General features: G+C 37.7%; 1 protein-coding gene, 2 long non-coding RNA genes and 1 other non-coding gene across 6 annotated transcripts; 2 read left to right on the top strand and 2 right to left on the bottom strand.

Annotated features, from left to right (window-relative positions):
• Window positions 1–35,379: 35,379 nt before the first annotated feature.
• On the bottom strand, window positions 35,380–138,898 carry CYYR1 (cysteine and tyrosine rich 1). The gene is made up of 4 exons (XM_045902612.3): window positions 138,364–138,898; window positions 133,665–133,767; window positions 52,721–52,878; window positions 35,380–41,676 (listed from the first exon to the last, which is right to left on the bottom strand). Exons 1-4 carry the CDS (start codon window positions 138,434–138,436, stop codon window positions 41,492–41,494), a joined length of 519 nt encoding a protein of 172 aa, XP_045758568.1. The 5' UTR covers window positions 138,437–138,898; the 3' UTR covers window positions 35,380–41,491.
• LOC123863264 (uncharacterized) lies at window positions 77,774–80,066 on the top strand. The gene is made up of 2 exons (XR_006795496.2): window positions 77,774–78,096; window positions 79,902–80,066. It is a non-coding gene; the product is annotated as an uncharacterized LOC123863264 (long non-coding RNA).
• Window positions 90,040–135,612, top strand: LOC129045356 (uncharacterized). 3 transcript variants are annotated; one of them, XR_010407838.1, is made up of 5 exons: window positions 90,040–90,236; window positions 90,476–90,648; window positions 92,537–92,576; window positions 95,804–95,925; window positions 96,068–97,080. It is a non-coding gene; the product is annotated as an uncharacterized LOC129045356 (long non-coding RNA). The 3 variants fall into 3 exon arrangements; XR_010407839.1 differs by lacking the exon at window positions 90,476–90,648; XR_008504965.2 differs by lacking the exons at window positions 90,476–90,648; window positions 92,537–92,576; window positions 95,804–95,925; window positions 96,068–97,080 and adding exons at window positions 132,923–133,028; window positions 135,486–135,612.
• LOC123834966 (U6 spliceosomal RNA) lies at window positions 119,834–119,940 on the bottom strand. The gene has a single exon (XR_006788541.1). It is a non-coding gene; the product is annotated as a U6 spliceosomal RNA (small nuclear RNA).
• Window positions 138,899–144,179: the final 5,281 nt, after the last annotated feature.

Below are 144,179 nucleotides of genomic sequence, written 5' to 3'. Positions count from 1 at the left end.
TGATGTATAGTAACAGGAGCAAAGTTACAGTGTATGGGGGCCAATGCTGGTTGGTGGGTCAAGGTAGTGGTGGGAACTTGAGGACGTTCTCTTCTTATTTAAATATTCTCAACGAAGTGAAAAGAAAGGTCATCATTTGGAAGTGTGCAAGGTTAGGAGGGTATGGAAGAGTCGAGAAAGGAGAAGGTATCTTATAAAATTTAGTAAATGGGACTGTGAGTGGTCTAAGGAAATGTAACACAATTTTGGAGCAATTTTGGGGCATCAATAGGGCTCACGTGAAGTTGGAAGTCATAAATTTAAAATGAGACCAACCAGCATGTTTGTGCTTTTCACTCTAGCCACACTTATTTGCATAGATGGAAGTGTAGATAAGGTAGAGAGATGCATTTGACCAAGGTTCAGGTTTTGCTAAGAGTGCAATAAAGTAAGAGGGGAGCCAGGGATTGGGAGTGTTCACAGGGGAGGATCTATAATGATTGAAATGGAATTGAAATTTGGGTAAGGAGGAAGAGAAAGACATTAAGAGAATGAGTAGAAAGGGGGCAAGGTTAAAGGAATGAAGATTCATTGGAGCAGAAGGATTGTTGTATGTCAGACAAGAGAGTTTTTGAAATTGAGATTAAGGGGGAGTTGCATTTATTTATTATGACAAGGCCAGTCTTATGACCATGGGAGTGTGTGGTTGAAGAATTGTTGAGATTGTGGTTATGGAGAGGAGTTTAATGAGCCGAGAGCCCATGGTGTTAAAAAAAGCATTCATATGAATATTGAAATCAGTAGGATAAAAGATAGACACAGTTTTGGAAAGAGACTAACAGTAAGCCGGATGCTGAGGGTTTTTGCAAAACAAGAGGAATTCAAAGCTGGGTTTTTTAGGAATCATACAATGGTGTGGAAGTGGCAATGAGAAGCAGAGAGGACACTGTTCAAGCTCCCCACTTAGTGTATGGGGTTGTGGGAGAAGACAATCATCGCTTGAGAGGGCTTTCGAAGCAGCATGCCCTCACGAAAATCCAGATACTTGTTAAACTAAGAAGATCAATAAAGCCCCAGAGAGAGGTTGAGGTGGTTGGGTGTTTGGGGATGTTTGGTCTGAGAACCAGGGGGCACGTGGAAGAGTTTTAGGAGTTGGGAAAGAGTCAAGGACTGGAACAGACTCGGGGATATGGAAAGATGTGGAGGATTAGAGGAGGTTAAGTGTTGCTTAGGAGTTTGAACCTCTTGGGATGATGCATATAAATAGTGCAAAGGGCTATAATGTGATGAATCCTGGTGGCCTCAAGACAGAGAGTGGTGTTGAATTTTCAAATGTAGAGAAGTAGTCAGGGGTGGGGACCTGGGACACCCCCTTCACAGCTTCTGAGTGATGTGTGGAGGCCAGGGAGGGGTGGTGTTATTTTGAGTACATGAGGTTTTCTCTTGTCTCCTGAAGATGGAGTTTTGAGTGTATGGAGAGGGGATGTTAACTCAGAGTGCCCAGCCAAAATTATTTTAATTAAAGGAAATGATCTTGTAAGTGTTGCCAGACTCAGAGAAAAGGAACTCAGATGATTACATGGAGAACTGATGCAATATTTGGAAAGGGTTCACCCCTTATTTCTGGTAAAGGAATCCATAAACAGTGACATAAAAATGGAGGAGAATCCCCACCACCGATCCATCTCTTTGTTGGTTAATGTGGTTTCATTTTTCTTGCTTTTACAGATTTTGTGTTTGATGTTTCGTATCCAAATTGCCCAAGTCATTGCTTTGGCTTTCTACTACACTTTAGGAACAAGGCCAGTTTCTTGGCAGAACCCTGATCTGCAGGCAATCTCAGATACTTTGTTTTGGTGTTCCTTTAAACCTTAATTTCTCAGGATTTGGTGGCATAAAATTCATTCCAACTAGAATTTACTGAGTTTTGGTATGCATAGTAATTGGTGATGTCCTCTGGGAGCTGCAGAAGAACTTTAAGATGCTGGGTAGCTTAAATGAAACTGAATGTTGCTTTGCATTTCTCAGCATTTTTTTCCCCACTGAACATTTCCAGATAATATTGAAAGTGCACCCTGAGCTTCAACTTGCTTTATTATGGCTATTATTAAAATTAGAATTTATAATTTAAGAGAAGGCCTGCATATTTAGAAACCCCCACCTATGAACATTGAATTGATTATAAGGCAGAAGCTAGTTTATAGCTGAACCAGAAAATCTAGGATACTTAAACAGGCTTCTCCTTCAGCTACTGCCACATATCTCTGTTCTTTAGAGCAAAATTCCTGGAAAAAAATTTTTTTAAAGATTTTATTTATTTATTTTTGAGAGAGACAGAGACAGAGAGAGAGAATATGAGTTGGGGGAGGAGCAGAGGGAGAGGGACAAGCAGACTACATGCTGAGTGTGGAGACCAACACAGGGCTCCATCCCAGGACCCTGAGATCAGGACCTGAGCCGAAACCAAGAGCTGGATGCTCAACCAACTGAGCCTCCCAGGCGGGCCCCTGGAAAATGTTTTTATCCTTGTTAGCTACATTACTATTACCTTCCTTGCTCTCTGGCATCTATTCCGTTTGGGCATTGCCCCTGTATTGTTCACGGAGATCATTAATGTCTCTGGGTTTTCCATTTTTAGTCTCCAGCCTGATTTCTGTGCAATGAATGTTTAGCACCCATCCTGTTCTCTCACCACATTTGACTCCATTGATAATTTTTTCCATCTTGAAATACTGCTGTTGCCTTCTTAGATCTCACATTCTTTAATTTTCTGCTTCTTCCCTAGAAATTCCTTATCAGACTCCTTTGCTGGCTCTTCTTGGTCTTGCGAGTCTGTAAGATGCTGTTAAAAACTCGGCCCTGTCTTTGGCTCTCTTCTTTCTGAATAGACACTCATGTTGCAGGTGCTCTCATCAATCCTGTTGTTTTAAAAATTATCAATAGAATGGTGTTTCTCCAATCGTTCTTTCTAGCTGTGAGCTCTCCCTAAACTCCAGGCTCAAGTATTCAACTGCGGGACATCTCTAGGTGCCTAGTGAACATCTCAAACTTCCCAGGCCCCCAAACTGAATGCTGATTTCCTCCTCTCTCCAGGAGTCCCTGTTTCAGTAAATGACACCGCCACTCACCTGGCTGCTCAGGCCCAGTGATCATGGTTCTTTCTCTTATACCCAAAATACGTTTGTAAATCCTCTGGTTCTATCTCTGAACTATGGCTAAAATCCAACTACTTCAAAGCTCCTTGTCATTATTTCCCCAGTCAAAGCCTTCACCTGGAGCCCCAAAGAAGGCTTTGTTACGCGTCTTCCACTCTTGTTGTTCTCCTAGATTCTAATTTGCATACAGAAAACAAAGTGACCTTTTAGAAAAGCCAGACAGATTATGTACCTTCTTATCTCAGAACTTTCCAAAAGACTTTGCATGACATTGACTACAAAATATAAAGACAAGCCCCTACATTTCTGTCATGCTCCCCCTGTCCCACACACCTAAGCTATGCTGAGCTTGATTGATGTTCCTTGAACACACTAGATACATTTCTGCGTAGATCTTTGCCCTTGCTATGTCCTTTGGCTACAGTGCCTTCTGCCAAGATCTGTACAGACTTTATTATTTTATTCAGGTCTCTGTGCAAATGTCATCTACTCAGAGAGGATTTCCTAGACTGTTATATTTGAATACTAACTCCCCACCTATTACCGTCTATCTTTCTGAACTTTTTACTGCCTGACATTCAATTATGTATTTATTTGTTTATTTTTGTTTCTTCCAATGGAACGTAGGCTTCCTAGAGTCAGGAATTTATTTTATTTCTCTGCTGTGCCTGGGGCACCTAGAACATTTTGAGCCTAGGAAAAATGGAATTACTGCTGGTGAGGTGAGCCAGAGTTGCATCTCCCTCCAGGGAGAGTTTTGAGAATGGTAAGCATTTGACAGATGGCCTGGAGTTATCTTCTTCCAACAGTTGTTATGATCTAAGTGACTATTTCTGATCAGGAAATAGAAAGAACATTTAAAACATCTTATATTTTTATGTTTTAGTGGTGATGTTTTATATTTTTATAGTGATGAACCAGACCCATAATTAGGGCTTAACAAATTTTTGTTTAGTAAAGAATGAATGCAAGTATGTATGTATGTATATATATATATATATATACACATACATGTATATATATATATACATACATGTATATATATATATACACACACAGAGAGATCATGTTACAAATTACAAGATCTTTAGATAATTTCTTATTTTGCAACAACTATGCTTCTAATGTTAAGGATGTTAGTTAAAGAAGTAAAAAAAATACATTTCACTTAGCTTTATGTGACTATCAGGATGATTGTGACATTCTTTCTCTATGGCTTAGTTAGGTTTCAAGGCAAAGAGCATTCTATAAGGGAAAGAAAAATATGAGTGTATCTTAATTGACTAGAAATATGAACTCTTACCAGAAAGTGTTTTTCTGAATCCTAGAAAATTAATCTCTAGGATTCCGTAAACCTCAACTTCAACCTCAGGCAGTATTTAATGTGTTACTACAGAGTATGGCCCTTTTATTTTACTTTATTCACATTTTAAACATAGCTTAATGAAATAATCTTATTTTAACCAGAAAAAAAATATGAACTCTTACAAATATACTTAAATTGTAGCTTGAGAACAATTTAAGACAAAAATTATGTGTGTTTTCAAGCTTCCACACATCAAGTAACTCCACATGACAGAAATTTCTTGCAAAACTACATATCTACAGGAAAGACATATCCATATATAAGCAATATAATTTATTCAATTTTGGAGTATTGTTTTCTTCCATTCTCGCATTTTTAAAAAGGATTTATTTATTTATTTGAGAGAGAGATCGAGTGCAAGTGGGAGGGGCAGAGGGAGAGGGAGAGAGAATCCTAAGCAGACTCCCTCCTGAGCCTGAAGTGGGGCTCCATCTCAGGACCCTGAGATCATGACCTGAGCCGAAACCTCAGACGCTCAACCAACTGTGTCACCCAGGCGCCCCTCTTGCATTTTTATCATACAAAGAAATTAGTGTTTGACGTTCCTGGACATGAAATTCTGTCTCCTTCTTTCTGTGCTGTTCATGTTAAATGCTTCCTTCTCTCCTTTGCATTTCACACAGAGCATAACAAGAACTGAGTGTGGACAGAGCAGGGGTTTGGAATGAGCATCAGTTAAGTTGTCAGGAAATGTGGTTTCCAGTCCCTGTTTTACCTCTCATTAGCCGTGTGACCTTGGGCAAAGCACCTAACCTCTCTAAAAAGAAGACATTCTTGTTGGCCTCTAAGAGGGCTTTTCATTCTGTAAGTCTCTGGATTTATGGAGTTCCCCACAATTCATTCCAGGGTAAGATTTCCTCCCACTGAAGTACAGCCCTCTTCAACATTGCGCTCCATGGATGAAACCCAAGTAAAGGGGTTTAAAGCCTTTTGGGATTCTAAATTTTGGCCACTCTTTTTATTACTTCAACATTAACTCCACTCATATTCTTATGTTTTAAAAAAGTCAGCTCTTTATCAGGAAATCACTTGGTTTGTGCAAAATATAAGCAGCATTCAACAAGACTTGGTTCATGTTATGTACCAGGATGAATGGGACAAATGGGCATCTTTTATTCAGTTTAATATGCTGGCTCTAATATAATTAAAAAATGTAGGACAAAATCAGAGCTTATCCTTTTAGCACCCTATTGTACTCAGAGAAGAGCATAAGTTCTAATATGCATTTTACATGTCAAAATTTTCATAGATGTCCAATTTTTCTAAAATCAACTTTATTGAAGTATAATTTACATGGTTATAATGTGCACATTTTAAATGTACACTTTTGTGAGTTGTGTCAAATGTATAAACCATAGGCTATGGGTTGAATTTTGTCCCCCTCCCCCCAAAAGAGATATATTGGAGTCCTAGACCCTAGTACCTCAGAATGTGACCATATTTGGAGAAAGAGTCTTTACAGAAGTGGTCCAGTTAAAATAAGGTCATTAGGGCAGGCCCTAATTTAATATTACTCTTATCCTTATAAAAAGAGTAAATTTGGACACAGAGACACGCACATAGGCAGAATGTCATAGAAAGACTGGAATTATACTTCCAGAAGCCAAGCAACTACCACAAGCTTGGAGAAAGGTCCTGGTCAGAACCTTTAGTGCCTTCAGAGGAAACATGGCTCTGCTGATACCTTAATCTCAGATTTCCAGCTGCCAGTATTGTGAGACAATAAATTTCTGCGGTTTAAGCAACTCAGTCTGTGACACTTTGTGATGGCGACCCTAGGAAACTAGGATATACCTTGTAGCCATTACTCCAAATAAGGTATAGAATATTCCCATAACCCCAGAAATTTCCCCGGTGTTTCCATGTAGTCAATCTTTACTCCCTACTCCAGGCAAAACACTGATCTGATTTCTATCACTATAGATTAGTTTTGACTGTTTTCAACTTCCTATGAGATGGTGCAGTATGTTCTTTTCTGTGCCTGGTTTCTTTCACTCAGCATATTATTTTTGAGATCTATCCATGTTTTTGAGCATGTCAGTACTTCATTCCTTTTTATTGTCAAGTGTTTTCTACTCTCCATGAGTTGTTGCAACTCAACTGAGCGTAAATGTATGAGTCTGTTTCTGGATTCTCTGTTCTGTTCCTCAACTGTTCTGAAACATGTGTTCTGCTACTCCAAGTAATATGAAAATAAATAATTCGTATACTATCGAAATAAATTATTACTGAAACTCAACTCCAATCCTAAAAGAAATGGTTTGACTCAGTTAGTCAGTCAGTCACGAAAGATTAATATTATCAACACATCTTATTGTAGAGATGTCAAACGAAGCCATCAAAGAGGCCTTTCAGTGGTACCATTTTGCCTATTGTGTGAGATCCAAATACTCGAAAATATTGACATATACCCTAATTTGGGGATATTCCTTCCTTTTGCTTCCTCTTTCTCCATACATGTGCTTTACTGAAAATCCTCTACACAATGAACCCTGTCATGCCTTGATGCAGAAAGTGATCCATTAAATATTTATGATGATATCATGAAGCTTATACTTAACTTTTATCCAACTCCATTCAGGTAATAATGACTCTTCTCTCCAAAAGTTGCTATAAAAATTCCTTAACATTTATGTGGTACTGGACCTTAGCATTATATGTTGATTTTACATTTTCCAACACACTATGCCCATTACAATCATGTCATTCTTCAACATGTCCCCCATGCATGTGTACACTTGTGACTTTTCATTTGGAGTGTTTTTCCCCCTCCTATCCACAGGACCTTAAATGGATTTCTTTTTCTTCTACAAAACATTCCTTAACAGTCCTACTTGGCAGTGACCATTCACTTGGTCTACTGAAACAAGCACTATGAAGAACACATGATGGACACTGTAAATATTTGTTGAAAGAATGAAAGAAATCAGTAAGCACATCAGTATGATAGAATTTCAACTTGGTAATGTTTTTCTCCCCAACTCTTAAGTTCTATGAGGACAATGATAATTTCCTGAACATAAGGATCTTTCTTATACATGAAAGGCTAATCTTCAGGGTTCAAACTGTATAATCATTCTAAAATGATTTTTTATGAGATCTCATTTTTAAAAATCATTCTGTGGTGATAATTTACAAAGAGTCCACTTTGAAGAGAAAGATGCTTGGTGAAAAAGTGTTAAGACAGTCTACTGGATGTGTGATCTGGGGTGAGCTCTAGATATTTGATGTCAGTCTATCAGTGACAGAGAACCATTGGAAGCTTTTAAACAGAGAAGCAGAGGATAGTTGTAGATTGAAAGAATGAAGGACTAAGAGAAGGAAGCATTTATAAGAGTATTATAAGATTTAGGATTATGGGGATTTAGGAATCATGCATGACACCACTACACCAGCAAAACTGATGGTTTAGTTATGAGGATTTGGAAGAGGCAGTAGAGGATTTGGTAGAGGCAGTCTTGGGAAGAGAGACTAGAATGTACATATATTTAAAAATAGGCTTATTGACCAGTTGGATATAGGGCAGTGGAGTGGAGAGGGAATCCAGAATGGCTTAGTCTGTTCAGGTTCCTACAACAAAATACCATAGACTGGGTGGTTTATAAACCACAGGAATTTATTTCTCACCATTCTGGAGACTGAAAAGTCCAAGATTAATATGCTGGCATATTTGGTGTCTGGTGAGTTCCTGATACCTGGTTTATAGACAGGGCCTTCTTACTGTGTCCTCACATGGTGGGAAGGCAAGGGATCTCCCAATGGTCTCTTTTATAAGGGCACAGATCCTGATCATGAGGGCGCCATCCTCATGGCCTAATCACCCCCGTAGGACCCACTTCCAAATGCCATCACATTGAGGATGAGATTTGAACGTATGAATTTTGTGGGGACACAAATATTCAGTGCATAGCACAAGACAGCTTAGATTTTTTAAATTAAAATATTGATAATATTTTCAATGCTCCAGTTCCTCTCCATTTTATTTATTTATTTGTTTATCTAAAGATTTATTTTTAAGTAATCTCTACACTCTATCAGGACTTGAACCCACAATCCCAAGATCAAAAGTGGCATGCTCCACTGACCGAGCCAGCCAGGCACCCCCAGTTCCTCTCCATTTTACTTTCCCCTGTCTTTTTTTTTTTCTTCCTTAGAGTGTAAAGGAAGCCATAAGGCCAGAACAGTGGCTTCAGAATTTGTCTCCATTAGATAGTCTCTGACAAATAATAGACATAATCACTGTATTACGTAGACGTTTCAAAGTGCAGTCTATTTTAGTAATGTTTTTATGTATAATCAAGTGACTTTAAATTCTGTACATAAGGACAGAAGACTTACTTGGCTGAAAATCAGGGAAATGACACCATTTTGAAGGGAGAACAAAGTAAAACATACAATGTGGGAAGGATAGGAAGGAAAACATAGAGGAAAGGCTGTTGGTAATATCTTAATGCTTTTGAGCTAATGCTATCTTCTGTCAGTGACTAGTATGCAGACATTATCTAACAATTGCTCTTAATAAATAGCATTTCTGATGAGCCTGACATTCCACATTCCTTTTGGCTTCTCTGTACTTCATCATATTTTGCTACGATTGGAAAGCTGTTCAATCTGAAAGTAGCATATTCCCTATATGGCTTGGGTAGAGAAGTAAAAAGAGAAACAAGGAAGAGATGAAGTAAAAGAGAGATAAAATGGAAATAAAAAATGTCTCGCATTATCCTTATACAGTCATAATTGTAGTATGTGTTTGTAGCACTTAACATTCTTCACATGTCACTTTCTTATTTTACATTTATGGTAAGATTGAGAAAGCAACATCACCTCCCCCTCATTTTACAGATAAAGGAATTGAGTCCCTGAACATTTAGGTAATGTCTAGTATTTTATAATTTAAGAGTGGCACATCCTTATCTTGACTTTTGGTTCTCTAACTCTTTACTCAGGTTTCTTATTCCAGTGTGTTTTTTTGTTTGTTTGTTTTGGGTTTTTTTGATGGGGGGGGGGGGTGTAGCAGAAATAATTGGAGGATTAGCAGAGAAAGACACCTTCCTTTTCTAAGCCAGTTGTCTCTCCTGTACTCTATCTCACACATGTGAAATTCAATATCAGTGGTGACAGCTCTCTGCAAAGTGAGTTTGGCCAAATTCCACTACCCTCAGACTCTGCATAATTTTCAGTAGGTATTAGTCACTGTAACTACTGTTTGCTCCACCATCTCTGACTATATGGTCTTGGATATGTGGTAGTTTACTACTTACATATCTGATTGGTCACTGAAGTGGTTTTACACACCTGATTCTTCTGATACATGAAAAGTGAAGAAGAGCTAGAGCAAGAACTTAACAGTGTGTGCCTTTTGTCAGGACTTTAAAGAATGAAGTCATGATGGGAGGGCAGACCCATGAACTCCCCAGCTCCCTGGTTCCCCACCTGTTGCATTAGTGTGTCACTTCTACGACACCTTTTTGGGTCCCAGTCTGGCTTTGTCTTGTGCAGACGGAGCTCAGCTTTGCTCTGACTCAGCTGGCTGATGCTCTGACTTGGTTGGTTCCCGTTGTCTCTCTTAGAATTGCTGCCAACCTGCCTTTTCAGCAGTTTCTAGCTCCAGCAGCTCTTGGCTTCCTGCCTCCTGACCACTCACCTCTCCATTGCTACTTAATTTGCCTCTGTCTTCTGTTCCACCCCAGATTTCCCAAGCCATATGACATTCCCTGTCCAGCAGGGAGCAAGCCCAGGTGTTTTGGCTCCAAGTTTTGCCTCTTTTTTGAGTCACTTGAATCCTATCTTCTGAAATTGCTCTTGGGAAAAGGGCTAGTGGACAGTACTTACTTTTGTGCTTTTCATCTCCTCCCACATCTGATGTGCCCTGAATGAGGTATATGTCTTAGCTTAGAGTGAGGATCTACTTTCAGAAAGGCTGCAGCCTGGCCACCATCTTAACCTTCTGGGTTTGGGTTGGTGGGGGGTTAGCTCCTCCTGGGGCTTGTGCTCATTATTTCTGGGGCTTGCTACTAAGTACTGAAAAACTCTACAAGGAAGTGTGAATTAGATTCAGTCAATAATCCTGGTTGCTCTAGTGACTGACGATAGACAGCAGATCTGATTCCTACCCAGCTCTGAAGATATTATTTGAAGCTGAAGATCATGAATCCTCATCTAGAATACTTTTTCCATGCTAAAATAATAGAATACATGTGTATTAAAATTGCATGAAATTCTAGTTGTCCATCAAGTATCTGAAGAGACTCTCAAGGGGGTTAGCAATCTCTTTCTCTTACTGACTTAACCCTTTCTGTAGCCATGTTCCAACAACGTTGAGGAATAGCTGATATCAATGTGGGGGAGAAGCAGAGTCTTGAACATTCGTACCACCTATGTCACAACAGATTTCAGCAGTAAATTAAAGCTGAAGGAGTCAAATATGAGAAATGTCAAGTTTAGGATGACAGGGCCATATCACAATGTAGGTGAGCTTGGCTATATGTTGGGCTGGCATCTCCAACAATGCAAGCGAGTGGAAGAATAGAGAAGTCAGCACTGAGAGGAACCAGGGATGGTTGCAGAGGTGGATGTTTGCCTACATTATGATGCTCAGAGGGATAGGTTCATCTCAGCTTGACCTGGGCTGGCCTAGATTCTCTTTCAAGACTGAATGGGAGGTTTGGAATAGTGAGAGGAGAGCCCAGTTTGGGGGTCATTGTAGAAATGAAAGAAGTAGTGGAACTCACTATCAGGTGGGAAGTTGAACTGGTTCAAGAGAAGACTCTGGCTTTCATCAGGGAGTACAAATGGCAGGCACAACCCTTTCATGAGAATGGGGGAAGGGTATGGCAGGTTGTCAGGGCCATAGATAAGGGGTCAGGGGGTAGCAAGATTTCAGATCCAGTACATTTCTTGGTTGAGATAAAATCAGTAACTGAGTGGAACTGAATCTTCTGACTGAGGGTATTAATTCCTGTGGGAGAGAGGAGCTATGGAGGATGTGGGTTGGAGTGGCAGTAGTAGTATGGTAGTGACATAGGGTGACTAGCCTTCCTGGTTTGCACTGGCCTAGGAGATTTCTGGGACATGGGCCTTTTGAGTTGTAAGACTGAGACAGTCCTGTTTTAACTGCTGGTCACCCTATGAGGAAATAAATGTATTCGATAATCTTGGTCAAGTGCCTCAAGTATTGCTCAGGGTTAAATATGAAAAAAAAATAGTTCTTTATGTTTATACAAAATGTGAAATGTGGGCTTGGAAATAATTTTAGTGAGAAACTAATATTCACTTATTTTTGCTGACATATTTAATCATAGAACCTTAGAATTTCTGAATCAAGATGGAAATTAGATGTCATTTAAGCTCTCATTGTGAGAATGATAAAATTGAGAGCTAGGGAGATTCAATAAATAAGTCAAGTTTGGATAGTTAATTAAGGGCATACATTTTTTTGCATCCAAAGTCTTTACTTGGCCTCATTATTTTTTCTCTGCAGCACCTAAGGATTTTTCCTTTTTCATCTTGGCAAGAGGGTTTAGGGGAAGAGATCCTAAGAATTTTTCATCACAGGGGAAAAATAACCATTTTTTTGTATCTATATGAGATAATGGATGTTAACTGAACTTACTGTAATCACTTTACAACATATGAAAGTTAAGTTTTTATGCTATATACCTTAAACTTATACAGGGCTGTATGTCAGTTATATCTCAGTAAAACTGGGGGTTGGGGGAGAGTCTTTACCATACATAGGCTGATAGGTCTTTTTTCAATTAGGTTCAGTCAGCCTTCTTCAGAAAGTTATAGCAAAATCTACTATAGAACTCTAAGAATATCAGGTTTTAATGTTTCTATAACAGTTATTACTGTTATTACTAACAACATGACCACCATTACCACAATTACTGTAGTATGGGGAATATAAGACCATGTTTGTTTCAAACCCAATTTCTTAGGTGGGTTGAAATGAAGAGCACCATAAATTCAAGGACTCTAGAAGTACTTCTTGGCTACTAGATATCTCTTCATGGTCCCTACCGTAAATCTCTGAGATGGATGCTTAGCTCTGGGGTCAGTCAATTTATTCTTTCCTACATGTTGTCATTTTGGTTACTGCCTGGGCTATAAGTCATATACGGGTCTTCCATCTCTGCAAAAGGAAAAGAAATAGAATACTGCACAGTGACCAAAGCTTCGACCCCATGAACTGTTACAAGAAAATTCCATACCTGCAGAGTGAGTGAAAATGACAACTCTTTACGCTTCAAAGTTGAAAGGAACAGATCGATTTCAACTGGAGGGTCAGCCTGTCATTTTTCATTCCACATATTGTCGGGTCCATCATGTCCAACATGCCCAGAGTAGCTCCTGGGCGGATTGTCTGCTACTGAGACTCACAAATAGAAGAATGTTTTGAACAAGTCCATGGATAAGATGTGTTCATACTTTAAAGGTGCTCCATCCAGGTGAGTTCTGGAGAAAAAAAAATAGTCCAGATTCTTCATCCCTTAAAATTTTCTCTAGAATATGACCCTTAAAATTATCCCTTGGTGTTTCACCAGGCTCCCTTCTAGGTTGGATTGAGAATAAATTTGATCTGGGTTAGGGGTTGAAAACATAGACTCATATTTTGGCTCTTGAACCTGTAAAATTACCAAATGCAGGTTAAGTAATTAAATATCCCCACCACCAATGTTGTTGTTTTTGTTAACATGACATCATGGATTTAATTTTGTTGAATAAGCTGATTTATTTGTCCAAACAGTGCCTTGACTATTTTGGAATTGAATAGATACTATTTTTGTGGAAAAAAAACACTTCTCATTGTTTCCAGGGAAATTATGGATTTTTGGAATGGTGAAGAAAGAAAATGGATGTTACTAGAAGCCCAGAAATGACATATCTGGGATGGAAAATGTATTCCTCCATAGTGGCATCAAATCAGGGGAAGGGAAATTGATGTTTCTGAATTAAATGTTTCATCCCTAGAATTCCAGGAAGTATTTTCTAAACCACCCCAGTATTGCAAATCTCCAGGTAGTTCTAAAATGTCCCTTGTTGACCAGTAGGCTATTTCTAATGAAGAGTTTTTAAATTTGGCTAATGTCACCTCTATCATGCTCTTACATAAGCACCAAGTTTAATGTTATATAAGTGGTAATAACCAAGAGTTTCAGGCTTCAGTAAATATAAGGCCTATTAAGTACAAACTAAGTGAGGTTTATTGCTTTTGATACTTAGTAAGTGTTTAGCTTAAAATAGTCACTTTTTTTTTCTGGTATAAAAGACCTTGCATGTACTTGTTGGACAATTAAAAATTAGCTTCATGAGAAGATCAAATTTAGATGGTTAATAAACCCACACTGGAACTGGGAGATTGCTTTCTCAGACAGAGTGTTTTTCCCTGTAATATATTGTTTTCAATAAAGAATCAGTCCCTACATTAACTATTCCAATATTCATTACAAAGGAAAACATAATAAAACATATCTTGTCGGATTAAGAAGCTCTTGAATCAACCTTTGGAAGACAAAGTGGAGTTTCTGAATAAACAGATTATATTATGTAGGGCAATGCCAATAGGCAATCTTAATTATGCTTTCTTCCAGCATGTGATAGTATTTCCTATGAATTATTATGGACAAAAACCTGGGACAGCCAACAATAGTTTAATTTTTAGAGTAGCTGAGATGTGCAGTGGCTCTTTTGCTTTTCTATTGTGCTTAAGAATGTCTAGTTTCATCATTTTCTTTAATTTGATTTAACTCATATTTGATTTTGTAATTTTATCAAGAATAAATCCCTATCTAATTAGTAAAGCACAGAAGGAAAGTAGGGAGAACACACCCCATGGTTTAGGCACATGCAAATGAGCAGTATCTTCTTTTTGTGCACACAATGGAGGTTGAAAACCCGTACATATTTTCCTGTGCTGATACACTTTGTGAGAAAAGCAAGCCAAAACCATCTTCTCTTCCATTTTTCCATGGATAAACATTTTACCCATGTTTTATGCACAAAAAGATTCCTGAAAGTTTTCATTGTTTAGCTACATTATATGAACAGAAAATTACATTCACTAAGGTTAGACTGGTTATTCGAAATGTCATTGAGTAATTTTCCTGTAAAACAGATTTTCATTTCTCATGCTTGCTTAAAACATGGGAGAAACCATCAGTAAAATTAGCTCCTGTGTTTATAACAGACTTAATGGCGGTTCCTATATTTTGTGATATGGAAGTCTGTTTTGTAGCCAAAGTTTGATATAACATTGGGAAGCACTTGGAACCATTTTGAGAAGTCTACCCAAATCAAGGAATTCCTCTGAAATGATCTCACAGAATTTGTCTGGATTCACCTGAGTGTGCTTCTAGACCAAGGCTTCTGCTTAAATATCACAGGAAAGCAAAATGCCTTTGTCAATTAGTTTAGTAGTCTGATGTATGATGCACACCATTCTACTACTTTTGATATATAATCAATTCGAGGTCACCAGAAATAGTTTCTAACCAACAGTTTAATTCCAACATTTCCGACATGTACTGTCGAAAATGTGACCAAGATAATGTGAGGCTTGCTTTCTGAACTTCTAATGCTATTTCCTCTATAAAAAGCATCTTTATGGGAAGATAATCTGTGACAAGCTTGACTTTTTAAGGTAATTTCTCAAAATGACAACTTTGCCATATTTAATTTATTTTCACCCCCAGTCTATATGACAGGAATCAGCCTATTAGGTGTTCTCACATCAAATAAGATGTCCCAACATTCACATGGTTCAAAATTCAAAAGGCATAAAGGAATATTCATTGAAAATTCTCTCTCCACCCCTGTCAGCCACCCAGCTTCATTTCCTGGAGATAACAATGTCACCAACTCCTTGGGTATCCTTCCAGAGAGGTTCTGTGCTGCATACATAAACATATACATCTATAGATATAAATATATTATATGCTGGGTATAATATTCATTGAAAATTCTCTCTCCACCCCTGTCAGCCACCCAGCTTCATTTCCTGGAGATAACAATGTCACCAACTCCTTGGGTATCCTTCCAGAGAGGTTCTGTGCTGCATACATAAACATATACATCTATAGATATAAATATATTATATGCTGGGTATCCTCTAATGAGCTATGCGGAATGTACCTCAGAGTTGCCTGACTTTCTATGTGGTGTTAACTTCCTCGTACTTCCAAACTGTGCATGCATCAGAATGTCTGAGTGGTTTCCTCAGGTGTACCAGGCAGTAACAGCAGAGAAACCCTGGGACAGGAAGTGGTGGGTCGGTGGTACAGTGAGAAGAGGTGCCGTGAAGCTACACTTGTGTTGAGGTGGGTCCTGAGTGACAGCTTGCAGTAAAAAGCTGAAGCAAGGGGCACCTGGGTGGCTCAGTCGGTTGAACGCCTAACTCTTGATTTTGGCTCAGGTCATGATCTCAGGGTCATGGGATCGAGCCCTGTGTCGGGGGCCCCACACTCGGCACAGAGTCTGCTTGAGATTCTCTCTCTCCCTCTGTCCCAAACCCTGCTCATGCTCTCTCTTCTCTCTCTAAACAAATAAATAAATAAAATCTTAAAAAACAAAAAAGTTGAGCCAAGAGGACATGAGAAAAGGCACAAGAGACGCCCAGTACACAGGACATTCTGGTGTGAGTATGCGTAGCCAGCCCATCAAAGTTAAAGAGAGGGCAGGAAGCAGTTGTTGATACTGAGATTATAGCACAGACTCAGGTTTAATAAACTTTAAGTCTAGAAAGAGACTCATCTTGAGAATTTTCACTCCAGGAACTGGCTTTTCCTACTAGGCTTTCCTAGTAGGCTTTTACTTTACTTTTCTTTTTTCTTTTCTTTTCCTTTCCTTTTTTTTTTATAAAATATACGTAACATAACACTTACCATTTTAACCATGTTTTAGTGTACAATTCATTAGCATTAAGTACATTTATATTGTGCAACCTAGTAGGCTTTTTAGAAGTGGTGCATGGTAGAAATTTTCAAATTTTTGCTTATCTTGAAAGTTGCTGTTTTATGCCTATTTTTTTCACTTAGACCCTTGATATATTGAAAAATGTATGACTTTGAAGTCTTTCTGTGAATTCACCTTCTGCAGATCCCATGCCACGGAGATCATTAAAAGAATAGTGTTATGTCTGGAATTCTAGAACTCCATAAATGGCTGAAAAATTCCAGGGGCAAAAATAATTTAAAATGGCTGTTATTTTACCTATTGTTTTGAGAAATGCCACTTATTGAATTATCTAGACATGCGTTATTGATGCTGTTTATAAGTATGGGCAAACATCAAATTGTGCAAAGATCTTTCTCCTAAGCGGGAAGAGGGATGGTTGTTGATTCATGAGACGCATTGTCCTTGGATAAACTATGAAGTATCACATCAACTTCAGATTGTGTTGATGACAACTGGTAGAGATAGGATGTGTCTTTTGATTATATAATCCTTAGGAAGCAATATATCTTTCTGCATTTTAGTGGGTTTGTGCACTGGCTGGCATAGACATGATTTTTCCCCTTTAAGTCCACAATTCCTTAAAACATGCCTTGGAAGGGGCACCTGGATGGCTCGCTCAGTCAGTTGAACGTCTGACTTGGTTTTGGCTCAGGTCATGATCTCGGTGTCCTGAGATGGAGCCCTTTGTCTGGCTCTGCACTCAGTGGGGAGTCTGCTTGAGATTCTCTCTCTCCCTCTCTCTGCCCGCCCCCCCCCCACTCTCACACACACACATGCTCGCTCTCTCTAATAAATAAATAAAATCTTAAAAAAAACATGTCTTGGAAAAATAGTTTTCAATAATCGGTTATTTCTAATGGCACAAGTATTAAATACTAGAGTACTAAATCCTAAGAACATGAAGCATATTCCTCTCAAGAAGCATTTGAGCCTTCCTTCCTCTAGGATGGATGAAGCTTAGCTCTAATGGTGCCACACTACACATTTGTAAACTCCAACTTCAGCAACATCAGGGTTGCGATAGTTGGCAGACATATGCACACAATCATACATTCACACAAACCACTGGTCAAGGATCTTGACAGAAAATATTTGTCAATATCTTTTCTAATTAAAATAAGGCAAATCAGAGTCGCCCTCCAACTTGCATACACAAGAATTTATAAGAATTGGGGTCAATGCTGCTGGTTGCTGTCTTCCTGTGTTTAGGCTACTGTAACAAATACCATAGATTGAATGGCTTGTAAACAACAGAAATTCATTTCTCACAGTTCTGGATGCTGGGGAGTCCGAGATTAAGGCATTGGCACATTTGGTGCTTGGTGAGAACTTGCTTCCTGGTTCATAGACAGCTGTCTTTTCGCTGTGTCCTCACTCGTTGAAAGGCGCAAGGGAGCTAGCTTTCTGGGGTTTCTTCTAGAAGAGCACTAATCCCATCCCTGAGATCTCATTTCTCATGACCTGATTACCTCCCAAAGGCCCCACCTCCCAAAGACCCCACCTCCAAATATCATCACACTGGGGATTAAGTTTTAACATAGGAGTTTTGGGGGCACACAAACATTCATTCTGTGGTAGTTCTTAAAGCATTTTGTCTTGGGAAATGTATATATGACAAAATTTTAATCATCTCATGGTCATGTTAATAGTTTAATCGGAGCTCTTTGAGGAAATAACTTGCTGTCATTTTTTTCTGAACACACGGCCTTTCTTAAAGAATCTGTGGTTGGTATTTTTGACTTTGCAAATGGAACATAAGTAAATTGTTCGATGCCTTTGGTATGCTGAACTGATCTGAAGATGTTACTGTGTCTGAGGTTTCCTGTTTTATCAAAGAGCAAGAGAAATATGCTTCACGTTATGAGGAGCACAGATATTAGCAGCTTTGAAGTTATTTCCATGTTATGTCCTGTTGGATTATTTCGACCATTGAAATATCAATTAATCCTGTAAAAGAATATTATTAGAAGACTTTATTATAACTTTCATACAATGTTCAAGGCAGTATTTCTCAGCTTGGGCACTATTGCCATTTGGGGCCAGATAATTCTTCCATTTTTTTTTTCAATTGAGATACTGGTTGATCAGGTTACTCTTTATTGTGGAGGCTGTAGGATGCTTAGCAGCATTCCTGCTCTCTAACCTCTAGATACTGGTAGCTCCAAAAATGTCTCCAAGTGTTGCCAAATGTCCCTGTAATTGGAAGTCGTGGGGGGGATGCTCACATTTTAGAATCACTGGCTTAAAGGAATCCCGATTTAGGCATGGTTTCTAGAGCTAGTTTCCCTCTCTCTCTCTCTCTCTCTCTCTCTCTCAAAGATTTATTTATTTCTTTTGGAGAGAGAGAGCAAGTGAGAGAGAGAGTGCAAACAGGGGGAGGGGCAGAGGGAGAAGGAAGAAAGAGAGAGAATCTCAAGCAGACTCCCTGCTGAGCAAGGATCCCGACCAGGGGCTCGATCTCACAACCCTGAGATCATGACCTGATCCAAAATCAAGAGTCAGATGCTTAACTGACTGAGCCACCCAGGCACTAGAGCTAGTCTTGATGCCAGGTGCATAAATCAAAGATGCGTAGGGCTGTAGCATTGTTAAAATCTGGAAATAATTTTATACCAGTTGCTAAATGGTTCTTTTCTGAGTCCTCCAAATTCTACTTCTACTCTGCTCTGTCTCCTCCACATAACCCATTTCCCACATCTCCACTAGGCAGAAACTCAAAGATTAAAACCGGCATAATAAGGGGACTCCAGGATCTGCCTTATCGATTGTTAAATTTTATTATTTTTCTATTATTATTTAACAATTTTATTTTTTATATTTATTTTGTTGTCACTCCTTTACACAACTTAGAAGCAGCTGGGCTTACCATACCTCTCCATTCACAGTTGAGTCCTAGAACAGAAAACCAGATTGCTGCCTTTAGTTTGTTGTCTTGATAGACAAATACTACACATTTCCCTGTTATACACATCAACCCTCTTCAGAAATGACTGAGCTCTCTTTACCCCTGATCTCATGTTAAACCACATTCTGTCTGGAGTTTAGTTTTAAGATGGGTTTGTTTGGAAAATTAATGGGAAAATATCCAGAGAGAAATTGCTATGCAAACTTACAATGCAGAAATAGTTTCAACTGAGATGATAAAAAAGCTCTGTCAACTTGCACAGGATAGAGTCAATGGTAGACAGGGCTTGGAATCCATCTGCATGTATCTAAGTCACTCATTGACAAACTGCTCATGCATCTCCACAGAGTTAGAGACACTGACAAACGTATTTATTCAGTAGTTACCATGGCTCTCAGCCTACACTCTTGTCTGCAAGGTTATTGAGGATTTCAGTAGTTTCTTGTGGACTCCTTGGATTTCAGAGAATTGTTTGAATATGGAAAAAAAAATCCACTTCTGCTTATGCTTTACATTAAGAATTACTGACCAATTTTCTGAAACTCTGAAAATTAAAAATCTCCTTAAAATATGTGAAAACCAGTATTTTATATTAGTTTCTCTCTAGTTAGAATTTTAAATAACTATTTTTCCTGATTATAAAAATGGACCATTTATCCCCAAAAAGCAATAAAAAAAAGAAATAATAGTACTCTTTCATCTAACGTCCCAGAGATAACAATTTCTTGTATGTATTCTTTGAGATTTTATATACAGATAATATTTTTGTTAAAGCAAAATGGGAGCATGCTCTAAATCCCCCTTTTTCTGCTTAATATAATATGGACATAAAATAGTTTTGCATGATTCATCTGTGGTAGCTGTAGACTATCTCATTGTATGGATGATCAATATGCATTATCCTTATGGATAATTATACTGGTTTTATTTTATGTTGTATTCAACATTGGAATTATGACTCTCATGCATACATCTTTGCGTATTTGTTTTCTTTCTTTTAGATCATTTCCTTAAAGTGAAAACATAGAGTCAAAAGATATGCACATTTTGCATTTTGGTGTATGTTGTCAAACTGCTCTTCAGGAAGATCTGCCCAATTTCCATTCTAATAGGGCATGAGTGTCCCCGTAACCCTTTCCTAGACACACATCTTTGGAAATCAGTTTTTTAATACATGAAGAAAGCCACCAAAATTTTGAATTCGTGAATTGGTTTAGGTTGACTCTGGAAGTTTGCGATTGTGTTTCCTTGAGTGATGATCATAAAATTGAACATCTTCCCAAGTGAAATCAGGTTAACCTACATTAGGAGGCTTTAGGGAGTCCAGAGAGAGATGAAAGTGAATTATATGTCTGGTTATTGAGAAATAAGACCGTATCAATAAACCTTATGAAAGTAGTGTCAGCTGTGTAACTGAGCTGACTTTGGTTTAAATTTCTCCCTTAGAAATTCTGATCAGGAGCGGTGATGGTACTTAAGGACTTGCATTATTTTTATCACATTCAGTGACAAAGAAAAACCTCAGCCTCACTTTCTAGTGCTTCTTCTAATGGAGCTATTTTTGAGTCCCTTTTCTCCGATTGCTTTTGAGAGGCCAGAGCCCAAGTGAAACACAGTTTGGGTCTGGGTTTGATGTGAGATGGTTTCCAGAAATCAGGTCAGTAGCTCTCATTTAAAAGATAATGACTCCAGCCAGGCTTAGAGCCCTCTCCTCTGGCAGAATGAGACCCAGCCTAGGGCTGGATCTAGGCTGAAAGACAGCAAATAACACACTGGACTTTAAATTTTTTTTTTTTTTTTTTTTGGTCTCAGGCAGCTCCTGTGAGAGCGTCTATCCTGTATGATTTTCTCTCCTTCTGCCCCCTTCCCCAGCTCTCCTGCAAATCCTAAAGGACAAAGCCAATTTGCTTTCAGAACTTGCCTTATGAGTGGACTCCTTGTAACTTTTGGAGGAGAGGGGGTAGTGGGGTAAGGGACCTAAATGTACTGAATACGTACAATATTCTAGCCTCATGGGGGACTTTTTTCATTTCCATGACAACAACATGAGATAATATGTTAGTCAGGATTCTTCAGAAAACAGAACCATGATATGTGTGTGTGTGTGTGTGTGTGTTTAGAGAGAGAGAGAGATTTTATTTTAAGGAATTAATTCATGTAATTTTGGGGGCTGGCAAGCCCCAGATGTGTAATGCAGACCAGTGGGCTGAAAACTCAGGCAAGGTTTCTATGTTGCGGTCTTGAGGCACAATTGCTTCCTCCTTGGGAAACTTCAGTCTTCGTTCTTATGACTATCCATAATTTGGAGTGTCATCTATTTTACTTAAGTTAGCTGATTGCAATCGTTAATCATATCCGCAAATGCCTTCACAACAACATCTAGACTAGTGTTTGTCCAAACGACTAGGCACCGTAGCTGAGGCAAGTTGACATATAGATTAACCATCACAGATAGTTCTTAGAAGTTTGCACAAAGCTATAGTCCATACTAAATGACTTACCATTTACAGATGAGGAAACCGAGGCTCACAGAAATTAGGTCACTTCAACAAAGTCCTACAGCTTGTAAGCAGTGGAACTGGGACTTCAGTCTCACTCTAACTCCCAAGTCCAGTGTGTTCACTGTGAGTGCACCCACCCCCACACACTCTCACATGCATTCACATTGATGCACACACCCACATATTCGTACTCATGCAGCACACTCAGTCACATGCACGCACCCCTTGTGCCCCCACACATGAACCTCTCTTACTTTTTTAGCCTGAACTCTGAAAATCCAGGTCATAGAAAAAGGGAAACTAACCCAGATCAGCTTTCATAATCATTGCTATCTAAAGGGGGAGGATGCGGGTGCCTGGGTGGCTCAGATGGTTAAGCGTCTGCCTTCGGCTCAGGTCATGATCCCAGGGTCCTGGGATCGAGTCCTGCATCGGGCTCCCTGCTCCTTGGGAGCCTGCTTCTCCCTCTGCCTCTGCGTCTCTCTCTCTCTCTGACTTTCTGAATAAATAAATAAAACATTTAAAAAAATAAATAAATAAATAAAGGGGGAGGATGCACCATAGGGTGATAAATTGAATCAGAAAGGAAGGCAACTGTCACACTAACAAACTAAAACCTTATGATTTTTTTCAGGCTATTTTTTAGGAAATATCCCACTATGGTTAGACAAGTGAAAATTGTTCAACGATCTGTAGTTGAAGCTGAATCTTCTATGCACAGAGCTTAAGAGGAAAGTTAACAACCCTGTCATTTGTTTGAAATATTCTAAAATATGTATTTGGAAGCAGTGGTCTACATGTTTCTGGAGCATTTTAGAATTTTTTAGACTCCTTTCTCACCCCTTCCCTCTTTTCAGGGCAATTAGGATATTCTATTTTTTTTTCAGCTACATCTGAGGGTATTGAGTGTTTTGATAATTTCAATATTGGATTCAATTCATTTTCATTCTGTATGTATTGAAGAGTTGTGTGTTCCTTTATGCCACTCAGAAATGTGAAATGTGAAATTTAAAAAGTTAAAAATCAAATGGCATTACTTCATTAGAATATAATCATTCAACCCTTAAATCATGTTTTGGCTCTGAGTTAGGAGGTGGCATTGTTATTTCAGAAAAAAGAAGTTTGCAGAAATAGCAGTTTTTTGGAAAATGTCCATATTTTTCTTTTTTCCTTTGACTCATTTTATGAGGATAGCTTTGAGAGGAAGCCGGAAAATGCTATGAACTATTGACCCAAGGAAAATGCTGATCTTATAACGAAAACAGTGTAGCTATTTTCAAATTGGAGATTCTCCTTTGAATGGTTTAGGCAGGTGAGCAATTAAAATCTGGTAATTCACATAGGAGACATTTGGCTGGTTTATAAATTTTATTTAGTAATTGACTAATTTGGGGCAAACAGTGATTTATATTCATAAATGTGAGATGAATTCTCTAGATTTTGACATTACCTCCACATCCATCTGCTTTGAATGCTTAAATGAGCATCAGACACATACACACCAAATTACTCATCATTGGAAATGTAGAGACTATTGAAAAGTTATAGCAATAAACTAGAAATTTCTACTTTGGACATGCACACACTCCTTAAATTCATTTTAAAGGCGAAGGATAGTAAGATAATATTTTCCATTTTTACTTTCTATCTTCCCAAAGGCATGCACAAAGAATATTAAATATATACCACAAATTACAATACCTTTAGGAAGTGAAAGTTCCCATGCTGCATGTCAGTCTGACAGAAAGCTAGTAAAACATTCCATAAGAACATTCACAAGAACCAAGGACCTTACCAGTCCTCATATACTTTTAGTTATCACAGTCCTTCTTGTCTCTAGTCACAGCCATAAAATGGATAGACTCAACTGTGTATTTTTGTGTAGTGTCATAGAGATTATAAACATTCAGAAGCATAGACAGAACCACACATTGAACCTGATTCTCCAGTCCAGGAAACAATAAATAGGGTGGTAGAACATTTCAGAGAGAAGATCTAAAGACTTTTAAAAATGAAAATGAATGCTGGAGACCTAATTTTATGTTGTGAAATTTTATTTCTTGGTGTGCCTCTGGGAGGCTGCCTAAGAAAGGCTGGGCAGAACTTGACCAGTATTCTCCAGGCATACCGTAGGGGGATATTTAGAAGTAAAAAACAAAACAAAAAAACTTTAGGGAACCACAAATCCTCACTTGGAAGTCCTCCTAATTTTATTCCAGTGCCACTTCTCTGCAAACCCCTCCTCACTGCTACCCAACACCCCAACTATGCCCCAGTCCCCTCAAGATCCATGGTGGTGACCCAATTTCCAGAATTTTCTTTTTCATCTATAGTCTGAAAATATCCATTAGGGATGTGCTAGATGGAGCTCTGTGCTGATAAATTAATGCATGTTATGATGGGACAGATAACCAGGCTTAATTTGATATGGTCTCAGGCTGCATATTTACCTTAACCCATATATCTCTTTTTCACAGCTTTCCCTCACACTCCACCACCAAGTCCCCTGTGAGGATAAAAATGCAGTTATATAGATGAAAGCACACTGAAATTTGAAAAGCAATATACAAGTATTAAATATTACAGCAAAAGGATATATATATTACACAATTTAAATATTTGAATTAAACACATAGTAACACCATATATATATAGTGTAGTTATATATATATATATATGCCTTTCAGTGACTTCCTATTTCACTCAGAATGAAATCCAGAATTCTTACCATGGCGTAAAGCCTTTGCCTAAACTGTTCCGTTACTCATGTGACCTAATCCCCCTTTGCTCACTCTGCTCCAGCCACAATGGGCTCCTTGCTCTTCATCAAATAGGTCCTGTGTTCTCCCTTCTCAGGCTCTTAGCTTTTGCTCCTCCCTCTCCCCAGTACACTCTTGCCCTAGATATTTGCCAGCCTCACTCCCTCATCAAGAGATTTTCTGCTTAAATGGCACTGAATCAAGAGCCCCAGATCTTCCTATCAAAAACACGGACTTTTGTTCCCCAGCTCCTTTTACCTTGCTTATCTTCTTCAGAGCATTTCCACAGTCAGTGCTCTATTTATTATTTTTATTTTCTGTCCTTATCCTTCCATTAGAATGAAGCTCCAGAGAGTTTTTGTTCCCTGGTAAAGCCCCAGCACCTACGATCCTGACTGACACATAGGACGTGTGCAATGTCTGTTGAATGAATGAAGGAATATTAATTAGTAAAGGTAGCCCCAGGTAGCACTACTCTTCCCTCCTTGTTCATTGACCTGATGATTTGTACTTTATTTTCTTGGAGAAGTTTTAGGTTTGCCGCAAAATGAAGGGGAAGGTAGAGAGATGTTTCATATACCCTCTGCCCTGACTTTTGTCTCTCCCACTAGCAAAATCTTATACCACAGCAGGACGGTGGTTGCACTTGGTGAACCTACGTTGACATTTCAGCATCACCCAGAGTTCCTAGGTCACATTAGGACTCACTCTTGTTGCTGTACAGTCTATGGGTTTGGACAAATGTATACTGACATGGATCCACCGTTATAGGAACAGACAGAGCAGTTTCACTGCCCTAACAGGCGTCTGTGCTTCACCTATTCATCTCTCCCTCCTTCCTGACCTCTGGTAACTACCGATTGTTTTATTATTTCCATAGTTTTGCCTTTCCCATAATGTCATATGGTTGGAATCATACATCATGTAGCCTTTTCAGATTGGCTTCTAGAAAGGGCTTTTCCAACTATAAAGTACTGAGCCTTGCTAAAACTAACCAACAAGAAAACGAACCGTAGATATATATAACCAATAAGGCTTCACAAAACTGAATGAAAACAGCCAACGTTTAGTCACATTAAAACAGTACAAAAGGAAACCTCTTGGGTTTAGAAGACAATTGTTCTTAAGGAAGAATTTTTGGATGACATGAGCTATGAGTCTAACTTTAGCTAAAGCGCACTTTGTTGAATTTTGTCTTTTAGGGGTCCTGTCAGCCTTATGTGTCGACGAAGATCCTCTGTAACTTCCCCTGTGTTAACTGGTATGAGCCCCAGGCCTGCAGCTTCCTCTGTGTACACTCAACTCAGCTGAGCCACTTCACCTTCTACGATTTTAGCATTCCTACCTTTGAAATAACACATTCAAGCTTAATGACCTCTAAGCGTTGCTCCTTGGACTGATGTGACTTGACAGTTGCATTTGATAAATTCCTACAATTGAATTTAATAAATTAGTTTTGTAGTGACTGGTATTTTTTTTCTGGCACAGAACGTAGAGATTACTGTAATCTCTATAAGTCAAGGTACCAGGCCTATTTGCTTATTGCTTATTATTGCTTATTGCTTATTATTCAGGCATCATTGCTATCAACTCAAAATTTAGTGTTTGACACAAAATAGGTCCTCAATAAAAATCTGTTGATTGAATAAATGCCTGAATGCATGAATAAGTGAATGAAAGTGATTCTAAAGTGGGTGTCTACAAATGTACCAGGTTTACTTTTTAGTAACCTGATGGACTTCTCTGTTTTGTTCTCCTTAGTATTAAGTAGAAATATTGCCTTTACTATTTTAACTTTAATGCTATCTCATAGTTTTAGGGCCTGATTACTTAAATCCATGCTCCAGACATGTAAAAGCCAATGTTTTTATTTCCAAAGACATATTTCAAGCCTGGTGACATGAAAACAGTGCCGCCTGATTGGATTTTCCCCTAAAGAATGGAGACCATAAAGGACTTATGTTCAGTATGTTATTCATACTCCCAACAACTTGTACATTCACAGGTTATCACTCGCCTCTTCACCAACAATAAAATGAAGCTCTGCTTTGAATAGAATACAGGTTGCTGTCAGGTGAAAATATATCCTAGCTTGAACAATGGATATTTGCATCCATCCCCTTGGGGGCAGCCACATGTGGCCATTACTTGGGTGAAACATAGCTATCAAAGCAAAATTGCAGTGAGGGAAGCTAAAACACTTCTTGTGATGTTCTTGCTGTGTAACCACCAGTCTCTGGAGTTGGGAGAAGAGAATAGAGGCAGAACATTTATTAATACTCCTTTGTTCCTCAGACCAGCCAGTCAGCTGAGCACTTCATTGCCAATGGCGTGTGTTAGGGTCATTAACTATCGGTAACATTCAAAATTAATGATAACTTCATGTCATCATGGATTTGTATCTTTTGGGTGACTCTGAGTACCTGAGGAAGGAAAATCTTGGAGAAAATTTTGGCTCCTGCAACATTTGGGGGCAGGGCAATTCTTTGTTTTACACGATTGCCATTTGTGCTGTAGTAAATGCCAGGAGCATCTCTTTAGAGATAGTGTCACCCGAAATGCCTCCACATTGTTCCAAAGACTCCCTGGTTCTTGGTGGTAGGGTGGTGGTACCACTTCTCATGGTCAATCATGCCCATTAGGGAGGGCTATATAGAAAAGGAGCAGAGAGGGAGGAAGATATTTTCTTGAGATGATCACTTTGAATTTAAGAGCTTTGGGCTTAAATCTAACTTTTATTATGGCATTTGGACAACTACATCCTATACCCTAGTTTGTAGTTCTGTAAAACATTCACTAATGAATTCAACATATACTTTTACTGACTGCCTATATTGCCCCAGACATTTTACTGGGTGTTGGGTATAGAGTTATGCATTAAACTATGCATTAAATATAGAGACATGCTGCTGGTCTCAGGGAGCTTAAGGTCTAGTGGAGAAAGGGGACAGAACAGAAACAAGCAAGCAGTATTTGATTACATCTTGGGATAAGTGCTGTGAAGGCAACACAGGAAATTGTGATGCAGAGCAATGCTAAGGGGTCACTGGAGACTTCCTCAGATCACGTTGTTAGGGAAGTCTTATTATTTGGTATTTCAACCGAGATCTGAAAATGAGAAACATGGGGCATCAGTGTGTGAAAGAGCAGGGAAGAGTGTGGCAATAACAGCCCAAACCAACAAGTGTGGAGAGAAGTGACACAGTGCAGTGAATAAAAGCAAGGACTTCAAGGTTCTGCTGGTTGCCCCTAAGAAGTATGCTTATCACCAGTGACTTTGAAAAAGTCTCCTCTCTCTTCTGTGTCTGTTGCCTCACCTAAGAAATAAGGATGTTACATAAAAATATTCCTATGGTGTCTTATAGCTCTGAGTCTATTGAATTGTTTCTATTGGCTTGTTCATTCTTGAAAGCTGCCACAAAGCAATTTATTAGTCCCTCATACGATCATAGAGCTAGAAATGATCTTAGAGATCATTTAGTCTAACACCTTTAATTTGTTTTTAAGAAAACATTTTAAATGTATAACAGAAAGCTCACAACCAGTTCCGTAGGAATATTGAGATATGAACAAAGTAGATACCAATTTTTACAGTTTTCATTCGTGCTACCAACATTCCTGACTGTCCCTTCAAAATTATTTGTTAAAAGTTTACATCATTTTGCATATGTCCCCTTCTTTTATCTCTTTTTTATAAATATTGACTCATCCCTTTGTCCTGGTCAAAAGGAAATATAGAGCATTCACAGAAAATTTAGAGTGGTTTCTGTATTAGTGAAAATCATGCCCTGGGAGATAATTGGGTGAAGGTGTCTGCTGGGACCCGGTGCTGTATCAGAGATAAAAGAGTCCTTTCACTCTCCATTTCATTCACAGTGTACATAATAACTGGAACTGAAGAAGACTAAGTGAGGAATTGCAACAGAAGCCCAAAGAGAAGAATATGAGTCATTAAGATTGTTCAAACATGTATAATCATCCACTTGGAACTCCAGCCATGGAAAGGCAGCTTCTGTGACCAGCCACAGGATCACCATGGGTAGCCCTTACAAGCAGAGTAAATATGCAGATATTTCTTTGCATCATTAGCAATTTATTCTCACTGGAAAAAAATTTGTTAAGACTATAAAGTGATACATTTGCAGTTTCTAGATCTGCAAAATGGGACTAATAATATGTATACCCTGGGATTGGAAGATTCAATGTAATTAAGTGTAAAGTGTTTAGAACAGTGCCTAGTACCAAAAAAAAAAAAAATGATGATGTAAGGTAATAGATTTCTAAGGATCATTTCATTTAGAATCTTTTTATAGTTGTATTACTCCTTTTCAGAACTTGGATAAATGCACTGTTGCTCTCTATACATATCAAATAATAAAAGCACAAAAGTTGGTAGCCATTTTATTTTAAACCCTATTTCCAGCAGTTTTCTTCTTGCTTCATTTCTGAATATTCAGTGTTTTGTTTTTTGTTTTTTTTTTTTTACAGACCCCAAAAAAATGGCACTGTGAAAACTGTGACATCTTATTTTAGTAAAAATGCCTTTAGTGAATCCTTTGGATACTGCTTCTGAAGTCTAAATTACATTGTAATCTATTCTATGGGAAAGGTGATTTATGAGGCAATTCTTTTCTGATATTTGGTTGGTGTTAGCATCCTTTCTTGATTAAAACTCTCCACTGTGTAGGGATAGAGGAAACATACCTCAATATCATAAAAGCCATATACGAAAAGCCCACAGTGAATATCATTCTCAATGGGGAAAAACTGAGAGCTTTTCCCCTAAGGTCAAGAACATGACAGGGATGCCCACTCTCACCACTGTTGTTCAACATAGTACTAGAAGTCCTAGCTTCAGCAATCAGACAACAAAAAGAAATAAAAAGCACTCAAATTGGAAGAAGAAGTCAAACTTTCACTCTTCACAGATGACATGATAATTTATGTGGAAAACCCAAAAGACTCCACCCCAAAATTGCTAGAACTCATACAGGAATTCAGCAACGTGGCACGACACAAAATCAATGCACAGAAATCAGTTGCATTTCTATACACTAACAATGAGACAGAAGAAAGAGAAATTAAGGAATCGATCCCATTTACAACTGCACCAAAAACCATACAATACCTAGGAAAAAACCTAACCAAAGAAGTAAAGGATCTGTACTCCAAAAACTCCAAAACAGAACACTTATGAAAGAAATTGAGGAAGACACAAAGAAATGGAAAAACATTCCATGCTCATGGATTGGAAGAATAAATATTGTTAAAATGTCTATGCTACCCAGAGCATCTACACATTCAGTGTAATCCCTATCAAAATACCATCAACATTTTTCACAGAGATGGAACAAATAATCCTAAAATTTGTATGGAAACAGAGAAGACCCTGAATAGCCAAGGAATGTTGAAAAAAAGAAAACCAAACCTGGTGGCATCACAATGCCAGACTTCAAGCTCTATTACAAAGCTGTCATCATCAAGGCAGTGTGGTACTAGCACAAAAACAGACACATAGATCAAAGGAACAGAATAGAGAACCCAGAAATGGACTCTCAACTCCATGGTCAACTAATCTTTGACAATGCAGGGAAGAAAGATAGTCTCCCAATGGAAAAAGGACACTCTCTTCAATAAATAATGCTAGGAAAATTGGACAGCCACATGCAGAAGAATGAAACTGGACCACTTTTTTTTACACCATACATAAAAATAAACTCAAAGTGGATGAAAGACCTAAATGTGAGACAGGAATCCATCAAAATCCTAGAGGAGAACACAGACAGCAACCTCTTCAACCTTGGCCTCAGCAACTTCTTGCTAAACATGTCTCCAAAGCAAGGGAAACAAAAGCAAAATGAACTATTGGGACTTCATTAAGATAAAAAGCTTCTGCACAGCAAAGGAAACGTCAACAAAACTAAAAGGCAACCTACAGAATAGGAGAAGATACTTGCAAATGACATATCAGATTATGGGCTACTATCCAAGATCTATAAAGAACTTATCAAACTCAACACCCAGAAAACAAACAATCCAGTCAAGAAGTGGGCAGAAGATATGAACAGACATTTCTCCAAAGAAGATATACAAATGGTCAGCAGACATGAAACAATGCTCCACATCACTTGTCATCAGGGAAATACAAATAATAACCACAATGAGATACCACCTCACAGCAGTCAGAATGGCTAAAATTAACAAGACAGGAAATAACAAATGTTGGTGAAGATGCGGAGAAAAGGGAACCCTTTTATGCTGTTGGTGGGAATGCAAGCTGGTACAGCTACTCTGGAAAACAGTATGGAGGTTCCTTAAGAAGTTAAAAATAGAGCTACCCTGTGCCCACCAATTGCACTACTAGGTATTTGTCCCAAAGATAACAAATGTAGTGATCCAAAGGAGCACCTGCACCCCAATGTTCATAGCAGCAATGTCCACAAGAGCCAAACTGGGGAAAGAGCTGAGATGTCCATCGACAGATGAATGGATAAAGAAGATGTGGTATATATATACAATGGAATATTACTCAGCCATCAGAAAGGATGAATACTTACCATTTACATCAATGTGGATGGAACTGGAGGGTATTATGCTGAGGGAAATAAGTCAGCCAGAGAAGACAGTAATTATATGGGCTTCACTCATATGTGGAGTATAAGAAACAGGGCAGAGGACAGTAGGGGAAGGGAGGGAAAACAGAATGGGAAGTCATTGCAGAGGGAGAAAAACTATGAGAGACTCATAATTGTAGGGAACAAACTGAGGGTTGCTGGAGGGGAGGTGGCTAGGGGGAGATGGGTAGCTGGGTAATCGGCATTAAGGTGGGCACATGATATGATGAGCACTGGGTGTTATATGAAACTGATAAATTATTGAACACTAGACCTGAAACTAATGATATACTATAAGTTGGCTAATTGAATTTAAATGAAAAAGAACAGAGTCTGGCACATAATAAATGCTAAATCATTGGTTATTGGTAAAAAAAAAAATGAGCTTGATTTTAATCTGAAGAATTATAAGAGCACCACTTCCAAACTGGCATGTTGTCTTGTTTCACTGAGTCAGTCAAGATGAGCATGTTCATTTACTTAAGTGGACATGTATTAATACTATGCTTAAGAACACAACCCAGCTATATTTGGATGGACATATATCATCAGTTAAAAACTATGAAACTGTAGCCTCTTATCCAGTTCTCTGACCCCTATCTTGGATTATGGACCACCACAGAGAATATGCTGCTCACTCTAAACTCTCTTCCTCTAATTCTTAAAAACACATTTAACAAATCTGTGACAAGGTATATAAGAAGGGTACAAAATAGGTACCAACAGGGCAGAAGTGAGAATCCATGAATTCTGACTGGAGAAATAACCACACCTCTTAGAGTATAAACCCTTTAGCTACGTCTGGAAAGATGAGCAGAAGTTCCGCAGAAGAAGTCAAAGAGGTTTTGAAGAAGAAAGTTTGTCTTGTGTGTTCAGGTGGTGGTGAGAGACCCAGGGAGTGGGTCTCTCGGTGCATTTTCACAGACAAAGCAGAAGGAACTGGACTTTCAACTATTTAATTCTTCTGAAGTGCCTTCAAGTTCTTCCCAGTCAACAGAGAAAATAATACACAAGATGTGTGATAATGAAGACACTAACTTAACAATAAGATACAAAAAATGGGAACGTTGGATCATTTGGTTCTATCCATCCTTCAGGTCATGGAAACAAGATGAGATCTCTTATTTGCTTATTGCCTACATCCAAATGTGATTCAGAAAATGATTTCCCTGCCTCCTCTCACACTAAGATGTGTCAGGCAGCACACACTGAAAAGCTGCTCAGAGCTGGGTTGGAAGAGGCGAAGCAGAGCCAAAACGGGAATCAAAGCGTCTCACCGAACAATTTTTTAAAACCATTTATTCCTTAAGGCATCCAGAGAAGGCAAAATTCCCAGCACATGTTTCTGCAGTTCCAAACATTCCCTTAGATTTGTTTTCCATTTTTAGTGAAGGTATTCAAGATTAGGTTAGGTGGCAACTCGATCTGCTGAACACTCATCTGGAAACTGGTCTCGGAATTCTTTTCTTGATGGAGATGAAATATCTTGGAATGAAGTTGAAACAAAGGTTCGAACTGGGGCCACGTTAAGACTTGTTTATAAGGTATGTGGTGTGTGGTTTACTTCATTCTGTGCCAAAATGCGATGTGCTTTAGTGCAGCTCGTAAATGAAGCTCAGGAGAAACACAAATGTGGTGCGTCTCCATTCGGTATTCCTGAGCAGCACTCCCCCAGGTGGCATGGCCCCATGATTGTCGCTGGCTCTGTCCTACCCCTGTCAGTTCACTAAAAGAAATTTGGTCACAGCCAAGCTTGGCCCTGCGATTCTTTCAGCTGTTGAGCTGGTATATTCCTGTTAGAGGGAAGATTGCCTAAACTCCAAATAATGGACTTACAGAGAATGAGATGAAATATCCCTGCCATGGTAGGCTGACTACTAAGATAGCTAATGCTCTTGCTTCCTGGTATTTGTGCCCTCATGTAATCTCCTCCTCTTTTTGTTCAGCCTTGACCTAGTGACCTGATTCTAAGGAACTGAAAGTGGCAAAAGTGATAGGATGTCACTTCCAAGACTGGGTTTTAAGTCTGTGACTCCCCTCTTGCTGGCACTATATTTTGCTAGCATGTTCTCTCACTTTATAGCTATCGTTGCTTGCTTGCACTGGGGAAGCAAGCTGACATATTTCAAGTAGCAGGTGGTCTCTGGCAAATAGCCAGTGAGTAAATGAGGCCCTTAGTCCAAAAGCCTATAAGGCATAGAATCATGTCAACAGAATCCTCCATGTGTGTGAATGAGCTTGGAGGCAGACCCTCAGATGCACACTGAGATGACTCCAAAGGGAGTCCCTGAGCCAGGGGACTCAGCTAAGCCACACCCAGGTTCCAGGCCTAGAGAAACTGAGATCGTTAATGGTGTTGTTTCAAGCGGCTAAGTGCTAAACTAATTTGCTACACAGCAATGGTATTTATCTGCTTATAGAAGTGGTAAGGCTCGGAAGTGGGAGTACAAAAATTGGAAAGAGAATAGGTATATATATTTGTGTCTGTCTGAGTCACCAACCCAGATAGAATCTTTATGACAGACGTTTTCAGTATACTGTTTATAATCATTGCAACAACCTGGCAAGGGTGGTGTTATTCACATATTTTGGATAAAACTGAGGTTATAGCAACCAAGTTACTTGGTGTAGAGCACATAGCTAGAAGGTGACAGAGATGAAAGAGAAACAAAGTCTCTCTTACTCTGAAGCCTTTGATCCTTCCTCTGCCTTAACGTTCCTAGGTGGCAAGGGTGGGATAAGGCTTAGGATGGAAATCAGAATCACCTGGAGATCTTTTTTAAAGCTCGTTATGGTGCTTTCTTTTCTGGAGGTCCTGACACAGTTTGAAATGAATCATACCACACAGTGGGATTGTAGCAGAAGAGCATTGAACTTACAAGTTCAGCTATTCCCCCTCTGGCAGCTTGGGCCTATAATTAGAAAATTAAAATTCCACATTTCAACTACATTCTGACTGAGGATCTGGAAGTCCTTAGCAACTTCCGTGGTGATTAGGAAGATGATCATGTGACTTGGGTAGTCTGATGTTAGGTTGTTTTAATTAAGTTACAAATAAAGCAATAGCACCCAGATCTCCACTTTTGATGGAGATCCACATAGTCTGATGCATCCTGGACTTTCCCTCACTTAGAGCCAAAAGTTAGTGAAATGGGTTTGGCTAAACAAAGATAGGTTGAAAGTAGAATGGGTGAATGGTAAGTGCTGCTTTCGTTCGGTGTCAGGAACAAGATTATGAAATAATGGAAGAGCACACCTCAGTGCTGCACCCTAGGAAGATATGTTTGGCCCTGGGTGCTCGTAGAGTGGCTTCTAGAGCTGAGAAGGGCAGCTCAGCAGAATGGAGTAGCCTGTGAGCTGTCTGACCAGCTCCTGGGCCAGGTCCAGCGTCCCTCTTCTAGATTTAGCCCTTCAGCTCTTGCAATAGCTTCCCTGCTTCTGGCCCTGAGAAGAGACTGAGTGGGCTTCTCATTGTAGATCACAGTCTTACTTCCACAGCCATGGCATCTATTTGTGGAAGACGTCACAATTAATGACAAAGTGCACAGTTTCTCCTGGACCAGATGACTGTAGTGCTGGCTTCTTTACCCCCTTCCTGCTACCTCATTGTATAGATTTTTCTAGAGAAGCACTGCCCAGTGAGCTAGCTGCTAGTTACTTGAGGCTATCGATGCAGCATTTGGAATGCAGTTAGTGAGACAAAAGAAGTGGATTTTTATCTAATTTAATTTCAATTTATTTAAATTCAAATAACCATATGTAGTTGGTGGCTAACGTGTGGGATAGCATAATTCCAGAGGCTGTCATCCTTATGGTATTCTTTCGTTAATTTATTTTTGGCTAATATTTACAGAACATTTCCTATGTGTCAGGCAGTATACTTAGAATTTTGCATGTATTCATCCAATTTTCACAAAACCTGATGAACCTCATTATATTATTTACATTTTCCAGAGCAGAAAGTTAAATTTCATAGAGACGAAGTGGCCTGTCTCCCATCATACAGGCAGGAGACAGGATTCAAAATAAAGTCTATTTGGCTTCAGTCCTGTGTTTCTGTACAAAAGAATGAGGCTAAATCAGCAGAAATGAAGGGTAAAACAAAATGGGCACAAGACAATTAAAATATAACCCGTTATGGTGCGTTATTTCATTTTATTGTTTATTGTAAACACTCTGGCCACAGAACACACATTAGTTTTTAAATAACCATAATTCAAAGCTTTCACATTATATAGTATTTTCCTTCAATGTGTATCATCTAGGAAAATATCAGTGAACTCCAAAAGTCTATATGGATAATGTGCACATTTATGCTCTTCTGACACTAAACATAAATAGTAAAAATAGTCATTGCTTGTAGGTCTTTGGGTCTATGCTGTGCCTTAAGGGAAGCCATAAAACAACGGTGTGGACTCAGATGGCTCCCTATGTGGGTAATGTTTGCAGAACATGGGAGGTATGCAGTAAATGTTTATTGACGGCAAAGATGATGAGAATTCAATTTGCGCTGGTCTTTTCCTCTCCATTTTTCTTAAGGAATTTATGGCTCATTTGCAACCAACATTGTGAATGTCACGGAGACCCCCACAATTTGAGTTGCAGAGCTGCCGTGTAATTGGATCTGATCACACTTGCAGAAGAGAGAGAAAGCATATGTACTGCTAAAATTCCAGTCCCTAGAATAGGCTGGAACTCTCAAATTCTTTGTGTCCTTTTAAGTCAGAAAATCATCAGCGCCTACAAATCAAGCAAGTCATTCAAAACTAATCTAGCTTTTAGATCTCACTGACAGATAGACCTCATTTCAGTCAGATCAATGTATTTGAAAGAAAATATGCTACTTATGTGAACTACTAAGTTTCCTAACTATAAGGACAGGAACTATAATTTTATACCTTAAGACATTTATTTTCATTATTTTATTCAGCAAAATTCTTAGCATCATTTTGGGACTTCACTGAATTATGATGATGATGTTACATTAAACATTTTAGATTTAATTGCAAAGTGACATAAAAATTTGAACATCTCTTCCCAGTATTTTTTTATGCATGCAGTGCAGTGTTTAAGCAGACTTGTAATGAAGATCTTTCTAGGGTTCCTGGGTGGCTCAGTAGGTTAAGTGTCTGCCTTCAGCTCGTGCCATGATCCCAGAGTCCTGGGATGGAGTCCCACATTGGGCTTCCTGTTCCACAGGGCATCTGCTTCTCTGCCTCTCTCTCTGTCTCTCATGAATAAATAACTAAAATCTTTTTTTTTTTTTTAAAGATCTTTCTAACTAGCTACTAGCAAGTTGTGTTCATCACAGTGTTCTTTTGGTGAATAGAAGTGATACACGGTTTTGTTTTGTTCAGTTTTATTGAGAAATAACTGACATGCATCGCTGTATAACTTTAAGGCATACAGCATGATGGTTTGATTTACATATGTTGTAAAATGATTATTATTGTAGGTTTAGCTAACATCCATCTTCTCATATAGATACAATAAAATGCAAGTAAAGAAGAATAAAAGAAAAAAATGTTCTTCTTATGATGAGAACTCTTAGGATTTACTCTCTTAACACTTTTCCTATATATCATATAGCAGTGTTAGCTCTGGTCCTTATGTTGTACATTACATCCCTAGTGCTTATTTATCTTATAACTGGAAGTTTGTAACTTTTGACCACCTTCCTCTAATTCCCAATCCTCCCACCCTCCACCTCTGGAAACCATAAGTCTGATCTCCTTATCTATGAGTTGTTGTTTTCTTTAAGATTCTACATATAAGTGAGATCATATGGGATTTATCTTTTTTTTTTAATCTAACTTACTTTCTTAGCATATTACTTTTAAGGTCCATCCTTGTTGTCCCAAATAATAGGATTTCCTAATTTTTTAATGGCTGAATTACATTCCTTTGTGTAAACACACACACACACCTCACAACTTTCTTATCCATTCATTTATTGATGGACACTTAGATTGTTTCCATGTCTTGGCTATTGTAAATAATGCTGTTATGAACATGGGGGTACAAGATATCTTTTTGAGGTAGTATTTTCATTTTCTTTGGATATATTCCTCATTTCTTTGTAGATCCGTTGTTCCTTCTTTCTTATCCTGCTTTCTTTTTTTGTGTTTCGATTTTTTTGGTATCAGTATGCTTTGACTTATTTATTGTGTTCTTTTGTGTGATTACCTCAAGATCTTCCCTTGTGGTTACCATGAGGCATGCATAATATATCTTAAACTCATAACACCCTATTTTAAACCTATATTAAGCCTATAAATAAATACAATTTTTATACTTTATACTTTTACTTCTGCCCCTCACATTTTAGATTATTGCAGTTATAATTTATTTCTTTTAGCTGGTGTAACTAATAACAGATTATTGTATTTATGGTTATTTTTGCTACATTCCTTTAAAAAAATTTTAAACTAGAGTTGTGAGTGAGTGATGTATCACTATTACCATATTGCAGAATCCAGTTATGACTATATATTTGTCATTGCCAGTGAGATTCATGTTACCTTTTTGTGTTTTGTTTCTTGTAAGGTAGGTCTGGTTGTAATTAACCCCCTCAGCTTTTGTTTGTTCAGATAGTCTTTATCTCTCCTTCATTTCTGAAGGACAGCTTTTCCAGTTATACAGTTTTTGATTGACAGTTATTTTCTTTCAATGTTTTGAATATGGCATCCCATTTTCTCCTGGCCTGAAGAGTTTCTGTTGAGAAATCCAATAGTCTTATGGGGGGTTCCTTGTATGTAAGTTCTCTCTTTCCTCTTGGTGCTATTAAAAAATATTTTGTCTTTGACTTTTGACTATATAATTATAATGTGTCTCAGTGTAGCCCTCTATCCTTAGGTTCAAACTCTTTGGGATCCTTTGGGCCATGTGGATCTATATATCCATTTTTCTCCCCAGGTTCAGGAAGTTTTCAGCCATTATTGCTTTCTGTCCCTTTCTCTTTTTTTCCTTCTGGACGTCCTGTGATGCACATATTGTTTGTTTTCATTGTCATATAATTTCCATAGGCTTTCTTTGCTATTTTTAATCTTTCTTTCTCCTTGGGTAATTTCCAGTGTCCTATCCTTCAGGTTGATGATTTTTTTTTTCTGCATGTTTGAATCTACTTTTGAAACTCTCTATTGAATTCTTCAGTTCATTTATTGTATTTTTCAACTCTGAGATTTCTGTTTTTGTTTTTTTGATGGTTGCTATTTCCTTGTCAAACTTCTCCTGTTCATGCATTGTTTTCCTAATTTTGTTAGTTTTCTGTCTCTGTTCTCTCGAAGTTCACTAAACTTCTTTAAGAGATTTGTTCTGAATTCTTTGTCTGATAGTTTATAGGTTTCCATTTTTTTTAGGGTCAGTTCTTGGAGTTTTATTAGTTTCCTTTGGTGGCGTCATATTTACCTGATTTTTCGTGATCCTTGATTTCTTGCATTGGTATCTGAGTATTTGAGTAATTAATCTCTTCTTCCAGACTTTATAGGTTTGCTTTGGCACAGATAGTTCTTCACTAGTCAGCTCATTTTATTTTGCTGGGTGTGTCTATTGGTAATGTCTTTGGGCAGGCAGGGCCTGCTATTATGGACTGCTTTGGTCAAGGCAACTTGCCTTGGATGGACAGGGATGGGGTATTGTACCACTGGACGAAAATAGTTGGATATGACTCCTGGCTTGGTTCGCTATCCAAGTGAGGCTGTAGGATGGGGTCCTCAGTTGCCTTATTCTCTGCTCAGGCTTACTAGATGGTTGGGACTGGGTCTGTATTCAGTAGTAGATGGAGTTATGTTCCCTGCTTCTCTTCTTGGCAGGACAGCAGCCCAGGTTCAGGGCACATAGAGATCATTGTTTGGGGGCTTCAAATCAGGCCTGAGTGTCCACTGAATTCCCTGCTCAGGTGATGCTCTGCAGATGGAGGAAGTTGTGCTCACTGTTCAAGCGCCACTGTATGTAGGGCTGTTAGATGGACTATATGGCTTCCCTTGTGCTCTGGTTAGGTTCCCTGGTCAGATAGCCGAAGGCTATATTTAGCCATGAGCAAGGCCATGAATTAGATTCCCTTTCTGTGTGCAATAGGAGAAGCAGCTGTAAAACTGGTAAAGCTCTTTGTCTTAACTCAAGAAGACCCACGCCTTAAGTTCCCTGGCCAAATTAGGCCAATGGCTCTGCAAACTACTGGCTCTGTCTGCTCTTCTCTCAGCTCAAGTGCCACTGGGCCACACAGCTTCCAGGAGTTGTCTCTAGCCCTTCTGGTCAGATGGTGCTGAAGGCACTCTTCACAGTGTGTGGGGCTGTGACTCAGTACCCTGCCTACGTATGAGCAAATTGGGCCATAGGACTGGCAAACATCTTGTTTGAGGATCTGAATCAAGCAGATCTGTACCTCTCCAAGTTCCCCAGTCAGAGTGTACTTCTAGCTTGGTTCTACAGATGAGCAAAGCCACTGGTTGAGATTACTATTTGGGCACTGCCAATATGAACTTGGTCTGCCAACATCCATGTGCTGGTTGTTGTAAGCTCCTCCCTCATTCTCTGTCATAGTTATATTTCCAGTGGCTGAGCCCTGCAATTCCAGTGGTATGGGATGAGAGTAGGGGTGCTCACGAGTGACCCACAATGCTGGGGGGGCAGTGCTGGTTGTTCCCTCTTGGGTTCTCTTTTCCACTGGAGGAAGTGGAGGCTCAGAAGACACCTCTCCCCATGGTGCTGCACTGTCCTGGGGAACAGGCAATACAGTCAACATGCAGTAACTTCTCTTACCCCTCTAATACAGTCTATCTCAGTCTCTGAAGTCTGTGTGGGGGGTATTCTTCAGCTTCAGTCCTACGTTCTAGGATTCTCTCAATGACGTCTTGTTTTGGGATAGCTGTTAGTTGTTCTTGTAAGGGGCAGCAAATTCAGGAATGATGTATGTCATCATTTTGGTGGCATCACTCTCCCCCAATATTTTGTCAATGTAAATTTTAAATATATGAAAGGGCCCACATAAAAATATAAATGTTAAGGTCACTTGCAGCAAAATACAGCACATTAGAATTATTTAGCCAAAATTTTATACTTGAAGGTAGGCACTTCATAACATTTGGATTTTGGCAAAAGGCAACAGTTTGATGTCAATAACCTTTCTATTAACTGTATAACTTTTTCAAGGGAATATATTTTCAAAATATTACAGAAGAGAAAGCTGTCTAAGCTACATATGAATGGAATTCCACAGAACAGAATGCAAATTTCATTTTCCCTTCTTCTTTTCATAAACTGTTATATATCTTCACGGTCAAGTTCTACAGTTTTACTCCCTGATGTAAAATCCCATGGGAATATTCAGCTTCTAATCTTTTAATCTGAAATGAAGTATCTGTTGTTTGTAGAACTTGATACAGTGTTTTTTCCCCACAGTTGGAATAACTTTTGTCATAATAAAACACTAAAGTCAGATGATTTTTAGATGGCAGTAGCTAGCACTGAAGAGTTCTTGGCTTCAAGCAGCTGTCGAGTCCCTTTGATCCTGTTTTAACTTGTCAAATTAAATAGATAAGATTAAACTGTTCTAATTGTTTTCATTCTTGGAGGCATAGAAATTTACTTCACACTTAACTAAACCGTGAGCAGAATGTTTGGGTCCAAGTGGACCCATCTACTATTTGATTTAGCTGTCCTTTCTAGAACATGTCTCTACCAGATAGATTCTGTTTGAAGTCTTGGTAATAGGAAACTTCACAAAACAATCTAGTCAATAAGGAAGCTCCAACTCCTCTTTCTTATCCTGAAACCAAAGTTCCTTGTTCTTATCCAGAAACCAAAGTTTCTGTAGCTTCCATCCAGTGCTTTAAACAGTGAAAGGCACAGAGTAGGCTCTCATGCACTTGAACAGTATTTACTGATGAACAAAAGAATGAATAATTCTAGTTCTGACTTTTAAAGCTACACAGAATATAGTTGTTTCCTTATGTACTCCAGGCTATTCTCCTCTCTTATATCATTCTTCTCTTTTCCAGGATCAATATTGCAGTTTCCTTAAGCAATATGATTTTCAGATGTTTTGTCTGTCTCATTACTCTTCTCTGAATGTGACTGCATTGATCAGTACATCTCTTCAAATGTGATACCATTGAACCAAACAGTACTCCAGATGGGGTCAGCTCAGAGAGGGGTAAAAACTCAGTATTTCTTAGCCTGGATATTCCACCTGACATATTGTTTGACCCAAAAAAGTATTCCTTAGAGCAATCCTTTCCTGTTCTGAGTAGAGGCATTTTATTCCAGGCAAGATCTCTGATTGGCACATATTCTGTTCTGGGAGAAGGATTGTTTTCTTGAATTTCCAGGGTAAGGAGGGGGTGGAGAACGCTGTGCTGAAGCCTGTGGGGTCGGGGAGTAGGGAGGTGGCAAGTCGGCACAGTATTCCATCTCATGGTCATAACTATAGGGGGGTGGTGCCACTGAAAAAGAAAAAGTAAAGGGCATCAGGCATTTAGCAAATATTTGAGTGTCTACTATGTTTAAACCACTGGGCTGAGTACTTTGGGACAGGGCATAATTTTTGCCTGCAAAAATCTTAGTTTTATTGGTTTGGGGACACGTGTATGAAAGGGCGAGTGCTACAAAAAGTGTTACCATTGGCCAAAATGTTTAGAATTAGTTGCTTTGGGAAAGTTTCTTGGAAATAGGATGCTAAATGGGCAGATAAAGAAAAGACTAGGCACTAATTCCAGATTGAACAAAAGCACAGAAGCAGGAGAGCACTTTTGTTGAAAGCAAAAAGTACATGGAAGGGGGAAATGGGAGGAAGTGTTGAGAAATCTGATGGTATCATCATCATGGTGGGCTTTGACTTTCACATAAGGAGTGTGTGATGTGCAGTTACCAAAGATTTTTTGAATATGCTAGTGAATATGCTTGGGAGGGTGATTTTCTCAGCAGTATGGATTGAAGTGAGCAGAAGAAAAAGAGAGATGATGTAATAGCATATGTGAAGGATTATAAACGACTCATGGCATTGGGAGGGAAAATCATAAGAGACCTTGAGCAGCTGAGTGCTTCGGTGATGACTAGGTAGGTAGAGAAAGAGGTGGAGAGTGAAAGAAGACATCCAGGTATTGGACACTGTTTATTAGACTCCAGCAACTTAGAAGGTCATGGAGCCATTATAGGAATAAGAAAAAAAAGCGAGGATGGGCAAGCACATTTGTGGATGGGAATGAAGAACTTAGTTTTCTAAATATTATTTGAAAATGTTTCTTAAATTATTTTTTTACTGTAATATATGTCAGTGTGTTTTAAATCACATTTAGTACACTTCATTATGACCATGTATTGGGGTCTATTTTGTAGTGATCTCAGTCCCATGTCAAGGGTTGGAAGAGAGGTAACCCCTTGAGTATTCCATGTCTTCAAGAACCGATCATTCTGCAACATCTGAGCAACCCCTCTGATGATTTGCCAGTATTTGAATTATCATCAAGATCATGAGTCTGGTTGGAAATTGGCAAGCCTTAATTGCTTACTATGAATGTAGCCTAAATCACAAGACTAGTGTCATAATAATGCAAATAAATGGCCAAGATTTTTAAACATTAGAATGGCAGAAAAGAACAAGCAACATTTCAATAAACTTATTTTTAAAATATCTTCTAGGGATGCCTGGCTGGTCAGCTGGTGGGGCATGAGACCCTTGATCTCAGGGTCGTGGGTTTGAGCCCCACATTAAGTGTAGAGATTACTTTAAAATAAAATCTTAAAAAAATAAAAAAATAAATAAAATGTCATCTAAATTGTGCTCTTACCAATAAGATTATGGTAGCGTTCTGATCAATATACATGCAAAAACATAGGGCTTCACCCTATTTGCAAACACTAACAATGTTTCTTCTGGATCCCTTTAATTTGGCTTGTTTTACCAGGAGCTTGATGATTTGAACCACTACTGATCTGCCTGTACTCAGGGATGTGAGGACACAGAATTGGGTCACCTGAGAAAAGAGGAAAATGGAGACAGAGAACTGGGTGGGATGTCCTCTGAGGACTGCTCTACTGAGCAAAGGCTTTGCAAGTCTCCCGGTGAAGGGCTCATAGCAGAGGACAGCTGTATTCAGCTTCTCTAAGGCTGCTTTAAACACTTGAGGCTGGGCTATCAAAAGCTTTGTTTTCTGTAACAAAATGGAACAACTCCTGTGGAGTCTAAACACACATTCCCTCTGCATTACACCCACTCCTTTGCTTCATTATATCCAGGAGGACTAAGACAAAGAGATTTAGAATATACTTCATCCAAGCCAAGAAATACAGGCTCCATGTAAAATCGCAAGTTACAGCTGGATACGTATTGAACTTTTCTTATAAGCATATGGTTCTAAGCTGTTTTTATGTTGAAGCTTTTTCCTGCCTCCCACTTGCGGAGCACACGCTGAAAGAGTCTACAGATTGCATCATTCTCTGTCATGAAGCCGTGGTGTCTAGTTACGCTTCGGTAACAAAGCGTTTGTATTTTGCCATCTGCATTAAAACTGCTAGAGGACATTTCAGTGAGATTCCCTATGGTTTATACAGCTGCTTGTTGAACATGAAAATTTAAGATATGATTAGATTCATATGGCCCTCTACTCATATAGCTTTTGAATTTTGATGAAGTGATAATATGCAGAAGAGCAATATTTTGAGGACTATCCATCATGAAATAAACATGGCACATCTTTTATAGTATTAGCTACTAGAAGACATTTTAAAATAAGACTTGTATAACTGTGGACTCTGCTTTCTTTCTTTTTTTCAGATAATAAGGTTTCACTAGGAAGTAAACTTTTCAAGGTGTCAATTTTAGAAAATTCCTGATTAACTCTAAAAGGTTTTGTTCTTTCTTAAAGGTCAAAGCATCTTTCGAAGACGTATGGATGCAGCTGGAGATATGGTGTCTTTGAAATTCTTTCATCATCAATATTCCAACTCTCTTAAGTACAGCAAATATGCCATTTATCCTTAATGTCATTATAGTTTTCTACAATATTATAAAATTTAGGGATGCTATGAAATTCATAAAAGAAATTTATTGTTTTTCACCCACTCAGGCGAACATCTCTGAAGCAAACATAAAGGGAAGATGCACGGTGTTACCAAAACCTATACAACATTATTTTTAAAAATTTGGAAACAGGAAAATCATCCATAATTTTGTCACCACGATTTAACAAGTAACATCTTTATATAATCTCTTCTAGTCATTTGTGGTTTTTATACCCTTGTAGTCATGTAAAATGAGTATAGGCTTTTTTACTTTGGATTATAACATAGTCTTTTTCATTCTGCTACATATTCTTCATAAACTTTATTGTTAATGGCTGCCTATTATTCTGACTGTTCACTTATTTTGAGATTAACAATTTTTTATTATTATAAGTAATGGAAAGATGATTACCTTTTCACACATTGACTTTTTTATTGTTATTTTGAATTAGTTCTTTAGAATAAGATTCCAGGAATCAACTAACCGGTTATCATTTAATATTTTGGTAATTTAATGTTAAAAAATAGTTCTTTATTTTATATTTCTTTGATAGTAGCTAGATTTGACATTGTTCTACAACTTGTTTACTGTCTGTAGTTTACTTACATTTTTCTTTTTTAAGGATTTTATTTATTTATTTGAAAGAGAGAGCAAGCGGGGCGGGTGGGGAGGTAAGGGATAAGCAGACTGCGCTGAGCTTGGAGCTGATGTGGGGCTCGATCTCATGACCCTGAGACCATGATCCTGAGATCATGACCTGAGCCAAAACCAAGAGTCAGACATTCAACCAACTGAGCCACCCAGGTGCCCCTACTGTTTATTGGGTAATTGTTGTTTGTTTTGGACTGGTAGTTTAAAAACTGGAATCTTAATTAGAATCAAGATATAATTAAGATGACAAGATATAAACAAGTATACAAAGGTATGTATCTTTTCTAGGTATCTTTCTAAAAATAACTGTCAAAATGGTTAATTATATTATTTTTACTTACTGACATACTGAAATTTAAAACTTGTATCTAACAAAATATATGGTTATCTTTTTGATCTTTTCTCTATTGTTAAACTCAAAAATTTGTCTTCTCTTTTGGATATCTGATTCATAGCCAACTATTTCTATTTATATATTTAAAGCTTCCTTATATCTGTTATTTTATTTGGTGTACTTTTGTGTCAAAGTTTATTTTTCTTAAGTTTTAAATTTTTGCTAAGCCAAATTATCTATGTGGTTTCTTAATCCTCATTTTTCACATTGTTTGTTATCTCTCCTTTAGTTTGTTAAATTTTAATGTACTAGTTCTGTTCCAATGATCAAGACATATCTTTTTATACCATTAACACCTCATTTTAATTATTTATTAATTCAAATGGTTTTAATATCTGTAGGACAGGTGAATCTCATGACTTTTTTTGACATGTTTAAAAAAATTTTTATTGAGATATAATTGACATATAACATCATGCAAGTTTAAGGTGTACAACATGTTGATTTGATATATTTACATACTGCAATATGATCACCACCTGTTAAATTAATTAAACAAGGAGACTCTTATACTGAGGTGGCTCTATTTTCATAGTGAGTAAACCAAAATGTAAGCCTATAAATGCTTCAAAGTTACAAAATCAAAACACTAAGGACAACCAGTCACAAATTGCCAACTAGGCTTTAAGCTATAGCCAGTGAAATAATTTCCTTTCTCTGCTTCTACATTTTCTCTGTATAAGGCAGGGAACTCCTAATCATTTCCAGTATGGTGCTATCTGATTCAAATCAATTTTTGCTCAAATAAACTCTTAAAATGTCTAGTATGCCTCAATTTGTCTTTTAATACACCTTAGCATTAGCTTATGACATTTTTAAAAAGATCTATTTATTTACTTTAGAGAGAGAGAGAACAAGTGGGAGGAGGGGCAGAGGGAGAGAATCTTCAAGCAGACTCTCGGTTGAGCACGCAGCTCCATGCGGGGTTCAGTCCCACAACCCATGACATCATGCCTTGAGCAGAAACCAAGAGTCACACGCTCAACCGACTGAGCCATCCAGGCATTCCTAGCTTATGACATTTTTAAAGACAACTTCTAATATTATTGCTAGGAGCAAACCTTCTCCTCCACCCTCCCCCAAACCACACTACTCACAGTTTCCTTGAACCTTACTTGGAGCAGAAACCCACAGAGCTCCCAGCAAGACCTCCACTGCCTCCACTCCCACCACAAAGACCCAATCCTGCCCATTTCTCCTCAACAGTGGCTTAAGATGTAGTTCCCAAAAGGATGATACTATTAGAAGCTATCACTCCCCTTCCCCTCAGATAACATCAAGACAAGTCCAGTCATATTTTACATTCCTCTGTTACCATGAGGAAAAGCTCTTAGAACATCTTTCATTGTAGACCTCTAACTCTGGAAGGCTTTACACATAAAATCTCATTAATTTTCTAAACTTTCCCCACCCCCTTTCACTGTGCTCAAGAGACCACTATGTCTGTCCTCAGAAAAGCCCTTTGTGTCCTCTCTTTTGCATCTCTTTACATGTGACTCTAGCTCAGAATATGAGGAAGTCCTCTTCTAATTGTGTCTGTTTTCCAGAGAAATGAGATCTACTGAGAGTGAGACAAGTAAGGTTTTTGTTGTTGTTGTTGTTTTGTTTTTTTAGCTTTGAGAAGAGAGAAGAATGCATGAGAGAGTAGTTCAGAGAGCAGAAGTGGACATTTACTGCACCTACTACAGTCAGATTTTCCCCTGAGAGGGCAGCTTCCTCTGTAGCAGTACTAGATCAGAAGTATTCTTTCCCCCCACATCCTACATCCTGTAAGGCCAGAAGGTGCCCTGGGTGTTTTCTGGGATTCTCACAGCCATTTTTCAAACTATGGTCTATATTCTCTCCTTAAAAACCTGGGCTCTTTTGTAGCACACATCATGAGATTATACTACTTTCTACTCCTCCTTGTTAATATCTGTGGTGTGCTCTGCCCTAGACTCTCATTCATTGAAGATTTAGCATCAGGCCCATTATCTTTCTCTGCAACATAACTTTTATTAGTATTCTTGATGATTTCAACATTCATATGTTGAAGTAAATTTCTAGCCCCAAGATGGAGCTTGCTCCTGCCCAGGGTGCCACAGTAGCAAACCGAAACTTAGATAGCTTTCATGTCCCTGTGAAGCTCCACTTGATGGGAAACTTAGTATATCCACTCAGCTAATCCCCAAATATCAAGCCATCTCTGAGCTCTATACTTACTTCCTGTTCCTTCTCACCCCAAACAAGGTTAACTATGTGGCCCAAGCCAATCAGATATTTTCTGTTCTTCTCTTGTTTTTTATCTTTATCCTGTAAAAGCTCCCTGCCTTCCACCTATTTTGCAGTTCTCTGTACAAAGACCATCCACTTCATGAAGTATTAAACAGTTTGTTTGTATCATTAAGTTGTTTTCTTTAATCATTTTTTAAATATCTGGACTTTTTTGTGTTAAAAATCTTTTTCTCACCCTTGTACCTATGTAAATCTGACCACTACTCTTTATCTTTCTAGAATACACATTCCAATGTATCTTGAATCTCACCTAGATTTCCAGTTTTACTGATGACATTTAAAAAAGTTAATTTAAACCAATGTCACCTCTTTCCTGTCTTCATGTCTTTCTTTATTCAGCTTAGATTTATGGTCCATCACTAAAATTATTTCTGTGCATTTATCATCAACTTTCTTATCTCCTTTTCTCCCCCTTTCCTGACAAAACTCCAATCTTGATTAAATTCAATGTTTTGGCTCTCCCAGACTTGTATCTAGGAGCTTCATGTGGCTAGAGAAAAATGCACAATCATACTGACTGATCTCATTTTCAATGAAAGACTATATTCTTAAGTGTGGAGACTCTTGGCATTGCTTGGAAATTATGCATTCCTGTAGGTATTTCACCACCCCTCCATTCTCTGAGATTCCTTATCTACAAGCATCTCCTTACCTCACTTTCAGGATAAGACTTGCTTCTAATTTCAGTAAGAATATAGGCACAATCAGAAGAGAATATCCTCATATCACCAAATCCTTTGATGAGTACATGAAAGTCTTCACATGTTCAGTACATATACTAATAAGGCAGCCCTCATTTGTGAATTCAATGATGCAAATAAAGTTTTTATTTCTTTTTTTAAAATTATTTATCTTAGAGAGAGAGAGAAAAAGAAAGAAATCGTGCACATGTGCATGAGTGGGGGGGAGGGGCAGAGAGAATCTGCAACCAGACTCCCGGGTGAGCATGGAGCACTATTCGGGGCTCGGCTCCATGATCCATGAGATCATGACCAGAGCCAAAACCAAGAGTTGAATGCTCAACTGACTAAGCCACCCAGGTGCCTCTAGAGTTTTGATTTCTTAATGAAATATTTCCAAAGATTTTAAAGACTACAAGTCAGTTATTTTATAGAATGTTCCTTAACCTGGGTTTGTCAGATCTTTTCTCATGTTTAGATTCAGGCTGTGAACTTTCAGCCAGAATCCTACACACATGAAGTTGTATCATCCTCAGAGTAATTAACACCCAAAGGTGCAAGATGTCCATCTGTCCTTTTTTGGTGATGTTAATCTTTACCCCCTGGTCAAGGTGTTGTCTGGTTTCTCCACTATGTAGTTACTATTTTTCTCTTTATAACTAGCAACAAATCTGGGGGTAAGACACTTTAAGACCATGCAAATGTCCTGCCGCACTGCAACCTCTCCCCCCAAATTTAATGCCCATTAATGACTCTTGTCCCAAACTTTTCTTATGATGGTTTTAAAAAGATGATTTTTCCAATTCCACAACTCCTTTCAATATGTATCCTTTGTCATTTTTCTGTTCCCCAGAACCTCCCCTCTTTCTCCATGGTTTACCTAAATCTGTCTATCATCTATCTATCATCTATCTATCTATCATCTATCTATCTATCATCTGTTATCTATCTATCTATCTATCATCTATCATCTATCTATCATCTATCTATCTATCTATCTATCTATCTATCTATCTATCTATCTATCTATCATCTATATCATCTATCCATCATCTATCAATCACCAGGGGACTCAATAATGGACTTCAGATCACAAATTTCTTGATAGCATTGAAATCTCTTATTTTCCTTTAACCAAAGGAATTTTGGTTAAAAATCATTTGATTTTTACATTTTTGCCAAGCCTTCTGTTACAGTCTTTCTGTATTGTTTTCTTTCAAGTGTGTATCATCCAAATCTATTTTTTTAAAGGGTTAACATGATCACTTTCTTTTGTTTACATTGAAATTCTGAAGAGTATTGGAAATATAAGACTTGACAAATAATTTTTATTTTCACACTAGCAGTTTTTTAAATAATTGTATTTGAACAAGACACTGTTCATTCTACCCAACATAACAGGAATAAAAAACTATTTTGGAAGATCACTGTCCAACAAATGATCAGGTGTAGCAGATCACATTTTCTCAGTAATCTCCTCCCCAGGGCACAGCAATAATCTTCACTGTAGGTATCCCCACTGAGCACTTTCACCAAGACTTTCACGAAGGAATATTACGTTGGCTAAATTATTTTCTACTCATGTTATGTGGCCCCCAGGCTGAAGGACTACTACAATATACAATAAATTGAGTTGTTATCTCATTTATCACAAAGTTAATTAATTATTGTGGATAAAAATATTTTATATTTCCAAGGATGAAAGATTTTGAAAAGCATTCAATACCTGCTCTGTGTTTTTTCCTATCTTTTAAGTAAAAGCTTAATTAGTGACTTTGAGAAGGAAATGAGAAGTAATCAGCACATTATGCTTTCTGAAGATCTAGCTTTTTTGTGGTAAAAATGCTTCCACCATAAGGTTTATGATGTTTCTCACATTATTCAGTTCCCAGAACAATGCATTTACTGAAAATGTAACATGCTGCTGTGATCTGCCAGTATAAATGATGCCACTCTAAAGTTTTAAAAACATGTTTCCATGCATGAAATAGAAACCTCAAACCCAGGAAAACACAAGCCCTCACATTAAAATATTTTGTATCTTCTCTTCTAATTTTATAAAAAATATTTTTTAATGTTTTAAAGTGTTTAATGTTCAATTTTAACTAAACTTTTTTTGATTGAGCAAAAGTGTATCTGGAATGTTATCTTCTCTCCAATTAATGTCTCCAGCTCTCCTCTGTTTTCTTGACTTATGGGTTGACCAGGTAAAAATGGGGAGATGTGAAGAATAAAAAATAGTTCCCCCTATTTTTTCCTTATACCATCTCCCCCCCTGATTCCCCCCCTTCATTTTCCCTTCCTACTTAATCTTCTTTTTTTTTTTTTTAACATATAATGTATGATTTGTTTCAGAGGTACAGGTCTGTGATTCAACAGTCTTACACAATTCATAGGGCTCACCATAGCACATACCCTCCCCAATGTCTATCACCCAGCCGCCCCATCCCTCCCACAACCCACCACTCCAGCAACCCTCAGTTTGTTTCCTGAGATTAAGAATTCCTCATATCAGTGCAATCATATGATACATGTCTTTCTCTGACTGACTTATTTCGCTCAGCATAATACTGTCTACTTCCATCCATGTCGTTGCAAATGGCAAGATTTCATTTTTTTTGATGGCTGGGATATAATACAATCTTAAATAGAACAGAGCAGGCCTCATTCAGGAGGTGATCTTTGATCAAAAAGTTGAATTAAGTGAGGGAGTCCATGTTCTAGACAGAGCCTTAAGATGGGAGTGTGTCCCGTTGTGTTCACAGAGCACGTGGAGTGTGTTTCCTTGTTCACAAAAGTGTGTGACTGGAGGCAGAGTGGCAAGAGGGAGTAGAGAAGAAAATGAACTCAGAGAAATAAAAAGAGGAGCAAATTCATGCATTGCCTTGCAGGCCCTGGTTAGGAATTTGCTTTTTACTCTGGATAAAATGAGGAACCACTGGCTTTTTCCTTCTCTGGAGAAAATGGAAAGCCATTGGAAGATTTTGAACAGACGAATGATATAATTTGACATCTACTTTAAAAGGCTCAATCTGGCTACTGGGTTTAGAATAGACCCCTGAGGGCCAAAGGTAGCTGCTGGAAGAGCAGTTAGGATGTTATCACAGCAAAGCAGGTGAGAGCTGAGGGTGGCTCCCACCAGGGAAAGAGCAATGGGGACTGTGAGTAGTCAGATACATATATACTTTGAAGATGGGACTGGAAGTTTTCCTAGTATGTTGCACATAGGTTTGACAGAGGTGAGGAGTCAAAGATGACTCCAAGGTTTTGGCCTGAGCTACTAGAAGTCCAGAGATGCCATCAGTTGAGAGGATAAAGGCTGTGAGTGGAGGTTTGGGGTGATGATCAGAAGTATAGCATTGAACATGTTCAACTTGAGGTAGCTATAAGACATCCAATCTGAGATGTCCAATACGCAGTGGGACAAATGCATCTGAAATTCAGGAAGGAAGTTCGGAATGGAAATTTATAATTTTGGGAGGTATTAGCATATAAATAGTACTTAATACCATGAGGCCAAATGATATAACCAAAGAAGTAAGTGTAGATACAGTCTAGAAAAAGACACAAGTCTGATCCTCGAGACACTCCAATGAGGATATTGGAGAAGAGGAGGAACTGACAAAAGAGGAACAGGAGAAATGATCATTCTCACATTCATCTGAAATTTGTTCCCTTAAGTTGAAGATGATAGGGAAAAAGTTAAGAGAGAAAGGGTCATTAGGGAATTGAAACATGGGGCAGATTGCATGTAAAAGGGACACTCTTCTCTAAAGGGGCTGAGGAAGGACATGGCTATGGATAGGAAATTATCTTTCTAAGAATGTGTTAAATTCAAAACTTGACTCCTTTTATATGTCAAATGGTACATATACAGACTGTCTTAGAAAGCACTACTGAGCAATTACCTAATGCAAATTGCAGTATTTTGTTTATGGAGTCATAGGTATTCAATATATTTATATGTAGAACTTCTAGCAGATTCTCAACAAATAACGTGTTGAACTCTTAATGTATCACCTTTGTTCTTTGTTGAGAATGTTCATATTATGTTAAAACTGTTTTCCTTGCATACAGAGGACACATAAAAACTTTATTCAATCCTTTTTCTTAAGACATACATACCTATTAAATCAGATGCCAGTTTGTGAAGACATGTCACTTACACTTTATAATTACTACTCAGAACTTTGGCAGGTAAAGTGGGTGTGAACTGTCTATTTCTCTTAACTCTGGCTGGTTGGGAATTGTAGTCAATAAGACAAGCATTAAAAATATGAATACCTTCAAATATGAGCTAGATTTTATTACTTGGATCTAAGTAATCTTCATGGAAAGCTAGAGCTTCAGTCTACATTAATTTAGCAATGCCCTACATTCTTGGAGATCATTGCATTGAAAGTCTTCAATGTTTCCTCTCTCCAAGGAGTAAAGCGTAACTAACAAATCTGACTCTTCCTTCAGAAGGAGTGAGCGATTGTGCTTACCAGGATAGGAGGAAATGGCATTGATGTGGGTGGTCCTGATGACGCCCACGCGGGTCCCGCGGTTGTTTTTCATACACATGCAGATACATATGGCAATTCCAGCGATGACCCCCATGATGAATACAATTCCAAACACTATGCCAGCAATTGCTGTACCCCTAAAAAAGGAAAACAAAAGTACATTTGTTGAAAAAGCTCATAAGCCTTTCAAATACACATCCGTGACTATATGACAAATGCTCTTTGGCGAATTTCCTTAAGGATAATGTAAAAAAAAAAAAAAAAGATGATTCCCTGAATCAATCAAGTAAATCGTCTTGTGTATTTCAGTAGATAAGAAAAAGTTATAAGCTCTCAGGGAATCTAACCTATCATTCAGATTCTGATCTTAGAAATCCGTGTATTTATACAAAACACAATTATTCAGATACACTCTAAAATAATAATTTAAAAAACCATTCTGCTGTTAACTTGAACAGCAAAGAATTTACTGTCTGTGAGTACACATTAACTGAAAACAACTTGATAAATGTCAAAATAGTAAATAAAATTTAACATTTATCTTTCTTAAAACTATTCACAAAGTAGAACTGGAATTTTTTTTTCTTAACAGAACAGAGAAAAACAAACCAAATGTTTTTTTAAGAAACTATTCAGAAAACAGTTATGACAAATGGTATTCTCATTAAATTCAGGAGCAATGCTAGCAAAACCTCTATTCTGTTAATGTTATGTTTTTCTCCAGAAGGTTTTATCTCTCACAACAAAATCATAGAAAGAAAAAATACTGCATGCAAGAGTCAACATTACCATTATGTGTAGATAATATGATTTGTAGGAGTCTACATTTGTTCACATTTTGGAAAGTAATGGAGAAATCTTTGTGAAAAGATGTAGATTTTCAACCAGCAGTATCATTTCTAGCAATGCTTTCTGAGGAAAGACAGCACATGTGGGCACAAATAATGTAATAAGAATGTTTGCCAATATATTGTTGCTGATAGCAAGATATCAGAAACACCGTAATATCCAAATGACAAAAAAGAAAAAATAATAATGATAGACCAGAGAATGAATCCTATACAGTGACTGAAAAGGGTGAAGAGGTCCACGTGTATTGAGGTGAAATGTTCATGATAGATGGTTAACTCAAAAATAATACTACAAATGAAAAGGCAAATATCAACAATACCAGTATTAATAGAATGATTGCAAGGAGAAAACTGTATTTTTAAATTTCAAATTTTTGAATGTATATATAGTGATTATCTTATAGATATGAAAAAATGAAGAAATTTTTACTTTCTAATTTGGGTATCCCGTCCCCAGAAGTAACCATTTCAGCTCTTTCAAACATTGTTTTAGTACCTTTTTTTTTTAAAGATTTTATTTATTTATTTGAGAGAGAGAGAGCGCACGTGAGCATGAGCAGGGGGAGGGGCAGAGGAGGAGGGACCAGCAGACTCCCTGCTGACCTTGGAGCCTGATGCCGGGCTCAATCCCAGGACCCTGAGATCCTGACCTGAGATGAAATCAGACACTTAACCGACTGAGCCACCCAGGCACCCCTGTTTTAGTAACTTTCTTCCTATTTCTCAGTAATACAATTACATTCTTTTATTTTTTTAAATTTTGTATTTACATATTATCTGTTGGCTCCTCTTACAGTATTTGGGAATTTAGATCCCACAGACAAACTTTATCCTTGGTTAAATCAGTCATCAGTTTATATTACCAACTCATTGCTTACTGCTGAGCCAAGCAAGGCACCATGGTTACCTTTCATTTCTCTTACACTTACTTTGTTTAAGGAATTTCCATGAGTTCCCATCTTTCCATATGTCTGTTGTTTTCCCACCCCCCCCCCACCAAGGTCTTAGAAAATTTTTGAACAATTATCAGAAGTTCTTAACATTTTCTTTTTACTACTACTATTATGAAATTGCATAATGTGCTTGGATTTTTTTTTTTTTTAATTATTTTTTCAGTCCCTTAGGATTTTTCATGTCTGGAGACTCATTCTTCAGTTCTTGAAACTGTGCCATAAATGGATAATTTCATTTCCACCATTTTATCTGTTTCTCTTTCTGGAAGCCTATTCTGAAAGAACTTCGGGATAACTTCTCTAATTTTTCTGATCTCTGTTTTCTTGAACTACTCTCTGGGGAATTTCATTGACTTTACCTTCCAAAGTTTTGTTGAACTTTCAGCTAGTATACGTTTATTTTATTTTTTTTTTAAGATTTTATTTATTTGAGAGAGAGAGAATGAGAGACAGAGAGCATGAGAGGGAGGAGGGTCAGAGGGAGAAGCAGACTCCCTGCCGAGCAGGGAGCCCGATGTGGGACTCGATCCCGGGACTCCAGGATCATGACCTGAGCCGAAGGCAGTCGCTTAACCAACTGAGCCACCCAGGCGCCCCATCAGCTAGTATACGTTTAATTTCTGGGTGCTCTATCTTATCCTCCAGGGTACCCACCTCCCTATTTTATAGTGTCCTGTTTTGCTTTCATTGATATAGTTTCTCCTCTTAATCCCTGAAGGTAATAATGACATATATATTTTTAAACTTTCTCTACTTTTTGTATTTCTTCTGTCCTGTTTAGTTTCCTTTTTATTGATTATTTTGATCTGTTTCATGTTTGATATTTTCCTTAAATGTCTGGTGATCCTGAATCTTCTGCTCTTTAAAAAAGAGGCACAGAAGAGCTGCTTGGAAGTTCACTGTGGCCATCTACCATTGCACAGGTGAAATCCACAGTCTCAGAGTTCCCATAGTTATTTCGTTGGGGCTGTTCATTTTTCCCCTTAAAAGGATCCTCCAATTTCATGTATGAGCCAGCGTGACACTTTGCCGGAGCCTAGGGTTTTCCTATAAAGGTATGAATTTCCGTAAGATCCTGGTGCTTTTAGCTCAGAGACTCAGTCTCACTCTGCTGTGACAGTGGGGCCATTCAGAAGAAGTCTTCAGTAACAACATTTTTGTGGTTTAAAAGCATGATTTCTAGGGGTGCCTGGGTGGCTCAGTCGTTAAGCGTCTGCCTTCGGCTCAGGTCATGATCCCAGGGTCTTGGGATCGAGCCCCGCATTGGGCTCCCTGCTCTGCGTGGAGCCTGCTTCTCCCTCTCCCACTCCCCCTGCTTGTGTTCCCTCTCTCGCTGTCTCTCTCTCTGTCAAATAAATAAATAAAATCTTTAAAAAAAAATAAAAGCATGATTTCTAAAGCCAGACTGCCTAGGTTCCAACTGTTCTTTGGGCAAGTTGCTGAACACCTCCCACCCCCCTAATTTTCTTATTAATTAAATGAAGGTCAGCTTGACGCTTATCTGACTGTCCTCTCAAATTTCATATCATGAAATATCTGTACCCCTAGACTCATTTGTCAGGTAAATAATTTCTTATTTTTGTGCCATATACATATCTATCCTACACTTTTCTAAGACAGGTCTGTAATTCTCTTTCCAAACCCTTGGGGCCAGATCTATCTCATAGGTCAGAAATTTTAAGATTTTGGAAAGGGAATATTGTACATATATCATATATTGTAGGACACTTCCAGGGCCAGCTCAGGATACAATCCTGAGCACACATACATTTACATTTCTGCAGTAAAGAAGAGAATATTAACAGCCATAGATTACATAGAGCCTAGAAAAAAGCCTTAGGTTCCTTTGGGTCCAGTCTTGCCACCAAGTCAGTTACATAAAACATTTCACTTTCCAGAGTTGTTTTTTGTTTTGTTTTGAGGATTTCAAAATTGCAGATAAGGAGTTGTGAACCTGTATTTGTACTTTTCACAAGAGATTTTCTATTTATGACTTTTCCCACTCTTAAAAAAAAGGATACCACTAAAAATTCCAATAGACTCTTTTAAAATATTCCTACACACATTTTAACTATGTTAGTAAATTATGAAAGCAGAATGTGAGACATATTTGGATGTGCTGTGATTAGTAATTAAAAAATGGTGGAGTCCAGAAGCTTAATAAATAAGCCTTTTCAAAAAAGAGAGATATATGAAAGAGCCAAGATGTCCATCGACAGATGAATGGATAAAGATGTGGTATATATATACAATGGAATATTATGCAGCCATCAAAAGGAATGAAATCTTGCCATTTGCAATGACGTGGATGGAACTGGAGGGTATTATGCTGAGTGAAATAAGTCAATCAGAGAAAGACAAATTTCATATCATGAAATATCTGTACCCCTGGACTCATTTGTCAGATATGAGGAATTCTTAATCTCAGGAAACAAACTGAGGGTTGCTGGAGTGGTGGGGGGTGGGAGTGATGGGGTGGCTGGGTGATAGACATTGGGGAGGGTATGTGCTATGGTGAGCGCTGTGAATTGTGTAAGACTATTGAATCACAGACCTGTATCTCTGAAACAAATAATACATTATATGTTAAAAAAAAAAGAAGAAGAAGATAACAAGAAGGGAAGAATGAAGGAGGGGAAATCGGAGGGGGAGACGAACCATGAGAGACTATGGACTCTGAGAAACAAACTGAGGGTTCTAGAGGGAAGGGTGGTGGGGGGATGGGTTAGCCTGGTGATGGGTATTAAAGAGGGCATGTTCTGCATGGAGCACTGGGTGTTATATGCAAACAATGAATCATGGAACACTACATCAAAAACTAATGATGTAATGTATGGTGATTAACATAACATAATAAAAAAGAGAGAGATGTATCAAAGGAGATAATTTGAAATAAGTAAACCAAAAGTAATCTGGAAACCTTTTTATTGTAATTTTGAAGTCCAAATAAGATTGATTTGGAGGGCTTAATTTATGTTCCAGAAATAATCAATGGCCCAATTATTCAGGCATAGAGTTTCCAAAGTAAGTGTTATGGAAGCTGTTAAGATATCAAATTGGGACATATTTATATTCATTAATTCATTTTTTAAATAGAGGAAAGTAGAAAATTAGTCACATTTTGTTTTCCTGTTGGCAGCTCCAGCAAAAGTGCCTGCTTCTGAGGTCAGTAATTAGATTGCAACTAATGTGTTAAATGAGGTTTCTGATTAAATCATGATTTTGGTGTCCTTGATCTTTTGATACCCATTAGCAACTGTAAATTAGTTACTAAAGACATGGCAAGTATAACATTTATAGAATTATTTACTCCATTATTAATTAAAAGAAACAATAAACAGTAACCTTCTGGCATATAAATAATTTGGTTTTGTCAACTGTCGGAAAGAGAGAATCTATTAACTTGAGAAATTTGGCGTCATAAAAATCTTGAAAAAATGTAGTGAATGTATTTTTCTTTGAAAGAATGAACTGCAGAGTATATATATTTTCCTTTTTAAGCTTTTTTTTGAAATATTTACAGATTCACAGACAGTTATAAAAGGAGTACAGAGAGGTCCTGTGTATCCTCCACCCAGTACTCCCCAATGGTTACATCTTAGGTGACTAGAGTACAACATTAAAATCAGGAAATTGACATTAGTGTAAAGTGTGTGTATCATTCTGTGTCATTTAAACACATGCAGAGATCATGGAATCACTATGGCAAGCAAGGTACAAAACTACTCCATAAAGATTTCCCTTGTGCTACTCCTTTGTGGTCACACCCACCACCATCCTCCCCACCATTAATAACTGCTCAGATCACTACTCTGTTCTCCATTTTTGTAGTTTTGTCATTTTAAGAGTGTCATACAAATGGAATCATATAGTATGTAACCTTTTGAGGTGGACTTTTTTTTTTCTCAGCATATGCCCTTGGAATCTATCCTAGCTTTTGTGCATACTAATACATAATATTTCATGATATGGAGATAGCATATTTTGTTAACCCATGACCTATTTGCAGGACATTTTGGTTATTTCCAGTTTTGGCTTTTGCAGATAAAGCTGCTATGAACAATCATATTCAGGTTTTGTGTGAACATATGTATTCATTTCTCTGGGAAAAATGCCCAAGAGTGGGATTGCTGGGTTATTTGATAAGAATATGTTCAATTTTTAAAAATACTGCCAAAGTATTTTCCAGAATGGTTGTACTATTTTATATTCCCACCAGTAGAGTATGAGACATCCAGTTTCTCTCCATCCTTGCCAGCATTTGGTGTTGTCATTATTTTTAATTTTAGCTATTTCAACAGGTGTGTAGTGATATCTCATTGTGATCTTAACATACATTTCCTTAATGGCCAGGGAGGGTGAACATCTTTTCATGGACTTAGTTACCACTTATGTATCTTCTTCAGTGAAATGTCTCTTCATGCCTTTTATTCATGTTCTAATTGGATTGTTTGTGTTTTTACTATTGAATTTTTGAGAGTTCTTTATAAATTCGAGATAGAAGTCCTTTATGAGATACATTGTTTGCAAACAATTTCTCAGTCTGTAGTTTGTCTTTTCATCCTCTTAACAGAATCTTTTGCAGAGAAAAAAGTTTTTAAATTTTAATGAAGTCCAATTTTTCGATTTTTTCTACTATGGACTGTGCTTTTGGTGTCATGCCTACGAATTCTTAAGCCTTAAGTTCTGAAGACTTCTATGTTTCCTTCTAAAAGATTTATTAGTTTTATGTTTGATATTTAAACCTATGATCCATTTTGGTTTAATTTTTGGATAAGGTGCCAGGCTGAGTTTGAGGTTGAGTTTTTTGCCCATGGATATCCAACTGCTCCAGTACTATTTTTTGAAAACACTATCCTTCCTCGATTGCATTGTTTTTGCACCTTTGTAAAAAATTAGTTGGTTATGCTTATTTGGGAGTATTTTTGGGTTTTGTATATTCTCCTGTTGTTGAATAAGGTATTTGAGAAATGTTGATTAGATTCAGTTGGTTGTTCAGTTCTTCTGTATCCTTGTTGATTTTCTGTCCAGTTGTTCCCTAATTGATGTGGGAGGGATGTTGAAGTCTCCAATTATAATTGAAGATTTGTCTATTTCTCCTTTCATTTCCATCAGTTTTGCTCCACATGTTTTGTAGCTCTTCTGTTCTGTGTGGTCTCCCCACTTGACCTTTGCTGGTAGATGTAGTGTGGGGCTGTATTTTTTTTTTCCCTTCGGTGTTTGGCTATAGTCAAATTGTTATTATTTAAAAGTTTTCTGTCTTGCTAGGCTGCCTCTTTCTGGTTGCTGCTGCTAGAGAGATTAGGCTGTTGTTGGGGCTTTTATTGTATGTGCCCATTGGTGTATCTAGGTTGCCAGTTACCTCCAAGTCTGAGATAAATGAGGCAAAAAGAAAACCCAGGGAACTCACTCTTGTGTTCTTCAGGCCATGAGATCCTAGCTGATCAATCCTCTTCTCTTCATCTTTTAGACTTTTCTTGTTTGTTTTATATATAATGTCTAGGGTTCTAAAGTTGCACTTAGAGAGAAGAATAGGAAAAAAGTATGTCTACTCTGATAATGTATTTTTGAAAAATAAAATACTGTGGAAAAGGTATTGTTTAAAATTGTGAAGTGATTTTTTTAAAGATTTATTTATTTTAGAAAGAGAGAAAATGTGGGGGTGGTGCAGAGGGAGAGGGAGAATCTCAAGCCGACTCCCTGCTGAGTGCAGAGCCCAATACAGGGCTTGACCTCAGGACCCTGAGATCATGACCTAAGCCAAAACCAAGAGTCAGATACTTAACTGACTGAGCCACCTAGACACCCTGTGAAGTGCTTTTTTTAAAGTAAAATATAGAAACACCTTTTTAGAAGAGATGAAAACTGTGATAAATATTTTTATAAAGACACAACTGTTAATATTACTTAGGTTTCAGGGCAAAAGTAATATGTCATTCACATACATAGATATATGATTCCAAATCTATTCCTATTCATATTGAAGGTGCTCAAAAAATCTTTAATAAATCAATGAATTAAGCTATCTCACTCACATTTATTAAACTATTATGGAAGTATCACCCACAAAATTCTTTGTAATGAAAGTATTTCTTTGTTTAATTGAAATATAGTTGACATACAATGTGACATTAGTTTCAGGTGGAAAACATAATGATTAGACAGCTCTATAGTTATGCTATGCTCACAAGTGTGGATACTACCTGTCATCACACAATACCAGTGACTGTATTCCCTATGCTGTACCTTTTATCCCCGTGACCTATTCATTTCATAACCGGAAGCCTGTCCCTCCCACTCCCCAACACCCATTTTGCCCATCCCTCATCTCCCTCCTCTCTGGCAACCATCCATTTGTTTTTTATATTTATGGGTCTGTTTCTGCTTTTCTTGCCTGTTCATTTGTTTCATTTTTTATATTCCACATATGAGTGAAATCATATGGTATTTGTCTTTCTCTGCCAGACTTATTTCACTTAACATTATATACTCTAGGCCCAACCATGTTGTTGCAAATGACAAGATCTTATCCTTTCTTGTGGCTGAGTAATATTCCATCGTATGTATATGTATATACATATATAAACACATAATATACATAAATATGTAATATACATATTATATATAATATATATAAGTACAAAAAATATATATTTTAAGGAATCTTCATACTCTTTTCCACAGTGGCTGCATTAAGAGTGCACAAGGGTTCCCTTGGCTCTACATTCTCACAAACACTTATTTCATGTCTTTTTTTTTTTTTTAAGATTTTATTTATTATTTGAGAGAGAGCATGAGCAGGGTTGGGGCAGAGGGAAAGGAAGAGGGAGAAGCACGCTCCCCGCTGAGCAGGGAACCTGATGTAGAGCTCAATCCCAGGACCCTGAGATAATGACCTGAGTCAAAGGCAGATGCTTAACCGACTGAGCCACCCAGACATCCTATTTCTTGTATTTCTTTATTTACATAATCTCTACACCCAACATGGGGCTCAAACTCACAACCTCAAGATCAAGAGTCACATGCTCCTCCAACTGAGCCAGCCAGGCACCCCTATTTCTTTTGATACTGGCAATTCTGACAGGTGTAGGGTGATATCTTGCAGTGGCTGATTAGGGGATGATTAGTGATGTTGAGCATGTTTTCATGTGTCCATTGGCAATCTGTAATATAGTGGAAGTATTTCTTATAGGCACCTCTTTATTATTAAATTAAACCTGAAAGGGCATTTTTATTGAAAAAAGAAAGAAATCTAACTTATTTTTGATGCTGTTAATTTTTTTAACTTTAGCTGCTGATTTCTGGATTATAAAGCACAATTTGGGTATGTATGCAAAGAGAATTTTCTGTCTTCAGGAAGCTACTGCAAAACTTTTCATGAATTCTAAAAAATTTCAGAAATAATTATATTCTCATGGTATTTAATAACTGTAAGCTTAGTACTAAATAAAAACATTCAGTTTTTTTGGTTATATACAATGACCAATAGGCAAAAATCCAAGGTTGTTAAAGCAAATTACTCTTTTTAATTATCCATTATAATCATTTATTATGGTGAATGCTTTTTTACTCAGTTTATTCCAGGAGTAAGCAAACTAAGACCATGGGCCACATGGGGCCCCCTAGTTGTTTTAGCAAATAAAGTTTTATTGGAATAAAGCCCAACCCATTTGTTTACATGTTGTCTGACTGGTTTGGTACTATGTCAAACTTGAGTAGTTGTGAGACCACATGGCTTTAAAGTCTAAAGTATTTACTCTCTCATCTGTTGTAGAAAAAGTGTACTGACTTCTGATTTGATTCACTTGCTAATAAATTAATGTTGCCTTTCCCTAGATGACTTTTTCTTAAAAGTTATGCCGCTAATGATGCTATAACAAAGCCAGTGGTTGCAGAGTCAGGGCAATTTGTACTGAAAATCTAACAGTCTATGGTATTTGGAAGATCTTTTAATTCTATTAGTTAGAAACTCACAAGAATTGCAAGGCTTAAATATTCTTTTTGATTACCCCCACTGATATTTACTGTAGTATGTTTCGGATGCCACTTCAATACAAAAATTACTCATGCTTTGTGGTATAGTAAAAAATAAATATTTGGTCTTTGTCCCAGTTTCCTGGCACACAGCTCTTAAAACTCTTAGAATCTATGGAATGATAAAAGTGTCTTTTGTATGATAATGAAATGACTGGTGGCTGGAGGCCACTTAGAAGGGGGCTGGGCTCCAGAAGGACCTAAGCACTATTAATGGGTTGGAATTTTCAGCCCCACTTATAACCTTTGGGAAAGGGGGCTGGGGCTCGAGATTAATCACCAGTGGTCAGTGATTTAATCATGCACACACAAAGAAACCTCCATTAAAAACCCCTACATGTTGGGGTTCAGAGACCTTCTGGGTTGATGAACACACTGTAGTGCTTTGGTGGGGGGAGCACCTGAAGAGAGCGTGGAAGTTCTGGAGGCTTCATGCCCCTCCCCTCAAACCTTGTCTTATGCATTTCTTCCATTTTGTTGTTCCTGAATTGCATCCTTTATAATAAACTAGTTATCGTAAGTGTTTTCCTGAGTCCTGTGACCTCTAACATTGATTCAAACCTGAAGGAAGGGGTTGTGGGAATCCCTGACTTTGAAGCCAAGTTAGATGGAAGTGTGGGTAGCTCGGGGACCTGATACTTGTGACTGGCATCTGAATTGAGGGCAGTGTTGTGGGACTAAGCCCTTAAACCTGTGGAGTCTGATGCTAGCTCCAGGGACTTAGTGTCAGAATTGAATTGAATTGTAAGGCACTCCATTGGTAAGAGAATTAGTTCCTGTCAGGAGGAAAAACACCCCATATGCTTCCTTCTCTATTCTCCCAAAATCTCTGTAAATGTCTATTGGTGTCTATCGTTTAGCTCCATAGGTAGATATTGACCACCTGCTGATAATGAAAAAATTTTGAACAAAATTATAGACTGAAAATTTGTACCAAAGTGAGAGTCTGTAATTAAGATGTTAAATGTATTTGTTGTCGCTCTAATGATACTATGAATCTGTAGTTTATAACAAGGCTCAGAGATAATATATTTCATTCCATGAATAGCTTTTCATAAGCAAAACATGATTCTGATAATGTTGCAATTGGTACAGTAATATTTACAACACACTTTTAGACTCTGCATTACTATACAACAACTTAATACAGATACCTTGACATGGTTTTACAATTAAATAATGCTTGAGGTAAATAAGAGATACGAAAAAAAATGCTACTGTAATATTTCCCTTCTTCACTGACATGACCAACTTACAAATGCATTTCATAAAACAGCATAATACAAAGGACTTATGAATAATCAGTTCAATAATTTAATTAACACCAGTCCTAATAAAATAGGAAAATAAAAAAGGGCCACAGAAATATTTGATGCCTATATAAGATGCAAGCAGAATTACAGAATATTTCTATTAGGGGAAACTTTTCATATGGACAAAAGAGTTTTTAAGAAGTACATAAAAAATGAGAGGTAAAATTTTTAGGAGTTTTCTAGAAAAAAAATGACCACAATTTCAAAAGAATAAGCTTAAAATGGGTTCATCTCCTATTATAATGAAAATATGTAAGTGAAGCTGAAGCATTTTTATGTTTTTATTAAAGAAGAGAATACTAAATAATCCTATTTATTTATGATAACCCATATGTGATGAATTAAAGCAATGAAAAAAATATTGCAACTATAGTGCTGAAAGTAAAATGCTCACATGAGCAGAATAAAACTTGGCATAATTTTTTCTTCAATCCACTCCATTTGCTCAATAATTGTTCTTTTAGCCAATGCATTAAAATATTGTAGTACAATATTTTCATGTTCAGAAGTCTTTAAAACCAATATTTTATCTAAACCTATTGGCAATTAATAAGGTATATAATTTAGTAAAACTCTGAATTGCTTAATTTAAAAATGATGCATTTTCCTCTCTGTTGCTTTAATAAATTATTATGAAATGGTAAGAATAGAAAAACAAACTCAATGGAGTATGGTTTTTAATATAAGAGTATTTACTTCTGTAACTTCCATTAATAGCAACAGGACCCCAGAACTACCTGCATCTAGGTCATCCAGCTAGCTACATATATATGTATATATAAATAAATAAGGCTACTATAATTTCAAGTGGTTAAATTTATAAACCAAATATTGTTATAATCCCTAAAACACTTATTTTAGGAGGGTAGAAATATCAATCCATAAGATTCTCCCAATAAATCCATATGACTTGCAAAAAAATTCCTGCAAAATTCAGATATGCCCAAGGTTTTTATCTTGTCTTTTTTCATGCTAGTCCTCTTTACTAACTTCATTCAACATATCCTTGGTGGGGGAGGGCCTTACAAGTAATTTTTCCGTTATCCTCAGAATAATAAAATTAGAAACTAATGTTTCTCTAGTATATGTGCTGCCAAAGTGAGCCCAGTGTTTCTTTAAATGAATAAATTTACTTGATTTACTGACTCAGTCCATGTGGTGGATAGTTGTCTACCTCAGTATCTGTTTTCTACATTTCCCTTGATAAAAGAACTCTTTTTAAAAAAAAAAAAGGATTTATTTATTTGAGAGAGAGAGAGAGCACACGGGCAGGAGGGGCAGAGGGAGAGGGAGAGAGAATCTCAGGCAGACTGCACTGAGCAGGGACCCCGTCATGGGGCTCCATCCCAGGACCCCGAGATCATGACTAAGCCAAAACCAAGAGTCAGATGCTCAACCAACTGCAACACCCAGGCACCCCTCCCTTGATAAAAGAACTCCTGATGGCTAACTGGGTACATGCATACCTGAAATAAATACTATTATCTTCTAGATACTCTTTTTTTTTTTTAAAGATTTTATTTATTTATTTGAGAGAGAGAATGCGATAGAGAGCATGAGAGGGGGGAGGGTCAGAGAGAGAGGCAGACTCCCCGCTGAGCAGGGAGCCCGACGCGGGACTCGATCCCGGGACTCCAGGATCATGACCTGAGCCGAAGGCAGTTGCTTAACCAACTGAGCCACCCAGGCGCCCTCTTCTAGATACTCTTAAAGCTAGTTTTTTTTTATTTGATAAAATTCTGGAAAGTAAGTTGTAAGTAAAATATTTTGTGACATCTCTCAAGAAACCTCCCTAAAAGATTGCTTGAATGGGCTTTTTGTCCCTCCATCCTACCTTCCATCCATCCTGGTTCCTGAAATGAAGACAGCCCTCCTAGGGATGGAGGAGGAAGTATGAGTTTGATGGACATGTTGTATCATCCTTGAGTTGCCTATCTCTGGATTTCCTTTACATTAGAGAGAAACAGACTATTTAAAACCTTTGTTATTTCAGTTTCTCTGTGTGTGTGTGTGTGTGTGTGTGTGTGATATGATGCTTGACCTAAGCTTACCTGATACAGCTCATTTGCCAAGATTAACATACAGTGTAAACAAAAAGAAACCTTTAATATGAATAGCAGTTTTAAGGAGCATACGGGTACTCTAAGATCCCCGTGAAGAGGTTCTGAAAAAAGCATTCCAGAACTAAGAAAGCATGAGACTGCATCCAACTTCGATTAAATTGGGATCATTCATCTTACATCTATGTAGAACTAAATTTGTATGAAACAGTGAGAGACCTTCAAGAAATCTCTACATTGCCTAGACGTCAAAGAGTACACAAAATGAGAATAACAAATGATCTTGAATGTGTTGTGACTTGTAAGATGATCTCCAAAATAACATTTTGTCACTGGAGTTCAATGGTAAATGATTTGATTGGTGAAGAAAGCAAGAATAATTCAAACCAGAAGGTACCCTTTGAGAATTGGTTGGTTTCCAGTTATCTCCACTGACCAAATTTTCTGAGCAAGTGCCCAATTCCTATATTAGATTTATAAAGTGAGTTCAATGAAGGTCAAATTCATATAATAAAGTAATAGTAATGTTAATCATAATTTGTAAATATGAATATTTTTTATTTTTTTAAGGAAAAAAGTAATCTGATGGAAGATTTCCTTAACTATATTACTTGATATGATCTGTATACTACATGGATTCTAGTGTCATTATCTGATTAGCTGCCAATAGAGTCTTGGGATAGACTTTAACTGTCAGTTAAAGTCTATATGCAGTAGTTCACAGTTACAAAAATTTCTAGAACATTGTGCAAATACAGAAAAATATGTTTCATTTCATTGTTTATTAGACACCGATATTTAGAAAAGTAGTATTGACCCACACTTAGATCAGTTTATTTTCCAGTCATGACCTTGAGGTGTTTGATTTAGTTCTGTCATTATACCTGCAATTCTAAATGGTTGTCACTAGATAGCAACACTCATTATTTCACTCATGAAATAGGTACTGAGCCTCTACCATGTGCTAGCCATTATTCTAGGTGCTGAGATAAAAGTTGAATGATACATGGTACCTGCCTTCAAGAATTTTAGAGCCAATCTCTAGGCATATAAGACTAAGACAAGAAAATAATTACAGAATTTGATCATACTCAGTAAAAGAGAACTGTTTTTTTCTTTCTAACAATATGAATGTCATACACTAAAGAGAGCAATAATGATTTCTTAATACCTCTTAGTTGCATATAAAAGGTTTTTGATCTGCAGGGTACTGATGTGAAATAGAAACAGACTCACTTGTTTTGCAGGTGAGAAAACCAAGTCTGTAAGAGGTTAAAATAAAGATCTTCTAGCCAGGTTCATGGTAAAGAATAAAGCTCAGTGGTCTTAATTCCCACACAGAGCTGGTTATATTCCAGCAGACTGCCTGCTCTCATTCTCTCATCCATTCAACAAATAAACATTTGTTTATTCTTCACTCTGTTTAGCACTAGGCATATAAAGATGAACAAAGTCCTAACAGAAAGCAGAGAGGGAGAGGAGAGAGAGGATTCCTGGAATATGTGGGAAATTGAAGCTCTGATTACTGATTGAATAGAGGAGTAAGCAAGAGGCCAGAGGGCAGAATGTCTTTCGTGTGGGCGATGGCCCCTTACTGCACCATATGCCTTTCATAAAAAAGTGTTGAAATCAAGACTATAGGAGATATGCAATCATAAGCTAGATTTAAATAGATACAGCCACTGCACACAGGTTCTCCTACCTTTTGCCTTTCAAACCTAAAAAATTTCCAATTGCTTCTAGATATAACACTCATTTATAATGCTTTGGCACAGTTCACCCATTTGAAGTAACCTTTGCTGAAACTTCATACTGAGCTAATTACCTTAACTTGCTATGATAATTACTTTAGGCAGGACTATCTTTTTCTTTCTGTACCTTTTTTAGTTGTATTTTGTGTGGGAAAAAAAAAATCACAAACCAGTTTTTTAACAGTGACTATAAGGATTTCTACTGAAAATCTATTTGTTGGTATTTGTGTGAGATGTAAGAGATTGAATTTGATTATGAAAATTCAGAACCCTCAGAGTAATCTGCTTTCCTTTCCATTGACTCCAGCATGGAGAGTTTCAAATAAATATGGAAACTCACACAGTTATTGACCTGGCAGAATAGTAGCTACCCTCCAAGCCTAGATGTTTAACATTTAATGTTCCCAGAGGACTTGGGTGGATGTTGGCGGTTGTAAACCCTTCCAGATTACCTGCTGAAGCAGGTAACAGACCTTGATAGTGTAGTGGGTCCTTGGCAGTGAGCCCACGTGCTGCCTAACCTCATGTTTCTTCATGTGGTTCTACCAACCACTAGACTCTACATTATCAGCTGGCCTTCCCACCCAAACAACTGTTATCCTCTTCCTGGACCTTAGCAAGTCCCCACCCTCAGCCGAGACAAGTCTGCGATTGATCACTGTCTGCTGGGGCCTGCCAATGATTTGCCAATGATTTGTTCGGTTCTGACATTTATTACCTGCAACAGCTCTCAGGAGCCTAGGACTGCCCAGACCCAAGAGCTGCCGTTGGATCACACCTCTCTGAAGGCCTTGCTCACAAGCCCCCCTGTGCTAGCCTGATGTGGTTTATCAGAAATGTTACACTTTGGCTTCCTCATAAGATCTGGCCTCATGCTTATTTCAGTGATTCTTAAAGTCATTCACAAGCAATACATCCTTATCACTGCATCAGTAACATTCTTTTTTTTTTTTTCAAAGATTTTATTTATTTATTAGAGAGAGAGAGCTCATGAGAGGGGGGAGGGTCAGAGGGAGAAGCAGACCCCCCGCCGAGCAGGGAGCCCGATGCTGGACTTGATCCAGGGACTCCAGGATCATGACCTGAGCCGAAGGCAGTCGCTTAACCAACTGAGCCACCCAGGCGCCCGCATCAGTAACATTCTTTCACACTATAGGTGGCTGCCTCTACATAGGTTCAAACAGTTTCTGAGTTTTTTTATGCCTTGCAATTACCCATGAGAGAAAAACTGATTTCAACCATGTCTCATTCCAGTACATACAATTCCAGTGCAGGAAAGTGATTGGCCCAGCTGCAGCCGGGACCCACCTCCAGGTGGGTCCACAGCCAGGAAAATCACAATTGGCCCACCTTGGGTCAAATGTTTATTTTCAGACCTTCTATATGTAACCAATGGGGAAAGACATAGGGGAAATGGGTCAATTCAGGAGCAGAGGCAAGGGGTTTGGCATATGATGACACAGATATTCACATATACTATAACTTTGTGTAGTTGACATTATTAAGATTCCAGGTCCAAATTTGAATTTACGGATATGAGCTACAATTATAAAGAAAGAGACAAATCCTCCCAAATCTCAGTGTTTTCTGTCCTCCACCTAAATATATAACTGGTGCCACAAAGTCAAAGAGGTAAATTCAGGCAAATTTGCAGATATAAAACTATAAGGATTTCTAGTGGCCATCTATCCTAGCAGAACTTATTTCAAAAAAATGTTTAATCTCAAGGTTGGAGAGAATCATAAATTATGCAATATCAAACACCTTTTAGTATCTTTTCTAGCTTCGAAGATGTTGTTAATTCAAGAAAGACAAAAGCTGAGGAAGACACAGACATGCATGTAATTATAATGCATGGCATTAAGTGCAAATGGGGAAGCACAGACCAGGTTCTATGAGAGCAGAGGACAGTGTCTAATCCAAATGTGATAGCGTGTGTGCGGGCTTGTATGAGTAGAGATTGGGTGCATGTGAGAGTATGAATGAAAGAAGGTGTGGGTATATAAGTGTGTTTGGGTGGTGGATTCCTGAAGGAGGTAAACCCCTTCTGAATTTTAAAAGAAGATCAGGAATTGGGGCACCTGGGTGGCACAGTTGATTGGGCATCTGACTCTTGGTTTAGGCTCAGGTTGTGATCTCAGTGTTGTGAGATCAAGCCCTATGTCAGGCTCTGTGCTCAGTTAAGAGTCTGCTAGGGACTGTCACTCTCTCTCCCTTTGCCCCTCCTTCCCATCGAATAAAGAAAACTTTAAAAAAAATAAAGGAAGAGTAGGACTTAAAGGGAATTGGGATTACAGCAGAGGCACATTTAAGATCAAAAGAACAACATATAAAGGCTATAGGAATGTAATATATCATGATATGTTTAAGGAAAAGTCAAGGGATGCTGGAATAGAAAAGAAGTGAAGGGCGCCTGGGTGGCTCAGTTGGTTAAGCGACTGCCTTCGGCTCAGGTCATGATCCTGGAGTCCCAGGATCGAGCCCTGCATCGGGCTCCCTGCTCGGTGGGGAGTCTGCTTCGTCCTCTGACCCTATCCCCTCTCATGTGTTCTCTCTCTCTCATTCTCTCTCTCTCAAGTAAATAAATAAAATCTTTAAAAAAAAAAAAAAGAAAAGAGGTGAAGCTGGAGACTGAGCCAGGGTTTAGGGGGCAGATCAGGAGGATCTTCAATGACACTCTCAAGAACTTGGCCTTTTTATTGGAATTAATGGAAAACAAGTGAAAAGCTGTAATTATGAGTCAGTCTAAGAGTAATGTGGAGTGGAGTTGCTGGGTACCATGCTGTGACCAGGCAGTCCTATTACAAGATCATTGTAATTATCTGGCCAAAAGATGGTGAGAGACTGAACCTGACCATGGTAGTGGGGTAAGGAAGAAGGTAGAGAGGACGGAGTTCAAGAACAACATAGAAAGTAGAGTTAGCAGTACCTTAAAGTCATCAAGTTCAAACTCCAAAAGGATTATCATAATTCTGTACCACCCACCAGTCACCCAAAGCTTTGGGACACTCCCAGGACTTAAAAGTCATCGAATCTGAAAGCAGCTTATTCCGTTGTGGAACAATGCCCTGTAAGTGTGTGATACTTCAGCAGGATTTCGTTCACCAGAACTCTTACTTCTCCCAAAGAAGAGACCTGTCATAGGGAAGAAAGGAAGGGTCTGGCCCAGAAGGTGCCATATAGAGGACAGGGGATAAACTTTCCTTACCCCTGTTGACCACTGGTCTGACTTTAACCAGGTGTGTTTTCCAAAGATGAATATATTTATAGAGGCATATCTATTCTTTAATATTGTATTACATTAATTTTTAGCATAATGAGCATGCATGGATAGGAGGTTTGCTTTATTTGTATAATCAATGAACTCTTAATTGTCCTTCTCTGAAACAACTGTCCTTAAACCTCTGTAAAATGTATAGTAAAAATAATAATCTTTAAGTTATTTTTAGATTGCTTCATGAAGTCTGATCTTCTGATTCAGGTCTTTGTGCAGTTAGAATCTAATTGGATCAGGTGATGCCAGAGGTCCCCTCCAGCTCCCTACCACCACAGCCAATTAGCAGAAATTCAGCTTTAATAATACAGCTGCTGCAGGTCAAGCAAAGGAAAGCAAACCAGAGGTGGAAATCTCAGCCTAATGAACATTAAGAAAAGATTAGAAGAGAGTTAAATTTCAGTGAGATAATTAATTATAGTCCAACAAGAACAGAATTTTATGAATATTGGCTAATTGTAATCTAAGCTATATTTATTCACACAAATCTTTCCTCCAACGTTACCTCCAATTCTGAGGTGGAAAGAGAACACCTCTTTTCAGTATTTTGTCTCTCACTTATTGCCAGTATAAGCAACAATCTCAAGTCTGTGGAGATGTAATTAATCGTCAAGGTAGTATTACATATGTTACATAAGTAATGGTAACTGCATATACTCATATTATCTAGTCAGCTCTTAATTAATTATTTCTACTTTGGATATAGTTTTGTCTTAAGCATCTTGACAAAAATGCCTATAACCATGATACAATAGTTAGTATGGAGGATATTTTACATGGTATTTTTTTATAAAGAGAATAAAAGATTCAAAAATCAGGTAGATTTTGTGCATTTTTAGGAGTAGCTGTTATAATATGCTTCAATGTTTCACTGCATTCTTTGAAATTCCAATAGTCAGGGGGCTACCCACTCTTACAGCCATGCAACTTACAGGGAAGGAATTATGCCTGGTTGGAACTACCAGAGTGTCCTCATACCATGGTTTTGTCCTTTTTCCCATGTCTCAGGCAAACTTCATCCTGTCCCAACTATTAGGACAGACTAACGGGTGGAGGAGTGGCCTGAGAAATAACAATTCTCCTACTGGGAAGAAGAAAATTAGCCAATATAAAGTACGTAGGCTGGCAGAACAAGGCAAACCATATTTATTCAAGTAGCTTATATTGCCTGTGCGGGTAGGCAGAATAGCAAATTATAGTGTAAGTGATTACTGTAGGTTAAAGATTCTTCTGACAAATTAATGCTGATTGGGCAGAAGGAAGCAGATTTAATAAGGAGCGACACAGTCACAGGGAATTAAGGGGGTAATAATCTTTAGTTCTGCGGATCCACCTAAGGCAGGCAACTGAGGGCAGCAGGTTGTAGAAACAGTAATAGCCGTGTGTTCCTCTACATTTCCTAGCTTCTCCTGCATCTTGGAGGGGAGGGGGCCGTGTGAACAATTCTTCTCAACAGAATGTTAAAGGAAGAGATGTGTCACTTCCTGTCAAGTTTAGTTAAGATTTGGTGTTTCTTCCTCACCTTCTACTACCCCAGCCTGCCTGTGTGACTGGAAACAAAGGATTCTGGGATGGTGAGCTCACAATATGGAAGGGGGCTGAGTCACTGTGTCATGGCTTGAGAGAGGCACACAGGGGAGCTGCTGATGGGCTCAAGAAATAAAATGGTGTTGGGCCAAGCCACTGAGATTTCAGGTTTTATCAGTTTCTGCATAGCCTAACTATCCTGATTAATGCATTGGTGTGATTCGAAGCACAGGATATGAATTCAGAATACCAGTGTTTAAATCCAGTTTTCATTATTAATGAGCTCTGTGACTTGACCTCACTGAGATTGAGTTCTGGGGGCAAGAATCTTGTTATTAGAATGATACTGTAAGAAGTTTCAACTCAGGAAACAAAATGAAGTCCATTGGTGGGCCCTAGAAATACTACATTCCAAGACAGATGAAACTTCCAAGGACCCAGGTGTGCTTATCAGGCTCCCAGAATTATACAGCTGAACAGGCCCCACAGGGCACCTGATTTGGTATAGAATATGAAAGCCAATCTCATTTTGTCTTGGAATGAAGGCTATAGTCCTCAACTCTGGATTCACATTAGATTTAAATCAAATCACAAAAATACTGAGGCCTGAGCCCTAACCCAAATCAATTAAATCAGAATCTCTGAGGATGAGATCCAGATAGTGTTATATTTTTAAAGTGACCCTAGTGGTATTAATATGAACCAAAGTGGAGAATCAATGACTTAGAGTAACAAAGAGGGCCTAAAGCTGCTTATGGGCTTTCTGTCTCAGTTGAAATTGGTTCAGAAGGTAAAGGTCGGAGCCCAGAAGGAAAAAGTCAGGTGGACTCAGTTATGTGGAATGGGGGAAAAAAGGTGATTTTAGCAGCAATTTCTTAGCAAAAAGAGACAGCAGTTTAAATCAAAACATTTCCATTTATCGGGATTATATGGAAGGAATATTGTTATGAATACTATTATTATTTTCTTTTCAGTTCTCATTCTATCTCATCTTCTCAAATCTACCAAATGCACTTCAAATGTGAGAAGAAATCACAAAATTAATATTTAACATAGAAAATTATTTCGGATTGGTAATATACAAAATTAATAACAAAATGTTACAGAAACATAGAAACTAAACAATGCTTGAGACCTTTTCTCCTCATGTACAGTCACTAAAATATATGTTTGACCATGAAAATAGGCAGATCAACGGTGCTTCCCAAATGGGGAGAAAGTTTAGCCCAGCAACCTAAAAACTGCCAGATTGATTCTGACCCATTGTTTATCCAATGCCCTATTCTATTTATGATCTAACCCACATTTAGCAAGTAAGATCAGTTTCCCACCAGACGTGAATGAATCTTAATAGAAGGTGTCCCTTAATTTCCTTTAGTCATTTATAACTGTTACTCAAATTGTTCCTGTTTTTGGACTGCTAAGATTTAGTGGGATGACAAACTTGAAAATATCTGCTGGTAATGACAGGTATTGATTGGATAGTAACATATTAATTACTTGCTTTTGATACTGTGGAAAGGTTACTAAAGAATACTCAGTTTAGGTACACTAAGTTGCACTGCATCAAAGCTTTCTATTTTTTCCTCTTTACTTGAAATCAAAGTCAAGAGTCTTAATGATTTTTGAGTGGTCCTTAAAATATTCACATATCTGCTCATATTTAATTTAAAAATGATGCCTTTCCCATCAATGTACCCTCATGAGGAAATCCAAATCATAAAAATTTTTAGGGAAAAACACCAATAACTGGATTTCATGTAAACGGTTTGAGATTATGTCAATCAATTCACCATTTCATGATTTCAAAGATTGTTTCATCAATCTTCTATCACTCAAGTCATAGAACATAAAATAAACCCTTTAACAAGAATTTGGGTTTATTCTATCAGACAGACAAGGTCATTTTTTAAAGCAAATCAGCTAGCAGGAGTGCTATGAGAACATGCCAACAGAGAAAAATAGTCATAGGGCTTTGGGCTCCATTCCATAAATCTTGACCTCTTTTTTTCCCTTCTGCTACTAGAGGATAGTTTGTTTCTCATATCATTCCCTAAGGGAAGTTCTAGCACCACATGAGGCTAACAAATATAATTTGTTTTTTTACTATTTTAAGTTCAAGTTATTAAAATGCCATGGACTCAGTGAAGTGTGGTTCATGTCATATGACCAAGCTGAGAAGGAGTCATACATACTGCTCCCTCCCCCAAAAAACAGTATTATGACTGTGTGAAACTAATCATTGCTTTTTGGGGGATCAATCAATTTAAGATTAAGGTGCCTAAATATGTTTCAAAACATAAGAAATACACATTCTTTCTACACTGGAAGACAAGCAAAACATGGGGCTTTCAGGAGACTCAGGTGTAAATATTGATTTTATGCTCTCCACTGAATTAGAAGTCTGAATTGAATCTCACACTGACTTCCCTTATTTCACTTGTGTCATATATTTTCATTTGGTTTGGAATTTCAAACAGCTAAATTTGTCATCAGCTTTACAGTATTTCCATCTTTTACATTTGATAAGTTCTTGAAAGAGTGAGGGACACATCTCGTCATGTATTCATCACCTATGGATGAAGCACCTATTCAGGTGTGTGTCTAGGAGCTGTGGACACAACAGTGACCTGGAAGGTGTCTGACTGGCCTCTCTACCAGGGAAGAAAGACAGCTAAACAACAAGATAGTAAGAAATATTAAGGAAGTGGTAATTAAAATGATATTTGAAAGGTGAGTTAGCCAAGGAAGAAAAGAAAGTATTCAGGAAGAAGAAATAACCCGTGGGAAAGCAAGAAAGAGAAAGGGCGTATTTTAAGAAAGAAACGTTCAGCAGAGCAAGCACTGTATACAGTTTTGATAGCAGGAAGGTATCTGACTAGTGCAGATGAGTTTGGTGAACTAAACTGGGATGAGATCATGAAGGACTTTGAAAGCCAAGGTAAAGGGGAGACTGGAACGCAGAAGGGTCAGTGGCAGGAATAGTGTTTCAGGAAGATGTCAGAGAATAATAAATAATCACAAGAGGCCAAAATGGAGACAGGGACACCAACTGGGAGGTTGCAAAAGAAATGAAGGAAGTCACTGGCAAGTATAGTGATGGAATGGTGTCCCAAAAAGATATGTCCATGTCCCAGTTCCCAGAACCTATGAGCGTTACCTTATTTGGAAAGAGTCTTTACAGATGTAATTAAATTAAGGATCTCAAGATCAAGAGATCACCTTGGATTATCTGGATGGATTCTAAATCCAATAACAAGTATCCTTACAGGAGATACATAGAGGAGATTTGACAGACAGAAGAAGAGAAGGCAATGTGATCATGGAGACAGAGGTTTGAGCATGAACCCAAGGAATGTCAACAGCCACAAGAAACTGGAAGAGCTAAGGAAAGATTCTTTTTTACAGCCTCCAGAGGAAGCATGGCCCTGTTGGCACCTTGATTTTGGATTTCTGCCCCCAGAAATATGAAAATAAATTTCTGTTGTTTTAAGCAACAGTTTGGTAATTTGTTATAGCATCCACAAGTAACTAATACACAAGGCAAGAGAAAGACACACAAGGAGGGAAAGAACACAGTGCATTTGAGACACTGCAAAAGGCCAGGAGAGCAGGATCCAAGGGCATTCATGAGTGAGAGGCCAGAAATGAGATTGGACAGCCAAGCAAGAAGTTATATTCGTGAAAAGCTGCTGGGTCTGAATGTACATGGAATGCCAAAGTATCAGTGAGTGGATCAGACTGGTGGAAGGAGAATCATGGTCTTGAAGAATGGGAAGACATAACTGGGAAGGGAGGAAAAAGGAATGAATGCAATATTTTCTTGGCAGAGGAGGGGTCTATGGCAGTGCAGGGAGGAAGGGGGAAAGGGCTGGGGATGGGGAATTCGCACCTCAGGCAAATACAGAGCCCTGTCTTAGTCAGCTCAGGCTGCTATAACAAATACCATAGACTGGGTGACTTAAACCACAGACATTTATTTCTCAACAGACCATTCTGGACACTGGGAAGTCAAAAATCAAGGTGCTGGCAGATTTGGTTTTTGGTGAGGGTTCTCCTTCTATCTTGTTCCTGTCTTCTTACTGTATCCTCACATGGCAGGGAAAGAAAGCTCCAGTGTCTCTTCCTCTTCTTAGCAGACACTAATTCCATCATGGGTGCTTCACCCTCATGACCTCTTCTAAACCTAATCACCTCCCAAAGGCCCCACCTCCTAATATCCTTACATTGGAGATTAGGAGGTGTGGGTTGGGGGCAGGGCACAAACATTCAGTCCACAATAGTTATGGAATTGACTATCTGTGGACCGGATGTGGGCCGTGTGGGGTAGAGTCAGCTGGGAGCTGTTCTAGGTCCTAAGAAGACCACATGGGGGCAACAGGGTTGTAATAGGGGAGGCTGCTAAGTCTGTGTGTGGAATGGATGACGGAAGGCCAAGAGGTGGTGCAAAGGGAAAGGGACAGTGGCCACCTGAATGAGATACCAGCAAGTCCACCAAACCAGCAGGGGAGAAGCTCTAACTCCTGGAGACTGCCGTCAGAGGGGCCCAACACAGGCGTAGAAGCCAGCGAAGAATCAGAAAGTGACAGAACTTTCCTGTGCCCTTCTCTTCACTCTGCCCTTCTGAGCTTTCACACCGGTGGGGCATGCGCTGGGAGGAGGGGACCCACTGGGCAGGAAATGAGTGGGAGAAGAGATCAATTGGCTACGTTTCTCCCCCTGAACACAGTCAACCTACCAACCACTGCCTGCAGCTAGAAGATGGGGAGAAGCCCGGCCTGAAGTCTGAAATGTTCACATCTTAGATTAGACATTTACAATTTCCAAAGGAGAGTGCTTTGTACTTAGAAGACTTAAGGACTAAGAGTAAACAGGAAAGTCAGAGATCTGCCAAATTTTCAGCCATTGCAGGGGAAAAGCTTCCTGTAAAAAGGTAGTGGGATAGAGTTGAATTCTGCTTATCTACGAAACATCATGCTCGTTCAATGTACTGTTTAGATGTTCAAAGAAAAGGGCAGACATTTCCTCTGAGAAATCCTGGTAATTTCCTCAGAATATAATCAATAAGGTGGCAAAGGACCATTCTGCATAGATGCTTCTCCTGTTCCCTAGTGCTAAATTTAGGCTACACTAATCATGGTGTGGTTATTAAACAGCGTTTTTCTTTCATTTTGTCACATCTTAAAATTCTTAGAGAAATTTCTGTACAGAATGCATTGCATACAGGTTCCATTTGTTTTCCCTGGCCAAGAGAAAGGTCTGTCACCAGGTAAATATGAAAGACCCAGGACTGAGAGGTGGAATGAAAAAGCTTTTCCACTACATTCACACAGACTCTTTTTCCTCTTGATTCCCCACTTACTCTTTTCGTCTCATTTCCTTCTTCTATAGAGTGGCAGTAATGGGTCTCAATTTCATTTTGTTCTTTTGATGGACGGATTCCCACAGTTAGACCAAATGAAAATCTGACCAGTAATGCCCACTTATCTACCTCTCTGAAGTATTGGAAGAATTAATGATGGACTGCAAAATGTACTGAAGATGAAGAGCACACCATGATAGTTGATGAGTATTATTGAAAAGTACCAATGGGTAAGTATATTTTAACAAATGTGGAAAAATCATACAGCAAAGGATCTTGGCTTGCTTGCCCTAGTACCTCAGTGCATTACGGTAGAAAGGAATATGCATAATATTTAAGGAGAAAAATAAAAGCAATAGCAAAACCCAAGACCATAAACACATTAAGAGTGAAATAGTCTTCGCATCTTAAAAAATCCAGCTAAATTTTTATTTATTTATTTATTAAAAGATTTTATTTATTTATTTGACAGAGAGAGAGATAGCAAGAGAGGGAACACAAGCAGGGGGAGTGGGAGAGGGAGAATCAGGCTCCCTGTTGAGCAGGGAGTCCGATGCAGGATTCGATCCCAGGACTCTGGGATCATGACCTGAGTCAAAGGCAGCTGCTTAACTGACTGAGCCACCCAGCTAAAATTTTAAAATAAAGCACTGGTTTATATACCCAGGATATAACGTATGCCTTGAAATTTTAGAATAGTCTATACAGGAAGGCAAGGGACCAAAGACAGAAATGTTCGAAATAAAACCATGGCAAAGAGATCAAAGATACTTTCCCCCGGATTCAAAATGCAGCATGGGCAGAATTCATTTGCTATGTATAAATTTGATAACTGCTTTTTATGTTATTAGTCTTGCAAAAAGAGATGAAATGGAGATACGAAAATTGCTTGCTTTGGAGGATAGTCAGGGAGCAGATGAAAACGCATAGCAAATTTGACAGGAGCAATGAGAGAGAAGTATGTTATTTATGAATTTGAGTATTTTAAAAGAAAGTTAAAGTCACTGTTTCCTTCCTGTACACTAATTATTCCAGGCTGTAAACCCTCCGGCAAATAGCAAATGGTTAAATTATTTTGGCCCTTAAAATTTCTCTTGGTTTTTGTACCTATAAGGATTAGATACTGTAGTCCTGTCTTTGCTTTGAGAGGGCTCTGATACCTTGTATATATAAAAGAGGTGTCCTAAGTCCATTCATAATATATTTAACTCCAAGTTTATTTTCTTTTCCATATTGTTTGTCTTTATGTTGTAATACACCAGTGAGCTGTAGCTAATGTTAAAGCTAAGACATTTAATTTAAATTCTCTAATCTTTAATACCATGTGGAACCGGTCATGCTGTGCTCTTGTAGATTCATATTTTTTATGACAATTTTTTCTTTTTATTCTTTATTCACATGTGCTAGTTTTTTCCCCAAATGTTTATACTTTTCCTTATGAATATGGTCTGAGTGTATTCACTGTAGTTAAAAGTATCTATTTTATACTTGATTCTGGAGGTAAGTTGATAAGGAAAATAAAAGTAGGAGTAGGTAGATTCTAATTTCAGTAAGGTAATTTTATTACCATTAAAAAACTTGGAAATACTATAATAATGGAGAGAATATTAAGGGACCTCATTTATTTAGGATTCTGGTGAGATAATTTGGTTTCTGCTCCTGTGTGGTGGGACATACATTCAAATATTTAAGTCCTGCCTTCCAAAACTGCTTATCTTAGTTTAAAAAAAAAAAAAAGAAAAAGAAGAAAGTCACTTGAGCATTTGATCAGATTGAATCAAAATTATATTTTCAGAGTATTTTGCATTACATTTTATTGATAAAAATCTAAATGTTATTAGACAAGTCCCAAATAAATAAAAATTTCATAGTCTAATTTAAGAAATTCTAGATTAAAATTTTTCCTTTTAACTTCTCTAAGACACTAGAACATTCTGATATATATCTCAAATACATCTAAATTTCCTTTTGAATTCTTCCTTTCTTCAAACTAACCATCTCATCTCATTTCTGTTCACTTTTGTGTCCTCTGTAGTAATGACGGGAATCCCGTTGCCTGGAGACCACTGTTGAAGAACATCAGTGCCACGGCCTCTTGGAGATTTAAGACATCTAATAAGGAGCTGACAGAAATCATCAACTTGCCCCTGAGAATGTAGCATTTTTTAAAAGTCACAATAAAGCACTTGTCTGGATATTACTTATTTCAGGTAATTTTTACAACTAAAGCATAGGACATAAAGGAGAAAAAAAATATACCTCTGGAAAAATCTAAATTTTACAAATCCATGCAAAAAGAAGGTGAGGCAAAAAGAAACCCTGAAATGTGCACTTTTTTAAAAAAATGGAAGAAACTTTCAGTTCCCCCCACATCGCTTATTTATTCTAATTTTTATTTATTTTATTTTATTTTTTTTTAAAGATTTTTATTTATTTGACAGAGAGAGCACAAGCAGAGGGAGAGAGAGGGAGAAGCAGGCTCCCCGCTGAGCAGAGAGCCCGATGTGGGACTCTATCCCAGGACCCTGGGACCATGACCCGGGCCGAAGGCAGCCGCTTAACCAACCGAGCCAACCAGGCATCCCTATTCTAATTTTTAAAACTATTCTAAAAGTCTCTATTTTTAGCAGCAAACTCAATAAAATGACATAAGGTCAACTGCGAAAAAAAAATCAATGACAAAGGGGATAAAACACAGCTACGAGAACTCCATATAGTAAAATCAGCAAAATGAAATGGCAGCCTACAGAATGGGAGAAAATATTTGCAAATCATGTATCTGATAAGACGTTAATATCCAAAATACATAAAGAATTCATACAGCTTAAGAGCAAAAAAGCTAATAACCCAATTAAAAATGGGCAAAGGGCCTGAATAGACATTTTTCCAAAGAGGATATTCAGATGGCCAACAGGTACACGAAAAGGTGCTCAACATCATTGATCATCAGGGAGATGCAAATCAAAACCAGGGTGAGATATCACTTTATGCCTGTTAGAATCGTCATCATCAACATGACAACAGAGAAATGCTGGCATGGATGTGGAGTGAAAGGAACCCTCATGCACTGCTGGTGGGAATGTAAATTGGTGCAGCCACTATGGAAAACAGTATGGAGGATCCTCAAAAAACTAAAAGTAGAACTATCATATGATCCAGCAACTCCACTTCTGAGTATATACACAAAGGAAATAACTATAATTAATGCTGTATGGTGTTTTTGAAAGTTGGTAACAGAGTAGGTCCTAAAAGTTCTCATTACAAGGAAAAAATCTTTTGGTAACTATATGAAGTGATAGGTGTTAAAGAATGATGGTATTATAATAATCTTGGAACATAATAAAATAATACAGATAAATCATAATAATAAAAAAATCCCAAAGAACCCTATATCAACTTGGGGCATTTTTTTTTTTAAGATTTTATTTTTCATTTTTTTTTTTTTTTAGAGAGTGAGAGAGACAGTGGGGGAGAAGCCGAGGAAGAGGGAGAGAATCTCAAGCAGACTCCCTGCTGACCGTGGAGCACAATGTGGGGCTCCATCTCACAACCTCGGAGATCATGACCTGAGCTGAAATCAAGAGTCGGAAGCCCAACCAACTGAGCCGCTCAGGCACCCTTGGGGCATTCTTAATAAGGTCTTAGAGTCCAGCACATCTTAATGGTATCTGAGCATCAAGAACAAATTAATACATGGTAGAAGGTGTGCCCTGTTTAAAAAGTTAGGATGTATTTGAGTCATATTTTGCATTTTTGAAAGATAAAATATTTTTAAAATGTTTACACTCAAAGGAAAAAACTTCTGTAAACTGGGAATTTAATATGAATTAAAACACAGATCAGGGATGAAATTAAAAAGAAAAAATGGCCCTTCTTTGCTAAACATCAATTTTTTTTAAAGATTATTTATTTATTTGAGATAGAAAGAAAGAGCACATGAGCAGGGGAGGGGGGTGGGCAGAGGGAGAGGGAGAAACAGGCACCCCCCTGAGCACTGAGCCTGACATAGGGCTCTATGCCAGGACCCTGAGATCATGACCTGAGCCAAAAGCAGATGCCTAACCGACTGAGCCACCCAGGCGCCCCAACATTTATAGTTTGGATGCTATTAATTACACTTTGTTTTTCATAAACAAATATGAATGATCTATGCCTCATGGTCACCAAGGTATGGTAAATTATTTAGAATTAATATTCCCTCCAAAAATCTTTATCCCCAAGCATTTAAAAAGCAATACAAGCATGAGTTGCAATTAAGATGTGCTTCTCCATGAGAATTTGGAAGCTGCTGGGAGGTGGTACATTCCAGAGAGCTTTAGGTTGTTGTGCTTTGATAACAGACAGAACTAAATCTCTGCTACATTTCATGATGTGACCATGCATTGGCTTTTCAACTTCACTAAATTTCATCTTTTTTGCAGGAAAAATGCATGTATTTATTGTACTTAACTCCTAAGGTTGTTATGAGGGTGAAAAAGTAGGTATATAACCAGAGTTTGTATTATAAGTGCTTAATAAACAGGAGCTGTTACCATCATCATTCCTATAAAGTTCTATTAAAGCCAAGATGATCATAAAGTTCTGAGACTGAGTGTGAGGGCAATCACAGAGCCACATAGTTAATTGTGAACTGCTGTTCAAGAAAATAAAAGGAAGTTATTGTTTACTTAGCACCATACCAAGTACATTCTGAAGAAACTAGGTTAAGATGAACAAAAAACAAACAAAAAGGTTTTTAATGCTTTTTGTAGATGTGAGAGAAGAAATGGAGGTAATACTGCATTAGGAACTAGTCATTCTTGGGAGAAATACAAAATCAACATCCTGCACAGTTCTATCCCATCTCTATTTTGTTTGCTTGTGACCGTTCACCATCAATACGCCTCCCACTCCCCACTGGCAATCACTCTTCTGCTAATGATATGAGGCTTCAGATTCCCTTCCTAATCTAGAGAAAGGGCGTATGAGAAATTCAAAGCCCTCATGCTCTACCCTAACTAGACTTGACTCCTAATCCATTGTCTTTACTTCTCACAGTCAATGTCACCTTGCCTCTAACCGACAGTCACCCTATATCAACAACACGCCATTAATCTAATTAATCTGCACTATGTTAAGTATTCTCCAGACATGAACAATTTATGAACTGTGACAGTCTTCTGACATTTAGGGGGCTTTCCCTCCACTGTTGTGTTAATGATATTTCACTGCATTTTTGGATTCACAAACTCTATAAATATTATTCTCAACCGTCATTGCATTGTGTTTTCCAAAGCATCCTGGGTCAACGCTAAATAAGGAGACAGAGAAAATCAGTTTTAAAAAGACCTGAAGGTGAACTGTAGGGGCAGCTACATTTTCAAATTCGACTTCCCCAAAGAAGATTTTCTGGTCCTAGTTTCAGAGTTAAATCATGATGCAACAGCAGAATGAAGTTGGTGCTTTTGGTCTGAAGCACCTCTTCATGCGTTTCTATTATCAGTGTGTTCTGTGCTCTGAATCTTATCTCGGATATCTGACCCAGGTACCTGTGTTGGGAGTCCTCCCATTATAGGGAAAGAAACAGGAGCAAAAGGTGCATGAATCTTTGTAGGCTCCTTACCCCATCTAGGTGGGTGCTCACTTGCAAAATGCTTCTGGCCCCTCATCTGAACACTTGACCACTGATAACTCTACAGGCAAATGAGGCCCATAATGGGCAAAGGATCGAGGTTTATAGCTAATCACAGAGAAACTAGAATCATTTCTAATATTATCCTTTTCATAACAGTGCTGGTGAGCTCTGAGCTTGGATTTTTCCACTTGCTGCATGAATATACGAAGACTGTAAGAATACGACTGGGGGAAAAAAATCAAATAGTTGCTACAAAAACCCCTCAGCCCACAGGTTGCTGTGATTTTCACTTGAGTATGCTCAAGGGTTCATTTTACTTTTGACTTTAAAATTCACACTCAATTTTGACACAAGACGTATGACTCAGTTCTTTACAGTACCAATCCTGTAAAAACAGATGACTCAGCCACCAGTTATAACAGCAGATTATTGCAGTATTCATCCAAACATGCCTTATGCTGACTAGAGAGGGCTTTCAAGTTAATGAGGCAAAACCCACAATGTCCCAATAGAACATATGCTGTCCTGTAATAAGGGGGAAAAAAAAGAACCAAATACAAATACTCAACAATATAGTATCATTGAAGTGTAATCCCTTAAAAAAATCAGGCATCTTTACTTTTCCCATCATTTGATTATTAATTTTAGAATAGCTGCTCTCTTAAATCAAATCTATTTTTACACAAATTTCAGAATTCAGAATCCCCACATGAACCAAGAAACCAGAGGCTGACTTTTCTTAACAGGTTTCCCTTTCATAGCCAAAGCATCCACTGCAAAAGAAAATGAGGTTAGCCCTAAGAAGAATGATAATCATTCAATAACACCGGCTGTAAGCCAAAGAAGAATTACAAAAATAAGTCAATCTTGTGCAATAAAAAGCCCCAAAATACCCCCCAAACCTGAGTAAGAACAAGTTCAAAATTAAAGTACTGTTTATTTTCAACTCACCCAACAAACTGCTGAAAAAAATTACATTTTCCCTCCAGAAGGAAATGATGACACAATGCCATTTTCTACCCACTGAGCATCACGGGATGGGTATCAAATACAGACATGACATCCTCTCACTTATGTTAATGCCAGGCAATAGAGCCAGAATGGGAGAGTTATTAATTCATTCAACGGGGAGTGAGCACCTACCATATATCTTCTATTCCTCTATCTGAGGGGCTTGGCATACAAAGGGTTGTGTGGTGGGGGTGACAGGTGTAAGCTCCAGTTCACCACTGAAATAAAGTTACAACTGAGGGGGCCTGGAGACGGGGTCAGGGAAGCCTTCACAGATGCCATGACATATAAGCAGAGGCCGAAAGCAATAGAAATTTGCCAGTTAGACAAGGCGAAAAAAATGTTCCAGCAGAGGGCATGTGATGTGCAAAGTCACAGATGTGTGAAGTAGCTTTGGATGTTTGGAAAACAAGCAGTGTTGCGTGTCTGTTGCAAAAATTGCAATCTAGCCGTGATGAGAGCTGTGGCTACAAATGCAGGCAGGAACTTGATGGTAAAGGATCTTTAAGTCCAAAGAGGTCAGCTCCTCCCTTGCAGAGAGGGGAGTGACACGACCAGATTTGTGTTTAAACGAAAGATACTTCCTGGAGCTGTGTGCAGTGAGATCCGTTAGGGGATGTTCCCGCAATTCATATGACAGGGAAGGCAGGTTGGATTTGAGGAGAGAGGGGAAAGGGTGGATTTGTGTAGGATCAAGAACCTGGAAATGGTTACCAACCTCTGGGGTTTCTGACTTGAGCTACTGGGGTAATGAGTGTTTTCTGAGCTGAGAACAGGAATACAATGGACATAAATTCTGGACTCGGCTGATGTAGATGGGAGACACTGAGGCAAAAGGTGTCTTTTGAGTGTCCAGAAGGAAATGACAAAGCAAAGCGTTTGTAAGATTAATGTATTCTTTCTGTCGTTACCTAGGACATTCCAAGTGCTGGTTTCATTTGCTATGAAATTATATGCAACTATTTTTGATGATTTACAGTGGAGGCTTGGGAGAATAAAGACTCCTGCAAGGATTTCTTTGATAGCTTTATGGCAAGTGTTTCAAATAAGGGCACTGCAGCCTAGGGTATCACTGGGAACCTTGCTAGGAGTCTGACTGTTATCAATATAATTTGCAGTGTGAGTTAAAACCACCAGCACTGGTTTGGTGAGAATTAGTCATGGATCAAAACCACACATCCTGAAGTCAGGATTATATTGCAACAACATCATCCATCATAATAACTGTTTAGTTATTTAGTTAGTCATAACTAAACTGTTTAGTTATTTAGTTAGTCATAAATAGGCTTTTAGAAAACAATCCTTTAAAAATATAAATTAAACTATGTCACTACACACTTCCCAGTGGTTCCTGCTTTCCCTCAGAGCAAGTGCCTTTAAAGTCCTTATAATAGCCCACAACGCCCTCCATGATGCACCTCTTCTCCTATTTCTCTTCATTTCTCATTACTGTCTTCCTCCAATCACTGTTTTCCAGCTACACTGGTGTCTTTGCTGCTTCTCAAATGTCAGACACTTGACAATTCCCTTTGGCTGAGAATGCATTTCCTGCAGATTTCTCTGCATGGTTTTGAGTTATTAATCAAATGTTATCTTTTAAGTGAGTCCTTCCTTGCCCCTTGATTTAAAATTATGGCAAATCCCTATTACCTTCTCCTGCTTTATTGTCCCGAAAGCACCAAAGAGGAGTTCTTGTACTTTCTCTGACCATCATAGCAGCAGAGAATGCTAACATGTTAATAGCAGCTGTAGATAGGCTCGAGATGGGGTGTATTAGAGCAGGCTGAGCTTATGCTGCCGTGACTAACAAGCCCCAGATCTCAGTGGCTTAACTGAGAAAGCTTAGTTCTTCCTCAAAGTCTGCCTAAGTCAGGTGACTCACTGTGATGGCTCTCCTCCATGCAGTGACTCAGCGATCTAGGCTCTTTGCATCTTTTGGCCCCACTCTCTCAACATATGGCCTCCATGCTTGCCCCCAAAGGGATTGTGTTGAAAGGACTCAGAGAGCCTTTTACTTAACTCAGGCTAGAAGTGACATACAGCACCTCTGCTCATAGTCCAATGGTCAGCTCGTCCCATGGTCCCACTTAACTATGAGAGGGCTGGTTAGAAGTGTAGTCTTCTACGTGCCCTTCAAGGCAGGAAACCTGGACACTGGTGCACACTCCTCAGGTTTCACACAGCAGCCAGCTTTGGAATGATCTTCTTAAGATGCAGCATGAAGCAATGGAGAAAGCGCAGGAGTAGGATCCAGCAGAGCTGAGCTCAGATCTGGTTGAACTGATCACTACCTATGTTGCCTTGAGTAAGTCAGTTTTTAACTCTGGGTCTCTGTTTTCAAATCCACAGAGTGGGGAAAATAATACATAGCTTGCTTGTATCAGAGGGATTTTTTAGTTTCAACTATAAAAGTTTGCAAGCAGAATTACCAAATTTAGGCTAGTATTGAAATGCAAGTACATACATAATGCAGTATGAAACCTAGAAGCCTAATTGGATGAGATATAATGAATTATACTATTTTACATCAACTTTGTTAGAGCCATAGAGAATGGTACCATTTTCAGTCTTGCTTGCTTAACAGCTGTGACACCTAAGCAGTGAAGTAAGGAACTGTTTATGTATCAGCGTTGGTGTATTTTCTAAGTATGGAGCATGAAGAAAATGCAAAGGAAACTGTGATATACGATAAACATTATATATGATAAACATTAAAGATTACCCAAAGCATGAGTTTGCAGCCTCTGAAGACACTTTTGTGTTATCACTGCCTTCAAGAGTGAATGAATGCAATATTGGCAGCTCACATGGTATCTTACACTCTCTTCCTGGAGGGCGTCCACCTGGATCCGCTATTGCACAACAAAGCCAACCGTATGTTCCAAGGATTGATGTGTAGTTAGGACAAGGTATAATATGACCAGCTATCAGCTATTTGAAAAATTTCATTAGAATGTATTTAAGGATATATCAAAGTCCTTTAAAAACATTACTTTTTATAGATTTGGGTAATTAATGACTATATTTGTTGTCAGACTTCAAAAAGATACTGAATTCATATGTAATTATTTTGCAAGTCACCTCCAGATTATTGATGATGGCAAAATATTATGGTAACAGTGGTAATAACGGTATTCTCTTTATCAGTTTTCTAGATGCAAAACAATCTTATCAAAAGCAAGTCTAATCTTTTAAATCCATGTAATGTGAGATACTCAAAGGTGTGAATTCTATGATTAAAATATGCTTTGGGTTCTCTGGAAAACTCAGTGGAATCTATAGCATTAGGATAGGAAGAGTCCAAGTCACCTGTTTCAAATTAACAAACTGTCCCTGTAGAGAACTTCTTTTTGACTCAGCCTGCCATTTATTTTCTGAGAAAGCTCATTTCACTCACTTGTATCTATGTCTGACAGAAAAGTATTTCCTACATTAAGCAGATTTGCCTCTGTGGAACCTCCACCCATTATTCTAGTTCAGAAGATGTTTTTTTGCAGTTAGTAACAGTACTCTACACGCACTAAACATTAGGAACATCCTGACTGTCATTTAAAGGTCGCAGATTCACAGCCTAAAATATTACGAGTCCAGAAACCAATCAGAACTACACTAACCAAGACACAAAAATCCATATAAGAAGTTTCTAATTGAACTTTGTCATGGAATTTTTCTGCCTAGTCATTGGCCCACATAACTCTACTGTGACAAACAAGAGAAATGGATCCAAAAAAGCCAGCTGCAAATAGATACCCACAGCCACGTGCTGGAATACAGACAGCATATCAGTAATGAGATAAAGCTTCTGAAGCCGAAGGTCACTGAACCAAGATTTCTGACACATATCCAAGTGCTGACTTTTAAAATGGAGAGTAACAGAAAGCACAGTGAATTTTATAGGACGTTTTATGCGATGTTATGATAAAATAGGACCAGGTTATTGCAAAGTGAATGCTCCTTTGTTTCCTTTTACCAACAACTTCTATGCGTTACCGCCTTGACCCCGGGGTCTGGGTTACTTCCCGCCCCCCGCAAAGATTACAACCTTGAGAACGACTGCTTTTCTTCTTTTCTTCTCTTTAGACACTTCTGCCATCCTTTTTTATAAAAGAGATTCAGAGAGCTGGTCACAGTGCCAAGCTGATGATCATATATTGTGTGGACGTTTTTGAAATAGAGAGTGTACAATAATAAATGGCCCAGGTCAAACTCCCTTTCTACACGGCAGTTCAAAAGTGTGTCAAAAGCGCACATGCACACAGACACAGATACACACAGCATGAACCACAGTCTCTTATCTCACATCTGTCTCCCTACGAATCTATTTCTTGTTCAGGTTTGACAGTATCATGCTTGTCTTTAATAAACACCATCAATGGTTTTCTGCCATGGCCTGTGTATCATTCACATTGAGTCTCGATTGGGGCCGGCAAACAATAACCTGAGGGCCAAATCTGGTCTGCTGCCTATTTTGTATGCTTATCATTTTTTTTATTTTTACATTTTTAAGAGTTGGAAAAAAATCAGAAGAATAATATGTTGTAAAATTCAAATTTCAGGGTCCATAAATAAGGTTTTATTGGAACACATCCATACTCATTTCTTTACATACTGTCTGTGCCTTTTGAGCTACAAAGGCAGAGCTGAGTACTTGCAACACAGACCACATGGCCTGCAAAGCCTAAAATATTGACTATCTGGCCAAATAAAACAGAAGTTTGCCAACTCCCAGCATGTGAGAATGGACCTCCTGGGGTTGGGTAGCGCCTAGCCTGTGTTCTATACTAAGCCCTGATCTCTAATACTCATCATACGAAAGGCTTCTTCCCTAGGCAGGCAATTAAGATTTTCCATAAGCTAGGCCCAGATCAGATTCTCTCCAGCCTTCCCATCCTCTACTTACTCTTTTCCTGGTGCCCTGTGTCTGTTTATGTTGCTTCTGTGTTCTAGCTGTGTGCTCTCCTTTATCTGTTGGTCGATATCCAACATTGGAAGCACAGCTCAGATGTCACTTTGAACTTGGCAGCTCAGAAATGTGCCTACCTAATCTGATTTCTTGTTTCTATGAATTTGCACAGGGTTTTGATGTTCTCCGACACACTTCCCATATCCTGTCTTGCACTGTACTTCATTATGCACTTGTGTCATTTCCCCTGTTTTGTCATACAATCCTTAAGTGTAAGGACTTGCCTTAGTTATGTTTGTACCTTTTAAGAATGGTACCTTTTAAGAATGCCTGGTACTGATCCCAGTAGACTGAGAGACTAGTGCCAGGAACCATGCCAAGCCTCTGCACACACACACATAATCACATACTTCCTTAGTTGCAGGGTCCAAGGAAATTCCAGTGGCATGGCAAAAGACCCAAGTTAGTGCTCTAATAAGGCGGCTGTGGGGAGGGGTGGCTCAGTTCCATAAAAATAAACAAAATCTTGGAAGGACACAAGCCCAGGACCCAATCCAGGATCAGGAAATATGCTGAATAACAGACAGGCCCTACACATGGGCGACGTTCAATCCATGTAGCAGGATTCCAGGCACCAGACCAGCGTCCAGGACAACAGAACCAATAGAGAAGGGGATAGCGTGAGGCAGTGGAGTTTGGCCAAGAGAAAAGAGAAGCCAGGTCTGAGAAAGACTGGGGTTCTAAAGAGCTGACTGGGCAAAAGTCCAAAGACAGAAATCACACTCAAAGTCAGAGCTAAGCTGCTACCAAGACTGTGACTGGAGCTGTGTCCCGAATACTGGGTAAGGATTCTTTAAATTATTCTTGCTGAGGCTTAGATGTCATTCTAGGATCTAGAGAGCAGAGAAAGTTATGAAGAAGGCTTCCGTGGCCCTGGCAGTGGGGGAAGACAAGAGACCCGGAGGGAGGGACAGAACAGAGCCTGGGAAAGGCCAGGGGGAGAGGGAGCTAAACGAGCACTAACCACCTACCAGGCCTGTGATAAGGCTTTTACTTACAATATCTCATTTGGCATGCACAGGAGCTCTGCAAGGAAGCAGCATATCTCCATTTTACAGAAGAGGAAATTGTGGCTTAGAGAGATTATAAATAATTAGTGGAGCTGAGGACTGAAGGCAGACATGAATGAACCCAAACCAATTCCCCTTGCTCCCTACCACTACACGTCATAATTCTTCAAGAAATATCTATTAAGTGAGTAATGAAGATAGAGAAATTATAAATGGACTCTCTTTTTACCATTTAACACGGTGAACCGGATAGCATGTTGGTGGCTGTTTTTTCTCTTATCATGGGCCCATTGAACTCACAACTCACTCATGGATACTCTGTGTCCCACAGGCCAACATGCACATGAAAGAATCTAAGAACATACTGGTTGCTCTAGTCAGTTGCTTTGGATTTCTGGCCTTCCAAGCCTTTCACAGACTTGTCCAAACTTCATTTCCAGACTTATGTTAGTTTGCACAGTCCTCCTGGGCTACTAACTGTCTTCCAATGAACCCTTGTACACCTCGTTCCCTGCCTGTTAAATGTTACCTCCTCAATAAAACCCTCCTTGATTGCTTTATTCAGAAAGCTATCTCTTTCTTTCTCCCACTCTGACAGCATTTCTTTCTATGCCTTTCACATGGCTCTCTACTTGATCTGAAATAATACTTGCATACATACTATAAACTCCAAGAACTTTAGCGTTTGTGTACATCTTTTTACCCACCCCCTACAGAGCCTTAGAATAGCATTCATACAAAAGGTGTTTAAAAATAGAAGTACTAAAGAACAATGTATACATGAAATTTCACTTTCTTAGACTCCTCTACCTGGGCATTTTTTTCCCTCGAGGTTTTGTTCTCACACTCACCTTATTTTGACTTGGTTCTTTCTGGTCACTGAAATTCTTTAGAATGAAGCAGTTGTATGAAACGGAAAAAGATGGCATATTGAAGGTAGACTACGGCTCTTTGTTTTATACTACCTGCAAAGCCAATGTGACGACCTGAGTCTAAAAGTTCTTTTCACTACCAGTCGGATGTATGGGCTTATTGCCATACAATCTGCTTTTCAAAGTCTTTAACAAAAATACTGATTTGATCCTATGATCACGTCCTCTCTAGAAGTACTATTTAAATTACTATATAATTTCTTTTCTTATATAATTTATATCATTGTGACAGTCTGATAGTTCGCAGGGGCCCCTTGAAAGCCACTTTGGATTACAGGGCAAGACTTATATTTAAGACATTTTAAAAGCATATTAAAAAGGATTTTTTCTCATTTGATAAATATTAATGCATTTATTAATGGACAATCTAAGGGTCCTAAATTATGAAAAAATAATTTTGAGTTTGCAGTGATTACAAGAAAATTAACTACTACTAAAGCTAAAATATGAAATATAGTCTTCTGGAAATTGCACCTTAAAAATATTAATGACAGAATATCTAATGGATGGCTTCTGCTGGATGATAAGTTCCCTAGTTTTGATATATTTACAGAGGCTTCCCAAAATGTAATCAATTTTTAATTATCTGTGTAAATAGACAATAGTAGCTGTGTATATCATGTATGATAATGGTCAAACTTAAAGCCACTTATATTGGCCTCTAGAATGTATTAAATATTTTAAGGGATATTGCTTTAAAATTCTTTGCTTAACTTAATATTAAGATTATTCTATAAGCTAGCAAGTAATAAAGGGATTCTAGGGAATAATAAAAGAAATGTTTAGCCAGGATTTAAGAATTCACTAGGATAATCTATCCAATTATAAATTTGACTACGATTGAGGCTAAAAATAATGTACCTATCAATAAAGTGAATTACAAGAAAAAAAGAGAACATCCTGTATGGGATTATCTGAGCCAATGCTTTCTAGAATCCATTTTTTACTTTTCATGTTATTATATGCAGTTTTAATATGGTATTACTTCTAATCTTTCAAGTACTGCTGTCAGATAAACCTAATTATTTCCTAGAAGTGGCTTGTTCCTGAAAGAAAAATGCAGCAGAAAACTTATTCACCCATTTAAATATATTTACTTTACATTAAAATATTTTCTTCTTTATTCTTTTTCTAAAATAGGAGGATTCAGGTGGGTGAGGAATCAGACATATTGGCAGAGGTAAGAGTAAGTAAGGGTGGGTAGAGGAGGGGGAAGGAATCCCCAAATTTGAGAGAGCCTAGACCATTCTTCATTAAATCTCTAAGAGACCCCAGAAAATTTCCACACAGGCACATACAAATATTTCTTGGAGACTGCTATGGACTGAGTATTGGTGTCAAGATTCATATGTTGAAGGTCTAATCCCAATGCAATATATTTGAAGGTGGAGCCTTTGAAAAGCAATTAGATTTAGATGGGGTCATGAAGGTAGAGTCTCCATGATGGGATTAGTTCCCTTACAAAAAGAGACCAGAGAGCTTGGTCTCTCTCCATCCCGTCTCCCATCTTGCTAGCAAGAAGGCAGCTGTCTGTAAAACAGGAAGAGGGGCCAGACCAAGCACCCAACCATGCTGACTGATCTGAGATTTCCCAGTTCTTAGAACTGTGTGAGAAATAAATGTTGGTTGTTTAGGCTACCCAGGATGGTATTCTGTTACAGCAGACTGTACAGACCATAACCTGGAGGAACGTCAGTGTTCCTCTCATGTGGCCCTGAGTTCTTGGCCGACAAAATCAATGAACCTTTGTGTCACAGCACTGATGCTGACTACACACAGCTTGCTGAAGACACTGGATCTTTAACTCTGTGGCTGGGGCCACTCTCTGTGCATTTGTGAGGGCAATGCTGAGACAGTGTCTGGTCCTACGAAATTAGCTCCTAAGTATCTGCAACCCTCTGAGATCCATACTTAGACACCTGGCATGGTTGTCCAGGACACTGACTTCTTGAAGCTATTTAGTTTTAGTCTCATTTGTGAAAAGAAGAAATTATACTATTTTCTTCTTTGTAGCTCCATACTTTATGATGCTCAGACTATTATCCTCCTAACATTCAGCTTTCTGACACAGCAACGAATGGTTCAATTTAGTTCCTCACCAAATGATTACTCAAAGAAAGGGAAAGGGCTCAGGATCAGGTGTCACCCTGAATTCAAAAATTAAGCAGTAATTTACATTCTTGAAGTATCATTGAAATCCTTGCAACAGATGTCTTTTTTTTCCCCCAAACTGAATAGATTCAGTAGAACCATCCCTGTTCCTTTACTCAGGGCTAGATCCTAACATCAGAGGCACCATCAGTTAGTTTTTGTACAGGATCATGTCTTCTTATTCACTGTTGTATCCTCAGAATGAATTAATATGTATATCTTAGGCTGTATAGTCAATCCATTCACTCATTTGATTCAACAAATATTTATTGAGAGCCTACCATGTGCCAAGTACTATTTCGGATGTTTGGAATACATTAGTATGATTCTTGTCCTTGAAGAGATTACATTTTGGAAGCAGTAGGGGAATAAGCAATAAACATAATAAAGTATAAATATTGTCAGAAGAGATTAAATCCTACAAGGAATAAAAGAATAAGTCAGCAGTATAAGGAGGATCAAAGGAAGGGATGCAAGTGAGTTGACATACAAAGACTTGAAGGTGGTGAAAGAGTTGGCGAAGCAGACACCTGGAAAAAGACATTTCAGGCAGGTGGTACAGCCAGCGCAGGAGCATAAATTTTTTTTAAAAGAATCCCTGATGGACTGCTATCTCTATTGAACTCTTGAGTATATTTCATTCCAAAGAGAATGATCAACAAAATTTGATTGTTTGATTGGGTCTTGGATACATGCTATACATCCTGATAAACCGACTCATAGCTCATCTGTGACATAGCTTCTGAATTAAAGGCAAAGAAGAAAACAGGAAGAGATAGAATAAAATATTTTTTCATGTTTGGAAAGAAATTCAATTCACTTCTTTAGAAGATTAAGGTAGGATTTATAATGTTTCTCTCTCTCTCTCTCTCTCTCTCTCTCTCTTTTTTTTTTGTTGGAGCTCCTTGTTAGCTGTTTTGTCCTTCAGGAAAGGATATGGAGTGGTATGGATTGAAAAGGTTACACTGTCATCATTTGCAAACGAATTCTATCTGGAATGAAAATTCGCATAGTTTTACATCGATGTTGTATTGTTCGATGTGGTATTTTGTCAAAACTGTATGCTGTCTACAACAAATATTTACCTTTATGTATTAGCACATTTAAATCAACCACAGTGTTAGACACTCACACTATGAGAATAGTAACAATTGGCAATGTGGACAATACTCCAACTATAGAGAAGATTTACCATATATTATTTTTAAAAGTTTACAGAAGATACTTTAACCTAGTCTTGATCTATTCCATGAAGGAATTTTAGTGGACTTGAAAGCCTCCAAAATTATTTGCAAAGCTGTGTATTCATAGGAATCTGTTAAATTATCCAACAGTTTTAATGACAATTTTAAAGGCACCTGTGACAGCCCCCTCTTTGGGGAAAAACAAAGAACTTAAAAAAACACTTAGAAAAAAGCACAGATGGTATTTTTTAAGGGTTATTTATATATCAGAAGAGTACTCTCCCAATTTATGAACAGTTTGATTGCTCACAAAATTTAGTTTTGTTTTGACCAAAGTGGACCTTTTGCTTTCACATCTTGATTTTTTAGAGAAAATGTTTTATTTTACCTGCTATAAATTTTTATAATGAGGCAGACCTTAATTTATTTCAATCAACACTGATAAGCACCTACCATACACTGGGGGATACAATAATGAAAAAAGATAAAAAGACCAGGTTCTTGCCCTTGAAAATCTCACAGTATATCAGGAGAGATGGAGACACAGCGATTGGTCATAAATTGTGAAAAAATATGATCAGGGAAATGAATTCAAGGGCAGTTTTATCCCTGGGATAACTGAATTCCCGGGGAAGGAATTGGTTATTGGTACTGGAAAGATGAACAAATTTTTCCAGGCCCAGGAAGAAACCAAGAGTGTTCTGGGCACAAAGAACAATAAGTATTAAAGCGAAAACGTTCAGTTTTGTGAGAATACAGGCTTGGGAGGAAGGCGTGGGGGATTTGGCCGAGAGGAAGTCTGGTAAGGTGAGGCCAGACTACAAAGAGCCTCGGGACCATCCTAAGCATCTGGACTTGTGTATGTCAGGTGATGAAGTACTGAAGGTGTCAGATAGAGGAGAGACATAATCAAATTATTTTAGAAATCAAACTCTGGTGGATAAGATGAGGCCAGACTGAGAGTACCAGAAGCTACTGAAAAGAGATATGCTTGGATTTGTAACAGAATATAGCTACTCTTGTCTCTCTTTTATTTGTTCATTTATTTATACACCTTTCTTCTTTATTGTAGCCTATAGAAGGATCACAACCTGCTTCCAAAACAATTCCATGGTTCAGAGAGAAAGGCTGAGTAGTAGCAGAATGGGCAAGATTCACTTCACTGTTGTCCTTCCACGGTTATTTCAGATTGAGGTATATTCACTTTCATTGTAGAAGTCTAGAACACGTCTAGTCTAGAAATTTTCTTTCCCTAACTTCATGCATCTAATCTATCAACCATTACTATTGTTTCTTCCTCCAAAACGTTCTGAATCTGACCTCTCTTTCTTCCCAGGCCATTACCTGAGCAGAAGTCCCCATCTTCTCTCCTGCTCCCCAAGAAGGCTCCAAAGTGGGGTCTCTGCTTTCTCTCTTGCCCTTCACCATCTGGCGCCCACATGAAAGTGAGTGACCTTTTAAAATAAAATACAAATCAAATCATTCTCCAGAGGCCCCAGTCCTGACGAACATCTGTGTATTTCTATTCCTTTTTTGTCCCTGGAGATATCGGTCTTATTTTTGAGCCCTATTGCAACTTTTTATTGGCTAAGTGTTATGTGAGCCCTATGGAAGGCACTTCACCTCTTTGACTCTTGGTTTTGTTTGTTTGTTTCATTTTCATCTTTCAAGTGGTATAATAACTCTTTTTTTTTTAAGATTTTTTTTTTTTTTAATTTATTTGAGACCGAGAGAATGAGAGACAGAGAGCATGAGAGGGAGGAGGATCAGAGGGAGAAGCAGACTCCCTGCCAAGCAGGGAGCTCAATGTGGGACTCGATTCCGGGACTCCAGGATCATGACCTGAGCCGAAGGCAGTCGCTTAACCAACTGAGCCACCCAGGCGCCCTAAGTGGTATAATAACTCTTGAGCTTACTTCAGGGTTCTAGATATCACAGGAAGGTGAAGGCATTTTAAGATTCAGGAACCCCACTTAGGGACAAATCATACGTCCTCCAAACACCATGGCCCTGTTAATTCTCAAAATCTGCCTGAGCGAAGGCAGTCCTTTCTGTTCACAAAATAAGCCAAGAGTTCAAGTCAATCAGTCATAATGAATTAGGTAATAAAGTAAGTTGACCCTTCAGTGAAGAAGCTCTGGATTCCTTTTTTTTTTCTTGCAAATACTGTGTTTATGACATGAATGATCAGAAGTCACGGAAAGGCTGCCCTCCTATAACTTTATTCTGCCCAGGAAACATAGCAAAGTCATTGGGACATTTGAAGCAAATTAGAGCCAGAGCAGAGACCAGAAGCACAGCCAGTTTCCCACTTTTCTTTGTCCACAGGCCAAAATATGACAAACGTACTGGGGCTTGGAATTTGAAATTAGCAAGTACAATTTCTAAAATATTATGGTGTTTTGTTTTTTCAGGCATGAAGTTGTGTGAGCTCAGTATGTTTTAATTATGTAAAATAACCCAATTTACATAACCAATTAAAGTCAAACCACTTTTATTTTTCTCAATGAATGTTGTATAAACCTTGAAGGTTAGAAAGTCAACCACAAAAGAGTTCTAAAAGGGAGCTCTTTATATCAGCCACGAATCTAGAAATCTTTCTTTTTATGGACAGTTACTTGACTGTTGAATAGTTCTGTTTTCATCAAGTAAAACTGGCCTATGTTGGGATGAATATAATCCATTTCATTGCTGCTTCTGTACATTTCTTTTATTTTGCATGAATATGGCCAGATGAATCATACATAAAGAAAGCTTAGTTCCTCCAGAACACTGCTATTTTACAAAGAACTCTGCTGCCAAATTCAAAGATAAATTCAGGTTTTAGGTATCAGAATCTTTTTATAGGTCCCAGGAGAATATCTCGTTCAAATAATAAAACAGCTCAGCGATCAGAGGTTCTGTTCACCTGTTGTGTCTCCAGAAATATGATATTCTACAAAGTCTGAGATAATGAAGGGTAGGCATTATCATTACCCTTTTTCAAAAAGCTCAGTCAAAGGAATGAACTGTTTTATGAAAACATCATATGGAAACTTCAAGAAATAAACTCAGGCAATTCTATAAAAAAAGGTAAAGGAAAAACTTAAAAATCTGGAAATGTTCAGAAATCTGGTTAACAATCAAAAAGAAGCAAACTATTTTGACAGAATAGAAATAGAAATATTAATTTTATGCCAAAATATCATTTTGTTAGTAACTAAATTGCTCCTTTTAACTCAAAGGGTATTCATTTAAAACCCTTAGGTTTCTTTTCAGAAATTCCTGTAAAATAATATTTGCCAGAAATCTGTTGATGCAACTTTAGAAAGACCCTAAAATGGGAAAAAAAAAAGTGAAAATAAAATCTAAGATTCAGTTCAATCTACTGGGATGGTACCATTATTTATATAATCAGAGAGAAGCAATTTCCTAATCGGAAATCAATTTGACTTGTTATTGAGGAGCTTGGTTACTGATTATCTGTGGCCATCAGACAAGAAAGTGTGCAAGAGAAGGAAGAACATTCAAATAAATCTCTTATGCCCCTTTTCAACAAAAGTCTTCTGGGACAGGAAGGCTAACACTATAAAGTTTTGCTGGTTTCATGTCTATTTCACAGATACCTAGTCCATTATTGAGAGCAAACAAAGGGGCATAGTGAAATTAAAATAATTATTGAGTCCTTCCTCTTTACACTTTACAGATACTTATATAAAGTATCTGTAAATAGATACTTATATGTTTTACTTATTTTACTTATATAAAGTATCTGTAAACAGATACTTATATGTTTACCTTATTTCTCACAACAATCCAATAGTTATGTATTGTCATTGATGCTTAGCATATAAAGAAAGTAAGGCTCAGAGGTGTTAATTAACTTGCCGAAAGTCCCCGGGTTACTAAGTGGCAGAGGTAGTGATTTGAATAGGAGTATGCTTAGTTCAAAGCCCATTCTGTGTCCATCACATCAGAATTTGTTACATATGTTCCTTTTGGGTAGTTTTAAAAAGGTAGAAGGGTTTATGAAATAAAGGAACTTCTGATAAACTGGATATAAATGACCTTTTATAGATTGAGTCATATATGAACATACAACACACATATATAATTCATATATTGAATTAATGAGTGTCATGCATTACATTTGTAAAGTATAAAATTCATGAAGAAAATAGGCAACCACAATTTTTATTTAAATCTTAAAATACAAATGACCACTCTTGGCTTTGCCTAAAATGGATTAAACCTGTACAAAACATGGTTTTGCTGGAGCCAGCAACAGCCGTTAGCATGCGTTAGGAATAAGTGCCCACGATTGCAGAGTTGGGGGCTGAACGGACCATGAGTATGGCACGTACAGACCCACATCCTGAAGGCACAGGGCCAATACCATCAGTCTCTATTTTATTTAATTTAAAATTATCAGCTGCTGGTAACGTTTTTAACAGAGGTCATTGTGGTTCAGTGTTATTGGATTTTGTCTTATTAAGCACTTAAATTGCTTGCTAGAATGACTGAGGAACAGAGGTATATTTGGAGGCCTTAAGAAGGAGTTAGCTCTTAGGCCTTTGGTAATAACGTATCTTCAAATTAGAGGAGGCGTGACTGGCTGGCTCAGTCGGTAGAACACGTGACTCTTGATCTCAAAGTCATGGGTTTGAGCCCCACACTGGAGGTAGAGATTACATTAAAAAATAAAATCTTTAAAAAAATCAAGGAAACAAAGGATCTTTGAAAGCTTTCCTTTTTTAAAATTAATTAATTTTTTATTGCAGCATAGTTGACACACAATGTTATGTTAGTTTCAGGTGTACAACACAGTGATTCAACTTCTCTCTGTTAGGCTGTGCTCACCGCAAGTGTAGCTCCCATCTATCACTGTGCAATTACAATGTGTTACAAAACCATTGACTATACTCCTTATGCTGTACTACCCATCCTTTCGACTTACTCATTCCAAAACTGGAAGCCGGTACCTCCCACTCCCTTTCACCCATTTTTCCAATTCCTCACCTCTTCCCCTCTGGCAAACCACCAGTTTGTTCTCTCTATCTATGGGTCTATTTTTGTTTTAGTTTGTTTGTTCATTTGTTTTTTTAGAGTCCACATGTAAGTGAAATCACATGGTGTTTGTCTTTCTCTGTCTGACTTATTTTACTTAGCTTAATACCCTGGGTCCATCCACGTTGTTGCAAATGGCAAGATCTCATTCTTTTTTATGGCTGGGTAATATTCCATTATATGTATACACCACATCTTTATCCATTCATCTATTTATGGACACTTAGGCTGCTTCCATATCTTGTCTATTGTAAATAATGCTGCAGTACATATGGGTGAATATATGTTTTCAAATTAGTGTTTTCATTTTCTTTGGGCAAATACCCATGAAGGCTTTCTTGACAATTTTAAGTTACTGTACCGAACCCATCTTTTCTAGGGATACTGATGAATTATGGAGCAACACTAATATATATTCTCAGGAATATTGACATGTAAGTACTTGTAAGCAGCTCCACAGTGATGGTAAATAAATTAACAAACCCACACTGTATCATTTGAGGTACACTGTGAAGCTTAGGTTTGTCAGCCAATTTGCTTATATTTGTGTGTTATAAAAGTCGTCAGAGCTGGGAAACATTTATGGAATTCAAGCTGTTCGCAATTAGCCTGCATGATTGTTTTTTGCCATAATAAAGTTATATTTTATTAATGGAGAAATTTTACTGGTATCTAGAAGTTGAGTGCCCTGTTATTTTGTGTGTTTTCTGTGCAATGCTTGGTATGGTTCTGAGAGTGGAACAATTACAAAAATGAAAGTTAGCAAACACTAGTTTATGTAACATAGCCAGCCAAAGCCACTTACTCTTTCAAGGTGAAAGGTCTAGAAGGTTTTGTTAAGAATTTAGGACTCAGGGGTGCCTGTGTGGCTCAGTTGGTTAAGCAACTGCCTTCGGCTCAGGTCATGATCCCGGAGTCCCGGGATCGAGTCCCACATCAGGCTCCCTGCTCGGCGGGGAGTCTGCTTCTCCCTCTGACCCTCCTCCCTCTCATGCTCTCTGTCTCTCATTCTCTCTCTCGCAAATAAATAAAATCTTAAAAAAAAAATTTTTTTTTTAAAGAATTTAGGACTCAAATGTGTTTGCTTTAAGACTGATTCAAATAGGGCACCTGGATGGCTCTGTCAGTTGGGCATCAGGCTTAGGCTCAGGGCATGATTCCAGGGTCCTGGGATCGAGTCCCGCATTTGGCTCATTACTCAGCAGTGAGTCTGCTTCTCCCTCTCCCTCTGCCCCTCCCCTTTGCTTGTGCTCACACGCTCTCTTTCTCAAATAAATAAATAAAATCTTTTTAAAAAAAGACTGATTCAAATAATAAAAAATTCAGTATCAAATTCTAAATACATGGAGCTTCAAGTAACCATATCATGATATTCACCAGTATTTCTGGCACTATGTCAGCATTTGTCTCAAATCAGTTTAAGGAATTTGTCAGCCAGAATCTCAAAATAATGACCTTGCAAAATACTTTGTCAATATTTCACTAATATCACTATGATATATTGTCATTTGCTTATTTATTGTCTGATTTCTCCATTACAACTCTTCGAAGGCAGCAATCGTGTGTTATTTCTTTGTGTGCTCAGGGACTAGCAGAGTTCTTTTACATAATAGGGGCTTCATAAAGGGCTAATGTTAAATGAGTAAATCAATGAATATGAATTACCGCTTTCTCATTCCATTACACTCAGCTTCAGAGTCGGTGGCCATTTATCGCATCTCTACTACGTGTTAACGCATTGGTTTATTTTCTTACCCCTCTTGGCCCCCATTCTGGCTCAGTAGTCAGGAAGGCTGACCCATAACAACTGCATCAATAGACCAACTTGCCTTCTGGCTTCTGCCTGGGTTTGGGCAATGACAGCCAAATGCAGGGGACTGGAGGTTGACAGGAAAGTGAGAATGAGCCTTATGATGTTCTGGCTCTGCCTCCAGTCAGTTGCTGACTGCCTTCCACAGACAGCCATAGCTCTGGTGGAGAGGCCCCTTTCATACAGCTACTCTCTCTGGATTTGGGTAGCTCCTCCCCCTCCTTGTGTTAGGGATGTTCTCAGGTGTTGACAGCCTGGAACGCTGCACCAGCTTTTGTTGGCTTCTCTAGTCACTCTCCCTTTGCCAAGGCTCCTTTTATTAAATTCTCTTCAACTGCTGGTTTGACTGTGCTGTTCCCAGCTGGGACTTTTGGTACCATAACAGCTGTTTGCATAAATCTTAAGTAATTTTACTTTTTACACTTGCAAGGGAAAGAGGACTATTCCCATCCTACAGAACGGCTGTGATAGAAACACACCTTTCCTGGGACTTTTATTATTTTCATTCACTCACTCATTCTTCGCTCATTTTGTTACCCATAAGTCACTGGGAATTTTTGTCTACTGACATCACAACTGCTAGGTGTAATTCCTGCTAAAGCAGAGTGGCACAGAGACAGGCTGACTCAAAGTGAGTATCTCTTTCAGATAAAAGAAAAACTAGTTTAAAAGAGCTTTTCACTGAGTGAGGTCAAAAAGGGGGTGGGGGAAAGTTATAAAAAGAGGAATGACGGCGGCTCAGCTCAGAATACTTCTGCTATTATAAAGAACTGTACCATTGAAGTTTTGTTCATTCTATTCATTTGGTGGAGAGAGGCAGGCTCATGAGACTTTTACTATGGCTGTGGAGGGAAGTCAATGACTTTTAAATCAGGTTTTGTTATAGCACCCTCTAAAATTTAAAGGGCTCTCTCATTTCATTTGTGTTATACACAATGTTGGCATTCTAAGGTTCTTCTTGCGTGTGCTGCATGTAGGTCAGTGGCCATTCTCACATCCCACCCTCCGAGGGCTGCCTCAGTTTCCCTCCATCAGGCTCGAGAGTTAAGTGAACCCTGAGGTACTCCCCCTGGAAGATATTTGTAACTTGTCTATCCCAAAAACCACCAGTGAGTTTGTATGTCTATTAAGAAAGGTCACTTAAGACTTAAGTTTCCAGAGAAGCATGAAAGAGAAGGGAGATCTAATATATTGTTGAAAGCCACAGAGGCATTAAGCTCTGTTTTTCTATGAGATGTTTCATTATGCTTTTAACAAATAGGTTTATGTGTGATCTATACGAATTAAGAAATAGCGTACATTACCAAAGGAAGGCAACGTCAAATTATAGCATTTCAAAATGAGGGATGGCAGAAAGTTCAGACTTTTTTGGGGAAGGTGTAAGTCACCTTACTTAGTACATTTTAAACACCATTTCCTCCACACTTCAGAGGCTTTCATTTTAGTAAAGCATGGCAGGAGTCATTCTAATGTGATTAGAAAGGGCCTGAAGCTTTGCTTTTAAAATTCAATACTTAGGTAGAAAGAAAATGGTAACTTTTCCCCTTTGAGTTTGAGTCACTCTTTTTATAACACCAGCTGCCCTGAGATGCCAGAATGGAAATGTACCTGCTTCCTGATGTTACCTGAGCACCGCTAAACTAGAGCCCTTTAACCGGCTCTGTTTTCAGTTGTGCTTTCATCTTTATTTCTGCCTTCCCCCAATATATTATTTCTATATTCTCCAGACTAATTTTTGGCTTTCTTGATGCTACATTCACTTGTCTCTTTGTTTGATGAATATTTATTGAGCACCTACTGTGTACCAGGCCCAGCCAAAGATTCTGCATCAAAGAGTCAAGCAAAAGAGCCAAGAATTTGTAAACACTGATCATTGTGAACACTGGAAAGAAAAGTACAAGTGCAGGAGCAGAAAGCCAAGGAATCTTACCTGATGTGTGGATTCAGAGAAATTTTCCTAGGGAAATAATCGGAAGGGATTGTGATGGATGAGCACGTTAAATAATTGAAGAGTACAGAAGAAGGTCTAGGGAGAGTTCATCAGATAGAAAGAATGGTATATGGAGTGACTCAGGTATGAATATATGCAGTATTTGACTTAAAACCACTGAGCTCCAGGTAACTTATGCATGAGATCGAGGCTCCACTATTAAAGGGTGCAAGGTGGCTTCCTCTATCCTGTTCTTCTGTGTGGCATTCCCCTTTGGTTCACAACTCAGAACACATAAAGAGCAGATGCAAGGATGTAGACGGTAGAGATTCTAGTTTATATTGCCATATGAATGACCTCGAGCAGTCAGTGCTTAGCCCAAGCAAGGTTTATCTAAGTGCTCAAGCTTCAAATCCAGCTTGGGTTGGCAGGAAGCGGTTTTTGTCCTGTATCAGCATTCAGTGACCCAGGCTAGAAGAGGTTTCATTGTGACAGAAAGAAGAGCATGTACCAAGTAGTGAACGTTTGAAGGCTTCCCAGAGCTGTTGCACATTTCACTGGCCAAAGTAAGCCACAGAGCAATGCTTAACCTCAAACTACAGGAGAGAGAACAGCCTACCACCATGAGGGGGATAGATAGAAAACTAGGAGTATCTGGTAAGCAAGAGTAGTGATTACCACAGAGATGAACCTTCATTTATCAGAAACTGCAGTCTCTGGAAAGAGTAAGTTTCTGCCTCAAACCAACCCATTTTCTGCCTTCTCATATTCAACCAGCTGTCACTAAATAGGAGAATGTGTATGTGTGGGGAGCACTGTAGTGGAGTGAGTGTGCTGAAATGGAGGTCAGAAGATGTTCACTAAGCAGTGCAATGATTTGTAAGTAGAGAATAGGTAAAGGAGATAAAATACTATTTTTATTTCTTTGACTTTTTTCTTCTACTTCCTGAAAGAAGGAAAAGAGTAATGTTGTCCTTAATATTATTTTCTGTATATCTGTTAAACTTTTTATTGAAGCTATCCTTTTTTAAAGATTTTATTTATTTATTTGAGAGACAGAGAGCATGTACAAGAAAGCACAAGCAGGAGTTGGGCTTGGGAGGGGCAGAGAAAGGGGGAGAAGGACAAGCAGAATCCCTGCTGAGCATGGAGCCTGAAGCTGCCTGATCCTAGGACCCTGAGATCATGACCTGAGCCAAAGTTGGAGACTTCACTGACTGAGCCACTCAAGCACCCCAAAGCTATCTTAATTGAGTTTCCAAGAACTCCTTCGTGTTCTTTGTTCCCTTGTATGTGCAGTGTCTGGTCTTGTTTTATAGATGCAATATAGTCTTTTAGTTCTCTTAAGATGTTAATTATGATGTTGTTTTCATGTGTTTACTTTCTCACCACTGTGTTCCTCTCCCTTCTTTGTTTCTTATTTGAGTCTATTTTGTTTTTTTCTGGCTCTACCTTTCATAGTAGAGGTTGTCCTCTAATGTCTGGTCTTCCTTAGCTATTAAATCATATTTAAAAGTGAGGCCCAAATGAACCAGATTGGGAAGCACGAGTATAGCTTCTCAATCTGTGAGTCTCCCCCTGTAGTGTTGCTACTATGGGATCATTCGTTTGGCTGGGGGAATCTCCGAATGCCTGTATCCATGGTTTGGAGGTTCTTTTTTTATTTTTTTATTTTATTTTTTTTATTGTTTATTTTTTTTTAAAGATTTTATTTATTTACTTGAGAGAGAGAGAATGAGAGACAGAGAGCATGAGAGGGAGGAGGGTCAGAGGGAGAAGCAGACTCCCTGCCAAGCAGGGAGCCCGATGCGGGACTCGATCCCGGGACTCCAGGATCATGACCTGAGCCGAAGGCAGCCGCCCAACCAACTGAGCCACCCAGGCGCCCACTGAGCCACCCAGGCACCCGGTTTGGAGGTTCTTAACTTATTTTGTGCCATGGCAGTCTGGTGAAGCCTGTGGAACCTATTTCAGAATGTTTTTAAATGCATGAAACCAATTATAGCAAAGTATTAAAAATTAAATTTGTGATACAATATGTGCTTATGGTAATACTGCAATACAATAACAGTAATGCATCATATCATAAGCTTTAGAGTTATATCTAATAACTGTTGAAGTAATGATGAGTGCAAATACTCTTTCAAGATATAAGCAATGAGTAATGTGACAAAAAATTACCATGATTCCTACTGGTGGCAAAGTTACGGGTACTGCTAGGATCGCACTGGTTTGTTACCTACATTCACACATGAGAGAGATGCTAATTTTCAAAGGTTAGTGGAAACAAAAAATGAATTATTGTTCTCATTCAAGTTCATAGACCCTCTGGTTAAAAATCCTATCGTAGGTCTTTACTTCTGAGTGGATCAATTTTCTTCCAGAAGGCAGTTCACCAATCTCCAACCTCAAGTATGTATGCCTGGCTGCAGGCCTTTCTGGAGCCATGCAGGGAATAAATCTCTTTTCAATGGGAAGATTTTCCCATAATCCCTCTGATGTCAGCATAGTAGCTCACGCTCCAACCTCAACTATTCTTGATGTCTCCAAATCCAGAGGCTATCTGATATCAGAGGCTATCTGATATCAGAGGCTATCTCTCCAAAATTAGACCCCAGATTTTCTCTTAATGGAGCCAGGGTACAGAGGGAAGATGGGAAGTCTAACTTCTCTTTTAAAGATGTTCAGCCCACACTCCAGTTTTCAGTCCCATTTTTTGCACACCTGCCTGGCAAGCACCAGTTCTTACAGTCTCTGAGGATTTTCATAGTTTTATGTGAAAATGACTGGCTTTCTGGCTTGCTGCCTCAACAGACTCAGATGACTGCATTCTCCAGTCTAAGAGTTAACAGTGGTAAAACTATTTCCCAGAGTTCAAAATGTTACTTTTGCTGTCTGCTGTCTTCTTTTTGTCCTTGTGATTTTTTTCCCCTCTCAATTCCTTTACTGTCATTGCTTTGTGAGGCTTCAGGAGGAAGTTCAGATAGACATTTGCATTCAGCCCATGCTGTTTAACCAAAGCTTTGATGCATTCATAAATTCATAAGTAGCATTTTATTATGTCTGGGACTCACATCTTTTTTTTTCTGTTCATAATAGCGTGTCTCCTTCCCTCTGATTTAATATAAAACTAAGCGAGACAACAAGGTTGATATGCAATGCCACTTTAAGGGAGACATCTATTATGTGTTTTAAGGAAATCAGTTCTTAAAAGAAATTTTCTTAAACTCTCCCTAATTGCTTTTAGCATCTCTGCTTAGAACACTAGGCTGCATTTCTCAAAGTCAACAACCAGGGAGGGGGCAGTTTTTTCTTCTGGTACAATGGTAAAAGTGGAGCAGTTCCTATGAGTACAGCCCTACCACAGGTAACAACTGAATTCTTGGTCAATATAAAAAACAATTCCCCAAAGTCACTGGAGAAAAAACAAACACAGGCATAAATTGGAAGAGAGTCAAGACCTGGAAGAAGAAAATGGGATTGGGTGAGTTTCCTGTTGATCAGATTTTTTTCCCAGTCAGACTAAGCAGATTCACTAAATTTTGGGATAGAAATCCTTGAAGTGTGCTGGTTTTAAGAATAAGAGGACAGAGATTAGGACTGTCAAAGTAGATGGAAAATGAGGGAGGAAATCAGGGAAAGGAGAAACTCTGGGGCAGTGGGGAGTGGGAACATCAAATTGTATACATAAATTCTAGGAAAATCTCAGGATGTCATCTGAACTATGCATGCATGTAACAAACTGTGAGCAACCCCAAGGCTAGAAGAATTGAACAGAGATTTTAGCAGCTACCCACCGCAGAGGTGATAAAGACTGGGACTTGATAAAACAAACAAACAAATAAATACTTGAGGAAATAACAGAATTCAATCTCTACCATGTATTTTTCACAATGTCCAGGACACATCTCAAATTACCAGATACATAATCAAGAGGAAAGGCAGTTGAAGAAACTGATCCTGAGGTGACCCAGAAGCCAGAATTAGAGAACAAGAATTTTAATTTAGCTATTATAAGTATGCTCAAGGATATAAAGGAAAATATATTTGTGATGAATGGATAAACAGAACATCTCAACAGAGAAATAGTAACTGTAAAAAAAAAAAAGAGCCAAATGGAAATTCTAGAAATGAAAAATACGGTATCTAAGACAAAAATATCATTGGATAAGCTTAACACCATGTTGGAAATAAAAGTCAGTGACTTGAAGATCATTTGATCAAAATTATACAATGTGGGGTGCCTGGGTGGCTCAGTTGGTTAAGCGACTGCCTTCGGCTCAGGTCATGATCCTGGAGTCCCGGGATCGAGTTCCGCATCGGGCTTCCTGCTCGGCAGGGAGTCTGCTTCTCCCTCTGACCCTCCCCTCTCTCCTATGCTCTCTCTCAAATAAATAAATAAAATCTTTAAAAAAAAATTATACAATGTGGAGAACAAGGAGAAAAAAAAATGGTAGGAAAAAAAAAACAGAGTCTCAGTGATTAGTGGAACTATATCAAAAAAGTACATACATATGGAGTTGTACAAGAAGATGAGAGAACTGGTAAACCCAACATTTAAAGAAAGAATGGACAAAAGTTTCCAAAATTTTAGATTCAAAAAACTCAGAGAACCCTATGTGATATAAATAGAAAAAAAAAAAAAAACTTGGAAAGGTGACAGTTAAACTAATGAAAACAAAGGATAAAGAAAATCTTGAACATTTCCAGAGAAAAAAGGCACATTACATATACAGGACAAAAATACAAGTTTCCAATGACTTCTCAGTAGAAACACTGGAGGCCAAAATATAGTAGAATGGCATCTTTAAAGTGTCAAATGAAAACAACAAATTGCCAACCCAGCATTCTCCATGGAGCAAAAATAACTTTCAGGAATAAAGCTGAAATGGAGGTATTTTCAGATGAATAAAAACAAAGGTAATTTTCCAGCAGACTTTCTCTTCAAGAAAAGCTAAAGAAAATTCTTCAAACCCAAGGGAAATGATTCCAGATAAAAATTCAGATCTTAATTTAAAAAGATATTTATGGGGGTCCCTGGGTGGCTCAGTTGGTTAAGCGTCTGACTCTTGATTTCAGCTCAGGTCGTGATCTCAGGGTCATGAGATCCAGCCTTGCATCAGGTGCTATGCTTGGCATGGCACCTACTTTAGAGTCTCTCGCTCTCCCTCTCCCTCTGGCCCCATTGCCCTGCTCTCTCTCTCTCTCTCAAAAAAAAAAAAAAATCACAACCATTTAAAGTGAAAATCATAGCATGTATAGCTTATGTAATAAACATGAACACTATAGCATAAATTACAGGGGTTAAAAAAACCTAGAAGATTGCACTAACAAAACAAAACAAAGAGATTGCAAAGGTATTACATTTTATGACAACATTAACTTTCAACAGACTGAAAAGTTAAGAATGTTTATTGTAATCTGTAGAGCATCACTAAATAATAGTACAAAGTGGTAAAGCAAAAAAGCCAAATAGATAATTAAATGGAATTCTAAAAGCAATTTCAGTGAACTCAAAATAATAGGAGAGGAGGGACAGAGGAACACAAAACAAATGGGACAAACAGAAAACAAATAGTAAGTAGACAGACCTAAATCCAACCACACCAATAGTTAGCATTAATTAGAAATTAAGTACTCCAATGAAAAGGCAGGAAATGTCAGAATAGATTAAAAGGCATGAACTATATGCTGTCTACCTGGAAGGTACTTTAAATACAAAAATTCAGTTAGATGTACTCAAAATTCAAAGACTCACTGAAAGGGAGGAAAGAAAATATATAAATATTTTCATAATGCTAAAAGGTCAATTCATCAGGAAGACTTAATATTCAGAAATGCATTTGCACTTACAGACAAAAAGTTTCAAGATCCATGAGGCAAAAATTAGTAGTTAAAGGGAGGAGTAAACAAAATCACAATTATGGTTAGAATTTTAACAACCTTTATCAGCAATTAATAGAACAATAAAAAGTAAGAAAGGATACAGATCTCCTGAACAGCACTATCAACCACCTTGAGTAATTGACCTTTATAGAACACTACACCCAACAAGTGTGGAATACACCTTCTTTTCAAGTGCACATGGACAATTCACCAAAATAGGCCATATGCTGGGCCAAACACAAATCTTAATAAACTTCAAAATTTGAAATAGTACAGAGTATGTTCTCCAACCAAAGCAGAACTAAGTTAGAAATCAATAATAAAATGATATTAAGAAAACCCCCAAGTATCTGGAATTCAAGAAATACACTTCTATGTAACTGATGAGCCAAAAAAAAAAAAAAAGTCGTAAAGGAAATTAGAATAGACTTTCATGTCAACAATTATGAAAGTTCATTATAACATTTGTGGGATGTAACTATACAATGCTTAGGAGAACTTTAAAATGGCTAGATTAGAAAAGAAGTAAGCTATAGCATCTATGATCTAAGCTTCCAACTTAAGAAGCTAGGGAAAAAAAGAACAGTGCAAACATAAAATAAATAGGAGATAACTAAGATCAGAAATCAGTGAGTTAGAAAACAACAGAGAATATCAACAAAGCCCAAAGGAAAAAAACCGACGAATGAAGGGTTATGTGGACACTGGGCAAGGAGACTTAAGTCCTCTCCAGTGGAGAGGACCTGACTGAGATTCAGGCCACTGTTCCTCACATCCCTGGGCCACCTTGCTCAAGAAAAGGAAGCTGCCCTTTGCACTTCCCACTGGCCCAATTCCCCACCTCAAGCCTTTCTGCGGGGCCTCTGCCAGGATCTGATCTAAGACCACCAGGGCAGGGACTATGTGGCTCTCAGGACCTGGCAGATGGGGCTGCTCAAGAAATATGTTAAAAGAATACCCTTGCAAACCTGTCTTCAAAAAAACTTCTTTCTTTGAAAATACCAATAAAATTGAAAAACTCCTAGATCAGATAGACTGATTTTAAAAAGAAAGAGAACAAGAATACAAATTAGCAATACTTAGAATAAAAGACAGTTTATCACAAAAATCCTATAGATATTAAAGGATAATAAGGGAATATTATGAATTTAATAAAATTAAATTTGAAGACTTAGGTGAAATGAATTTTTAAAAATATATAAGTGGAAATAGAAAATTTAAATAGTCCCATAACTATTAAAAATTAAAATTAAAGTCATTATTAAAAATATTCCCCAAAATAGAACTCTAGACTCCGATGACTTCACTGCTTCACTGATGAATTCCATCTAGCCTTTAAAGAAGAAATAAATCAATCTCACACAAATTCTTTCAGAAAATAGAGATGGAAAGAATGCGTCCTCAGCTGTTATAAGAGACTTGTATAACCCTGAGCACAAAACTAGACATTTACAAGGAAATGAAATTACAGACCAATTTCCCTCATGAGCATAGATGCAAAGATCCGTAAGAAAATCTTTACCTAAATTAAAGTTGGAAACATATACAAAGGATAAAAAAATCATAACTACATAGAGATTCCCCCAGGAATGTAAGGGTGGTTTAAAATTTGAAAATCAATCAGTATCATTTACATTACAAGAAAACTAAACATACAATCATTTCAATAGATGGAAAAAAGTATTTGAGGAAATTCAACGCAATCATTAGGAACAGAAGAGAATTTCCTCAATCTGACAAAGAGGATCAATGAAAAAAATTTCAGTTGTCATACTTAATGGATGCTTCCCTCTAAGTTCTGGAGCAAGGCAAAATGTAGTAACTTATATTTCATATTTCCCAGGCAGTAAGGTAAGAAAAAAAAAGACATATACAGATCATAAAGGAAGAAGTATAATTTTCCCTGTTTGCATATGATAATTTGTTATATAGAAAATCCTAACTACTGGGGTGCCTGGGTGGCTCAGTGGATTAAGCATCTGCCTTCAGCTCAGGTCATGATCCTGGGGTCCTGGGATCAAGCCTTCCTTGGGCTCCTTGCTCAGCAGGGAGTCTGCTTCTCCCTCCCTCTCTGTCCCTCCCCCCACCCTGCTCTTGTTCTCTCTAATAAATAAAATCAAAAGAAAAGAAAAGAAAAGAAAGAAAAGAAAATCCTAACTACTGTACAAAGTAATTACCAGAGGTACTAAGTGAATTTAATAAGGTCATATACAGGATTTATATACATACACTAATTATATTTTTATATTCTACCAGCAAACAAAACAAATTTAAAAACAATTCCAAGTACTCAAGTGTTAAGAAACAAGTTACTACTTAGGAATATATTTAACAAAGGCAAGGCCTGAATCATGTTTATCTGTATTTCCATACTGATTAGCAGAGTTCCTGACAAATAATATTAAAAAAAATTTATAATATAGAAATAACACACTGTGAATTGTGTAAGACTGATGAATCACAGACCTGTACCCCTGAAACAAATAGTATATATGTTAATAAAATAATAAAATAATAAAATAACATATTTAATAAAATAAAATTTAATATTTACTAAATGATATAAGATATTTAAATTAATGTCTTAAGATACTAGATATTGTTTCCCCCCTCATCTATCTGTTATGGAGTAAGTGTACCAGACCTAAAAGGATTGCACTCCCATGTCAGGGTCTACACTCCTTTCTTTCCCCACTTGGACCTGAACTACTTTTGCATTCCAGCCAACGTATGTGTACTGAAATTGTACTTATCACTTCTGCTCATATACCATTGGCTGTAAGTTACTCACATGGTCACACATAGCTGCAAGGAAGGCTGGGAGATGTAGTGTTTATCTTGGGCAGATACTGTGCTCTATGTAAATTACATTACTATAGAAAAAGAAAGATTGGATATTGGAAGACAATTAGTGGTTTCTGGCACACCAGTCCTATTTAATTACAATATTCTATTGTTCTTCCAGCTAAAAGGCTTTGAAATCATCAATGAGTTTAGAGCTCATTTCTAGAAACTCAATCCCTAGAATACAGAGAAAGTTCTATTCAGCTGCTATATTTATTTAACTGAATCATGGCAAATTATCACTTTTAATCATCTACATCCTAAAATATGCACTTATGAGACCCACTGGTAAATGCAGAACACTTAGAAAACTGAAAACCTATATTGACCAGGATTTATGAATTACAGGTTAAAATAGAAATCACCAAATAAGATTTATGCCTGATCAAATTATAGAGTTTAGCATACTGACTCATAAATCAGTCCCTTGAATCCCAAGGGCAATAACAGGATTTATAAATCAAAACTTATTTAGGATTTATTAGCTGAATGTCTATCATAAGAATGCAATGTTTATAAATCTCTTTTGACTTACAAAACTAAATTTATAAGCTCTTTGTAGTCAGGGTCCTTCTTTAATGACACTTTTGATGGGTATATATTGTGATGTATGCTGGTGATACTCAGGAGACATTGATTAATGACAGTATCAGAAGGAAAGATAATTTTATTAAAATTGCTTAACATTTAAATAAATTTTGAAGGCTAACTTTGTAATTAAAACATAGCATCTATTTATACACTTTTAATATTATAGAGATCTGGGTTTAAATATTTAGAGAATAAAATAAATTTTAATATGAGTAAAAAATGACATGAAAAGAATAATTTAGCTAAATGGCAAAACCATTTCAGAACAAGTTAAATGTTTCAGAAAACATTTAAAAAGTTCTGTACTATAAATCCTGGTCTGTGTTTAATTCCTAATTTGGCAAATAATTCTATGTTAAAATTATCGATTTTATTACAGATATATTTGTACTATTTCAAAATATTTTACTTTCAGAGTTCTGTTTTCTCATTTATCACATCCTGTTTAGGGTCTCCAGATTTGTCTTCCACCTGGTAAAACGATATTCTTTAAAATATTCACATAGCTGGGGCACCTGGGTGGCTCAGTCAGTTAAGCCTCCAACTCTTAATTTCAGCTCAGGTCATGATCTCCAGGGTCATGAGATTGAGCTCAGTGTTGGGCTCACTCAGCTCAGTCTGCTTGTCCCTCTCCCTCTGTTCCTCCCCGTGCTTGTGCTGTCTCTTGCTCTCTCTCCAATGAATAAATAAATAAAATCTTAAAAAAAAAATTACATTCACATAGCTGACCTCCTCATTTGGTTTCATTTCTCTGCTCAAATGTCACATTCCCAGGGCCAACTATCTAAAATATCACCCAAGTCACTCTCTGTTATGCTGATTGATTGATTGAAAGATATCACCCAAGTCACTCTGTTATGCTGATTTATTTATTTATTCATTTATTGAAAGATACCAAGAAGCAAATGGAAGCTTAATTTCAAGATAGCAAAGTTAATTAATGATAACATGCGGACTGTTACACGGTGAAGTTTCTACCTTCTGGTTAACTCGATACTCCTTATGAAGTTAAAGATGGTTTACCTTATCCACTTTTCAATAATGAAAGCTTAAACAGATAATTTAAAGTACTTTAAACAGGTGCAGACATTAGGTGTTTTCTTAGGTGGGACATGGCCCTTGCTACCTTCAGATATTAGAGATTTTGAAAACAAAAAACAAAGCAGGAAGAAATTAACTATTAAAACAAAATGCAAGTTCAGTGAATATATCAAGAAAACTATGATCTGCTTAGTTTTTAACTTTAGAAAAAGTTAGGATAATATTTCTATGGGCTTTAATTCTCCTGATTTTTCTTAAAATGTAGTTTTAAAAAATACAAAAATTTTTAAATAAAATATAGAATACAAAATCGCTTTAAGAAATCGTTTCCTGGGGCACCTCAGTGGCTCAGTCAGTTGAGTGTCCCTCCAACTCTTGGTTTGGCTCAGATCATGGATCCTGGGATCTCAGGCTCTGTGCTCAGTGGGGAGTCTGCTTGAAGTTCTCGCTCCCTCTGCCCCTCCTTCCACCCCTCCCCCACCCCCACCCCCTGCTGCTCTCTGTCTAAATTAAACAAATCTTTAAAAGTCACTTCCTATTATTGAACAGGCCTAGTTAAATATATCCCTCCCAAAGTCCATTAATTGTATTGATAATAATAATACAACAGCAACTGATGTTTCTGCTATAACATGATATATGTATTCATGGGGAAAAAACAAGTTCTACAATATCATGAATGAAAAATTAAAAATAATAAGACTTATGGGAAATACAGTGTAGAAACAGACCAGTTAATTAAAACCAGTGGTAGGTCAGTGTTTCCTGGAGTCTGAAGCTTGCAAAATTTTGAGGACGCTTTTTAAAGAAAATACATTTGATTAACTGCCTGACGCAACTCAGCAGAATAAATTCCTATATGTTTTACTACATTTTGTGGCCGCAAATTCTTTGAGCTCCTCTTCACATGACAATAACTTTGCAATATCTTTTCCTAGACAAAGAGAAAGATAAAGCAGTCTTTCCTCTAGCATGATGAATGGGGCTGTTTGATCATTTGGGGGAGCCATTCCTGTGTAAGAATAGCTAACAATAGCTTAACTATATATGGAAGTGACTATGAACCACAAAAATGATATACTAAACTTAGACAAAATATATCCACAATTCCACTTACCCTCAGCTGGATCCCTAAAATGGCGCAGCCATTCCAAAGCCCCTGACGGAGAAGTAATTGAAGTGGAAAGAGATTGTGGTCTTAAAAGAAACAGTCAAAATATCTTACTTTGCAAGTGTTACAAAAATGCACCCTCTTAGATGCAATGAAGGGGCCCATGCAAAAAAAAAAAAAAAAAAGAAAGCATCACTAATGCCCTAATAGATTCTACTGAGCTTAGAGTGAGTACTCCAGCAACAATAATGGATGCTCAGGAAATAAGTTGCCCAGCTCAGGGAGGAAGCTCACTGTGGCCGGAGGCTGCTTCAGAGGATATTAAAAAGGCACAAAAACAATCAGGAGAGGAAAGGCCAGCTTCCCAGCACTGAGACAATGCAGATGGAAGTGCAATCTGCTAGAAGTCAAGAGCTGAGCAAGGCTGAGGGTATGTTTTTCTGATAAGGGAGCCTTGAGTGCAAGTACTCATTTTCATTTCTTAAAATTGAGCAAGAAAGGGTCCAGCCTGTGCAACATTTAAGCTAAGGTTTTTATCCTTTCCTGGTGAAGACTGTATTTATATTCCCACTTTTTGGATTCCCTTTGCCAAGGAAAAATTTTTGAACTAACACAGCTTCCTTGTTATACTAATACCATTCCCTGCTTTGCCCATCATCTGTGAGATAACAGATAATCATGGAGAATAGATGGTAGCTAGAGATTACTGAGCACTAGCTATTGTTCTAAGTGATTTGTAAATTAATACTAATTTATTCTTTGTAGCCACCCATGGGACAGGTTCTAATGTGATCACCATTTTACAACCCTATTTTTGCAGAGGTATAAGCTTTGTAAACATGACTGTTGTGGACCTACCAAGAAGTCATTGGTTGCCCCCTCTATTCAATTACTTTAATTAAATATAAATAAATTTTATAGCCTTTTATTTTCACTCCTCCTGAATATATTTACCATAGTAATTTGAAATAAGTCTGTATGTAAGTTTATAGAAAGGTAAAGAAGTTATAGTTCATTATATGGCAGTTTGATTCTATTTCTTAATTTGACAACTGAACAGGATAATAGGAGCCCAAAAATGGAATGTGTTTTGGTGTAGTTAATTTAGACCATTGTAGCCCAAAGGCTATTTGTTGGTCATTAAAAATATAGGTTTCTGGCTTTCATTTTGGACCTACTGAACCTGATTTTCTTGATTAGATCCTGGGGAAATGTATTTTTAGCAAGTACTCTTAGGTGATTCTCATGCATACTCAAGTTTAGGAACGTTTAATTTAAGCCAATGTAAATGCTGGGAAATCTCTACTTTCCTATGAACAGACATAATTAATGTTTGGTGTTTATAATTGTAAGACATTGAAAAGCTTGGATGTGATTTAAGAATGAATAAATACATTTTAGTTTTTTATATGCTAATATCGGCTTAAAAGTGTTATTTGAAATAAATGATGTGGTACAGGAAAAAAACTACAAAGTTTTGCAGATCTTTAAATCATACCATCGATTAACTGAAACACCTGGGGGTTAGTCTTCCTAATAGCATAATCTGAAAAGCAGAACAGATTTTGCTGGCTTTGGATAAATCATTTCAGGATAAGCTCTTTTCCCTCATGAACTATTTCTTCCTGCACCAGGAAAGGGATGAATTTTGGGGTCTTGTAGTTATTTGTGAGCTCTCCTTTCTCATAAATATTTAGATTAGAAGAAAAAAGCCAAGATCATTCTTTTAAATAGTTTAATTAACTTTTTTAAATGCATGAACCTAGTTGGGAAAGCCTGCCAGTGATTTGAGCCTTGGTTTTAATATTATATTCTTTTCCCTTCCAAAATTCTCTTCCGCATTTCATGAAATAATATATTTCTCCTAATAAACCTAAGTTGAAATTAATTATTTTAGTCATTTTTATCACAAAATTTAATTACCGACACTCTTAATTTTGTGTTGCTTGTGTCTTTGTCTTTATTCTGTGTCACTTCCAAGGCACACTCTCCATCCAGTCTGCTAAATTTAGTATTTCTACCATCACTGCAACGGGTTTTTGGTGCACTACAAAAAAGCCTATGTGTGGGCCATCCCCTTAAATATCTCATTTCCTAGTTGAGGTGTTTACACATAAAAATGCCAGGGATTGCCAAGTTGTAGACTGGTTTAGAAGTAGAATAAATCTAAGCTTCCATGGTATTATCTGCAATTCACTGACATGACTCACAAAAATAAAGAAGAAAAAGAAAGGGAAAATGCACATAATTTCATTTAACCCTCTATGTAATTCAACATGCACACATATTGTTCTTCTGTTGTAAGATGTGTTTCAACAAACAAAATTAGCTTCTTTATTTGCTGTTTATAGAAACCAAACATCAAAATTTTGAATTTCTCCTTTGTTTGTTATGTCTTCTTGATTGACTGACCTTTTCTCATTATTCAATACCACTTTTTATCTCTGGTAATATTTTCTGCTCTGGACTTTACTTTGTCTTATATTAATGTAGTCACTCTAGCTTTCTTTTGGTTAATGTTTGCATGGTATATATTTTTTCTGTCCTTTTACTTTTTTTTTCTTTTCATGACTTGATAGCTCATTTCTTTCTGCCCTCCCCAGCTTTATTAAGGTACAATTAATTAAAAATTATGTACACTTAAGGTATAGGACTTGATTTTTCAATATACGCATGCATTGTAAAGTAATCATGACAATCAAGGTAATCAACATACCCATCACCTCACAGTCACCTGTTTCTTTTGTGTGTTGAGAAAAATTTAACATCTCTGCCCTTTGCAAATTTCAGTTACACAATATAGTATTGCTAACTATAGTCACAAAGTTTCACATTGTATCTCCAGAGCCTATTCATTTTGCATAACTGAAACTTTGTACCCCTTGACCAACATCTCCCCATTTTTCCCTCCTCCCATACTTTTAACCTACCAGTATCATTGTAGTTGACATGAGTAGCATATGGATAGGATAAATTTCTTTCAGTTAAAAACAATCCATTCTCTGTCCTTTAGTTGATGCGTTTGACAACTAATGTAATTACTGGTATGTTTGGTCTATCATTTATTATTTACTTTCTGTTTGTTTCCTTTGTGTTTCATTCCTTCAATTCATTTCCCTTCCCTGCCTTACTTTATATTGTGCTGTAGATTTTGCAGGGTTTTGGGATGGTTGTGTATTTGTTTTTGTTTTTCCTTTTAGTGAATGCTCTAAGGATTACAGAACACATACTTCTCATCATTACGGAGAATCACTTTCATACTTTAGTTAGAAAGTGGAACTTCACCATCTTAGAGATTTCTTTACTCTCTCCCCTTTACTTCTGGAATGGTTGTGTTATTTACCTCCACTGAAAACACTAACATACAATTTATGTTTCTACATCCAACAGTCTAACCTATCTTAAAGAATTCAAAAGGGGAAAAATAGGCTATTATATTTACCCAAATATATGCCATTTTTTTACTCTTCTTTCCTTCCTGATACTGCAGATTTCCTTTTGGCATCATTTGCCTTCTTTCTGAAGAACTTCCTTTAACAATCCTTTTAGATCAAGTCAAGTCAGCCTGCTAAATATTTCCTTAGTTTTTTTAAATTTGAGAATGTCTTTATTTCATTGTTATTCCTAAAGGATATTTTTGCTGGTTATGGAAGCCTGGATTACCCATTCTTTTCTTTCATCACATAAACAATGTGCTACTTCTCCATCCTCCATGGTTTCTGATGACAAATGCGGACTTATTCAAATCATAGCTTCTCAGTAGGTAATCTGTTGCTTATTTTTAGCTGCTTTCAAGATTTTTTTCTTTAGCTCTCAGTAGTAAATGAGGTGTCTGGGTATGGATTTCTTTAAGCTGATGTTCCAGGGAGTTTATTGAACTTCTTGCATTTGGTTTCTTTCTTTTGCCAAACTTGGAAAGTTTTAAGCAATCACAGTTTCTCCTCTCTTCTGGGGCTCTGTGACATCAATGCTAGACTTTTCCCTGAGACTCCCTTCCTTCCTTCCTTCCTTCCTTCCTTCCTTCCTTCCTTCCTTCCTTCCTTCCTTCCTTCCTCCCTTCCTTCCTTCCTCCCTTCTTTTTCTCCTTCTCCTTCTTCAATATTTTTTCTTTCTGTTGTTCAGATTGAATAATCTTTATTCCTCTGTTCCCACGTTCACTCATTCTTTATCTCTATTCTGCTATTGAGCCCATCCAGTGAATTTTTTAAACCTTAGCTACTGTATTTCTTATTCTGAAATTTCCATTTAGTTCTTCATATTTTCTGTTTTAGTCTTTTCACTAATTTCAAGTAGTGTCTGCCTTTACTTTTGGGGTCATTTTTCATAACAGCTGCTTTAGAAGCTCTGTCAGATAATTCCAACATCTCTGTTGCTTGATGATTTGTTTGCCTTTTGAGTTGAGATTCCTTTTTTTTTTTTTTTTTTTTTTTGCATGCTGGGTGATTTTGAATTGTAACCTGGGCTTTGAGTATTATGTTATGAGGTTTTTGGGTTTTGTTTAAGTGGATGGGGAATTTTGAGATTTTTATTTTAGCAGGCAATCAACCAGGTTCAATTTAGACCACAAGTTCCAGGCAGACTGGTGGTTGTGGCTTTAATGTCAGTTCCATTTTCAGAGCCTTTGCAGTCAGGTTTGGATCTGAGCCGTGTGTACACCACCCAACTGCCAATCTGTGAACTGGATATCCTGTATTCAGTTCTAAAGTTCTATGTATACTTTTTAGGGTTTGATCCACACATGTGCAACTTGAGATGAGCCCAGGAATTCACAAGGAACCCTAGGGTTACTTTCTTGAGGACTTCTATGTTGAAGATCTCACTAGTTCATCCCTGTCCCCCCTTTCTTTCTATGGAATGCTTCACAAATTTGCATGTCATCCTTGTGCAGGGGCCATGCTAATCTTCTCTGCATCATTCCAGTTTTAGCATATGTGCTGCCAAAGTGAGTACAAAAGATCTCACTAGTACTTTCTGGTTCTCTTGGGGCAACTTTTTTGGTTCTCTGGTCAGAAAAATGGGCTTTATTTACTTTGCTCTTTGCTTATTCAAAAATGGGCTCATATCGAGGGTTGAACACTGGGAAGACAAGGACAGACAAAAATGCAGTGGGGATTCATTCCATCCTCCTGACATACATCATTCTGATCAGAAAGGAAGATTCCCCAGTTGCAGGATTTTAGGCTTCTGTCATTGTCACTGCCACTCCTGCAGCAGCCAAAACATCACTTGGGGACTACACAAGAGAACAGAGAAGAGAAACAAATATCGGGGTATTTTCCCCACTGTCTTTCAGCATGAAGAGACCTTGCTTATTTAGCTTGAGCTAGAGGGATTCCCCTGTATCTGTCTGTGTCCATATCCTGAAGCCTACTTATGTATTTTGGGCTACGTTTAGTCCAGAGTGGAGTAAAGAGAGGGAAAAAACACTGGTAAACTCTTGGCTATTTAGGCAGTACTTTGAATTTTGGTCTTGTTCCCCAATCTGCTTGCTACTCTTTACCTTCCGTGTATCTGAAATAGCTGTCTCGTGCCTTCCACCCAAATTCTATAGCTGCATTCAGTGGGAGGCAGTGAGTGGAGCATACTTTGTCTTCCCCACTACTGGAGCCAATCCTCGCAATGAAAGGTAATGAGACAAAAACTATTTTACCACCAACACTAAAAAAAATATATAGCACATACCATAAGCCGGCTGTTTAAGGCCAACAAACTGAGTGTAAAGAAATTCATTTTAGAATTGATAGACCTCAGTGGATCCTTGTTATGATCAATGACTTTTTATTCAGCATGCCATCTGGCATTTTATTCACTACCACTGAAAATATTTTCAATCTGGCGATTGTTGCAAAATGTAGGTTATGTATAATATCATCAGAGGCAAGTCATTGCGTTTTTTATTCTTGTCTTATAAGCACTGACTTACATTGAGAGAACTGCTGATTAAGACATTTTTTAAAAAGCCTAATCAGGGCATTTCTAAACTTTTACATGCAAAGGCACACTCAAATCTATAGAGTACTGTGATCACTCTGTTGAAATGGCCAGCAGTTAGAACACTGTTTTGTGTCTTAATTACTGACGTATCATCAATGGAGATGCACCAGCCTTAGGTACAATATATATTTCTGCAAAGTTGTGAATAAAATAAATTTTGAAAGGCGAATTAATTGGAGCTCCATAATGAATCGTTTAGTAAAGCAAATCATTGCCCCCCTGATATTTGCTATTACATGTGTGATTTTTTTTAATAAATCAGGTTTATATATTTTTATTTAGACTTGTTTACCCCATTTTTGAGTTGGCTTCTCTAATTCATAGGTCAGCCTAGGGCAACGTGGCAGATTTGTCTATTTAATGCACATGACTTACTGGGCTGTATTATGCTTTTAGCAATTGCTGGGCAGCAGAACAGAGAACTTAATTAGCTGCTTTTGCAGTTTTTAGACTGCAATCACATTTGATTAAAAAGGTCGTTTATTTTATTGAAGGCTGAGGGTGCTCTCCTGAGGACAGAAGCCCATGTTTTGGTCCAGAGGACCAGGGAAGGCCCTGCACCCAAAGTGGCATTTGCTCTTCAGGTCTGTCATGGATTTCTGAATGACCATGGAGAAGGCACTTTGCTCCCCCGACCTGTTTCCTCTTTTCCAAAGCTCCAGACATTTTCAAAGCCCAGCACTTTCATTAATGACAGGGAAAATGTGCAGAGCTCTTCTAAATGCTTTTATAAACAAATATATTCTTCAGCCAAATTCTGAGAGGTAGGCAAGTGCTTACTGCCATTCCCTTTTTACAAATTGATAAACTGGGACTCAGTGATATTAGCAGAACAGAGTTTACACAGCAAAGAAGAAAAACTCAAACGCATTTTTTTGTGAATACAAACATTCTTGGTTTTTCTTCGATGACTTCCTGTCACTAAGACTACTATTAATTAATAATAGAATCACAAAGAATTGTTTTTTGTTTAATTCCACCTGACAAAGGGCAAAGAGGTCTATTTACTTAATGTAAGGATGGGTATTGCTTGAGACTGCAATCACCATTTACTTGATAAATTTAAATTCAAGTATTTCTCTATGTGTAACACTTTGGAGGTTGATCTTCTATTATTCCTGGTGTCTGAGAGGAAAAATGTTGTATCAACGCTGTGCTGTGTGTATCAACAGGTAGCACTTAGTTCTTGCAAAATGCAGCATAGAAAGAGTTCTGCTCACCTTTTTAACAGCATGAATTCATACTGAGTATGTTTGAGGTAATTTGTCATGTTTTTCTCTATTTTGGGCAGATTTGTGCAGAGGCATAAACAAAGCATTCTTCCTGTTACCTGTAAGATCGATCTTCTTCCTCTTTCCTTAAAAATGAGTATCGAGGGCGCCTGGGTGGCTCAGTTGGTTAAGCGACTGCCTTCAGCTCAGGTCATGATCCTGGAGTCCCGGGATCGAGTCCCGCATCGGGCTCCCTGCTCGGCAGGGAGACTGCTTCTCCCTCTGACCCTCCCCCCTCTCATGTGCTCTCTCTCAAATAAAATTAAATTAAATTTAAAAAAAAATGAATATCGAAACTTGAAATTCCATTGGTCTCTGAGTTACTATGGGTTAAATAGCCAAGGCTTTCACCCGTGGCACTTTCAGATGGAATCCTATTACACTTTATGAGGTTATTATTGCCCTTTGAAATTTTCATTAGTTATGGGTGTATTCATCCTAACATTTCGTAGTCGGGAGACAGCTTAAAGACATTGTGTTCTGGCCAGTAGCTGCCGCCCAGGATTCTCCCAATAGAATGCAATAAAAATCACTGTGTGTGCATAATTCTTCCCTCCTCAGTTTGATCAACAAAACATTTTATCTCCAAAATTATGCAAGTGAAGAGAGCTGCACAGGAGGCCGTTCCCTTAATAATTACAGGCTGGCAGATGACACGGCATCACTCAAGGATCACGGTCACGCCAGAAATGTGACAAGAGGTTAAATCATTATAATCAAGTCGGTCTTTGAAGTCTTATCCCTCTCATCTGATTATAATTTATCCTAAATTGTGTGACTGGAAAGTGATGACTGGCTACATAGAAACCATGACATGAATGATCCCTAATTTATACTCCATGAAAAGAGATTCTCTGACATCAACATTTTCCAATTATGATTTATTTAAGCAAATATTTATACAGGTGATATGTATTTAGGTAGAACCCACAAAACCTCAGGTTTTTCATGAGTAATTAGAGGACTGACCTGCATTTGGAACAGTCTGTTCTGGATCATACAGTTGGCTCCACCCTGTGCCTTCAATGCTAAATCGTCACACTGGCTTCCTGTCCCCTCAGGGTCTAGAGTCCGGAAGGGCGGACAAATAATTTAGGAACTGGAATAAAGTGAGAAATAATAACAGAGTAGAGAAAGGATCATGTTATGGCAGCATAAGGGAGGGAATTTAATCCAGATATTAAGAGTAAAAAAGGGCTTCCCCCAAAACATGGGGTTTAGGCCTTTACAGGTCTTACAGCAATGAATAGTTTCTATTCATCCCTTTTGAAAACTTCAGATCTTCAGGAGCCAGTGGGGAGTGGCAGAAAGAGGTCAAGCACCAGCTCATTGCATGGCAGCTGTTTAAAATTAGACAAATTACTTAGCTCTGAGCCTTAACTTCCTCATCTGTACATTCAAGAATAATAATACCTTGGTCATGAGGGCTTTTCTGGAGATTAATAAACTAATATATTTTTAAGCATGTGGAACAAAGAACACATTAAATAAAGGGTAATTCCTTTCATTCTGATAATACTTGCCACCACCAAGCACAGTCTCTCTTACGATACAAAACTCGGGTTTCTACCTAAATAAGGTAGCCCCTAAAACCTGGGATATATGACCAGATTGAGTCAATTCTGTTTGGGCACCATCTGAGTAAATAAAGATGGACCAGCACATAAATTGCTTTGTTATGACAACACATTCCATTCAGAATGAACTGAAATGCCATGAATCCTATCTTTTAGATGATATAAAACACAAAAAGCACATAGAAGAAAACAAAGGCATTATATAGGAGGTATGTTCAGGCTGATTAGTGAAGAATAGATCAATTTTCACAGAGGTGCAGGAAATTTGAAGGGATAGAAAATACTTTAAGGGAGGCTGAAATAGATGTAGAACACTTTTCAAAAGGCTGATTAAATATAGAAAGGGAAGGGGCGCCTGGGTGGCTCAGTCGTTAAGCGTCTGCCTTCGGCTCAGGTCATGGTCCCAGGATCCTGGGATCGAGCCCCGCATCGGGCTCCCTGCTTGGCGGGAAGCCTGCTTCTCCCTCTCCCACTCCCCCTGCTTGTGTTCCCTCTCTCGCTGTGTTTCTCTCTGTCAAATAAATAAATAAAATCTTTAAAAAAAAAAAATATATATATATATATAGAAAGGGAAGAAATCACAGTGTGTTTCCGAATTTCCCTGGGGCTCTGCGGTTGGCTTGCTGTTCTCTTTCATACACCTCTCTTCTATACCTTTTTCAAAGGGCACCTCTAGGCTTTGGACTCTCAAATCTGTCTGTGAGTGCTCCCGGCTTCCCAATGAGTTCAGATTAGTACATTTCACCAGTTGAAGGCCCACTGAACTTAGCCTATAGGCTATCAAGCCTATTACCACTCCTCCCCTGCTTCTCCGCCACTCAACGTAATTAAAAATGGAATTAATTCCCCTTTCTGAACCTTCTTGAATATTTCCTATTAGTTCCCAGCACACCATCCACCCAATCATCCAAAGTGGAAGCTCCAGAATTAAATTTGGGCTTGTTCCTTTCTTTTAGCCCCAATCGCTAGCCCCACATTCCATCAGTCTGCAAGTCCTAATCTCTCCTACCATTCATCCCGTAGGATAGGGCACGGTCACACAGCACCAGCCTTGCCCACCCAAGTGTGCAGAGGAAGGGCCACATCGGCATCCTCTGGGAATTTGTTCAAATTGTAGATTTTCAGGTCCCACACCATACCTACTAAACCAGAAGGTGCATGTTAACAAGATGCTATGATACTTAACAAGAAGAAATACACATATGGTCTTCATTCTATTTCTGGCACAGAGTTCCTAAAATCCTTGAAATTTCCTAAAGGTATCTTTTGTTAGGTTAATGAGGTGACTTTCAGAAAGCACCTGAGGCTGGGGGTGGTTGCCAGGGGAACCAACCCTGTGATTAGAGGTTTAGAACTTTCAGTCCCACCCACCAACCTCTGGGGAGGGGAGTGGGGCTGGAGATTGAGTTCAATCATGCCTCTATCATGAAGCTTCCATAAAACCCCAAAAGGACAGAGTTTGGAGAGCTTCCGGGTTTGGTGGACACACAGAGATTTGGGGAGAGTGGAGTGCTAGGGGGACATGGAAGCTCTGAGCCTTTTCCCCCTGGCTTGCCCTGGGCATCTCTCCCATCTGGCTGTGGCTGAGTTATATCTTTTTATAATAAAGTAAGTAAAATGGGTCTCTGGGTTCTGTGAGCCTTGCAGCAAATTAATCAAACCCAAGGAGGGGGTCATTGGAACTTCCAGTCTATACCTGGTTGGTCAGAAGCATAGGGGACAACCTGGACTTGCCTTTGATGGCTGAAGTGGAAGGGGGTTTTGGAGGACTGAGGCCTTCACCTGTGGGATCTGATACTGTCTCCACATAGAGTCAGAATTGAGTTAATCGCTTGGTGGCGTTGGAAAACCCACACAACAGAACTGGTCTCAGAATCACAGGTGTCCAGGTGATTCCATTCCAGCGATCATCAGGCTTAATTACTTCCTGCTTTTTATTGAAAGATTTTCAAATATGTAAGAATTATGGATAATAATATAAAACACCTACATACTCCCCACCCAAACTCATTCCATGTTCATAATGTATATTTGCTTCAGTTGTTTAATTTTTTCGGTAATAAAATACTAGAATTGAAGGCCTCCTCCCTGTTCTTCTCCCTAGGTGACCAACTTGTCCCAGTTTGCCAAGGACTATCCCCATTGCAGCAGTGAAAATTCTGCATTCTAGGAAACCTCTCAGTCTTGGGAAATCCTAAAATTCATGTATATCCTTCTCTCCCTCAGATAATTACACATTTACCACATGCCCATGTTTCCAGTGACACACAGAATTATTTTATGTGTTCAACTTTACACAAATAGTACCATGTTTTGCACATTGTTTCTGTTAGCTCTTTTTTCACACAGCATTACCAGTTTTGAGACTTACTATAATGATATATTATCATGCACAGAATTATTGTAATTGCTGTATCCCGTTCCGTTGTATGAACACACCCTATTTATCCATTTTCTTCTGATGGAAATTTAGGTTGCTTCCAATGTTTTCTAGCTTAACATGTCCACCAATATGACAAAAATCACCTTTTGCAGATCTGGAAAATTTGTAGGGAATATATGTGGAAGAAGAATTGCTAAACCCCAAGGTATGCCCATCTTCCTCTTGACGGCGCTTGCTCCCCATGTGTTGATAACAGTTTCTGTTCTTCCACCGGGAGTGTGAGTCCCCTTCTTCACCTTGGCTCACATGGCTCAGCACGGTCTGACTTAAGAGCACTGATAGTCTGACAGGTGCGAGATGGTATTTCAGGTCCCTGCTTAACTAGCAAGGTGGGGCATCTTCCATATGTTTATTGCCTTCCACTTCTCTGCTCTGTTACTTTTTTTGTGTACACACATTGCCCATTTTCCTATCTAGTGTTCTGGATCTTAATCTTTTGTGAGTCATATGAATTGCAAATATCTTCTCCAAGTGGGGGATTTGCCTTATGCTTTGTCTCTGGAATTCTGTTGCCTTATATAGTAAAAATTTTTTCAATGGAGATATATAATTCATATACCATAAAACTCACCATTTAAAAGTATATAGTTCTCAGGGGTGGAGATGGATGGAATAGATAAAGGGGGATTAAGAGATACAAACTTCCACTTATAAAATAAATAAGTCATGGAGACAAAAATCTAAAGTATACAGTATTTTGGTTTTTCATTTTAGTAGTTTTATTTGTGCTTTTCTCTCTTATTTTAGAAGTCTTTCCTATCCTGATACCATAATGTCATTCTTTTTTAAAAAGCTGTAAACGTTTGCTTCTTGCATTTATGTAATTAATCCAATAGGAATAGGCTTTTGGGTGGGGTGTGATGGAGTGATCTAGTTTAATGTTAACCCATATGGATAGCCAATGCACCATTTATTAAATAATCTATCCACCTCCACTGATTTGTAATGCCATCTGTTATCTATCAAATTCCCATATATACATGAGTCAGTCTCTAAGTTCTATATTCTATTGGTTTATCTGTGAACCAATATCACACCATTTATTTTCTATAACTTTATAATAAATCTTGATGTCTCCAAGGCATGTCTCCTCACTTTGTTCTTTCTCATATCTGTCTTTTATTTTCCTACTGTCCCACATAAACATGAGGCTCAGTCTGTCAAAGTCAACAAAAAAATGGCCCAAAAAATGGGTTTTGATTAGAATTCTACCGAATTTACATGGAGTTCAGGAAGAACTGACATATCCCAGTATTGGCATCCTTACTGTATTCCCATCTACAATTTGATAAATCTCTTAATTTCTTCAGGCGTCTTTTTCATCCCTTGAAATTTTTATATATTTATATTACTCCATAAACGCCATACATGTATTACTGTTGGATTTCTGACCAGGTATCCTATAGTTTTTGATGTTGTAAGTGAGATTTGTGTGCTACATAAATATTACATTGTCTGAACGTTGCTGATATATAGGAATGCACTAATTTTTGTACACTGAGCTTGCATGATGCAATCTTGGTGAGTTCTCATTCATTTTTATAGTCCAAGGAGTAGAGGCAATCATATCATTTAAAAATAATAACAATTTAGCTCCTTCATTTCCAATTCTTATCACCTCTTTTTAACTTACCTTGTTGGTTACACTGACCAGAGCAGTAGGATGCTGAATAGAAGGTGCTAGCTTGCCTTACAGTTGCCTTTAAGGAGAAAGGTTATAATATTGTACCACTAAATTTTTGGTATTTTTGGTAGGGGTGGTCTTAGTTTTGAGATATTTATAAGGTGAAGACATTTTCCTCTATATTCTTAGTTTGCTAGTTTTTTTTAACTCTAAGTAAGCAATGAATTTTATTAATTGCTTTTCAAGGTTAATCTTAGAATTATTCTCTTTCAAGAAGCCTTCCGAAGACCCTAAACTTGGACCTAATTCCACTGCATTTTGTGCTTTTCCTAGTAGATTAAACTATCTCTTATAGGTCTATGCTCCCCAGTAGCTTATAAACAATTCAAGGGCAAGAGCCATGTTTGATTCAAGGCTATATCCCCCCAGAACCTGGTGTAGAACATAGAATGTCTCTATTCATATTTATAATTTCCTGAGAACATGTTCTAGAAACTTAATTTCTTCCTAAAAACAAATTATGTTTCTGACATTTAAGCTTAATTTACAAAGGCAATTATGATGAAATAGAATATAAATTTGACTGAGAAGAGTTTTAGATTTCTAGATGTTTATACTTGCTCTTAATAAAATAACCCATAAAATATAAATGGCTTCTGAGAAACACTGACTTAATTCTTGTATTAAACATAATTTGTTACTACATTTGAAATCAAATTCATATTTGTTTTAACATTATATTAATTATTTATCTTTGTCTCATGATTAAAAATAAGACCCCCCACAAATTTCTATTTGCTCAGTAAGCACCTTTCAGAGTTGTTTTTTTAATATCTAAGTACTAAGAATATTTTAAGTTAATTAATTTAAATGATGTTTTTACCAATACCAAAAGCCTTTCAAATGCATTATGTTCCAGTCAGTATTTGAAGAGCCTCATGTGTTTTTTTCAGAATGCTGAGCTACTTAATGAGCAAAGGACTTCAAATGCCATTTGAAAATATGAAACCTTTATCTCTTAACTTGGTTTTGCTTCCATGCATAATATAGCTCTAAAATCACAGTGGTGATATTTATTAGCTGTCCTTGCAAAACTGTGCGCAATACATCTTTCACGTTTCATTGAGAAGAAAAGAAACTTAATCCCACCAGGATCTCCATTATTAGTTCTTCCTCTTGATTTTTTTTTCCCCCATGGGGATTTTGTGTTGACCGGATGGTGCTCTGAAATCCCTAGACAGAGCTGCATTTTACAGAGGCAAACTGGAAGAGCAAAAATCTGTTTTTGAGTAAAAGGATTAAATCTTATATCTTGTTATCTGGCTCACTAAGTCCAACCTAGGCATTATTGGGTTCATATTCAATATTGGGCAATTCTTTTTTTCCTCACATAGCAGTTTCCCTTCATTTCCAATAAAGTCCTGTTTTTACTTTGTTCCATTGCTAACAGTAATTAGCCACTCAATGACCCCCTCTCTCCCTTTGAATTCTTCCAATTCTAAAGAGTACTCTACAACCACATCTTCATGCTGGATCGTCTCTCTTGAAAATGTCAATTAATCAGCTCAAAAATTGAAATATCCCTTTCCATATTCATCACAGATGTTTATTTTTCATGGGCAAGAGTGGCTGAATGAAATATTTGAGAATCAACTTGAAGAGAAATTGTTTACTTCTTGAATTGGCCCAATCCTCACTTTGAAACATAGTGAGGCTTTTAATCTTCAGGTAGTTACCCCTGTGAGGAAATATGTCAAAAATGGAGAAATAATTCCAAGGTCACATAACCTGTCATGTTGTTCTAAATAGTGCAACATTACAAAGTGTTTATTCCAAGTCCTTTCTCTATGGCATAAAGAAAATAATGTCCATTTGGCCTTTCTCACCTGTGTCCCGTGTTATAGTGATGTCTAAGAATGTGTCATTTCTATATAAAACCAGCTATCTTATTTCTAGAAAAATAATGGAGTATTTTGTTTCAGTTTTGTTAGGTATGGTCAATAGAAGTATGTAATCTACCAATAAAAGTATGTGAAAGTCAGGACCTATCTTTTTCTTCCCTACGTACTCATTTGCCATATTCAAAGTTTAACCTTCACTCTCTAGCGACATTGAATGACACGGTTTTCCCAAACTGATCATTTTCCTTTCTTATATCTTTGCCTTTGCAACTGAGAGTCTCTCTCTCTGGAATGTACCTCCCTTTCTTGACTGTCCATTTATGTAAATATCTACTCTTCCTTCAATACTCTGACCCAATGTCATGTTTATGAGACTTTCTCTAAACATTTCTTTCTAAACACACACACACACACACACACACAAAGACATAGCTGTTTTCTCTCTTCCTGGCCCTCCAATGGCACTTTATAGATTAATTCACTGAATTAGAATTATTGGTTTACACTTTCTTCTCTTATTAGATTGTGAAATCCTAGAAGTCAAGTTATATCATTTATTCATTTTTGGATCCCCGAATCCATACTGCCATGGTAATTAATGGGCACTCCATATGTATTTGTAAATAACTGATTGGATAGTATATGTTGACTCCTGTAAAAGCAATCTTAAATTCTGGAAAATGGTACTATTTTTCTAGATTGAGCTTATTATCTATAACCATAATGACCAAAGGTAAATATGCTATTTTAAATCAACTAATGTTAAATAGGCTTATTGCGGTGATCATTTTGCAATATATACAAATACTGAATCATTATGTGGTACACCTGAAACTAATATAATGTTATATGCCAGTTATATTTCAGTTAAAAAGTAGATACGCTATTAAAAGTTGAATTTTTAAAGGTTTTCATGAGACATAAGTAAAATTAAGAATTTTTAACTGAAAAAAGAAAAAAATGTGGTGATGTATAATCTGAATTTATTTGTCAAAATTAACTCATATTTAGAATATAAAGTGTCTACAAAGGAGGGATCTGAGTAAAATAAGACTTCTCAACTAAAAGGTAAGTTGAAAGTTAGCTCTTGTGATCTCTTTATAAAATGAGCCTTCGTGGTTAATTTGCAAAACAGAAAGGAGATTTGAAGTAAACAGAGTTAAGGGCTAAACATCTCTATTCTGATTATTTTAGAGGGGCCTCAGCAATGAGGATTGAGTGTACCTTCCCATACCAACTTGTGAACAGTCTAGAATGACCCAAATTGTATTTTGCGCTCTTTTTACTTCATTTTAAACAGAGCCAAGATATCTTCTATTTTGAAAACAAACAAAAATAGAAACCAAATTATAACCAATTTATAAAATTAGTCATTTAGGATACATAACATTCCATTATGTTTATTGCTTTCTTCCTTATTACTTCTCTAATAACTACAAAGATTTAATTTTCTGTTAAGATGATTAAAATGATTTTAGTAAGAATGTGCCTGGATCCTTGGAAGAGAGGAAGTGTAGTTTATGAGTTCCAAAATAGCAATATTTGAAAACATGTGCATGAAAGAACTTTTGTAAGCATTCTTGGAATGACTTTTCTCCCTATCTACTCACCTCCCCCTACCCCAACTTAAAAAAAAAAAAGCCTTGGGTGGAGTTAAGAACTCTTTTCAAATCTTAAACAATAAGTGGAAATCCTGAAAATGTATTCTCCTTTATTCAGTGGGGGAAAACACTTTAAAGCTTCTCTCTCTCTTTTTTTTTTTTCTCCTAAGAATTGTTTAGCAAAGGATTTACTTGCCTTCTATTTTGAACAGAAAATTCAGTTTTAACAACTTGAAATATAATGCCATCTGTTTTTCTTCCTCTCCCCCCACTCAAAACACAATTCCTTTTTTCAAACATAACAAGTACATGGCCCAAAGAACCCAGATAAATATATCAGTTCAACTAATTCTTTACTTTAACCAAGGGTAAAACTAAAATGTGCCATAAAAATGTGAATGTGAATGCAAATATAAAACATACAAAGCACATCTATACATTTAAATTTCTTAAGTTCTAATTAAGTCATTTTGTCTTCTCTATATATCTACCAGGATAGAGGTAGCTATGAGGTGAGAAATGAGGGCACAATACAAACCATGATGGACATTAGCAGGTGGGACCAGGAGCCAGGGGACCAAAGAATCACAGAATCCCTCTGAAGCCAGTTTCCTCAAATCTATACCACCTGCTGGGCCCACTTATACATCTCCCCAAAGCAGCAAATAGCTGGTATGTGGAATCCACTCGAAAATAGAAATGGAATTCAGTAATAATGTATTTTAAATTACTTTAAAAGTGAGAAATGATATACAAATGTGAAATATCATTATATATTTATATTCAGGGTATTCTGAACTGATTAGTTCTTGTAAATATCATTCTGACTGATCTCTAATGTAAGAAGGGGACTTAATCCCATTTTCGACAAGATTCCCATGAGAAAAAATTCATTTTATTTAGGGCTTATTTTGCATTTCAAAGAATGCTTAAAATTCCACTCATCAATCTTTATTACAGCCTACCATTTCTTATATAGCCATGATAGACTTCAAGAGCATCCTGAAATATGATTCTTTTTGGCCTTATTCAGAGAGACTTGATCTCTAATAACAGCCCCAACTTTGATTCTAGGAAGGTTATGTGGTACCAGGTTTTCTGGCCTCAGAATGGAGGATGAGTTATAAGCCATATGAGTGGACACAGCCCTGAAATAGCCAGGCACATTTCCCTTCATGCCTAATCTTTCCTGTTTCTACTAAAGCCTTCACAGGCCAGGAGTTAAGCCACCACAGAATAGCTCCCAAATCATCTTGATATTCACTTGAAAAGTAAAAACTAAGGAGCTAGTCTGAGAAGCTAGACTCTTACTGTTATTGGAAAGCCATGGGTGATTTTTGACTCTGAAAATTCTTAACATTCCTAATTTTCTGATTTCTCCACTTCAAGATGTGTGTAGAAGGACTGAGATTTGTACACCTTTCAGACATACAACCCTGAAGCTGGTTCTTGCTTCTCCATTTCCCTTTGCCCAGAAGCAACTCCAAAACAAATTCTTTTTTTTTTTTTTTTTGCACGTAGGCTCCACACCCAGTGTGAAGCTCAACGTGGGGCTTGAACTCGTGACCCAAGATCAAGACCTGAGCTGAGATCAAGAGTCAGACATTTAACCAACTGAGCCACCCAGGTGCTCCTCCAAAATACATTCTTAATTTGTTATGGGGAAATGCTCAACACATCCTATGTGTGTATGTTTCATTGATGTTTGTAGTTGGTTACCCCTTTACATTGTTGATGGCCTTTCTTGGGCTCTAAACTTATTTCTTGAAGTTATTTACTATGCATTATGTAGAAAATTGACATTTCATATCTCAACTGTTTTTTATTCATAATGTCTCCTTTCCCTGATATCTGCTGAATGGGTTAGACAAATACATGGCAAAATAAACTAGCCATAATTAAATGACAAATTCTAGCTTACAAATCCTTCAACAAAGCAGACAAAAGCATATAATTTACAATGTTAAAAAATGATCAATAATATGAATGCAGTTGACTAAAACCATTATTATTCTGGAACACAAATTAAGCAGTCAGAAGATACTTTTTAATTCCCTTCTAATAAAAGCAGCTTATTTTGCGTATCAATTTGCACATTTTGTCAAATAATATAACACACTAGATAGTGGTGAGTGTTTAGTATCTCCATGAAGATTTTATGTCAATAACGACTCTCAAAATTTCTGCCCCTAACTATAACGTAGTGCTTTGTGAGAACATAACTGAGCAATGGGAAGAGCATCAATAGTGCCAAAGTACTCACGAGAGGATATTCCCGATATAAGCGTAGTAGGAGCAACAGTAGGGTGTGGTTCCATCACAGCAGTAAGATCTGCAGTCTTTCCCACACTGAGCAAGGCAATCCTCTGCAACATAAACACCACATATGTCCTTTACAGTTCTGAAATCACAGCTGCATGAAAAAGTCTTCTATTTCACATCTCACCCTCAAAGACCACTCTTCAGTGCATTTAGATATTCACTGTACGTACTCAGAATTCCAAGACATGTGTAAGCATCTAAACGAGTCTTCCTTCCCTCCTGGACATAAATCTAGAAGAGGCAAAGATCATTCTTTTTTGAATTTCCTGATCAAGTACCATAATTGGTAGTTAGAATTGTTGAATGAGACAATGAAAGGAGAAATGAATGATCCAACGAATCAGTCATTCAATTTTTCAATAGAAATCTTTTTTTAAATAGAGTTCTTAATAATAATCTCGAAATGATAAAGTCTTGACTTTAGGGTAGTACTCCCAATTAGCTTCATTTTATGGAAAGTGTGATTGACATGTATAAAGTCAACTGGAGATAATTTTAAAATAATGTATATTTTCATGACAGTGTATTATATGTTATCCTTTCTCTACACTTTTTTATCTTAATAATTACACTTTGCACACATATGGTTACACAAATTAGTCTGCATATGTATCTTGTCAAGCCATCTGGATTGGAAGATAATCAGTTAGTTGTAGGAAGAGGTTCCTGTAGATAACTAACTTGTAAATAATTAAGAATTTATTTAATGCCAGATTTAAGAATCAATAAGTTATGAAACAGCACTGTGGGAAGAGGAAAAGGTATTTTCTGAGTAAAAGGAACTTGTTGGAGCTGATAAAGCCAAATTACTGTCTTTTTTTCCCTATGTTTTGGGTAATGAAAATTAAACCCAAAATGCTGAATAAAAGTTACCCTGGCTTTTAAAATTCTTTGTGCTACCTCAATGATTTATGTTAAGATTATCAGTTATACTCAGTGGTATAAATTATAATGGATATGTGAGTTTCAGGTACATGACTAGGAAAACATTAAGTTATAGGCTGGTAATTTAAGTTATGGTGTTTAAGAATCACAAAATAAGTCCTTTCCAGCTCACTCTCTAAAGGTAACATCAACTATGAACTAAATTATGGAACACTTTTGCTTGCCTGTCAAGTCATAACTGAAAAGTGAACTATGTTACACTCTGTCTGTATGTCCATGTGATTGATTTACCTAGAAAGGAAAATTCAGATTTTGTTTTTAAATCACCTCCCTGGCAGGATGATTTTTGACAAATGGATGTGATCAAAAGTTCATTCACCTTTGTCAATACTGCATGGCCTTCGTAGAGCAAGTGAAAACATTCGTATTTTTCCCCTTGACTTTATTTCTACCTTAATGTTTTCTTCTGAGATGTCGTAAGAAGAAATGAGAGGAAAAAATATCATGATGCCCATGATAGTGACATCTTATTCAGCTCTCCATGAATATCAAAGATCCAATTACTATTATTGTATTCCAATTACTACTGTTATAAGGACATGGTGTTATCAAAATATTTTGAACCAATGCTACAGGAAACCAAGCCCATTATCTTGTAGCCAAGAAGCTGGATTATACCTGCAGCAAACATCAAGATCATGTCACACATTGTTCATTATTTTTTATGGCATTTTCCAGCACTCCTGTCAACTTCCCAGAATTAAACAACTGAAAAGGGCAGATTTCATAGTACGGCAAATACATTCACAATCACATTTCCAAACTCAGGTTTTGACCACACCTCAAATCTTATTTTAATGTTAGTTGCTTTCTCCAGTTTATTTCAGAATAATTCTATGAAGATCAGATTTGGAAGATACCAGAGCATTTTCTCATTTGTAAAGAATGGAACATTCCAATTGTTTCAGAAGATAAACAACATTACTTCTAATATTCAAGTTAATATCCTTGACAAATAGCCAGTGGAAACTTTCTTCAGTGACTTTAATTAAAAGCATGATCTGGAAGAAGGTTCTCCAACCCTCACCCCGCCTTAAGGAATGTGAAGCACAGGAAAAGCAACATCTGGCCACAAGCACTTGCTCAGAAATGGTTCTTGTAAGCTACAGCTGAGGATAAGAGAGGAAGGAAAGGGAGGGGACAGAAGTCACTGGCTGAGGCCCGGGGAAGGTAAAACCTTGGCCAAATCCTGTCTTTGTCGCCTGCATTGGGAGTTGGGTGATAATATAAACTTCACTGGGTCTCTTTCCAAAGGTGGTTCCACAGCAAAACATGATGCTTTAGGTAGAGAAACTTTGCTCTTACCTCCTTAATGAATGCAACATGAATTTAATGTGTTTGCTTTGGGAGAAAATAATTCAGGCTATGAGCAATGCATCTACTTAGGTTTTTGTCCCATTAAAGCTGGCAATTCATTTAACAGGGTGTCTCAACTAGTATATAGCTGCATTGTCTCCCCACTTAACTCCAGTCCTCACTTCCAGCCACATCTCTTAGTTCCAACCAAAATGAATCATGTACTTTTGCAAATAGGTTTCTCATGATTTTTGCCTTTGTTCACATTATATCCTACTCCATTCCCTTATGTCCAAGGCTTCCCTATCAAAGGTCTAGTTCCTAAAATCCCTCCTTAATTCAGTTTCTCTGAGCAAATATTTATTGAGCTCTTCTTGTGGGTCAGGTATTTTGCTAGTCTCTGGATATTACGCTGAACAAGACAGACAGACATCATCTTCATAGAGTTTACACTCTTAAGCCAGCAACGAGGTCCCCACCTGTGAACACCTATAGCACAGAGCTGTACTTCTAGGGCACAGCCTTTTATACATTAAAGTAGGCACGCCTTGTCTCCCAGACAAGACTCAGAGCATGGCTTCTGTCCTATACATCACGCAAAATACCTCACTCAACAAATATTGCGTAAATAAATATAGCAAGCATAAAAGGGCTTCTGAAGCGAAGAGTTCAGGAATTAACACGAAAGAACACATTAGCTAAACATTTCTTATCAAAGACAGTATGTCAATTCAGTATTACTGGCTTGTGATTACTTTGTAGCTTCCTAGGGAGGGATGGGGGAGGAGAGAAGAAATGAATGGAGGAAAGCTTTCTTAACTAACCAAACTTGTTGCCAGCCAGCTCTGCAGATTTCCTGAACCCCGGGGGTTGTGCAACTAGCACTGGGGGCACAGGAGGAAAGGAAGGAAAAGTGTGCACATTAGAAGCTTTCGGTTTACCACAGGGAACAAAATAGACAAAAGAATAAGTTGTTCAAGGGCGCCGACTGAGTAAAGATGAGTGAGGTCGTGTTCTATTTTCTTATTTTTTTTTTCCTTTGGATAAACAGAGGAGGTAGAATCATAGCTTCAAGGGAACTAATAAGATTTTAATATAAAACTAGTATTAATGCAATTGTTTCAGTCTCTCAAATTCTGAAAACCTCACACACTGTAAGTAAAAGAAATAAGCATTGTAAACGGGTTAGAATGTGGTTTCTCCTCATTAAATAGGAAGTACTTTCCCTACTTTTATAAGTTTTTGTATTTGAAAGTCAGCATTTTCCTTGCAATAAAATATCTTTTAAATAACTTATAGACAGCTACTAATTTACATTTTAGTGTACAAATTGAAAATTTCTATAGAAGTTTGGGGAGTCATTTCTGGCAAGGTTGAATGAGTTCGATTCTCTTGATGTTCAGTAACAATGTTGAAGAACATCTTCATTTCAGTTGCAATATCTTTGTAAGTATCAAAAGCTAAATCAGTGCTACATAAATTGACTACTGTGATTTTTGTCCTTGGAAGTGAGAGACATAAAAACACTTTACAAACAACTTTGCTTTTAGCTTGTTTTATGAATACAAAGCAGATGCAAAACCACATGTCTAATTAACCTTATATATGAAAAACCAGTGAAGGGTCATTTTGAGCTCCATCTCAGTAAAAACGAGAAAACCGCTTTGCTCCATCAATTATTAGCAATGCTCAGGAAGAATAATTAGAAGGAGGGAAATGAAATCCCTTTCACCTATAAACAGTGCTTAACGAAATCAATGAAAACAGATTAGTCTCTGGTTGAATTTACACCCCTCAAAAACTTTATATTTGAACTCAAAGCATCCAATTACCCAGACTACTACCCTTGAGAATGATCTGAAGAAGAAACCCAAAGGTCTAAAGCTTTTAATTCAGAAATACTCAGAATGTGGGTGTAGCAGGGGCAGGGGGTAGCCTACTCTGAAATGGAAAAGTCACCACATTAGTTTATTTTAAAACTTCAGCAAATACCTCTAACCTCAGGTGCTTTTTAAAGATGCTTTTCTCCCACCCTCAGTCTCTGCTCTCAACCCTCAGATTCCCGAGTCGTGAATAGGATTGGATAACTTTTATGCTATCCAGAGAGTAAAATTCCCTAACTGTGGGACTGGGGTTTTTACGTTGCTTGCGGAAAGAGAAAGGAAGCGAAAAGGAAAAACGGGGAAAGTTAAAGAAAAGGAACAAAACAAAACAAAAACGCGTGGAGGTCGAGCCGAGGGTCCGGCGCACCGGCTTCTGTGGCTACCCGGCGGGGACCACACAGAGCTGGCCCTCCCACAAAGGTCCCCGTGCGTCCCGCCCTACCCGCGTTGCCCCGAGGGCGACGCAGGCTCAGTCCCAAGTCCCCTTCCCCTCTCTCGCCTCCCCAAGCCACTGACCTGCGTAGACAAAGAGCAGGACCAACTTCGGAAGCAAGATCCCTGGACACCCGGGCAGCCTCCGCGCGTCCATCCAAGCCGGTGGCCGGAGGTTGCGCGCCAGGACCGACGGACAGACAGACTGGAAAGGGGGCTGGGAACGAAAGGAGAGCCCCAGACGCGGAGGGGCTGGAGGGCGGTCAGAGGGAGAGGTCAGCACTCCCGAGACGGGGATCGCGGGGGGGCCATTGCCCTGGGAGCCTTCGAGGGGAGCCCGGGCCGGCCCGCGCGGGGTTGCGCTGGGACCGAGGTCTCTTTGTCTCTGGCCGCGGCGCTCAGGCGGAAGACGAAGCAGCCCGCTCCTGAGTCCTGGGCCACCCGGGCTCACATTTCATCTCCGCGGATGGCACCGACGTGGGGCTGGGGGCGGGGGTGGCCCCGACTCCTCCCCACCCTCGGGTTCTTCCTTCTGTAGAGAGGGACTCCCTCAGCTAGAGGGAACTTTCTCTAACCCTATGTTTTGGCCATTGTAGTGCAGTTTAGCAAGCTCCTCTTTCTTCCTGCCCTCTACTCCAGTTGTTCCTTTGGAAACAGTAGGTGAAGAAGAATTTAGCTTTTTTTAATCTTTAAACAAATGTAGGGATTTTCAGGGTTGAAGGTACTGGACAAAGAAAGCCAATAAAGAAAGCCCAGGAGAATTGGAAAGTACAGAAACGGTGTAAGGTATCTCTGCTGAAAGCTGATAAAATGTTTATTTGTTAAACATCTAAGGCCTTGCCAGTAAAGTCATGGAAAACAAAAAAAGAACATACATGGTCATCACTGTTATTTGACACTGTTCTGGAGTTACTGGCCTATGCAATTAGACAAGAGAAAGGAAAAAAAAGAGTTATAGAAACTGGAAGCAAAATTATCATTTGCAAATGATATGCTTGTATATGTGGAAAATCAAAGAGAATCAACTCTACAGCTCCTAACTAGAGTTAAGTGACTAAAGAATCAATCATTTTCTTTCATGCAAAAAAATCAGAAAGTTCTCAGTTTTATGTATGAAAGAAAAAAAAGAAATGAATAAGTGAATAAAGACAATTATCTTTACTTATTAAAGAAGACCCAACATCATAAAGATAACAGATTTCTCAAAATTAATCTAAAAATCTGGGAATTAAACTGAATTTAATAGAAATACCAACATGAGCTTCTTTCAAACCAGTCTGATTCTAAAGTTTATGTCGGAAATAAACCTATAAGAGTATCTATTAAAAAATGAGAGTGATGAATGGGATAAGCATCAATAGAAAATAAATACATTATAACTTCACAATAACTGAAACAGTTTTGATTAACACAAGAATAGATGGGCTCAATGGAACAGAATGGAGAATATAAAAAGAGAGATACATATGTATAGAAATTTACTTTATAGTTTTAAAAAAAGACAGTTTTAAAGCAGAAGAGGAAATGATGGGTTATCCAGTGAATTGTGCTGGGGCCTTAAGTAGGCATCTGTGGATTCTTATCTTCTTTCATTAATATCAATTTCATATGAATTAAATATTTAAGTTTGAAGATGCAATTATAAAAATATTAGATAAAAGATGGGAGGATGACATGTAAATAATTATGAAATAATTATGGAAGTCTTTTCTAAGCATTATAAAAAACTCAGGAGTCATAAAAGAAACAAATTGACCAATCTGACTCCATTAGAATTAAAACTTTCTATATATGATAAGCCACACATTTAACTGGCAAAAATATTTACAACGCATAGGACAGACAAAGTCCTGATCTCCTTATTTGGAAAGAACTTTAAGAATCAATAAGGAAAAGAAAGCCAATAGAAAACTGAACAGGGATATTAATAGAATTATCTATCTATCTATCTACCTATCTACTTACTTACCTACCTTTAGTCTTCTAAACATCCTAACTCCCCAAGAAGAAAAAAAAGTAAAAATAAACTGACAGCGAGACATCATTTTTCATATATCAGATCAACCAAAACCAAACCAAAACAAAACAAAACCCAACTTTTAAGGGAGCAATGTGGTAATATGTATCAAGATTCAAATGCACATGCAATGTAATGTAATCAGTCCTCCTCTAGGAATTTAGGCCTATAAATATGTTGCTGCATGGATGTAAGAGGAATAATCACTTTCAAATAAATATAACCTGAGATCCCTAGTGTGCCTCAGTGAAGTCTTAGCCATCCACCAGTCCAATAAGAAGTCTGATCAGGTCCTTCTCTCTCTCAGTCCCAACAGCTGATCTAGCACCAAGTTTTACTGATTGTGCACCTGAACAACACTCAAATATATTTGCATTTTGCTTCTATCTCTGCTCTAATCTAGGCCTTTAGAGTCTCCATTACAACCAGTCTCCCTGCCTCCAAGGATATTCTCCAGACTGAAGCTGGAATATTTCTTCTTAAACTATGGATTTTATCACATTCACTCACCTGTTTAAAACCCAGTACATTCCTCTTGCTCTTGAATTAAAATCCAGTCATTTAATCCATGGTTTTCAGAAACTTTATCACTAGGTCCTGTTGCTCTTAACCCGATCTCAACATTCTGCTGAGGAGTACAATTTCAAAATAACTGTGAGAATTTCTAAATAGCTGGGAGAATAACTGGAGGAAGTCTCAGATATACAGGATTTTGAGTTCTAAAAGAAGATATAGGTGTAAGTCAGTGTTTGTGAAGCTAGGGAATGATACTGAAGGTTTTTGGAATGGAAAGATGCTTGCGTCTGCAGATGAAACTGGCTGTAGGACCCTAGGTCCGGGATGGAGAAGCAGGCATCTAGTGAAGGACAGGACTACACCTGCCCAATTGTTGCACGCAGCTCTGGGAGAGGCTGCCTGTTGCCACTGATGCCAGTAGAAAGTTGAAGTGTTGATCAGAGTAGCCCCTTCCAGCTTACTTTTGAGAACAGAGAGCCTTCTCCTCATACACTTCAATGATATGACCAAGTAAGCTTACCTGCTGGTTCAACATTGCACAAGAAATTCCGTCTTAAAGTACTCAGGTGATTAGTAGTCCTAATTCAACTGACATCCAAAGACAAAGAAAGATATCAAGCCATTTAAGGAAATGTGACAGCTTAAAAAAAGGATTTGGAAAAAAAAAAAGGAAGAATATGTATGTATATATGGATGGACATGTATACACAAAAAATGAAATGAAAGACCTTAAAACACAGCAGTAGAGGGCCGAAAAAGAGTTTCTGGAAGTTAAAGTAAGTTAGTTAAAGTAAGTTAAAGTAAGTTAAAGTAAAACTTGATTGGAGATTTTAAAAATATCACAGAAAAAGTTATAAAATTGTCACAGATGAAAAAACAACTTAGGCTGTTAGGTCAAATAGCATATTTCATAAGATAGAAAAATATGCAATGAAATAGATGATGGATAAAAATATAAGAAATACTAAGGCAAATAGAAGAGACCAAATATGGTCTAGGTGCAAGCTAGAAACAGTTTTAAAAGAAACAAAAAGTGAAGAAGCAAACATTTAAAAGATTATTTTTTTTTAAATTCCAAGCTATAATAGAATTTGAATTTTCAAATTTAAAATGGTGAGTGAGTTCCAAGAAAACTTTAAAAAATTTTTTTATTGTTATGTTAATCACCATACATTACATCATTAGTTTTGATGAACTTTTTTTTTTTTAAAGAGGCACGCAGGGGGGGATGGGCTAGATGGGGGATGGGTATTAAGGAGGGCACTTGTTGTGATGAGCACTGGGTATTGTATGTAAGTGATGAATCATTGAATTCTACTCCAGAAACCAATATTGCACTATATGTTAACTAAGTAAAATTTTAATGAAAAAATAAATTAAAAAATTTAAAAAGAGACATGCATATATACATATCCTAGAGACCTATTTGAACTAGTATAAATTTAAAATCATATAAATTTTTCAATATAGTAAAAAAAGTTTTCTTAGGAAGAGAATTAGACAGATATCAGACTTCTCATTTGCAACCTTAGAATTTAAGAGAGTGAAAATATTTCTATACCTTTGAAAGATAAAGACTACAGCCCAAGAATCCTATTTCCAAATCAGATTCCAATATGTTTATAACATTATTTATTATAATTTCAAAACATGATAAAGAGCTTCCATATCTAGTAGAAGTAGAACAGTTAAGTGAATTAGGATACATGCATATTATGGATTAATATCCAATACTTCAAAATAATGAGGAAAGTCCTTATGATATACAGTTAGGAGGAAAAATGGAAAATATCCAAGGGAAATAACCCATGGATAAACATATTGTGCTATATATCCATGCAGTGAAACACTACTTGGCAGTAAAAACAAATTTGAAGAACATGCAACATGAATGAATCCCTGGAAGAATATGCTGAACAAAGAAGCCAGACACAAACAAATCACTGCATAATATTTTTTACATGAAATTCTAGAAAAGGCAAAATTAATTTATAATGACAGAAAGCAGATTAGTGGTTGCCTGGGAATGGGGGTAGAAATATAAATTTGATAGCAGAGGGTCATGAGGGAACTTTTGGGGGATGATGGCAATGTTCTATATCTTGGTAATGGTGGCCATCACCCTGACTTATGCATGTGCTGAAGTCATGCATGCACTTAAGTGTATACAGTACACTTAAAATATGTATGTTTCAATGTATGTAAATTATACCTCAAGGAAGTTGAGTTTTTTCTTAAAGATTTATTTTAGAGAGAGAGAGAGCTGGGGGAGGGGCAGAGGGAGAGAGAATCCCAAGCAGACTCCCCGCTGAGCACAGAGCCTTGATCCCAGGACCCTGAGATCATGACCTGCGTCGAAATCAGGAGTCAGCTCCTCAACTGACTAAGCCACCCAGGCGCCCCGAAGAAGTTGAATTTTTAAAAGCTATCACTAACACATATATGGGAGATAAGAGTACAGCCAAATTTGTAAAAGTAGCTATTTTTTTGACTCCTGGAATTCTAATTGTTATTTAATAGTTTCCCCAAATTTACACTATAGCTCTACATAGCTCTTAACATATAATAACTACTAGCTTTAAAAAGATGCATCCCTCTTTTGCAATATTATTTTTGTCATTAAACTCATGTCTGTGGAGAAGATTTAATAATACAGAAAAATCTCATGGTCTCTCTAAGGAAAAAGCAAAACTACATTTCCTTTGAGATCCTAATTTAGTGAAATATAGATATGTACTTCTTTATTCTTGTTTATGTGTTTTGCAAATACTTTATAGTAAACATGTATTCTTTTATAATGAGAACAATGGGTTTTAAACAAAATCGTTTAGTCTGATCATGTCAATTAGAGTGGATATTTCCTAACAATTAATATGAAAGTAAATACTATTGCATTTTGAAAATTGAATGGTTTTATCTCCGAAGATATTTTAATTTCTGCCATAGTCCTAAAACTTTAAGATACATATTCATCAATGAACATATATTAGTATATCATGTGTAATTTGGTGCTGCATTTATATTATAGTTGTGCCTTTGGATGACCCGTAAACCAACATTTTAAATGTCATAAGATGATTAAAAAGCTATAGGTGATATATGAGGGGTGAGTAATTTTAACCTACAGTATTATTTAGAACCAGAGAGTTAGAACAGAACAGGATTTCACAGATTGTCCAGGTCAATTTCCCTGTTTCATAGATGAGAAAACTAAGGGCAAATTATCAAGTCAGTGAGAGGCTCGACAAGTTCCCATGCGGAGAGATCACATATCAGATTTCGCTATGATAAAATAGAGTATGCCTGAGGATGCCTTGATGATGATTACTTTTAAGTTCTTCTGACACACACTTTGTTTCTTCAAATA

The sequence above is a fragment of the Mirounga angustirostris genome, unplaced genomic scaffold, assembly GCF_029215605.1.
Source record: "Mirounga angustirostris isolate CCGP_5_RB_7025 unplaced genomic scaffold, mMirAng1.0.hap1 SCAF_1, whole genome shotgun sequence".
In the NCBI taxonomy this organism is placed as follows: domain Eukaryota; kingdom Metazoa; phylum Chordata; class Mammalia; order Carnivora; family Phocidae; genus Mirounga; species Mirounga angustirostris.
This window is presented reverse-complemented; position numbering and strand designations above follow the sequence as displayed.

Excerpts from the sequence above, each read along its gene's own strand:
- CYYR1 (XM_045902612.3), bottom strand. The coding sequence starts at position 138,436 with ATGGACGCGCGGAGGCTGCCCGGGTGTCCAGGGATCTTGCTTCCGAAG. Across the intron at positions 52,879-133,664 it reads TATATCGGGAATATCCTCTC|GGGTACAGCAATTGCTGGCA; the intron begins GTGAGTACTTTG and ends TTCCTTTTTTAG. Across the intron at positions 41,677-52,720 it reads TGCCATTTCCTCCTATCCTG|TGGCACCACCCCCCTATAGT; the intron begins GTAAGCACAATC and ends TTTCTTTTTCAG.